This window comes from Podarcis liolepis, assembly GCF_965112155.1.
Source record: "Podarcis liolepis genome assembly, chromosome: 13".
Classification (NCBI taxonomy): Eukaryota; Metazoa; Chordata; class Lepidosauria; order Squamata; family Lacertidae; genus Podarcis; species Podarcis liolepis.
In genome coordinates this window covers 22,448,551-22,571,586 of record NC_139573.1, presented here as the reverse complement: position 1 = coordinate 22,571,586, position 123,036 = coordinate 22,448,551, and the positions used below count along the sequence as shown (strand labels likewise).

The 123,036-nt window shown below is 46.6% G+C and overlaps 6 protein-coding genes and 1 long non-coding RNA gene across 16 annotated transcripts; 3 read left to right on the top strand and 4 right to left on the bottom strand.

Moving 5' to 3' along the window:
- Positions 1–18,403: 18,403 nt before the first annotated feature.
- Positions 18,404–27,189, top strand: LOC310691959 (claudin-4-like). The gene is made up of 2 exons (XM_083472261.1): positions 18,404–18,511; positions 26,204–27,189. Exon 2 carries the CDS (start codon positions 26,227–26,229, stop codon positions 26,869–26,871), a length of 645 nt encoding a protein of 214 aa, XP_083328387.1. The 5' UTR covers positions 18,404–18,511; positions 26,204–26,226; the 3' UTR covers positions 26,872–27,189.
- Positions 27,190–29,139: 1,950 nt separating this feature from the next.
- Positions 29,140–29,480, bottom strand: LOC310691291 (small nuclear ribonucleoprotein F-like). Its single transcript, XM_083471016.1, is given in 3 exon segments — positions 29,140–29,341; positions 29,343–29,354; positions 29,356–29,480. Coding segments are annotated over 3 exon segments (219 nt in total). The 5' UTR covers positions 29,400–29,480; the 3' UTR covers positions 29,140–29,178.
- A 6,790-nt stretch (positions 29,481–36,270) lies between these two features.
- Positions 36,271–39,011, bottom strand: LOC310691877 (claudin-9-like). The gene has a single exon (XM_083472090.1). It carries the CDS (start codon positions 38,321–38,323, stop codon positions 37,667–37,669), a length of 657 nt encoding a protein of 218 aa, XP_083328216.1. The 5' UTR covers positions 38,324–39,011; the 3' UTR covers positions 36,271–37,666.
- A 25,242-nt stretch (positions 39,012–64,253) lies between these two features.
- On the top strand, positions 64,254–87,189 carry GREP1 (glycine rich extracellular protein 1). Of its 7 annotated transcripts, none has more exons than XM_083472257.1 (18): positions 64,254–64,346; positions 68,228–68,284; positions 68,594–68,638; positions 69,367–69,411; positions 69,652–69,711; positions 70,514–70,543; positions 71,918–71,962; positions 73,692–73,724; positions 74,997–75,047; positions 75,453–75,518; positions 77,553–77,612; positions 79,288–79,356; positions 79,867–79,941; positions 81,225–81,302; positions 82,010–82,072; positions 82,371–82,457; positions 86,482–86,535; positions 86,756–87,189. In XM_083472257.1, exons 1-18 carry the CDS (start codon positions 64,286–64,288, stop codon positions 86,779–86,781), a joined length of 1,005 nt encoding a protein of 334 aa, XP_083328383.1. In that variant the 5' UTR covers positions 64,254–64,285; the 3' UTR covers positions 86,782–87,189. The 7 variants fall into 7 exon arrangements, with proteins under 7 accessions (XP_083328383.1, XP_083328382.1, XP_083328381.1 ...); XM_083472256.1 differs by having other exon boundaries at positions 74,994–75,047; XM_083472255.1 differs by having other exon boundaries at positions 73,689–73,724.
- Positions 82,599–89,238, bottom strand: LOC310691958. The gene is made up of 2 exons (XR_014518623.1): positions 88,814–89,238; positions 82,599–85,289 (listed from the first exon to the last, which is right to left on the bottom strand). It is a non-coding gene; the product is annotated as an uncharacterized lncRNA (long non-coding RNA).
- A 40-nt stretch (positions 89,239–89,278) lies between these two features.
- On the top strand, positions 89,279–97,691 carry PKMYT1 (protein kinase, membrane associated tyrosine/threonine 1). 4 transcript variants are annotated; one of them, XM_083472250.1, is made up of 9 exons: positions 89,388–89,506; positions 91,751–91,823; positions 91,972–92,342; positions 93,281–93,771; positions 93,958–94,064; positions 94,253–94,425; positions 95,365–95,621; positions 96,460–96,558; positions 96,932–97,691. In XM_083472250.1, the coding sequence occupies exons 2-9, from the start codon at positions 91,766–91,768 to the stop codon at positions 97,173–97,175; spliced, it is 1,800 nt and encodes a 599-aa protein (XP_083328376.1). In that variant the 5' UTR covers positions 89,388–89,506; positions 91,751–91,765; the 3' UTR covers positions 97,176–97,691. The 4 variants fall into 4 exon arrangements, with proteins under 4 accessions (XP_083328377.1, XP_083328376.1, XP_083328375.1 ...); XM_083472249.1 differs by lacking the exon at positions 89,388–89,506 and adding an exon at positions 89,523–89,611; XM_083472251.1 differs by lacking the exon at positions 91,751–91,823 and having other exon boundaries at positions 89,279–89,506.
- A 2,267-nt stretch (positions 97,692–99,958) lies between these two features.
- PAQR4 (progestin and adipoQ receptor family member 4) lies at positions 99,959–121,583 on the bottom strand. Its single transcript, XM_083472260.1, has 3 exons — positions 121,138–121,583; positions 104,426–104,644; positions 99,959–103,378 (listed from the first exon to the last, which is right to left on the bottom strand). The coding sequence occupies exons 1-3, from the start codon at positions 121,301–121,303 to the stop codon at positions 102,945–102,947; spliced, it is 819 nt and encodes a 272-aa protein (XP_083328386.1). The 5' UTR covers positions 121,304–121,583; the 3' UTR covers positions 99,959–102,944.
- Between the last annotated feature and the right edge of the window lie 1,453 nt (positions 121,584–123,036).

The following is a 123,036-nucleotide window of genomic DNA, read 5'->3' as shown; positions in this document are numbered from 1 at the left end:
TCTCATAATCAATGCAGCCTTCTGCCATTTTATCAGCCCTGATATGTTCTCAGCTTCGCAGCGTGGCCAGCAGGGTGTAATTCTCAAGAGTCGCATTTACATTTTATTTTTATTTTTTAAGAAACTGCATTACCCAGAATGCACTGAATACGGACCCTAAACCTTCTGGGAAATGTAGTTTTTACCAATTAAATCACTGCCAGATTTGCATATAAGCTAAACAAGCTATAGTTTAGGGCCCCACTCTTTTGGGGGCACCCAAAAAAATTAAAGGGAGAAAAAAAGGATGTACATTTCCAAAATAGAAGATAAAAAACAAATAAAATAAAACCTACATACCTATTAGGTCCATAAATTACCATATAGTATATATTCAACACAAAAAACAGCAACAATTTGTTGTTGACAAAGGACAGTTGGACAAATAAAGGACCCCATTACCTTCAGTAGCTTAGGGGCTCATCAAACCTAAATCCAGCCCTGAACTGAATATTCATATTGGTTGCCTAGGGGTTAACCACCCAGCCCTCCGCCTTTCATAGCTCTCAGAATAGCCCTAAGCCAGTGGTGGCAAAACTTGTTCCTCCAGGTGTTTTGGGACTACAATTCCCATCATCCCTGACCACTGGTCCTGTCAGCTAGGGATTATGGGAGTTGTAGTCCAAAAACAGCTGGAGGGCCAAGTTTGGCCACCACTGCCCTAAGCCAGGCTTCCTCAACCTCGGCCCTCCAGATGTTTTGGGCCTACAACTCCCATGATCCCAGGCTAGCAGGACCAGTGGTGAGGGGTGAGGGGAATTGTAGACTCAAAACATCTGGAGGGCCAAGGTTGAGGAAGCCTGCCCTAAGCCATACATGGGAACTTCCAGCGCAGGAGCTTGCAAGGGTCACCAGAAACGGCCCAGCCAAATGAGACCGCAGCTGAGTTACAACCTCCCACCAACCCACCCAAACTTTATTAACTTATTTTTGTTTCTACTGTTCATCTTGACGCAGTTGTTCCTGAGGCGGTTTCCACGTGGTTTGACCTAGAAAGCTTTAAACAGCTCAGGACTGCAAGACCTCAAGGACCACCCTTCCCCATATTAACTGGGGAACTGAGATCATCCTCTCAGGTCTTTCTTCACATGCCTCCTCCATGAGGGTGACAACACAAGAATGAGCCTTTTCTGCCATGGCTCCTGATGAGTGGAATGCTCTCCTCAGGGAGGTTCACCTGTCGCCTTCATTATACACCTTTAAGGGCTTTAGACGTTCCTCTTTAACTAGGCCTTTGACATCCAACGACCTTTTAAAATATATTAGGGTGGGGAATATTGGGTTGTTTCTATTTTTATTATGTCTTTTGTGATTTTATATTGTGATTTTATGTATACCTGCCAGTATATTATTCATCTCTACCCTGGACTGGTGATCTTCAAACATTTAATTTTTTTGAAATTGGCCAGAGCTGGCAATTGTGGAAATGCAGGGCAAGCAATGCAGAAAGGTAGGCTTCACCAGCCACATCACCAACTGCCCCACAGGCCAGTCCTCCAACAAGTGAGTTGATAGCCGTGTTGCCAATCCCCACATGAATAGGTGACACTGCAGTTGCATTCCAAGTTAGAAGAACCTCCAAGAAAATAAGCCTTGAAAAGACAGAAGGGCAAATGGGAATATTAGAATGTAAGAATATTGACGTAGCATTATCTAGAGTCTCTGTAATAACCTAATGAACTCAATTCTGGAGCATAGGGCTACAAATACGAAAGCACGGCAGCCTTCCTCATTGCAAAACGTCTAGTAAACCTTTCACATCCGTTCTTGCCATATACCTGAGCAGATCAAGAGTTTGGAATGCATGGTGCATGAGGAAAAGCTGGAGCCACTGGCCATATTTGGCCAAGGAAGAGATGATTAAGACGATGACAGAAGCTTTCAGATATCTAAGAAGCTAAACAAGAGAAGGAATAACGTCAGTTTTCCAAGCCTAGCAACTACCGTAATTTCTGTGGGAAATTGTCGTAATGGAATCTCAGCTGGTATCACAAGCAAAAGTTTCATTTGCACGGCTAAGGGATTTGTTGCTTTTAATGTTCCATAAAGACTCAGCCTTGTCCATTCATATTTTACTCTGTTAGTCTGATTCTGTGCATGTTCACTCAAACATCAAACATTCTCACTGCTGTTGCAGTTTATAAGAATATTATTCCTTTTTCCTTTGAAAACTGTGGTCCCAATATCCCCGAGAGGAAGGCTTCTAGTTCTTTTGTAAAAGTTTGTTTGAAGAAAAATTTATTTCCTTGTATATCATATCCCAGAATTTTTTAATTTTATTGCAGCCCCACCACATATGAATCATTGTCCCTTCAGCTTGTTTACACCTCCAGCATGTATTTGAGCATGTTCTGTACATCTTTGCTAACTTGCTGGGAGTTATATACCACCTGTAGAACTTTTCATATGATTTTCCCTAAGTGTATAACAGGCTGTGAATTTCCAGTCTGTATTCTATAGTCTTTCCTATGCTGACATTGGTATATTTCCCCCCCCCCCCCAAATCAATTGCCCACTTAGTCCTGACTTCTTTGACTTCCTCGTCTTTAACCTCCCATTCAAGTAGGAGTTTGTACATTTTGGAGATTACTGTACTTTTGTCTTACTATATATTAATTCTTTTGCCAATTCTCACACCTGTATTTTTCTTTAGCTTGTGCGTAATGCTGTGGGGTTTGTTGAGTTTGGAGCAGAGATGCTGTTGCACAGAAAAACTGGAATACCTCAATTGTGCAGCTCTTTCTGTTGTTGTTAAAGTGTTTTCTTGCAAGGAAGTCACACAACTGGTGTCTGTTGGTTTTGCTTTATTGAGAAAGAGCTTGCAAGAGAATCTGGGAAACGGTGGGTAGCCCTGTACCATTTCACTAAACACGCCCTGCCCTACAATGAGGAATGTGGGGAATGTGATGCTTTTCATTAAAATGTGGGTGAAGAGTACAGGAGTGAAGCTCTCAAATCAAGTAGCTCTTGAAGTTTGAACAGCCCTTGTAAAAATGCCTTGCCATTGTTTGTGTGGACACAGCCACCAATCCTACAAAAAAGAAGCCCAAACCTTTGGCATCGCCTCTTCAAGGTAAGTGTGCCCTATTGATACTGTTGACGTAAATATGTATTGCGTGGCTTCTCATGCCCTGCTTAACTCTCTCCCAGTAGTAGATAGGTAGCCGTGTTGGTCTGCCATAGTCAAAATAAAAAATTCCTTCCAGTAGCACCTTAAAGACCAACTAAGTTAGTTCTTGGTATGAGCTTTCGTGTGCATGCACACTTCTTCAGATAATCTGAAGAAGTGTGCATGCACACGAAAGCTCATACCAAGAACTAACTTAGTTGGTCTTTAAGGTGCTACTGGAAGGAATTTTTTATTTTAACTCTCTCCCGTCTCTTTTCCTATCATGACCACAGGAAGGAGCTATAGCTTCGCAACCCACAATAACACATCCTGCCTCCTGCCTGAACCACTGCTAAGAATCAGAAGGTATTCCTGTTACTCCTGTTTGCGCAGAAATGGAATTACGGTTGGAAGACTGTCGCCACTTCACTGTCCACAACATGGAGACTGGGCACTGTTGGTCTTAAACCTCCAGAGGCATAAAATGCAAGACTCGCTATCTTTTCTCAGGCAGAAACCAGCCAGACTTTTAGAATTTATAGTCAGAGGCTATTGCACAATGTAGTGACAGTAAATGACAAAAGATGAATTCTTTTTTACCTCACACTCAGACTCAAAATTATAAAGCAACACAGGCTGCATACACACTCTACATTTAAAGCACATCACCTCCCTTCAAAGAATCCTGGGACCTGTAGTTCACTCCCTCAGAACTGCAATTCCCAGGACCTTTAAACTACATTTCCTGGTATTTTGGAGGAAGTCATGTGTGTTAAGTGCATTGTGCATATGCAGCCACAGAAGGGAATATCAACTCTATCGCTACCAATATTACGTGGGCCTGAAATCCTTTAAACTGTGTGGCCATCTCGGATAAAAAGCACACACATTAATAGCACACAATGGGGTGGAAACCTGTGGCACTTGCTGAACTATAACTCTCATAATCCCTGCCCATTGGGATTGGGACCATTGGTGGGATTTGGAGTCCAGAAATATCTGGAGGGCTACAGGTTCCCCGCCATCTCACATGACAGACATATAGTTTATATTCCTCGCTAAGCATTAGGTTGCTCCAGAGCAAGATCATGGAGCTATACAACTATGCTACAAGTTCCGAAGTGATGCCACAGTGGGTTTGCCAGCCTTCATGTCACATTTGCAGACATCTTTGGAACTCAGAGTTGGTCTGCCAACAGGCCGGGTGCCAGAAGCCAGCTCCCCATAGAGCACGTCCTTGGGGTTCCTGCCACCTTCCATTCTGTGGATATGACCAAGCCAGTGTAGACATTGCTGAGACAGGAATGCCAACCCGCTGGGAATGTGCGCTTAGGAGAGCACATATTTGTCTGGAATTCTGTCCTGCCGTTTGATACCCAAAATTAAATTTCTATCTAAATCATAATCATTCTTTCCAAACGTGCATCTATTAGCATGTGCAAATTTTACGGCAGTCTCTTTTTGTGTTTAAGCCAACGAAGTGCGCCATAATCCTCATGCCACAATAAAATGGGTTGACTTGAAGGTGTCACAAGGCGCTTCACTGTGGCAGACTAATGTAGATAAGCAACCCTTCTAGCTGTTGCTGCTATTCCCATTAACTAGTGAACCCATGTATTAGTGTCAAGAGAGAGGAGGGAAAGAGAAAAATATCTCCATCCACTTTCTCCACCCAAAAGCAGAACCATTAAAAAGAGGTCACCATCCCATTGTTCTCTGGAACACTGACAGAGAACAGCGGCACCTGCTTACGCAGAACTCTGAGTTTCGATGTGCAGGAAGAGACGGAAGGGCAGAGGAGGGGAGGCAGCAAGAACTCCTTCCCACTGGGCAGGTTGTAAGAAGGACACCTTGGACATAATTAAGGAGCTCACACGGGCAAGCAAATCCCTAGGGAAGATCCCTCCACGAATTCAGGAGGGGAATGGGAAACAGGGGCAATTGTAGCCATGGGCTCCAAAAGCACTCCGCCCATCAGTGCTGCCAGGCAAACACAAAGCTATGCTCCTGTGTTATTTGTGGGATCAAAGCCAAGGAACAAGCAGTTCCTGGAGGCAGATTCCAAGATAATGACTCCAGCGGAAAAGTGAGCAGAGGCCTAAGCCACACACACACACAACCATCTTCCCGACAGGTGGATCCTGAAATAACTGAGGGAGCAGACTGGGTGAATATATACGTCAGCACTCAGCAAACTCAGGCCTACTGGGGCTGGGCCCTTGCCACAGCTTGGACAAGTCTAGCCTGAATAAAAATAAAAATAAATATTATTTCTACCCTATCTATCCAGCTGGGTTTCCCCAGCCACTCTGGGTGGTTTACAGCATATACATAATACAAACATCAAGTGTTAAAAAACCTTCCGATACAGGGCTGCCTTCAGATGTCTTCTAAAAGTTGTGTAATTCTTTATCTGCTTGACATCTGAAGGGGTTGCATTGATCAGTGTAGGGCTTCCACCATGTTTTATCTCCTGCAATACATTGCTCAGCATCTAATGTTGCACCCCAGGCATTGAATGGTGGGAGATTAAGTATGGCAGTTTCCCAGAGTCAATCAGCTGCTCAGTTTCCATCCCATTGCAACCTTGCCATGTAACCCCACCCAAAGGGAAGAGGGTGGCAGGCAGCTGTTGTACCAAGTGGCTACAAAAACCACTGGCAATGCCAGGGGTATGGCGGTAGGAACCCAGGGCACCCCCAGGGCACCCCTCAGTGCCACAGGCGGTCCATTCAAGCTTGGCACCAGCCCTGTGAGCCAGTGAGTGTATTGATAAGAGCAGGCTTCCTCAAACTCGGCCCTCCAGATGTTTTTGAGACTACAATTCCTATCATCCCTGACCACTGGTCCTGCTAGCCAGGGATCTTGGGAGTTGTAGGCCAAAAACATCTGGAGGGCTGAGTTTGAGGTAGCCTGGATAAAAGTGTTGTACCAGGACATTCCCCACTTAGCCATTAAATTCGCTGGGTGATCTCAGGGGTTATCTTTTTTTCAGCCAAGCTTACCTGGCAGGTTTCTTATAAGGCTAGAATGGAAAAATGTTCATGAATGCCACTGCATGTTCCTCTACAAAAGGGAAGGATATCAAATTTGATAGTTATTTTTTTAAAAATCATGCCAGGGACACGTCTATTATTTATTCTGATTCTGCGCTTCCTCCAGAGTGCTACAGTGGCATACTTGGTCCACATGCATTATCTTCCAAAGACGCCTATGAATATGAGAGATAGTGAATGACCCAAGGCCATCCAGTAAGCTTTGCACCATTTCAACATGTGCGCAACATTTACAAGATTCCAGATGCATTTTTATGAGTGTTTTGCACCTGGCACCCAGAAGCAGGAGGGGGGAACCAACTTGGGAGCCATATTGATGAACAAAAAAATAGCATGAAAGAGCAATGCCTCCCTAACAACGGCTCCTCTGTTCAAAATGGCAGGCTTCCGTGGCTGCTTCATGTGGATCAAGTACCATCTGTCTCCCATTCTGCCACTCTTAATGGCTCCCAGAATCTTGCACCTGAGGCAACCATCTCACCTTTCCTCATTGAAAGGTTCCCTCAGGTTCCCTCATCCTCAGTTTCTCTCGCACACAGAGCACAATGGCACACAGCCCACTTGGACTTCCACAGTGACCTGGGTTTGTGTGTGCTGGTTGTGTAAAGGAACATGTCATCCTATATAAACTAGTTCCTTGATACTCAGGTTTGACTTGGCTCCAAATAACTGACTCATGGTCAGCTCTGAGTTGCTGACAATTCAGCCCAGCTGGGGGTTTGGCTCTAGGTTTTTCAAAACAACATCCTGGAACAACTGTCTCTCACCCCTAGAGGCAAGGACTGTGACGTAACAGGACTCACTCACAAAATGAAGCATGTGCTCTGCTCCTATTTATCAAAAGCAGTCTTGGTTTCTGGAAAATCTGTGTCTGCTATGCGTGTGTCCCTACTTTTGCCTTCCGGTGATTCATTGCTAACATGTTGAGCAGAGGTGCTGATGGTGTGACCTTCCAGATGTTTGTTGGCCCTGCAGATGTTGCTGGACCACAATTCCCATCAACCCTGTCCTTTGGTGGACTGTCTGGAGCTGATGGGAGTTGGAGTCTGTTGTAAACAAAATTATGACACCCCTTATGGGGTATCCAAGAGCCCGTATAGAGTCCTTACATGGGTTCCCTATTGGTAGGAGAAAATAAAAGAGGCCAACCAAAGAATATTGAGAAGCAAAGCAGCTAGTAAGCCTGATCTTTATTGATCTGTTGCAACAGGGTGCTCCTCTCACATGCAGGAAAGGAGGAGGACCTCGAACAATGGTGCACAAGGCCTTATGTAGACATTTTAAATTCCCTGCCCTGGAGCTCAAGACCACCCCTCCATACATCATACATACATCACAGAAGGGGTGTAACCCAAGACCACCCCCCACAAACATCATACCTACATCACAGAAAAGGTGGCCTACAACAGAAATTTGAATGTTGTCATTTTTCCTGTCTGCCAGGTTATCTGATAATGCCTTATCTGATTGCCTTTCCTGGTAGTCTGTCACCCTTTGAGATGGTGATTTCCCAATTCCAGAGACAATGGGAAGGCTCCCTGACACCCCCACACCCCCACGCAGAGAAAACATTTGGTCAGTTTGGGAGTCAAAATGGTTTCAGGTCTGTCTTCCTGATCTATGTACGTGCTTGGTTGGTACATTTATGAACATTTATTATATATATAAGACCTTAAATTTTATTATTACAAGTCCAACAATATTGGGGGCCTCCTCACTCTTGGTCTATAGCAATTAGCAAAAGGTTGAAGAAGCTGTGACTCTCCAGACTCTGTTGGACTCCAATTGCCATCAGCCCCAGTTAGCCCCCCCCCCCCAAAGAGTTTATTTTAGTTTTGCAAACCTTGGGATTTCCCTGAACATGCTGCTACCTCCCACTTGTGCATGGATGGTACTAGTTTGGCCTGATAAACATCACCACTCAGACCTCAGACATGGAGGGAGTAAGTGGGAGCTACAACAAAGCGTTGCAGTGTTAGAGTGCTCCTGTTCAGGACTGCGGACACACACACACACACACACACACACACACACACACACACACACCACTGGTTCTCTGATATTTTCCTCCAGCAGTCAGTCAACATTCTGTGGTCACCAAGCATGTTTGGTCCTGATTGGACCATTACAGTATTCCCTCCCCACTGCAGTAAGTAACTCCCCCCCCCAAAAAAAAAAGTGTTTTGGGTTTGTTTGTTTTTTGTATGTTTACAAACTTCAGGATTCTTCCTAACCTGTGGTTGCCTCCCTCTTGCACTAAAGGCCCAGGAACAGACCCAACTGGTTTCTATTCTGGCCTGTTGTCAGAACTAAAAGTCCAGTGCAGACAAGTGGCAGAGGCAATAAAAGTAGATTTCCTGCACAATCTAAGCCAGGCATCAATTCTTGTCACAGGGAAGAGCTCTCAGGAGGCTACTGTACTTTCTTTTCCCATAACTGGCCTTGGCTTTCTACCAAAGCACCAGTTTACGGTTTAAAATAATGGTTTGCAGCCTTTAGAGATATTATGCAAAAGGGGAAAAAGGAGGAGAAAGAAGTGGATCTGGGAATATAGAAAGTTGCCTTATACCAAATCAGACCATTGGTCCATCTAACTCAGTGACTGGCATCAGCTCTCCAGGATTAGAGTGGGGGAGATATTCCCAGCCCTACCTGGAGATGGTGGGGATTGAGCCAGAGACCACTAGCATGCAAGGCGGATGCTTTGCCACTGAGCTATATCCCAGGAGGGGCAGGCAGCAGCAGACAGCCAACACTCTGAAGAGAACTGCCAAGCAATGTACTCCTAGCAGCTAAAGGTAAAGGTAAAGGGACCCCTGACCATTAGGTCCAGTCGTGACCAACTCTGGGGTTGTGGCGCTCATCTTGCTTTATTGGCCGAGGGAGCCGGCGTACAGCTTCCGGGTCATGTGGCCAGAGCAGCGCACGGAAACACCGTTTACCTTCCCACCGGAGCAGTACCTATTTATCTACTTGCACTTTGACGTGCTTTCGAACTGCTAGGTTGGCAGGAACAGGGACTGAGCAACGGGAGCTCACCCCGTTGCGGGGATTTGAACCGCCGACCTTCTGATTGGCAAGTCCTAGGCTCTGTGGTTTAACCCACAGCGCCATCCGCGTCCCAGTGTCATAGCAGCTACTATCAGCTTAATTTTCCCAGAATGCCTCGGAGCATGGAACCCAGAAGCATTCCAGGGGAAAAGAAGATAGCAGCAGCTGCAGTCACCTCAGCCAGTGCTTTGCTTCAGAGTTCTGAGCCCTAAAATGTTTTTTAAAGGAAACACTTCATTGTATGTTATTTTAAAAGGAAGTTGGCATCAGTAGCCACGGGCTCTCCAGGGTTTGTAGAGCATGGCATTTGCTATAGCATGCCAGGTGCTGATGTCAGGATTTTAACTAGATTTGAGAAACATCCACACACAAAGTGAAAACGTGTCAGCTGTTTAATATGATAGTAGATTTTTGGCTAACCATAACAACAGTTTTAAAAACCGCCCCTGTTCAGATGTCATATCAAACAGTGGTTTGTCATCATGAGCACAGGCTAGCACAAAGCATGGCTTGCACATGCCAGGATCCTGAATTTGATACTCCAGATTTAATATCCAATCTTGGTTTGATACCCTGGCTTGCTAAATACAGTTTGCTGAGTTGGAATGTCACAAAGAACTGCAGAAGCTTTAACTGTCATATGTGGAGGGGAGTGTGAGAGCCCAAATCAACCAACCATGGTGTGTTTCATATATCAGATACAAACAGAGGCAGCAAACACATGAAATTTTCCATTTACCCTATTTTTCACTCTATAAGACGAACTTTTTCCCCTTTAAAAATTAAGGTGAAATGTGTGTGCGTCTTATGGAGCGAATGCAGGCTCCTTGGCTTCAGCGATAGCAACGCGAAGCCTCCGAAGCACAGAGGGAGAGCTCCCCCCGCGCTCCGGAGGCTTCGCGTTGCATTCGCTGAAGCTGCCTGAAGCCCCCGGAGTGCAGTGGGAACTCCCGCTGCGCTCCAGGGGCTTGCGGATAGCCGCCTGAAGCCTGGAGAGCGAGAGGGGTCAGTGCACACCGATCCCTCTTGCTCTCAAGGCTTCGCTTCGCTGGAGATGCGCTGCACAGTTTTCCCTCTCTGCACAGCGCCCCTTCAGTGAAGTGGGAGGAGAAATGGAAGGGGCTCCGTTTCTCCTGCCGCTTTGCTGAAGGGGCGCTGAGCAGAGAGGGGGAGAATTTTTTTCCCTGTTCTCCCCCTCCTATGGTCCGGTGCATCCTATGGTCCGGTGCGTCCTATAGAGCGAAAAATACGGTAATTCAATCATATCTGCCCTGGTTGAAGGGGCTCCACGCTTTCCCCTGCTCTGCTACTTGAAATCTGGTTGAGCACATTTTGAAGTGAAATATTTACGCAATGGTGTGGCCCACACACAACACTAAGCCAAAGCACGATTTAGTGTGAACAGGGACAGAGCAAAAAACGCTGCCACTTCGCTCCTCCCCTGCTCCTGTTGCTCCTATACTACTTGGAGCTAAGCTATGGTTTTGGTTTACCATGACAGTGGTACCTTGGTTCTCAAACTTAATCCATTCAGGAAATCCGTTCCGAAACCAAAGTGTTCCAAAACCAAGGCATGCTTTCCCATAGAAAGTAATGAAAAATGGATTAATCTGTTCCAAACTTTTAAAAACAACCCCTAAAACAGCAATTTAACATGAATTTTACTGTCTAACGAGACTACTGAGCCATAAAATGAAAGCAATAAATGATGTGCTGCAGTCACACACTCCATCAATCAGTAGCTGAACTGGGTTCCACACAGTCACAAAAACAAAACAAAAAGAGCCACAAAAACAAAAACGCAAAATAAATAGGAAAAACAGACTGACCTCAGCGTAACACTCAAAACGGAAGTGTGGCACTCAAAGTGGAAGCTTAACACTCAAAATGGAGCATGTTCAGCTTCCGAAAAATGTTCGCAAACCAGAACACGTACTTCCGGGTTTGCAGTGTTTGGGTTCCAAGTTGTTTGAGCACCGAGGTATTTGAGAACCAAGGTAGCACTCTATGTGCAAACCTTGGCTCATGGTTTGTCTCGCTCCAAACAATCCATGAGCTGTAGCCAAGGTTTGTTCTTGCTCATTCATGCTTGCTCATTTATGTGCAGGCATGGTTTGGCTGAGTGTTATATGCTAATAAGACTACATTCACACATAAGGTAAACCGTAGTCAATGGCTAACTGTGAACACACTCTCCTTTCGATCTACACCTAGCTCAGGCAGGAGCAATCAATCACTGGCTTAGCTCTGTTTCTGAACTGGGGATTGTGGTTTCTTTCATTCCAAACAAGCCCCAATGTGATGTGTAGGATTGCTCTTGGCTTATCTATCATGGTTTGTCTGAGCAAAACAAACCAGTATTCCCAATTCGGATGTAACTCAAAGCCAGTAATCTTGGATCGTTGTCCTTGCTTGCAGTAGGGAAGGAGTGAACCAGGAGCCACCTTTGTGTTTAGGGTAAACCATTAACTACAGTTTACTGTGGCATGTGAAATGGGCCATTACCATCAAAGAAGGGAGGCCCCTGTGAGACACACTTGAAGTAACTGGAGTAAAACTACACTACTATCTAAAGAGCCTTCGCTAAGACCATTAAGTCCACAGTATAAAATTAACTAAGTGTACCTCTCTGAGTAGAAATACCAGGTATTTGAACCTGGGGCTTCCCTATATACAAGGCCCATTTTCCTCCATAGCAAATGGTACCCCCTTCCTCAATTCAAGGTGTATACTATTAACACCCCAGGCTGTGCCATTTTGGCACCTTAGAAAATTCCACAAATACCTCTCCTGGGAAATAAATATACAATAATAATAAATTTAGTGACTGCTCTTTCATGAACCTCAAAATCAGCTGCCTGAGGCAGCCTCCTCCCTCTGCGTTAATAATAGGGTTGGTATCAGATGGGAGACACACTTTTAAATGCTTCCCACATTTAATAAGAATAATAAAATCCATGCAGGCTTTTTTTAAAAAAGAGCATATTAGGGACAATGGTTGTAGTGTCCGTCCCTTTGCCTGGTGTTGTAGTTTTCTGTTTCCGGTTAATTTTGTAACCCAGGGGGAATCCTAGAAAGAGGAACTCAGCTCAGAACAAAAACCATATTGAACATCAAATGCCAATATTGCATTAATTTCTGCGGACGCCTGAGTTCACCTGAGCCCACACTTCTTTGTTTATTTACACATCAGCCCGGGCTTTGGAAGTGATGCTTACACAAAAGGATACGAAAACAATAAAATGAGCAATAAAAACCCTCCATAAGACCAAAGGTTATAAAAACATCTTGTAGAATTTCCTTGCAAAAAACAACCATCAATGAATATATATTTAACCAAGACAAATACAGTGGTACCTCGGGTTAAGTATTTAATTTGTTCTGGAGGTCCATACTTAACCTGAAACTGTTCTTAACCTGAAGCACCACTTTAGCTAATGGGGCCTCCTGCTGCCACTGCACCGCCGGAGCACGATTTCTGTTCTCATCCTAGAGCAAAGTTCTTAACCTGAAGCACTATTTCTGGGTTAACGGAGATATGAATAGGGTGTGAGCCTGTGACCTGGCTAAGGAATTACCGGTAAGTTTTTATCATTACAAAAGACTGGCCAGGCTCCCCAGGCAATCCAATCAAGTAAGCATTAACAGGTAACCTGCTAGACAGGAGATAAACAACGCACAGATTTCTTTTGACTGAGGTATAATGTGTCTGGGGGGTGGTCTTGAATTCCAGGGTGGGCAATTTAAAATGTCTATATAAGGGTGGACACACCTTGGTTCTGGGTCTTCCTCCTTTCCTGCGTGTGAGGGGAGCACCCTGTTACAACAGTTCAATAAAGATCAGGCTTACTAGCTGCTTTGCTTCTCAATATTCTCTGGTTGTCCTCTGTTATTTTTCTCCGACCGATGGAGAACCTGCAAAGGACTCTATAAGGGCTCTTGTGTACCCCATAAGGGAATAAGGGCAGATTTTCATTTATTACACCTCCAAGTGTAGAGCTTTGCGAAGAAGAAGAAGAAGAAGAAGAAGAAGAAGAAGAAGAAGAAGAAGAAGAAGAAGAAGAAGAAGAAGAAGAAGAAGAAGCAGCAGCAGCAGCAGCAGCAGCAGCAGCAGCCTGACAAGGAACTGTGAATGTCCAGGTATGAGAGCAAAGCCTCTGTTCCAAACTGACAAGGAATCCTGACCAAGACCAAGTTGCAAGTCCAACTTTTCAGAAATTAATAACATGCTGGCTGGGGCTGATAGGAGTGGCAACCCGAAACATCGGTTGCTGAAGGCTGCCCTAAGGTTCAGGGAGTGAGTTCCACAGGGGGCAGCAAAGGAGGATCATGAAAATGTAGCTACAGTGGCCACGAGCAGATTGCCTAGGATGGGGAAATCCCTTGATCTCAAACTAGGTGTGCATGCTTCCCTAGGTTCAATGACCTAACAAGCTGCATGCAAGGCAGAAAATCAACTGGTTGAAAGTTTTCCTTCCACTGCATTGGCAGGGACTGGGGAAAGCTCTACCAGTTGATTTTCTGTCTCGCAGGCAGTTGCTGTTAAAGGCGCAGGAGCTCTTCCCAGTTTAAAAAGTGGTGACTTTCCCTCCCATCCCCCTCCTAACTTTCCCTACCTTGTTCTGCCCTTGCTCCTCACTCCCCTCCCCCTCCCAAACAAGCTCAGGAGATCTGAAAGGGCCGGATCTCTCAGCTTTGTCCATTTCAATGACTCATTGTCATGCCCAGGCAGGTGGATAGTTTGCACTCTCCAGGGGGCTCATACAGCCCCCCTCTCCTTGTTCTTCAAACAGCCAAATCCCAGCCCACTCCTCCCAGGAAACTGGTAGAATGTTTCTGATCTAATAAACTGCCAAATTTATCTTCCTCCCCCGCAGAGGTGGTGAATAATGTTCTGGTCCCAGAAACCCTTAACCCCATATCTCATCGAAAAGAGGCTGACTGTTGTTACTCCTGTGGTGGAAGAAAGATACTCAGAAGACTCTTCTTATGTTATCTCTGTGTATGTGTGTGTATTTTATACTGCCTGTACCCACATCCCTCCCACTACCCTTTGCACTTATGCATGCATCTTAAATGAAGACTGCGCTTCAAGCATCTGATGAAGTGGGCTGTGGTCCAGGAAAGATTCTGCTACAACAAATGTGTTGCTCTTTAAGCACTTTGTTGCTTATGCCAAAAAGGTGTCTGGAACAAGGCAACCAATCCTGCCACGAATTCCCGAGTACCCAGGAGAGTTACTTCCCTCCCCATCTTTCTACTCACCTTCCTTGCTGTCCTAAATTAAAACTCAAGTCCTGTGTGGAACTTCTGTGGTCTCTGCATAAATCCTTCATTGACAGCTGTACTCCTGCGAGTAGAGACTGTGGGATTTAAGGATGCAGTTCCTAAAGGCATTTACTAGAAAGCAAGTCTCATTATACACAGTAGGACTTTCTGCTGAGTATAAGTGCTTAGGGTTGCAATCCAATTCGCAGAATTTGCTGTCTCAAATTTGCTGTCTACTGTAATGATCTTCTGTAACAGTTTGAAAAGGGGATTGAGTTCAGCAAAGGTACAAGCCATTAGCCACAATAGCTAAACAGAACTTCCAGGCTCAGAGGCTGTCTACCTCTGAATGCCAGTTGCCAAGGGAGGGAGCGAAAATGAGGAGAGCTGTTGCCTTCGAGCCTGTTTGTGAGTCTTCTGGAAGCAATTGTTTGGAAACTGTAGGAAATGGGATACTAGACTAGATGGGACCTTTGTTCTGATTCAAACAGGGCTCTTCTCAACTTCTTCTACTGCTCTGAAGTTTTATTACACACAAGTGATCTATAAATAGTGTGAATAAAATAATTAAAATTGTAGAAGTAGATAATCTGCAACAGGGGGGGGGGTTTAAGATCTGCTTTAAGTGCCTGGAATGTAATGAAAAAAGTTGTGGCTGCCTCTGAGCATGTGAAGAGGGCAAGGTCCACAAAGAGTTGCTCAGCTTTGGACCCAGTGTTCACAGTCAACTGCAATATCATTTATATAGTACTTTTCCTTACCAAAGGAGCAGAAAAGACTTTTTAATGTATGGAACAACAGCCACCCAGATGTTATTAGCCCAGAGTTGGAAAGAAGATAAAAGTCCCTACCAGAGAAGAATGGCAAACCAAACTGATGGCCTATGCTAAGATGGCAAAACTGACTGGAAAACTCAGAAACCAAGAGGGTAAAAACTTTCTAAAAGAATGGGAAAAATTCATAAGTTACCTTGGAGTCCACTTGCAGTGTATAAATTACTATGGGCAATATGGTTTGGTAAAAAAAATTGGAGTATAGATGAATATGCAGTTGTAGAGGTTTAAAATGAGACCCCATGGAGGGGATGGGAGAAGTCCGAAGATGCAGATAATCTCTTTACAGATACAGTGGTACCTCTAGATGTGAATGGGATCTGTTCCGGAGCCCCGTTCGCATCTAGAAGCAAACGTAACTAGCGACGGCACATCTGCGCACACACGCGTCGCTTTTCGGTGCTTCTGTGCATGTGCGTGATGTCATTTTGAGCGTCTGCGCATGCGCAAGCGGCGAAACCCAGAAGTAACGCGCTCCTTTACTTCCGGGTTGCCGCGGAGCGCAACACTAACGTGCTCATCTTGAAGCACATTCAACCCGAGGTATGACTGTACAAAGATACAAAGATAATCTCTTTACAGATACAAATAAACACTAGTAGTGTTTATTTGTATCTTTGTATCTGTAAAACCAATAAAAATGATTACACACAAACAAATATATAAAGAACTTTTCCTAAGTGATGGGATGCAACCTTATCAAATGTTTGCCCCACACAACAGCCCTGTATGGTAGGCCGGTACTATATTTCAGATTGGTAGAGTTGTAGTTTTTGCCCATTGAGTATTCTTGGTTGAATCAGGGCCTTCCAGGCTCACAGCTCATGTTCTTAATCATCGCCTGATGACACTCTTGTCCAAGGGAGGGTAAGAGCGTCTCTAAAGTCCACACAGGAAATGTTTACCAGGGCCCAGTTCTCAACCATTTGGTATAAAGGCAAGAATCCTTAGCATACACTCCTTTCTCATTACAGAGCAAGAAGTCCGGGCTTTTGGGAAAGTAGGTGTGGTTTGAAGGAAGACTTTATTTAAACAGCTGTTAAAAAAAACAAACACATGAGACATCCTTAAGAACTGATCTTGGGTAGGGCCACTTTAAAAAAAGAATCATGACAAGCAGCCTTTGGAATGAACTTGTTCCTTCCTCATCGCATTAGCAATCCACTGAATTTGCAAATGGACATGCAAGACAATGACCACATTCCCACCACAGATTCAGAGCACTGTGGTGCTACTTTTAACAGTCATGGCCACCACCACCACCACCTCCAAATAACCTTCTGGGCAGTGTATTTTGTTAAGAGTGCTCAGACTTGTGAAGAGACTCCTGTTCCCCTCTCAGAGCTACAATTCCCAGAATTCCTTATGACCAGCGAATGACTGTTCAACCATTCTGTAGCTCTGGGAGGAGAACAGGGGTCTCCCATCAACTCCTAACACCCTTAAACTACTGGCTGAGAGGCTCAGGTGCTGGTGAAGGGGGAAGAGATTGGATGCAGTAGGGCAGGGTTCAGCAAACTTTTTCAGCAGGGGGATGGAGTATATTTTGGGGGGGGGGATGAATGAATTCCCATGCCCCAGAAATAACCAAGAGATGCGTTTTAAATAAAAGGACACATTCTACTCATGTAAAAACACGCTGATTCCCGGACTGCCCATGGCCTGGATTTAGAAGGTGATTGGGACGCATCCGGCCCCCAGGCCTTAGTTTGCCTACCCATGCAGTAGAGGCCTCAGTCTGCTCAGACCCAAAACAGCCCACACTGGCCTCTTGCCCCGCAAAGTGGTGCCAGCATCACTCCTCAGACGTGGCACTCTCCCTAGAATTGTCATGTGGGTGGGCAGAATTACCACCATCATCTATCAGTGGTAGCCCTCAGAAATCCAGCTTGGCAAATTCAGCAGGCTATAAAGCAGCCAATAATAAGGGCTTGAGCCAGCCCCGCTACACCTGCTCCATTCTGGCGTATCTCTGAGTAGGAAGTTCGCCTGCCCCCACAACTGGCAGGAGAAGTAGGGACACATCCTATGTCTGCCAGGCTGGGGTTGGGGCTGCTTTTTTAAGAGAGTCTACATACAGACGGGAACGCACATATAGGCATCAAACAAATGATCTAAAAATAACAAATGTATTCAAATCAAATCATATGGGGTATCTCAGTTAGTGGGTGGTGAGGCTGAATCTTAGGGTCGTGGGTTCAAAACCCACCTTGTGCAAGAGATTCTTGCATTGTAGGGGGTTGGACTGGATGACCTTTCCAACTCTTATGATTCTGAGGAGAAAATCGTCAAAACACAAATAATCCACAATACTCCTCCAAACTCCCACCATCCCACCCTTTCCCTGGTTCTGGCTGTGGCCAAGACAGGAATGATGTCTTGCCTCACGACACGGTCTTCTATGTACCTGGATTCCCCCTCAAAAGAAACAATATCTGGGAGGAAGAGAAGGCTAATAAGGAGCGACTGGCCCAAGGTGACCGGGCGGGCTCCGTGGCTGACCCAGGAAACCGAAAAGCCTAAAAATCTGAAGCGCCTAAGGTTAAACTCTATATGGCCCCTTTATTGGCCTCGTGGTTCATCCACGGGGCTGCACTGCATTCGTGCCACCCAGGGGAATTATTTTGCTTCCTCCCAAGTTCTTGCAGCCCGATCCGGGTCACGCTTGCTCCCAAAGGAAGTCCCCCACCGAGTTCCGAGGATATTACTGGCATAATAATAATAATAATAATAATAATAATAATAATAATAATAATAATAATGCTGGCCAAAGTAAAAGTCCGGCCGGGCTGGGTTAAGGAGCGCTTCGAGGGCGAGCACCTGGGAACTTTTCCACCAGATCCTCTTCGCCAGCGCGCCCCTTCCTCCGCCCAGGTGCTCGCGCCAGTTTCGCCCTGGGTGGGGCAAGCCCGTCTCGGTCTCTCTTTCTCCTTGCCCCCCTCCTCTTTTGGGGGCTTTTCCTCCCGACGGTTTTCTATCCCAGGCCGCCAGTTTCACCTGCCACTGACATCATCAGGGATGAGAGGGGCGTGGTCTGGGGGGGAGGGCTGAGGAGGAGGATGAGAGGGGTATATAGCCGGCCCCTCCAGGAAAGTTGCCTCCAACTTGCCTCCTGAGGATTTGAAGCCTTTTCGCTCCTTGGGTCCCGTCAACAGGTAAGGGAAGAGACTTTAGCTGGGGGGGGGGCGGGGGGCTAGTGAGATTGGTGATCTGCAGGGTGGAAATGGGTTAACTAGTTCTACTTTGTTTTAAAGACTTGATATTGTGTGCGAGGCAAAGTTTTTAAAAATCTGTTGCGTTATGTGGGTCCCGCGGGATGCCTTGAGGAGTGATGCCAGGACGCCTGGGTCCCTTCCCCAAGGATCGACGCGGTATATTAGACAGTATTAAATAAGTCCTTTATTTATTAAATTTATTATATTCCGCGCTCCTTCCCAAAGGACGCTCGCTCTCCTGCGATATTTGGTAAATCTTGAAACAGATTTAGATTTGCTCTCTTTGGATTGGGGGTAAGATTAATGCGAGTGGTGAAACTCGCGCTTGACCCGCGGACTTTTAAAGCAGGTGCGGAAAGCGCTTTCGTTTACCGGCGTCTTCAATAAACACCCGAGCGTTAATTTAGGGACTTGTCGTGAGATGAGTTCTCTCGCTCCTTTTGGTCTCGGGAGCGGTAAGTCTGCCTTCCCTAGAAGCTATTGGAAGAGTAAAAAAATTGCCCGCTAAATAAAGGGTTAGAGAGGCATTGGGAGCCCAGATCCCTACGCGAGAGTAGACCCGTTGAAACGAGCGGGCATGGATAGCTTGTGTTCGTGGAGTTCCGTGGGTGCAGTGCTCCCAGGGGAACTTAGGTGGAGAGCAAACTTAAGCGGCAAACAGAAATGGCTTTCTTAACTTTGCTGGGAACTTCATGGTGGAAAAGGGCTGGAGTTGTGGGTCCGCGCTCCCCCCTCCCTCCCTTGCCCATATCAAAGGCATCCTCTCCCCTCGCCTCCATTGTCCCAGCAAGGGAATGGGTGGAGCCGTGATGTTTCGGTGGCGAGCTGGACTCCCACTGAAACCCCCTTGAGAAGAAAGAGGAAGGGGGACAGTTTCGGTTGAAGGGCATGGACAAAGCGAGGAGGGCGGCCCCGCCTTCTTCTCCCCCCTCCCCCCCCCCGCTCACGCCCCAGCCCCGCCCGAGGCATACGTGTGGCGGAGGTGGGGAACGCAGGTACCCAGTGACCTCGTGTCTCTTTGTCCCAGAGGCTGGGAAACCTTCCATAAGGGCTGGTGATTCTCCCGCCATACCTGCGCCCGTACACCCCACCCACCTAGCAGGCATAAGAGGTCGATTTCTGCAGCTCCTAAGACTTGCCTTCTCCTCTCGAGAGTTTTGGGGCTGCAGAATAAGTAGGGCTAGAGTCGGAGCTTTGCCTTGTCTTCTGGAAATGGGGGGGGGGGGAGGACCCTGTAACCATGGGGGGGTGTTTAGAAAGGAGCCTTGCGACAGGTGGATTTCACACGTCTGTAACATACTGGTTTTTCAAAGTTCTTGTTAGTGTATTGGTTGATCCATAGGGGGAGGGCAGGGTCCAAAGGCAATACATTTTTTGGTTGATTCTAATAAATGCATTGCCCAACAACTCGCAAAACGTGGCATGCTTTTGAGTTCTCCATAACTCTTCATCAAGCACCCCACCCTCTTGCCTAAATAACTCAAAAGCTTGCCACGTTTTTGTGACATTTGGTTAGTCCTAATACAGGTATTCCCAAACACTGGGATAATGAGAACTAGACACTACTTAAGACCTGTGTCTAAAGTCTTTAATTCTAAATCAGACTAGACTTGTGTTACTTAGTTTTGGGAGTAGAAAAGGGAGAAGTAGGGTTGATTTTTAGAGCCACCTGAAAAGCAAGATGGCATTGTGTTTTGGTTGGGTTTATTGCACCTGTGAAGGAAGGTAAAGTTGGTCCTTTAAACTAGCTGAAAACTATACCGTAAAACAGGGTTGGAATTGGCCCTGGATTAACATGGTTTAAAAGGGTGTGATCTTCTTCATGTGATGTAAACCTCCCCTGAGGCTTTAAATAGAAACACACATTGACTGAGACAGTGGGTGGTTGAAAAAAAATTGCAAATTGTTACTGATTTTATTTTTTAAAAAGTGGTATTTACCAGAACTTAATTACAAAATCAGGTCCTAGAGCTTATTGCACAGGTGGTATTCTGCCTCTTCTAAAACATTAAGCAGGCTTCTTCAACCTCGGCCCTCCTGGTTTTTTTGACCTACAACTCCCATGATCCCTAGCTAGCAAGACCAGTGGTCAGGGATTGTGGTAATTGTAGTCTCAAAACATCTGGAGGGTTGAGGAAGCTGTTAAGACACTATTTACAACAAAGGATCCATTTAGAACTCCTTCCTGTATGTTTCTTTCCTTATCTCTTTGTCTTCTCTTTCTCTTTGAGAAAGAAAATGGCGGTGCTGGTGTGATCAGTTTAGCTCAGTACACAACCCTGCGTAGGTTCTTCCTAAATCCTTCCTTGGACTAGCCTTCCCCCAACCTGGATGCCCTTGAATGGTTTTGGGCCCATCAGCCTCAGGCCCATCAGCCTCAGGCAGCATGGTTGGTGGACGTAGAAAACCAGGCTTGGACTTGGGAGGAGAGACTTGTTGCTACTTGCCTATGTTTCTCTATCATTAACCTGACACATCCAGCATCTCCTTTGTTGTAATCAGCATTAAGGGCTTTTGGGGGGCCAAGTATGCAGCTTCCAGGAGACGTCTGTTCTGTGCTTTACTTAGTCTCATAACCCCAGCTCCATTTTTATTTATGCTGGCTAAAAAAATACTGGGCTCCATGGTAATAAGCTAACAATCAATTGCTGTATGCAGCTGAAATGGAACATAGTGCAAACCTAGGGTTGTTGTTTTTTAAGTTTAACATCCCAGTGTTTAAAGATCCTTTGCACACTTGCCTGGGCTTAGCAGATCAAAAGTGTACACCTCAAAAGGCAGGCTATAAGCCATGCAGGAATTCTGTGATCAGATTGCCTGTTTTGTTAATGGAGCAGTTGCAGTTGGCGGGAGGTCTTTCTTTAACCTTTTCTCATGCACAATTTTGCCAGCCTAAAATCCCATTCTGCATTTCTTTCACTGCCCCCCCTTGAGCTGCTATTAATCTTGTTGCATTGCGAGATACACAAACTGCCATTACTCTTGCCTTGGCGCTGAGCATTGCCCTGGATCATCTATCAAGTTTGCAACATCAAGTTTTTTCCTGAGCATGGCTCCCCAACTGAAGTTCCAAATTGACCTGCTCAGTCACTTAGCTCTGCCTTTTAAGTAATAGTAGTGATACTGAGCACCTGCTTGAGTGCCTTGGACTTGCTGAGAAAAGGTGATTTGTAAATATTTTTAAAGATTCAATTCTGCACAGACCTACCTCTCAACCAAGATTGTGTAGGGCTTAACTCTTACTGCTGTTACTGAATTTGGAGCCTCCCCTTTGACATGCCAATGTAAAGCAAAATGTTGGGTGAGTTCTGATCATGGACCCCTTGCATAATGTATAGTTTGTGTCCAGGCATGTGCCGGTTGTTTTAATAGGGGTGGGAAGGAGGTGATGCCCCACCCAAACCACTGTTTCCTCCCAGAGAGAGCCCACTGGATGTTCCTAGTGCTTTCTTGCTGTACATGTCCTTGTTGCCCGACTTGCCTGGAGCCTTGGGGCAGAGGTGGGCTGAAACCTAAATACCCAGCTTTGACTAAAACAATGAGGACATTCCTCCTCCCCCGCCCCATACAGACACTGCAAACAAGTGAGCCACAGCGCTGAGGAGAATGGCATGTATCTCTTGCCTAATAGTTGTGAAATAGGTCACCAAATTATACTGTTCTTTCCCTTCAGTTAATGTTGCGGAGTGCCAGTGGCAACAAACTACCTTGCCGAGTCCTGAGGGCAGAAGATGATGCAATTCTTGAGGTTGCTCCTAGGGCAGGTGTCCCTCTCTACCTGCTCAAAGCGGATCTTGAGAGAACAACCAGTTGTGCAACCGCTGCTATTCTAGGTGCCTGATGAGTTGGAGGGAGGGAGTGTTGTTTTTCTTCTGCCCTGCTCAGTATGAGGAGGAGAAAAAGAGAACTATCTATATCATCCGGCTTTGTTTAGAGTCTGAAGGCTAATCCTGAATGGTTTTGCCTGACCAGATGAGTCAGGAGCTAAGCCTTGTTTCTGAGTCAAATAGGAGTATCGCCTACCTAGGCTATCTCTGGCCTCTGAGTCAGGTGGGAGCATTGCTTAAAACACAGGTGTTCTCTTCTGAGAAGACAGGATCCTAAGGTCAGCTGCCACACCTCTACCACAGCATAAGCCACCCAATGAACCCCTCCCTGCCAACTCCTTTAGCAGGTTGCCCTGATTTTCAAAGTCATGAATTGTGGGGACTTCAGCTGCTACAATCCAAGGCGGATTTAAGGGAGCATGACCTGGGTGGAATATACGCACATATAAAAACCGTTTTGAAAATGCTTTTTTATTTTAAAAAGTTTTTTAAAAATATTGAATTTTCCATTGCCATCTAGTGTCACATTGTACATTGTACTTAAAACATACTTAAAATTGTTTTATTTGCAGCTGTATAGCTGAGTCCCAGTTCACCTACGCTGGGCGCCACAGGAAGCGCTGTGACAAAGGTGGAAGGTGGGGCACACCAAATTTTGGCATTGCACAGGGCACCCCTGAAAATTTGTATGCCCAAAGTCCTCCTACAACTAGTTACAGTCCCACTACTTTGGGGAGGAGGGGCAAAGTGCATCTGTAGAATTTTAGGTGGGGTTTATGAACAGCCAACAATTCTTGCTTGCAAAAATTTAGGTCAGCTAATACTGCACATTTAATGGAAGACCAAAAATACCAGTAGACGTTACTTGTATATATCCTCCCTTTCCAATAATATCACAGTAGCTTACATGCCTCCCCCCGTTGCCCCTTTTTTATATTGACTACAACAACCCTGTGAGGTAGGTTAGGCAGAGAGACAGTGATTGACCCAGCAACCTCAGTGGCAAGGTGGGGATTTGAACTTGGGCCTCTCTTGGGGCCCAACCTGACCATTATGCAGTGCCAGCTTGGTTAATTTCTGTTCTTTGGGCAGGGTATGGCTTGAAAACGGCAGGATTGCAGCTCTATGTTCTTATGGGGATGGTGGGGGCTGGCTGGCTGATTTTACAAATACAGCAATGGAATCGAGGAACTCTGTATGGCACACATGAGTCACTCCACTTGCATCTTCGCAAGAGTCTTGAGAGATAAGTCTCTCTCTCTCTCTCTCTCTCTCTCTCTCTCTCTCTCTCTCTCTCACACACACACACACACACACACACACACACACACACACAGCTTAACCAAACAGTGTTCAATGAGCTTCGTGTCTAGACAGATTTGAATTCAGAGTTGCTTCCCTTCTCACCCACCCCACCAAAGTCCACATTCTGTTGAGCGTTGCATGTTGCTGCCAAGAGGCACCCACTGTTGAAGCCAATCATGGGTGGTGCCACAGGTAAAAGTGTTCTGGATTAATCTGAAATAAAAACATCAGCTTATTTTTCAGTAAACAAAATGTTGCCCTTTCCAGTCATTCTGAAACTACATAGAAAATGGAGAGAGAGAGAGAGAGAGAGAGAGAGAGAGAGAGAGCTGTTCTAGAATCCAGGAAAAATAAAGCAACAGGAAAGGGCACTTATCTCCTTTAGTGCAAGACATATTAGTTGTCAACTAACTTCTGAACTGGCCAGCTCTGGTTTGGTCTGGATCTCTAAGCCAGGACTGCAAACCAACTTTAAATTTTGGCTTTCAGTCCTGGCTGGGAGGAAGCACAAACCAGCATCTGCCAGTTCAGATGCAGTTGCAAACTACGGGCCTTGTGTTTCGTTTCGTTTTAGAAAAAGAAGAGGCAATCCTTTGAACTGGAGCACATGGCTTGCTTATTTTAATGCCAAACCATGGCTTTTCATGGTGTGTGAATTGACCTCAAATGTTGTCGAAGCCCAGTATTGTCCACTCCTGGCTGCCATTAGCTTTTGGGATCTTGGGCAGCCCAACCTTTACTCCATGTGAGGCAACTGCCTCAGGTGGCAGGTGTTTGGGGGTACCATTCCTCCTAACGCCGCCTGGCCATTTCCCTCTGCAGGAGGACAGAACATGGGTGTGTCCTTGTCCCCTAAATGACCTTGCTGCCTTGGGTGGAGGACATTATCCCATCACCAGCCTTTAATTAAGGTTCAACTGCCAGCTCAGTTGGCATCTGTACGGGGATTGGGGGAAAGTGTGTAATCTTCTCTGCCTTAGGCAGTGAAATGCCTTGGGCTGGCCCTCTTCAGTAGAGTTTTTCGCATCACCTGCCCTTTTACCTGGAGGTGCCAGGTATTGAACCAGGAATCTTCCACAAGGGCTCAGCCACCAAGCTCTACATAATTTCTGAATACCAGTTGCTAGCAGCTGCAGGGCAGAGGAGAGTTGTCTTGCACCCATGTCCAGCTTTTGGGCTTCTCATGGGTGTCTGGCTGGCCATTGTAAGAACAGTATGGTGGACTAGATGGGCCCACTGGCCTGATCCTGCAATAATCTTCTTAGTCTCTCCAGAGTGCATATGGTAGGAGTTGGGTTGTCCTGTACCAAGACTATCCTGTAACTTTTTTCAAAGCTGGCACAGAAAATGCTACCAAGTGTGTGTGACTTTCTGGTGCTTGGTGAGCTGCTTCTGCCTATGCAAACTAGTGATAAGCACTAACTGAGTTTAGAGCGCTTCTCTTCCCCACCATATTGGGGGGGGGCATGAATTGAAGCTTGGCAAAAGAAACCTCATTCCAACCTATACTTAGCCTGAAGGGATCTCTCTCTCCCCCCCCCCCATTGCTGCTGCAGCCGCCTTAAAATTTAACCCCAATAATGGGCGGGCAACAGAACAAGTAACGACGCCTGGTTTTCTGGAAAAAACAGGTTGTATAACTGCATGCAGCTAATCCATGATCACCGCCCCTCAGTGACAAGGGAAAACTGGCTTGACAAGGGGAGCCCTTCAACGCTATATGGGCTGTGCAGCCTGAGAAATGGCCTGCTGCACAGCTCTGTCACTTATTCAAGACAACGTTAACATTTTGTTAAATTGTGTTAGTTGGGTCTCATTTGAAGGTGACTCCAGTAATATATTTCTGCAAGTGCCTGGGTTGTGTGTGTACCACGCATGAGCTTTGCTGGATCAGAACGAGGGTTCCTCCAGAGCAGCTTTTTCAACCTTGTGTCCTAAGATGTGGTTGGATTACAGCTCCCACTGTTCCTAGCCAGAAGGGCCAGTGGTCAGGGATGATGGGAACTGTAGTCCCAACAACATCCGGAGACCCAAGGCTGGGGAATGCTGCTCTCTGGAGTGTAGATCCTTGCAGGAAGGCAGCAAGTGAGGCTCAATAAGGCAACAAATATTTCCAGCTTTGTAGCTTTGCTGCCTCTGAACAAAAATACTTCCATTTAGCCACCAAGAGTTGAATTGGCCTAAACCTGCCTTCCCCGAGCTGGTGCTCTCCAGATGTTGTGGCCTAAAACTCTCATCAGCCCCAGCCAGCATGGCCAATGGTCAGAGAAGGATGGCAACAACACCTGGAGACTTCCAAATTGGAGATGGGTGACCTAAGACTTATTTAGAATGTAACGTGGAGAAAGTTGAATTGCACCAATGACCGCCTGCATGGATTACCTCAAATGTAACGTGTGTTAAAACACTAAGAACAAGGTCTCTTGCCCCAGAACACAAAGGGTAACAATGACTTTCTGGGGATATGCATTAAAAGTGTCCTTGCTTGTATTCTCTACAGGGTTGTCTTCTTCACCTTGAGTCATGGCCTCTGCTGGATTCCAGATCATGGGCATGGCCCTGACAGTGGTGGGCTGGATCGGGACCATCATAACCTGTGCCCTGCCCATGTGGAAAGTCTCCGCTTTCATTGGCAACAACATTGTCGTGGCGCAGATCACTTGGGAAGGGCTGTGGATGAACTGCGTGGTGCAGAGCACCGGGCAGATGCAGTGCAAGGTCTACGACTCCATGCTGGCCCTTTCTCAGGATGTGCAGACAGCCCGTGCCATGATGGTCATCTCTGTGCTCCTGGCTGCTCTGGCTCTGATGGTTGCCATCGTGGGGGCCAAGTGCACCAACTGTGTTGAAGACGAGGACACCAAGGCCCGCATAATGATTGTCTCTGGCGCAGTCTTCATAGTGGCAGGGATCCTTTGCCTCATCCCCGTGTGCTGGTCAGCCAACACCATCGTCCGCGAGTTCTATAACCCGATGGTGATCGATGCCCAGAAGAGGGAGCTGGGAGCTGCCCTTTACATCGGCTGGGCATCTTCTGCCTTGTTGATCCTCGGAGGAGCTCTGCTCTGCTGCAATTGCCCCAAGAAGGAGAGCAACAACTACAGCGCTCGGTACACAGCTGCTGCCTCTCAGCCCCACAGTGATTACCCCAGCAAGAACTACGTTTAGGAACGCCACCTCAGGAAAACAGCTGTCATCGTTGCCGACCTGAAGCTCACTACTGCTTGGGTCCCCTTTGGAGCAGAGATGCATCCCTACTGGGGCTCTGCACAGAGAATACCCATCCATCCAAAGAACAGAGCATCTGATAGTCCCATGACTTTCCAATGTGCTTGTTCCATCAGTATTTTGCCCCACCCCCAAATGTTACCACTACATTATTGTACAGACTTGCCCTACGGAAGTCAGAGCTCTGCTTCTAGAGAACATTTTCTATTCTTAACTGGTTCTCCTCGATGTATGTAGAAGAGATGCTGGACCTTGGGGGGGGGGGGGGAAGAAAAGTCATTTCCAAGTAGTTCTTAATGATCAATGTGGGTTTTGTTCTTAGGTTTCCTGGATGCTCATCAGGGGACTAAAACTACTAATATTGTCCTGGAGGTCACCGTTCAATATGGTCTCCATTTGGGGGCAGAAGTGGGGGGTGGAAACGGGTACTCCAGAAATGAGTTTATAAAGCTGTGATGCGTTGTACAATGTTGTTTGTAAACAAAAGTGATGTGGTCTCTTTTTTTCCTTTTTGCTAACTCACTGCAATTCACCATGCATGCATTTCATATTGAATGCCATTTTATTTCTGTTTTTTATTAGTATGACCTGAATAAAAATACAGGCTTTTATATATAACAGTTGTTATTGGTTATTACTGGTGTGTGAGAGAGAGGGAGAGAGAGTTCCAGGTCATTAAATACAAGTTCTTGGAGCCAGGTGTGCCTTATCTAGTGAACCTTCCTGGGAGAGTTAGCAGTACATATTCGGACTTGTGGAACAATCTAAGAGGTGGGGTAGGGAGAGAAGGAAGATAAGTGACCTTCGCACTGCCCCCAAGGAATGGTGAACATACTTGGTCTCTAGATACCAGAGTATGCATCAAAGCCATAGGAATCCATAGCCAAGGGGCAAGACTCCCCCCTTGGAAGAATTCAGTCTCTGCACCAACATATCCCAAAGGTATTCAGACAACTGACCAAGCAAGAGTTCCCAGCACAGAAACAAAGCAGAGAGGAAGTGCAAAGAGAGAGAAGGCTGAGGGAGGTATTTTTTGCATGAGGTCTTGGAGAAATTGGAAGTGCCTGGTGGGATTGAAAGTGCTAACTAGAAACTGGGAGCAAATTAAAATGGGGGTGGGGGAGTTAGGTGATTGGGGGAGCAAGGGGAGATTTAGCATTGATATCACACGTTTGGGAGGTGGCAGGTAAGCTGCTTGTGAAACATCAACCGTGTGCCCGAAAAAGTTTACACATCACTTGGGAAGACAGGTGAACTAATGCCAGTGTACTAGAAGAAAAGATCACCAGTGTCAAAGCAATGTCATGTTGTTCAGATGCCAGATTATCATCTTCCAAAGCAACTACTCTATTTTAAACATAAAAATGGAAAGTATAATGCTTGGTGGTTAACAAAAGAGATTTAAAGACACTCTTGCGGCAAATCTTTAAAAATGTAGTATAAACTAGGAACAACTAGGAAACACTGGCCCGTGGGTGCTCCAATTGGAGAACAGCCTTTACAGAAGGTGTCAGACTCTGAAGATGCTCAAAACTCAGGACAAAAGAGAGAAACGTATGTCCCCACTGTGGAAGGCCTAGTGCATCCAGAATTGGCCTCCACACAGTCTCAGACTCACTGTTAAGACCATGTTCATGGAAAACAATCTTGCTCTGCTAGGAGTGATCCCCAAAGTAGCATGCCTCAATTCCTTCTAATTCCTGAATCCAACAAGTATCCAATTGCTATAATAGCCAGACAAATTTTCTGGTAATGGCCCTGTAAGTATGGGTCCTTAAGGTAACAAAAGAAGTTGCCCCAGAGGGCAAATGTGTGGGGGGCCCCTTCCTCATCCGTCAGTCACTTAGAAAAACAAAAGCCAGAGTTGAGGTGTGTGAGAAGCGGGGTGTGAGACAGAGCTGAGAGACAGAGCCATGGCTGATTTCTGCTGGGATCCAAGGCTGTGGCTACGGGAGAAGCAATTCCTTATTGGGGTGTTAATGCTGTGAGCCCCTCCATTGCAGGCTCAGGTTGGATATATGTATAGGTAAACCCCTGAAACCTGGAATCTCACTGCATTTTGGGGGGGGGGGTCAGAAATACGTAGTTTGTTTATTTTTCTTCCATAGTTGTAACTTTTCTTCAATGACAATGTTTATTATTTGGCCATAAAAAAATGTTACTTGACAAAACCTTTAAAAAACAAGCAAACAAAACTGGACAATTTCTTAGCACAGTTAAACAACAACAACTTTCCCCCCAAAATAGTTATTCTCTCATTTCTCCATCTTCTTCTTCCACACCCCTTATATAATATAAAGGGACATTATTGCACCTTATCAGAACTTCACCAAGGTGTCCAGATAATGCACCATCAATATATTCTTCTGTATTTGCAAGCTGCATGTTCATGTAGCCATTGATGGAGACCCATCACTGGCTTCAGTCAGCCCGTTTAGGAAGAGCTTTGGATTGAGAGGCAGACTCATAGCAACCAGACCAACCTAAGGGTGGCTGTGGCAACAAAAAAATTATTGGCGGGCAGTACGTGTGCCCGCCAAAGCTCTGAAAAGAAAGCATGGAAGAGACAAACACTTCTGCTTCCACTAGTCTGCGAGCAGCTCTTATCTCACACTGCTCAGATTGGGATGATGTACAACAATTTCTATATATTTGTGTGCGCTTGCACACCCCCCCAAACCTTCAAGAAAGTGTGGCAGGATGTACTGCTTTTGAAGGTGCCAGCCGTGCTCTCTCCCACGATACTCTATTCCATTTCCTTTCCAAAGTATTCTTGTCACCCCGCCTCATAAGAGCCAGTCAGCATTACACACCCTCTGAGTCCTCCGTCCTCATTGGACTATTTGGATGGGTTGTTCCCTTAAGGTTTAATTTCTTAAGGGTTTTGGTTTTGTACTTACCGTAATAATAATAATTTATTATTTATACCCCGCCCATCTGGCTGGGTTTCCCCAGCCACTCTGGGCGGCTCCCAATCAAATATTAAAAACATGATACAGCATTAAACATTAACAACGTACCATACCTAAACTTCCCTATGGCTCCCTATCTGTCTGGCACTCATCACCTGAGTTTGTTTTAAATAGAGTCATAAAGGTAAACCCCCGCTCCTTTCCCAACCCCAAATTGGCCTTTGAAGATTGCTACACTGCCATTCAGTTCATTCTATTTTTAGTTTTTTTCTAACCTATGTTATTCACCCATCAAGTTAGTTGCACTTTTTCAGTTTTTGGGGTGTACACTCCATTGTCTCTGTGGGTGATGTGTCAATTACTAAGATACAGTGGTACCTCGGGTTACATACGCTTCAGGTTACAGACTCCGCTAACCCAGAACCTTGCTTCAGAATGAGAACAGAAATTGTGCTCCGGCGGCGTGGCAGCAGCAGGAGGCCCCATTAGCTAAAGTGGTGCTTCAGGTTAAGAACAGTTTCAGGTTAAGTACGGACCTCCGTAATGAATTAAGTACTTAACCTGAGGTACCACTGTAAATATTTTGTGGGTGGAGGATGCTTATTGTACTTTTTGGTGCTGCTGGAGTACATGGTGCACACGGGGTTAACACAGGCAAGTAAGAATCCCTTAGGAGGTTATAATCTAAAATGGGGAACTGAGGAAAGCAGTGGAGTAGGAAGTAAGGAACTTCATGCCTGAGTGTCAAATACAGGCCTCCAGCCTCCAGGCTGTACCCCTTACTGATTGACTTCAAGTGCTTTTGCCTGGCTGGAATGTGCTCTTGAGCTGTGGTCATGCCTCTCGCACGCCTGACTGGAAGATGGGGAGCTAGCAGGTAGATGTACAAACACTGATTTTTTTGGAATTGAGCCTCCTGTACAGAGGTAACTTGCTTCTGGTTCCTCCAACTACTGGCATGGATCACTGTGGAGCTGAAATGAGGGTGCCCACCTCTGAGGTAGGAGGAGGAAGGAAAGAGGCAGTGGGTCTGGCTGTGGGTGTTGCATGTCCTTTGAAGTTTGGTTACAATTGGGAATAAGCCTATTAAGGGGATAAGCCAGAGGCAAAATGGAGGTGGGAGGAGTGGGGTTTGAAGGAAGAGGAGGCAGAACTTAAGAGCTGTGATTGAGAGGGCATTCTACATACAAGGCAGACAAGATTGAAGTATTTTAGGAGTGAAGGAAACCTGCATAAAATGAAGAAGAGGAGCTGAAGTGTTACATTTAGGCAATCATGGTGAATTCTGGACTTCAGGATTGGGGACAGAGGAAGACAGGGCCGGCTCTATCATTAGGCAGTGAATCACGCCAACGCCGTAGAATTAAAGCACTCCTATACCACCTTGACAATCATCATGGCTTCCCTCAAACAATCCTGGGAACTGTAGTTTAAGGGTGTTGGGGGTGGTAGCTCTGTGACGGGTCTCCTAACAAATCGCAGCACCCTTAACAAACTACAGTTCCCAGGGTTTTTTGGTGGAAGCCCTGGTTGCTAAAGTGGCATAAGAGTGCTGTCAGTGTGTGGTGTGGATGTAACAGATACAGAGGAGGCTGAGGGAGCAATGGTGGTGAGGTATTAAGATGACAGAAAGTGTGATCCACATGGCCTGTCCTGGGCTACAAAACTGGCCTCCTGTCCTGCCCACTGTTATATTCAACTCACAACCTAGCTGCCTTCTGTACATGAATGGAATGAGGTGGGGATCTTTAACCTTTATTCCAGGCAGCAAAACACCACAGGAAAGAAACCGAAGGGGGGGAAATAATCCATATTCATCACATTTTTCCACCCACGCTTCCTCGAAAGCTCAGGTTCCCTCCCATTTTATCCTCAGAGCAAACCTGTGAGGTAAGTTAGGCTGAGAGATAAGAGATTGGCTCAAAGCCATTTAAGGATGCATTCAGACTTCTGGAATATTGTGTTACTTTTCCCAATTATAATGCTAGCGGTTCTGACCTGTTTTCTAAATGTTCCTTTCACACTGCAGCCCCTGTTGTTATGGAACTCTGGCTCCTTGACCAATATACCAGCATGTCACACTAAATTTCATTCACACCAGAGGGTGCAGAGCGAGACAATGACCGTCACTGGACAAAAATACTACTTCTCTCCCCCCCCCCCACTTTCCGCACCTGCGTGCTTCTTTTTTCTGTTCCCTCACGATTCCCCCATGAAAAAAGCAGAAAAGAACTTCATGCCCCCAAATTCATGGCTTTAGTCCCACAATTTTCTGAGTTAAGGGGGCTGCAGATTCTCTTTTTTTCTGGGATCAAATAACACGGAAATGAGTGCTAAACTTGAGCTGTAGTTTTTGTTTTCTAGAAGTGGCTTTTATGTCACGTGAAAGCTCACATATACCTGTAATGTGGAAATTAACAGGGAATCATTGGGGAAACATGATTTTTTAAAAATCCTGCTGTGTGAATACAGTCACAGTGAACTTTGTGGCAAAGTGAGGAGAAAACTCTGGGACTCCCCAACTCCACGATAACCACTACACTGTGCTGGCTTTCAGGGGGTGGGATGTTAAGGAACTAATTCTGCTCCCTGGATTTCACAATGTGGGTGCTATGTACAAACTCTGGAGTGTAGAGTTGGGATTTTGCATCTTGTGTGCAGCAAACGTTCGGGGGACTATAGCGAAACAGAAGAGGGAATTACAGCACTAAGACTGCAGTCAGCATATATTGGGGGTGAGGAAGCAAGCTGGCATTAGGTTAGAAAGAAACCCCCCCACCCTGGGTCTCTTTCTTCCCAGAGTTCCCCTTGCAGCGGCTTGTCCGCCATTGCCCTCTGTTCCAGACCCCCACCCTGTACGTCCCACTTCATGCCAGTTTTGACGGGAGGAGACTCGCATCTCATGCCAGGGAGATCGGCTTCCTTGTCCCTACGTGTCTGGCTGTGGAAGGCTCGGCCTGGCACTGGAATGTACTGGTACCCCTCCAAGAAGTCAGGCAGGGATCTCGCCTTACAGGGGTCGACTACTGGGCCCACATCCAAGAAAATGGGAGGTGGGTGGTGGTGTGGGGTAGGGGGAGGGTGGATGTCCTGCACTTCTGCTTGTTTGCTGAAGTAGAGGAAAGCCAGCCAGGTTGCTCTCACTGCCTGGATTGCTAGCACCTGAGTTCATTCAGAGTGGCGTGTGAGACAGACAGACAGACAGACTCACTCATAGGGAATTTCAAACTGAAATGGGGGATTTCCAAAAGATGTTGGTGGGGCAGATCTGATTCTTTCATGCCTGTCTCTCAAGTTCCCCAGTTCTTTCGCAAAAATGTTGCTCCCCCACCTTCACAATTGCAATTGGAATGGGGAAGTGAAGTTCTTCATTTTTCCCCCCTCACGCAACTTTTTTCTTTTTCTTAGAACAGTCACCTTATGTTTGGCTCAAATTAATGTACCTGCCCACCCCCCCAATTAGGAAGGAAGGGTGTCTGTAGGTCTTGCACTCCCCCTTCCACAACCTCTTCCTGTGGAATTTGTTCTCCCCTCTACCCACCCCATCTTGCCACTGGCAGTAGGCCTCAATTTATTCTAGGTTTCACCCCAGGTAGGGTTGCCATACGTCCGGATTTTCGTGGGAATCGCACAGCATTTTGGTGTCCAGGGGATTTTTGCAAAATCAGGGAAAATGTCCAGGAAAACCCAGATGTATGGCAGGGGGGGGGGTAAAGTAAAAAAATAAAAATCCAGAAAAGCACCAAAAAAATTTTTTTTTGGGGGGGGGGGGGGAGATGTTCCCAAAAAAAGCTCAACTTTGTCCAGATTTTCAGTTTGGGGAATATGGTAACCCTAAACCCAGGCAACTCTTTTTTAAAGGAAGGTTTCAGCCCAAACTTGGAAGCAATGAGAGTTCCTGAACATGTACAAATTCCCCCCCCCCCCATACGTATATCTGGGGTTGGGGGGAAAGATTTTCAGTTTAGCGGTTTTGTTATTCAAGAGGATATGATCTTTTAAACCTCTCCTTAAGAAATTAAGCACCGCTTGTCTACACAGAGCAAACACCATGTGCTGCTCCATGGGCTTCTGGTACGTACTGGATTTAACCCCCTCTCCTCATGCAATCTGTGGGTTTCACCTGGACAGGGGAGGGCTGTTGTGTGGAGTGAGGTGACTCACATCCTCTTTCTCCCTTTCTCTTCATTTCAAGGAAATACTTGCCATTCCCTATGGGCTAAATTCAAAGAACAAGTGTCATTGATCCCCGTGCCATGAAACTCATTAGGTTTCTAGCCTCTTTTAGACAGTTAGGAAAGGCAGGTGACAGAAACCCTGCCTGTATTTCATGCTGGGGCAGGCTGAGCGGGAGAGATGGCATCAGCACATAATGTATGGATAGAATAACATTTATTTCCTATTTTTAATTATTTTTATGCATTAAATAACTTATTTATTATTACATTTACTTTGCTCACAAGCTCAAGGTGGCATGTGTGCTTCTCCCTCCCCCCCTTCCATTTCATCCCACAACAACCCTGTGAGGTAGTTCAGCCTGAGAGTTAAGCGGCTCAAGGTCACCCAGTGGCTGAGTGGGAATTTGAGCCCCGGTCTCCCAGAGTACCAGCCCATTATAACAGTTTACACAGCCCTTCTGGGTCAAGCCAGTGACCCCCCTCTAGTCCAGCATCTTGTTCTCACAGATGCCTGTGGGAATCCCAAATTGTGTCCTAACTGCTGTGCAAAGGATATTAGTTTCCTGTAGAGCTATATCCAGGCTTAACAAGGCACCAATCAAAATATCCTTGGATAGGCCCTGACAGGCTAATGTGGCATCTCTGACAGGCGGCAGCAGTGCTCTGAGCTGCGCCATGTGTCGGGGGGGGGCTGCCATTTTGATTTCCCACAGTGTCCCAGACTGTGGCACTGCAGTGCGGGAGGTTGTTTTGGGAAATAAAAATGGCAGTTAGACCCAGATGCCAGGGGAAAGCTGAGGGGAAAGAGAGCCCTGGCAGCTGCCCAAAGCCCAGCTGGAAAAGTCACACACTTTGCATTGTAGATCGGTGTGTGCATCTGTATTTTGCATCCAGAACACAGGTGTTCATCTGAGCTGCGGATCAGCCTAGAAAATGTGGTGTCCGCCCTCTCTCTCTCTCTCTCTCTCTCTCACACACACACACACACACACACACACACACTCATCCATTCTTCAATGCTGTAACATGTAAAGCAGTAATAAGAACCAGAGTGCCTCTGAGCATAGGCAAAATGAATTTCTCTCAGAAGTTCCCTTTTATCTGGGAGTAAAGGGGACTAGTTTCAGCTCAGCGGCAGAGTGCATACCTTACATCCAGAAGATTCCAGCATCTTCTGGTAAATGCCGGAAAGAGCCCCCACTGAAACCCTGACGAGCGGCTGCCAGTCATTGTCAGTACTGAGCTCTTTCTCCAGATTGATGGTCTGACTCGGAATAAACCAGCTTCCTCTGTCCCCTTCCCCCACATATAAACACACCTTGTCAGCCCTTTGGCCTTCCCGTTCATTTGCACTGGCATTCTCTTTAATAAAGAAGCCAACCCCCGTTCTGACACACTTTTCTACTCCAGGACAGCCTCTGCTCTTTGGCCTGTGCTCCTTGGGATGCTTAATTTGAGTTTTGTCCCAGAACCGTTTTTTAAAAAACCAAAACCCTCAAATCTCCCTCATCAGGCATTATCTGGGAGGGTTTGTCCCCCCCTTTCCTTTTTTACTTTCAATCGGGCTGAAAAGGTACCCCTGATGCGAAAATATTTGAAATACCTTTCACTCACCGCCTGCCAACTCTAACAGATTTGAGAGTAGGAGTGGGGCTTCAGAGTCCAAAGGGGCACAGCTATCAGGCAAGTGTGAGCCCCAGGACCTGCCTGTTTGACAATGTATACCAATGATGCTGTCTAACACTTTAGTCTTCAATTGGTGGGTTGGGACCCACTAGTGCGTCGCTTCCTGGTGTCAGATAGGTTATTAATAGTAACACCACTATAAAATATAGAATTGGAAATATATGTCGAAGTTCCTGTGCCTCCATTTCACAAGAGCCTGAGAAGGCTGGGGGCTTTGCTAAGGAACCACTCTTGAATGGCAGGGCATGAGTAAATGAAGCGGTGAAGAAGAGTCCTCCTGAGCTTATACAGAGTGCCTTTCCTCAGAAATAGTCCCCAAACAGGGAAACTTAGAGCTTCTATGTCAGACTGAGTGATGTGTGATACGCACAAACTCCCGACACACTCCACCTATTACAAATGAAGCACTTTTCAATATATTTTCAATATATTCACTATCCATCCTCCCCACATTTGTGTCTGTGTCCCCCTCCCCTCCCTTTGTAATTAAGCTTTGCTCTCACTTTCCAAAAGGTCTGCAGTCCCCTTTCCTCACCCCAAAAATAAGACCACAGACAGATAGGTTACAAACATTTATCTTCTTTATCTGAATAATACAGTTTTCAGTAACACCACACAGACCTCTGGGAGGGAGTGATCACAAAAGGGAGTCCCATTTGACCCTTCTTGTTCAAGGGAAAAGAGTTAACCTCAGTAAGTCCCCCCACCCCACCCTACCCTTTCCTTAGGAAACGTCTGAAGGGAAAAAAGGGGGGCAGGGCTGAGAATCCTGTTTCCCACCCCCATTCCAATAACAGAGGGGGGTGGAAGCCAGAACACCTGGGTTCTCTTCCCAACTCTTTGAGCGGAGGGGAGCCCTAATGCACCTGGTTGTGTGAGAGAGACATAGATTTCCTCCTTGCACTGTCTGAGGCAGGCTGGGGTAGGGAGCAACAGGGGCAAAACATCCTCATCTGTTTGTCCAGGCCTCTAGGAGTAGCCAAAGCCTTGACAAATTATTAACCAGCAAGCAAATAGCACCAGTCCAAGGCAAAAGAGGGTCAGGGTCTCCGCCACATCCTGCCTGGCCCCCCTGCACTCACCAAACCAAGGCTCTTGTTCCTCACTTCCCATTTTATCCTGCCATTCTCACACAAGCCTTGTGAGGAAGTCATGCCTTGCCTCCATTCTCCACATCCCTTGTGGTCTCTTTGTTCTTTATATGCCAGGTTTGGGTAGGCTTACTTACCCTGCCCATTTCTCCTTTGATTAGTTTCATTTCCACCCTCACCCCGTTAATTCCCTCTTTTGTTTCAGCCATGTCAGCATCCAATTGCCATTTCCAATATTAAAAACCACTTGTTCTCTGACTCTCTGTTTCCCCCTCACTTTTTGTTCTTGACGGAACTTTTTCTAATGAGCTGGTTCTTGCAGCAGAGCTGCTTTATAACAAGACAGACAGTCCTCCTCAGTGTTTCCTCTTTCTCTCATATTTAATTTCCTCATGGCTCTTCTCATGTTTCTGCCTGCGTTTTGTTTGTTCACAAGTGCCTCTCCGTTCTCTCGCTTATCTGCCCCTATGCCTCCGTTCCCAAACAATCATTTGCTGGCTTAGCCATTAACTTGCCCCTATTATCCTTGTCCCATCTCCCTGCTCTCGTTTGCTCAGCCTCCTCAGGTACAGTTTCTGCATTCCAGTTGTGTTTGCTGCCCCACTCATCTCTTTCCTAATTGTTTGCTCATTCTCTCACATATCCGTTTATTTGTTCATGTTTCCCCTAATCTCCCACCCGCTCATGGTTTCACACATACACCTGTGCATGTGCACGCAACTGAGAATTGCCAGATATCACGGCTCAACCCATACCGATTGGCTTTGTCCCATTTTCCCCGCTGAAAAAGTCCTTGGACCAATAACTCCTGTCAGGGTTTGGGCCTAGCAACATCTGGCAAGTCTACCCTCCCCCCAACCACAGCTCTTCATACATAGTCCCTCTTGTCGATCCCACTGCCTGGAGGCGCAGTGGATCTGGCCGGGACGGAGTACCCAATGCGGGCTGGGTAGCGGTCTTCCCGTGGCGGGCAGGAGCAACATAGAAGAGACCCTCCAAGCAGCAGCAGTGCGGAAGCTGCCCAGCCAACATAAAGAGCAGCCCCCAGCTCCCTTTTCAGGGCCTCGACCACCATTGGGTTGTAGAAGTCGCGGATTATAGAGTTGGCCGACCAGCACACTGGGATGAGGGTCAAGAGACCCGAGATGATGAAGAGCGCCCCCGAGGTGATGACGATGCGTGCCTTGGCCCCCTCGTCCTCCACGCAGTTGGTGCACTTGGCTCCCACGATGCCCACCAGCAGTGCCAGGATAGCCAGCAGCACAGAGACGACCATGAGGGCCCGGGCGGCTTGGACGTCCTGCGAGAGGGCCAGCATGGAGTCATAGATCTTGCACTGCATCTGCCCGGTGCTCTGCACAATGCAGTTCATCCACAGCCCCTCCCAGATGATCTGCGCCACGACAATGTTGTTCCCGATAAACGCAGTGACCCTCCACATGGGCAGGGCGCAAGCAAGGATGGTCCCTATCCAACCAACAATGCACAGGCCCATGGCCAAGATCTCCAACCCTGCGGAGGACATTGTGAGCGGAGACTTGCTTTCTTAGCCTGCTGCAAGACACGTACTCCTTCTTCCGCCACCCTCTGGGAGGGTCGGGGAACGCACGTTTTACCGGGCGGCAGTGTCCGAAGGCAGGCAGTCTTTTACAGGGATCAATGTGGGTGAGAATTCAAAGACACACGATCTTCAGAGTGAAGGATACTGCAATGGGAGATAATGTATTTCCCCAAAGAGCAGCTTCAGACAGTAAGTCCTGGAAGGATATTCCAGTGACTTGTGGGCCCAGGAGGAGGGTTTCTGATGGGGCTCCTCTGCAAAACCGAGTCTCTTTATCGGACCGGTTGACGACACAGCTACAAAAGAGGCCTTCTTGTGTTACCTGCGACTGGGGATGCCAGCCTGGAAGATGGCAGTCAACAGCATCCAAGAGATGGTCTGTGATGTGGAGTCGTCCAGGGATACCTGTCCGTGGGGCGTCACTTTTATGAGCTTGGCCGGACCAAAGGCAGACAGGTGCGGTGGAACCAGCAAAGGAAAGAGGCCCAGGAAGAAGCTGCTAGCAATGGTGGGAGCTGGACAGATCCTCCGTCTTCTCTTCCCCTCCCTGGTTTCGGCAGGCTGCTTGTTATTGAATTTGCTCTCCTTCACAGGTACCTGCTGTTGTCTAGAAGGATCCCGTGGGAGCCCGTGCTTAGGGACAGGGAGGGGCGGGTTATATGAACCCCCAACAGGTGGGTGGGAGGAGCAGGCAGCCCAAGCCGAGAAGGGCATTGGGGGTTCCATGGTAACGACAGAATGGGTGGTGGTGTCGAGGAGAGAGTTTGAATATTTCTTTATTTTCTGTTGGCGAGTTGGGAAGCTGCCCGTTCTAGAGGGGAAAGGGTGGGAGGGGAGGAGAAGGCTGAGAAAAACAAGCAGAGGTGGAGAGAAGGAGGGAGGTGGGGGGAAAGAGAAAGAGCGAGCGATCAAGCGAGAAAGGGAGTTTCTGTGGTTGAATTCAAGAGGCACAGAGAAGTGGAACCTATCAGATATTCCCCATGCCAGCCAACTTCACTCTGCAGCATCATGAAAGAAATGATGAATATGCAATATATGTAATGATGATGATGATGATGATGGAAATGGTGCCTAATTAGAGGCACCCACACATCCCTTATCATACCCATTGCACAAGTGCAGCTCCCTCCAGGGATGTGGGGGTCAGTGGTGGGGGAAACTTCTGGCCCACTAAATGTTTTTGGATTCCAGCTCCCATCATCCCCAGGCGAAACGGCCAATCTTCAAGGGAAATGGGTATTATAACCTGGGGAGCCAAAGGTTTCCCATCTGAGGTGTGGGTGAATAGCAAGAGTATAACTTTGCAATTGAGACCCTGTGAACTTGAGTGGGGAGAGCCAAGTTCAAATCCTAATAATAATTAATTAATTAATTAATTAATTAATTAATTAATTAATTAATTCTTTCTACCCTGCCCATCTGGGTGGGTTTCCCCAGCCATTCTGGGTGGCTTTCAACATAACATTAAAAACAGAATAAAACTTCAAACATTAAAAACTTCCCTAAACAGGGCTCAAGTTGCGATGCTCAAGGGACGAAACAGGGCAAGTCACTCAGTATCAGCCTAACTTCATGTGAAAATGGGGAGCACAGCCACGTAGGCCTCTCTAAGCTCTCTGGAGGGAGGGTGGGACACAGATGCCAGAAATAATCAGCATTTGTACGCGTAGCCTCCTTTCACTTGTTGCCATAACAAAGCTGTTTCAAACCCAATCCTAAGCAAGTTTGCTCCAGTACAACTCGCGGAGTGGGACTCAGGCGGGGTTCACTCCCCTGTTTACTCCGCATCCAGTGTGCTCCCACTGCTGTTTTGGAAAGCGGTGTACAGTACGCACGATGAAAACCATAATCCACACCCCTGCTGTCATTTTGTATGAAGCACTGCTTTGATCTGAATTAAGAAAAAGAACGACCTAGGACTCAGCTATACAGCTGCAAATAAAATGTTTTTAAATGTGTTGTACAAATGTGACACTAGATGGTGACAGTGGGCTATGCCGAATTCGGTGTATTTTTTAAAACATTATTATTATTTTTTAAAAGCATTTTCATGGCGTTTTTAATACATGTGTAGATTCCACCTTAGTTGTGCTTTAAGCTGGTAATGTATACAGGGCCTTACGCAGCTAAGTGACTTTGGGCCGACAACATTTATTGCATGAAAAGGTAGCCTGACAATAACGCAGAACGCAACTATGCATGTTAACTCTAGAAAATAACAGCAATCCAGTTAGCAGTCCACCACACGGGCATCAAAATAATTTTGGTGGCCTTTTGAAGCTACGATAGGAAACCAATTTTATGCCTGGTTTTTATTTCTGATTAGACCAATAAGATCTCCTTAAAATAATCCTGAGAGGTAAATAGCAGTGAGACAAATATAGTAATACAGAGCAATTCAAAGCATTCATATTCAGGCAGGAGAGGAAGTATCCACATGTATGCTAAAATCCCTACAAAAATCATTTGTTTTCATTTTCATTTTAATTAAAAACATTGAAGGAAGTCATATGCAGTAAAACAAGCAAAAATACCATTTGTATCTAAACAAAAGTGAAATCAAAATAAACAGATGTGTTGTTGCTGTTTTAAATAAACATTTTAAAATTAAAACTCAGTACCACTCCAAGGTCCAAAAACAATGGAAAACTAGGGTGGCTGGAGTAACCCATTCAGATGGGTGGCATATAAATAATAAATTACATTTAGTAGACTACTAATGATACTAATACATAGTATCAGCTACTAATAGTAGTAAACATCCACAGCATGCTTGGTTCAAGGCAAGAAACTAACAGGATTAGGCAGTCTAAAGGGGTTCTTTTGTCTCCAGGTCAAAAACAAGTCATGTTATCAAAGCCTGATAAAGAGCAGCTTAAGCACACATAACTCTGAAGGAGGTTGATAGTGTGGCAACCGCAGTTGATAAGAAGGAATTTTTTAAAAACAGTAACCATGGACAATTTATTTTGCCCAGTGCATTTTCAAACAGTTTGTAACCTTAGCATAGTGGCTTCCCTCCAAACGAGAGATTACTCTTTTCTGCAACAGGCAAAGGAATCTGTGGCTTCCACATGCAGCTGGGCTACAACCCCTATGATCCCTGACCATCATCGATGCTGGCTGGGAACACCCGAAAGATCGTATCCTCTCTTAACTACTGAATCACTGTGCTCTGCAAGTGCCATCTTATAAGGAGGGCATTTCTGCACAATATAGGAATTGGGCCTTTAGTGTGGTGGCATCTGCCCTTTGGAATTCCCTCCCCTTGAATATTAAGGCATGTATTGTCTCTGTTGTCTTTTTTGTGCCTACTGAAGACCATCTTCCAACAAGGCTTTTTAAGTTGAGATCTTTCTTGCTCTGCATCTGTGTTGGCATTATTTTTTTGAGATTTTTTTTATTTTTTATCTTTTTTAATGCTTTATCTCTTGCCTTTTGCCGCCCTGGGCTCCTTTGGGAGGAATGGCAGGATATGAATTTAACATGTAAGACCTGCCAACCTAGCAGTTCGAAAGCATGTCAAAGTGCAAGTAGATAATTAGGTACCGCTCCGGCGGGAAGATAAACGGCGTTTCTGTGCGCTGCTCTGGTTCGCCAGAAGCATCTTAGTCATGCTGGCCACATGACCGGGAAGTTGTACGCTGGCTCCCTCGGCCAATAAAGCGAGATGAGTGCCGCAACCCCAGAGTTGGTCACGACTGGACCTAATGGTCAGGGGTCCCTTTACCTTTTAAGTTGAACAATGGGATGCGGGTGGCAGTGTGGTCTAAACCACAGAGCCTAGGGCTTGCTGATCAGAAGGTCGGTGGTTCAAATCCCTGCGATGGGGTGAGCTCCCTTTGATTGGTCCCTGCTCCTGCCAACCTAGCAATTTGAAAGCACGTCAAAGTGCAAGTAAATAAATAGGTACCACTCTGGCGGGAAGGTAAACGGCATTTCTGTGAGCTGCTCTGGTTTTGCCAGAAGCAGCTTAGTCATGCTGGCCACATGACCCGGAAAAACTGTCTGCGGACAAACGCCGGCTCCCTCGGCCAGATGAGCGCCGCAACCCCAGAGTCGTCCGCAACTGGGCTTAACGGTCAGGGGTCCCTTTACCTTTAAGTTGAGCAATAAACCGACACCTGGAGGGCCACACAGCGTCTCCACCACTGATCTGGAACAACATAGCGGAAACCCCTGGAGCTCCCTGCTTCCAATCTATAATAGGTGCTGGAGCAGGCTCAAACTGACAGGCCATCACAGAATTCAGGAGTCACCAGGCTACTCTGAGAATCTCCTCAAAGGAAAAGGAAAAGATAAACATGCCCACATTTTACAGATTGTCTGCTGGCAGATTGTCTGGCTGGCAGATTGTCTGCTCTGAATGGGGTTACATTCCCTCTGAATAATAATAATAATAATAATAATAATAATAATAATAATAATAATAATTTATTATTTATACCCCGCCCATCTAGCTGCGTTTCCCCAGCCACTCTGGGCGGCTTCCAACTGAATATTAAAAACAGTACAGCATCAAACATTAAAAACTTCCCTAAAGAGGGCTGCCTTCAGATGACTTTTAAAAGTAAAATAGTTGTTTATTGCTTTGACATCTGCTGGGAGGGCGTTCCACAGGGCGGGCGCCACTACCGAGAAGGCCCTCTGTCTGGTTCCCTGTAACCTTACTTCTCGCAATGAGGGAACCGCCAGAAGGCCCTCGGCGCTGGATCTCAGTGTCCGGGCTGAACGATGGGGGTGGAGACGCTCCTTCAGGTATACTGGACCGAGGCCGTTTAGGGCTTTAAAGGTCAGCACCAGCACTTTGCATTGTGCTCGGAAACGTAGCTTGGGGGTACATCTGAATCCTTTGCTGTTGCTTGAGGCTCAGGTGTTCTCAGTGGCACCGAGTGCCTTCCATCAGCTTTGGCTGGTGGCCCAGCTTACACCCCTATCTGGACAGAACAGGGAGGGTAAATGACTTTGCATGAAGCAAAAATAAAAATACAGATAATGAATACTCCAACTGGATAATAAAAAATAATAATTAAATAGCAGAAAAGGCCTGGGAGACTCCACTAACCCAGAAATAGTAGCTCAGGTTAAGAACTTTGCTTCAGGATGAGAACAGAAATCGTGCAGCAGTGGCGCAGCGGCAGTAGGAGGTCCCATTAACTAAAGTGGTGCTTCAGGTTAAGAACGGACCTCCAGAATGAATTATGGTAAGTTCTTAACCCGAGGTACCACTGTACATAGCTAACTGAGATTCTGCCCCTCCTCAACAAAAGTCCTGCCCCTCCCTCCAACAAAAATCCTGGCTACTCTCATGTCAGGAGACACCTGAAAGTCAAAAGTGAGGATGCCTCCCAAATCTCTGCTAAAAGGAATTCCACAGCATGGGAATAGCAATGCTAAATGTCCTGTGTTTTTATTACACTGTGTGTGTGTGTGTGTGTGTGTGTGTGTGTGTGTGTGTGTGAATTGCTTTACCAATGCCAGAACGTCTGTGTTATCAACAACAATTGATTTACTTTTCTTTTTTGAATGGTCACTGCTAATAACATAATTGCCACTGTCTGTACTTTCTGCACTTCATTTCCTTCTGACCTCACTGTTTGCAACTCAGGATAACACTTTGAGCATCTGATAAAGTGGGCTGTATTCCACGAAACCGTAACACACACAAAATAAGTAATCTAAAGGTGCCGCAAGACTCTTGCGTGGTTTCTGCTGCAACTTGACTACACACTCTTATAAACCGGGGTGAATGCTTACCTCCCAGATCTGAGCACAGGCTTCGAAAACAAGAAAAAAAACCTTGCCTCACACTCAGCGTATTTTGCGCTCTCCTCTTTCACCCTCAATAAAAGGTTCTTTAATTCCTCCTCACTTTCTGCCATCAAGGTTGTGTCATCTGCATATCTGAGGTTGTTGATATTTCTTCCGGCAATCTTAATTCCGGCTAGGGATTCCGGTGCAAAATATGGTCTGAAGCTCAACATCAAAAAAACGAAGATCATGGCCACTGGTCCCATCACCTCCTGGCAAATAGAAGGGGAAGAAATGGAGGCAGTGTGAGATTTTACTTTCTTGGGCTCCATGATCACTGCAGATGGTGACAGCAGCCACGAAATTAAAAGACACCTGCTCCTTGGGAGAAAAGCAATGAAAAACCTAGACAGCATCTTAAAAAGTAGAGACATCACCTTGCCAACAAAGGTCCGTATAGTAAAAGCTATGGTTTTCCCAGTAGTGATGTATGGAAGTGAGAGCTGGACCATAAAGAAGGCTGATCGCCGAAGAATTGATGCTTTTGAGTTATGGTGCTGGAGGAGACTCTTGAGAGTCCCATGGACTGCAAGAAGATCAAACCTATCCATTCTTAAGGAAATCAGCCCTGAGTGCTCACTGGAAGGACAGATCGTGAAGCTGAGGCTCCAATACTTTGGCCACCTCATGAGAAGAGAAGACTCCCTGGAAAAGACCCTGATGTTGGGAAAGATGGAGGGCACAAGGAGAAGGGGACGACAGAGGATGAGATGGTTGGATAGTGTTCTTGAAGCTACCAGCATGAGTTTGACCAAAGTGCGGGAGGCAGTGGAAGACAGAAGTGCCTGGCGTGACCATGGGGTCACGAAGAGTTGGACACGGCTAAACGACTAAACAACAACAACACACTCAGCGTAGTAGATACACCCTCTGACCTGGAAGATCAGTCCCTGTGGGGCTCAGGAGCCCAGTTATGTCTCCCCCTGCCTGCACAGCCGACAGCCTCTCACCCTTTTTCAAACACCCTCCCTTGTGGAGAGTTCCCTCAGCCTCCCCTCCTCTCCCATCTCCTTGGGAGTCCTCCGGGCAGCCGCTGCCACCGCCCCTGGTCTCTGAGCTGCCCCTCCCCTGCCCCAAAGAGAGGTGCCTCCTTACACTGCCCCACAGGGGTCTGGGACTTGTCTGTCCATTCCCAACAGCAAGGGCTGGCGGGCCAGCTGGCTGGGCTCCCTCACCCGCTTGCTTGCTTACTCCGAGGCCACCTCAGCTCTTGGCTACCAGCACCCCCTGGCCAACCCCAGAGGCACCATTTGCCTGTGGAGCTGGTCAACAGGGCTACTGCAGCAAACAGCTGCATAAGTCTTTGGGAGGCAGAGATGCAAAAGGGCATCAGAGGGAAGGAAAGAGGGACAGAGGCCAGTGTTGCCCATGGCACCCCTGACCATCATTCAAGGCACCCCAGGGTGCCACGGCTCACTGGTTGAAAACCCCTGGGTTAAGGAACTCCTGGACCTCTAGCTATTGTTAGGCTCGTGTCTTCTACTAGCCCCACCCAGCATGCTCAATAGTCAGGGATGATAGGAGATATATTTCAGGAAAGTAGGCAGGAGGTGATGGTTTAACCACTCCTTTAACATATTTAACATATTTGTTTATAATCCCGCCTTTCCTCCATGGAGCTCAGGCCAGTATTCATTGCTTCTGCCCATCCCCTCATTTTTTCCCTCCTCACAACAACCCTGTGAGGTAGGATTAGGCCAAAAGAGACTAGCTGGCCCAAAGACTCCCAGTGGGGGCTTCACGGCTGAAAGGCGATTTGAAGCCCTCAACAGCCTAACCCCAGGTTCCTCCGAAAGGCGGCCCCTCCCTGAAATGTCTCCCAGTGGTTCTGCTGGGCCTCGCCAGGCTTGACATGCTGGTGAGGACAGCTGGCGCAATACAGGTGAGTTCTCGGAGGAGGGTTACTTGAAACCATCGCCCGCTGCTGGAACAGGCCAAAGGGGAGGGGGGAGCGAGAAGAGAACACCGCCAGGAGCTCGCTTAGTAGGTCATTGCTGCGTGCAACCGGTGCCCATGTTCCAGTTTCGCAGGCAGATAGGATCGCGTTGTCAAGGGAGATGGACTGGGCCCGAGAACAAAGGAAGGCAGTGAAGGAAAACAAGGAGGCCTGGAGCTGCCTCACCTGGGACAGATCAAGTGTCCTGCCACCTTGTCCTCCCCCCCCCCACTCCATCCCCATCAACAACCAGCTCTAAAGGAATGCTCCACCTGGTGTCTGTGTAGTGGGGCTGCACACCATCTGAATAGCATCGCCAGCTTTTGTTTTCAAAAAATTCCATTATGCTGCCTCTGAGCAGGTGTAAGAGTGCCTTTTCCCCAACTGGAACAAATTAGCAGTTGCATGCATGCATGTTGTTGGTTTTTTTAAAGGCCCCAAGGAGAAAGGTCTTCTGAGCATCTGAAGAGTGCTTTTCCTCTTTGATAAAAGCAGCTTAAAAAAAAATCACCGTAAAGTCTATATTCAAGCACTACCAAGAAGGCAGGAACATGCCAAGTTTGCACGTTCCCTCCTCCTGCCCCCTCCTTCTTCCCTTCACACATTTCAGCAATTGGCAACTTCAAATCCTTGTCCAAACAGGCAAACAATGGTTTGTGCTCACTCCCAAGCCAGGACTGGAAGACACATTGACCCACCGACATTTGACAGGCGGGATGAAAGCAGGGGCATGATTGCAACATTGGGCGCATAAACAGGGTCTGAGCTCTCGCCTGCCCACTTCCGCCTGCGGTTTTGCATTACTGAAGGTTCTTTTTCTATATTTGCTGCAGTTCCTCATTCTTCGATTGCCTGCCCTCTGCTAAGCTGCAAGTCAAAAAGCGGGTTTGTTCTTTGGGTTTAGGAGAAAGACATGATCGACCTGCAACAATAATAGCAGCACAAAATATTCTGCAGGAGCTACTGGGTTTGATGTGGGAGGTTGTGCAGCACACTGCATCTGTAGCATTTACATGGAGCTCTGGTCTTAACCCATTGCCGAACTACAATTCCCAGCACCCTTAACAAACTACAGTTCCCAGGGTTCTTTGGGTTAAATCAAGTGCTTTGAATGTGCTTTAAAAGTACGGTGTGTGTATATGCAGCCAGAGACAAGACACATCCACTCCTTACTTGGAAATGTGACTTCTAGAGACCCTGGGAAGGAAGGTGACCAGAGAGAAGGCAGGAGACCAGAGCTCGTAGTCAGCCGTGATGTCTTTGTGGTTAAAAAATAAGAGACACCTAGGCAGAAGCCATAACATCAAAATGCCTCTACTGTTTGCATTCATGCTGGTCTTTATCAGAACCTGTAACTTTAAGAACTGGTGACAGAGCTTGCTTTCCCCCTCCTCCCTCCCCATCCCTTTTTCCTTGGGTATCATGTCTTTTTGACTGCAAGCCTGAGGGGTGGTAACTTTTTTACTACTGATCTTTGTAAGCCACTCTGGGTGTCTTTTCTTCGGCTAAAGTGCAGGTTTTTTTAAACAACAACAATGGTTTGAATAAATATTAAGTAATTGTCTTCAGACAGAAGTAAAAAAAAAAAAAAGCATTGGTCCTAAATATGTTCTTACACAACTGTCACATTTGTTTATTTTCTAAATGGCCAAGACCGTTACCCCCTGCAATTTTGGTGCATGTACAGAGCACTCCATCCTATTGTTACAACTTTTTGGAAGCGTGAGTGAAGCCAGGGATAGGTCTGAGGGTGGAGCCTAGTGGTTAACTGACAGGGCAGAAGTCAGTACAGAAAGCTCTTTAACACACCTACTGCATGTTTTTACAAGCCTCCTGCTGTCATGGAATACCATCCACGTACGGCTTGATGTTGTCGCAATGCACACATGCCCCTCCATGTATGACATGGGTTTCTTTTAAATCAGATTTCTTTAAAAATCAGGAAAGGGGTGTGTGGAAAAGACCTGCTTCTTTTATGAACACTGCCCATCCCCGCTGCACCCTCTGATATCTCATGTGTAGCTTGTTTGTTTTCTAAGCATCTTGTAGAACAGAGGAAAACAGGTGTGGTTGTTTTTGGTTTGACACAGAGACGTCTTTCTCCAGCATTTATGCCCTCCCTGTTCTGACAACTGGCTGGAAGAAGGATAGGGCAATGGAATTCTGTTCAGTCTTTCACATCTCTGCAGAAGCAAGACGGGAAGCCCAGCTGAATGAGCATCTCAGTCCTAGTGACAAACCATCAAATCAAGGAAGGGAGGGAGTTAAGCATCTGACCAAGTTCAGCAACAGAATGACAAATTCAGAGCTGATGAAATACAGTGGAACCTTGGATCTTGAACGGTTTAGTTGACAAACAAATCGGCTCCCAAACGCCAAAACCTGGAAGTAAGTGTTCTGGTTTGCAAACATTTTTCGGAAGCCGAACGTCCAACGCGGCTTCCGCTTGAGTGCAGGAAGCTCCTGCAGCCAATCGGAAGCCATGCCTTTTTTTTCGAACATTTTTGGAAGTCGAACAGACTTCTGGAATGGATTATGTTTGAGAACCAAGGTACCACTGTATGGTATTAATAGCATTTGTCTTGTATTCTCTTTGTATCTGCTCAGTTTTTGTTTTAATGTCTAGTTCACTGTGTAGTTTTTTGAGAATGTACTTTATTTTATAAGGTAATGGCTGTGAACCTTTTGTTTTGTTTTGGTTCTCCTTTTATTTCTTTTATTTCATATTCCTTACTGGATTGCTATTTTGAGTTCATGTAAAGATAAAAGTAAAAATCCAGAGCAGACTACCTATCAAATCCCAAGAAAACTGGGAAAACAAACTCAGGAAAACAAGCTCCTGAGAAAACTGAAAAGTGATTTACTGCTGGACACATGCTATTCCCAAAATCCCTATCTTGAAAAGGAGAGTGAAATCAATGAGTCACCCAAAGGAAGAAGTGCTGTAGCAATGGGGAAGTGGGGGGGGTGACTCCCGCAGCTATGTGAAAGGAGGCAAACCCTCAAGGCATGTGCTGACTGGGCTAGGGCATGACCTAGGCTGAGGGCCAGGAGGGCAGAAGGGCTGATGGGGAGGCCAAGGCATATTTTGCAAGTCAGGCTTGAGAGACACCAGCAGGACTTGGAAGTCTGAGCCAGGCTAAACAGAGAGAGGGATGCCAGCATCCACTGACAAGCCTTTTTTGTTCCAAGAAATGTGGGTTATTTCCATTATTAGCTCTTTCTCTCCTAAATGGACATAATTTCTTCATGTTACTTTTTACAGCGAATCCATAATGATGTACAGAACCACTGGCAAAGCCATTTACGCCTCCGATGTCTGTTTTCCTCTCTCCAACCTAACCTAACCTTCCTTCCTTCCTTCCTTCCTTCCTTCCTTCCTTCCTTCCTTCCTTCCTTCCTTCCTTCCTTTTATCCCTTATTCTTTCTTTCCCACTTTATTTCTTTCCTTCATTTGCTGCCTTTCCAAATACTCAAGGCTACTTTAAAAACTTCCTTTAAAAGTTACACTAAATAATTCAAAACAGAATACCCGAATTTGTGGAAGGGAAGGCTGTCAGTGTCTCTTAACCATAGTGTTCCTTTCAGTACCAGCTGCTGGGATGAACAGGATCACACCACCGCTTTTGGGTTTCCTGTAGGCTTCCCATTTGGGCGCTGTGAGAGGAGAAATCTGGTTTAGATAGGGGCTTTGGTCTGCTCCAGCAGGGCTCTTCATAAGAATGTAAATTCAAAGGCGCAAAACTGACAATGGAAGTCAATTGTATAACTGAAAACCTCAACCCAAACCCTATGCCTTTAAAATCCAAAAGGGCTTTCATTAGCCTCTGAAAAGCTAAATGTTTATGCACTTGCTCTAGGAAGGCATTCCAATTGCCTTGGGGCAACTGCCGACAAGGCCCTGTTTTGCATTTCCTTTGTGCAAGGTGATGGGGGCGGGAAGTGACTCTGTAAGGCCTGGTGAGCAGCATTAACAGACTGGATTTTCACAGGTGGGGGGTTCTGGCAGGGAGCAGCAGCCTTTGCAAGCCCAGGCGCTGGAGGGCTTGAGAGTTCAAAGTCTGAAGCTTGAACCTGGGCCTGCTCGGAGGTGGGCAAAGGCATCTCTTCCCCTTCACCAGCAGGGATCGATGTAGCCAGACAGACAAATAATATTTAGTTTGGGACCCATCTGTCCCAAGCCTTCCTTGCATGCCCCACATATGCTTTGGCAGAAGCCCATGGATTTGGGAAGGGGGAGAGGGAAGAATGGAAATGTAACCCAAATGCAAAGAGGGCAGGGGAACGGTCAGGGAAGGAGAGTTTGGGATGGGGTAGGGGGACAGTCTGGGCAGCCAATCAGCAACCTGACCACAGTTTAAGGGAACATGGAATTAGTCCAGTTCTGTGGAGTTTTGCCAAGATGAGCTCATTCCCCAGACTCTGCCCTCTTCTCTGGCCACAGAGTGTAGTCTAGTGGGCAAGTTTCCACACCTTCCAAAATGAAAATGAGGGCACGCTTGTAACTCTCATACTGGGAGTTACTGCCCCCTCCACTCATTGGCCATTTATTCAAGTAATTTATGTCCTGCCTTGACTCTGCTAAAAATATAATGCTGAGGGTGGGGGCTGAAGGCTCTTTTCTCCCTTTTCTGAATGTTGTATTCATTGACTCTGCAAATGCCCATATTGCATGGTTTTGGAAGCCAAGGAAGTGCTTGTTCTTTTTGTTAACGAACTAGAAAAATATAATTGCCCTACAATAATAGATGATCAAAAGTTCAAATACATGCACCACACACTTCATCCAGTGACGTGAGGCAGAAAATCTTCCAGTGTTTTATTTTTCGGTGGGAAATATTTTTCCTTCATGAGTTCATTAGTAGGGTGGGTGCCAAGTGCAAGTACAGTATATCCGGCAAGCTTAGAAGCTTTCAACATTTTTAGCTTGTTTACAAGTTCAATTAGTGGGCTAATTAGATCACTCTCTAGGGCCTGGAGTTTAGGGTATCCTTTTGCACTGGAAAATTTTCTATCTTACTATTATTATTTTTAATGTATACCCTAGGAACACTTTCCAGATAATTTTCACATTTGAACATTTCTGGAAAACCCATACCATTGACTTCATCTCACCAGCTTCTTAAGTTTTTCAAAGATAGGGCAGGTCTGGTAGCCACAGGTGATCATGACTTCCATGCAGGAGTGGCGAGTAAGGATGGATCTCCCCTTTTCTCCCTTCCCCAGTCCATTTTGGTTTCCATGCTGGCTGCGGAGGAAGAGAATCATAGAATCATAGAATCATAGAGTTGGAAGAGACCACAAGGGCCATCGAGTCCAACCCCCTGCCAAGCCCCTGCCAAGCAGGAAACACCATCAGAGCACTCCTGACATATGGTTGTCAAGCCTCTGCTTAAAGACCTCCAAAGTAGGAGACTCCACCACACTCCTTGGCAGCAAATTCCACTGTCAAACAGCTCTTACTGTCAGGAAGTTCTTCCTAATGTTTAGGTGGAATCTTCTTTCTTGTAGTTTGGATCCATTGCTCCGTGTCCGCTTCTCTGGAGCAGCAGAAAACAACCTTTCTCCCTCCTCTATATGACATCCTTTTATATATTTGAACATGGCTATCATATCACCCCTTAACCTCCTCTTCTCCAGGCTAAACATGCCCAGCTCCCTTAGCCGTTCCTCATAAGGCATCGTTTCCAGGCCTTTGACCATTTTGGTTGCCCTCCTCTGGACACGTTCCAGTTTGTCAGTGTCCTTCTTGAATTGTGGTGCCCTTTGGAAGAAGGCCCTTCCAAAGCTGTGCCCTCTTCTATCAGCCTGCTTTAGAGAAAGGCTCTTCCTCTGTAGCCAGGACGAAGAGATGGGCTATTAGCCTCTTAGCAGGCTAGATAGAAACATGTGTGGCTAATAACTTATTTGGGCTTATTTACAAGACTGAGATTACATGTAATGTTAAAAAATAAAGTGTAACTTGGGCTGCAATGTTTACCTGATTGGTAAGAATTTTAATCAGCTATGGTTGTGCCCTTTGCACAACATGAATTTGCTACTACTGTGCGCAATTGAATCCCACCAGAAAACAAGGATGGTCTGGAAGCGCCCCCCTGCCTAATTTATCCATACACAAATCAGGCTTCAATGAATGGGTCATCTGGAAGTGCCCTGCCAAGAAAACCCACTGGAAAGTGCATGATAAGGAATGATTAAGGTGAGGTCATATAAACTGCCCACAAGAAAATCCTAATCAATGCTCAATAAATGCAAACGTTCTGCAAACAAATCAGGAGGATGCTGAATAAATGGGTCGCCTGGGGTGGGGTTGGGGGAGCGACCTTAAACTATGAAGATGCAACGACGCCAAGGTGTGGGATCGCTCAGTTTCTTTCAAATTAAAAACGCCTTTTCATTTTCCTCATTAGTAGAAGCACGGGCAAACTTTCTGCCAGACCTTGATTCAGATCTGGCAAGATCTCCTGCCGCGGACCGGGCAAGATTGCTTGCGGAGGCCGGATCCAGCCCAGCCAGCGTGCGCAAGGCCACTTGAAACGCGCAAGGACGGAATACCATATGGGAGTGAGGAGGAATGAATCTGGCGGCCAGAGGACTCCTCCAGAATAGGCACAGCAGCAGTCCCAGCTCCAACACCGCTGAAAAGGCAACTTATTCCCCCCTCCACGGAGCAAGATGAAGAAATTCATAGGGGACTTGCTGCGCCGGACGCAACAACAAGTGTCCGCCTGCTCTCTAGTGGTAGAACCTATTTATTGCACTCTCTAAGACCGGTGCAATTTAGTCAGGTGCCCCACGACGTGACGCAGAAGATCCGTAAGCAAATTCTTTGCCTGACGTCATTTTTCTTGCTCTGAGAGCAGCTGGTTTGGATCGCGGCGGCAGCATTCGGAGAGGTTGCCTCAATATTCCCCTCCCGTGCTGTTTCCAGGACTTAAAATCTCTCCCCTTCGCCCCTCAAAGATACTACATTAGCCATGAAGGTCAAAACAAATATAGGCGCAATAAAGGAATCTCCCAGCAATGGCAGCTGCAGTTGGAAAAAAAGGTTGTGGGGATGCAGGGCAAGGTTGACAGCAACACCTGGGCATCATCTACAACATGTGATTTATGATATGAGGATAGACTGCTGAACTAGGACCTGGGAGACCTGGGTTCAAATCCCCATTCAGTCATGAAGTTCACAGGGTGACCCTGGCCCAGTCACTGTCTCTGAGACAAACCTACCTCACACGGCTGGTGTGAGGATAAAATGGGGAGTGGGACAAGTATATGCATCACAGTGAGAAACTTGGAGCAAAGGTGAGATATAAATGTAAAGAAATGCACATAACTGAGGGGGGGGGGGGAGAGAATCTGTGGCTGCTGTCAGGGAGTGTTTGGTTTCACCTGTGCCACTCCAGCCCTAGGAACCAATAAGGAAAGCAACAGCAAGAGAAAAGCCTGAGAAAGTGTGGGATAGCACTTACTTTGATGCAAAATCAGGATGAATGCACAATTAAACACCCCATGTTTCTTTAAAGTAAGAATTAAAACTTTCTTAAAAAAATAATAATCTCAGAAGTGTCCAGAATTCTTCCAAACTCCAGAACAAAACAAAGCTGTACAGAGTGTGGATTAAGAATGTTTAAAAATTCAAATCTTTCTCACTCTCGCATAACACAGTTTACAATGAAAATTTTGATGCGTTATCAGCAGTCTTGTCTGCTTTCATTTTGGAAAGTTGTCTGTTTATGTCTTGTATTGTTTTTTTACAGAGGATTTCCCCCTCCCTCTTTCTTTCTTTGTTTCTTTTCTTTTCACATACAGTTCTCTTTTGACTTGCTTGTCCAAGAATGAAAACAAAAGATCAAGGCGAGAGATCAAAGAGGAAGTGGGGGGGAACGACATATATTTTCACACCCTTTCATGTCTCACCAAACCTTCCTTCCCTCCCGCACAACAACACACACACAGGCACACACACATACAATTTTCTCTCCACTGCAACCCAAGTGAAAACATCTGTGGGGGAGGCAAGCAGCAGGCAGCCCCTTGTGCAAAGGGAATGTGCACTTCTAGGAGGTGGTGCAGGACAGCAATAAAACTGACCACTCCCAGGTTCGCAGAATCAGACGTTACCCAACCTAAATATTAACACAGAGCTGCCACATGGCGCTCTGGAGTTTAGCCTGGATAGAAGCCAAGGTCTACAGGTTTCTGTGGCCAGAATGTAAGATGTGGGGCCTGTGGTGTGGCTCTCGACGGGGGGAGGGGGGTATTGGCCGAGGCGGGAGCTGCACTTCCACAACAATCAAAAGCTTTTTCTGGCCTGTGTTAATTTTCACCAAATACATCCACTCTAGTTAACTCCGCTTACAAAAGACATCCCTAAAATGGAAGGAGATTGGGGCATTATCCTTCAAAGGAACATTTCTTCCAATTATCAACAGCTATTAGCTGTGATGGATACGTTCTGTCTACACCAAGGGTCAGCAACCTTTATCAGCTATGGGCTGGTCCATCGTCCCTCAGAGCATGTGGGCCGGACTATATTTGGGGGGGGGGAAATATGAATGAATTCCTATGCCCCACAAATAACCCAGAGATGAATTTTAAATAAAAGGATGCATTCTATTCATGGGAAAACACACTGATTCCTGGACCGTCCGCGGGCCAGATTGAGAAGGTGAATGGGCCGCATCCGGCCCCTGGTCCTTAGATTACCTACCCCTGGTCTACACCATCTGAGGCAGTGTACCTCTGAAAGCCAGTAACACAGTCCGTAATATGGGAAGAAGAAGAAGAAGAAGAAGAAGAAGAAGAAGAAGAAGAAGAAGAAGAAGAAGAAGAGTAGTAGTAGTAGTAGTAGTAGTAGTTTGGATTTGATATCCCAGTTTATCACTACCAGTGGTTCGAATCCCCTGATGGGGTGAGCTCCCATTGTTCTGTCCCAGCTCCTGCCAACCTAGCAGTTCGAAAGCACGTCAAAGTGCAAGTAGATAAATAGGTACCACTCCGGCGGGAAGGTAAATGGCATTTCCGTGCACTGCTCTGGTTCGCCAGAAGCGGCTTAATCATGCTGGTCACATGACCCGGAAAAACTGTCTGTGGAAACAGACAAACGCCAGCTCTCTCAGCCATAGAGTCGTTTGCAACTGGACTTAAATGTCAGGGGTCCCTTTATCTTTACCTTTACCTTTGAAGCTGAAGTTGAAGCAGATTTCTTATGGACAGTGCCAGTCCTGAACCATTATGCTCATTTGCCTTCAATAGCAGTAAAGCTCTGCTGGATGAAATATTAATTGCCTCTATTTTGGGAGAATCCTGCAATGTGTTTAAGTTTTCACTCTGCTGACTATACATTGAAGTTCTGCTTTGGATCAATATTGAGGAGAATTTCATGGCAGTGACTTCCCCAGGGTACAACCCTGTGCAGTGTGTCTGGAGGTCCAGATGACAAGGCCCCCCTCTAACTGTGGTGGCCCAAAGGAAAGCAGAGCAATATGTTTGGCACCAGCTTGGTTGCAGGAGTTGCCGGAAGGAGATATACAAGGCGCCATCCAACTGTCTAAGGGACTCCACTCCAGATTAGTGTAGGGTTTACTCCTTAGCCTTTTCTTCTCGTGAAAATATCCTGCAAAGCAGTGGAGGTTTAGGATCAGTGTTCCTTCTCCTAGATGGGCTACCTTCCCATGTTGACGAGCTCTCGCTTCCCCTCTACAGGACGTGCAGAAACTGCCTTCTTGATCGTTGGACCCACTATTGGTCTCGGCTGCTCAGTTCCACTGGAACCTGTCTTCATATGTAGTAGAAGTGTCATTATTTTTGCCCCTCAGACTCTGCAGCCGCTGCCCACATGTGCAGCAATTCTTGCAGTGACCCAGTCGTGAGGAAATGCAGAGTTAACATCTGCAAATGAGCAAAATGGATTTATTCCTCCAGAATTAGCTAGTTACTACACGGGGGGGGGGACAGGGGGGGACAGGTCCTTGTATTTAGTGGACTGAATAAGGTTTCAGATCCCACAGACTCCTTGCCACAAGCCTTCCTCCCAGGGGTGTTGTGTGTTGGGGAACTCAGTGGGAAAATGCATCCCCCATAAGGATACAGCCTAATAATAATTGCCTTTATCGAATGGTGCGGGGGGGGGTGTCTCTTGGGGTGAGGTGTTTAGGCAGCAGAGGCTGCGATCAGGAAGGGCCTCTGAGGGCGAGCGTGAAGAGACCATTCAGGGTGTGCATCTTGGCAGGGGAAGAAAGAGACTATGGAGGGACGTTGGGAAGAAAACTTCCACCCAGGCTTTTCCTGCCAAAGGGTTGTAACTTTTTCCATTTTTGTTTTCCTTTCCCTTTTCAAAGTGGACTCCCCTCCAACATTCCTAAAAGCCACAAGTTAGATCAGAATCCTGGAAAGCAACAACTGAGACCCGTGGGACCGCGGGTCAAGCGAGACATTACACCATTCATTCAATTAGCCATTGTGTCAAGAGCAGTTGGGGAGGGGAGCCCAGTCTGGCCAGGCGGATAGAGGGATGGGGGGAACCCACTGCAGCCTGATTCAGATGAGGCCCTCCTTCCCAGAAGCTCTCACTGATGGCACCATTGGCAGGAAGGGTGGGAGACCAATCAGTCAAATAAATAATGAATCTGGAGAGTGCCACTTTGGCTGCCCCTGGCTTCAAGCTCTTAACTTCATCGGGGAAGGTTGCAAAATCCCACACATGAAACAAGCAGGCTAATTCCCTCCAGACCAGAGCCATTATTTCTCAGCGCTGCTTCCACCTCTTGTCTGGATTCAGTTTTAATCTGCAAAACAGGTTGAAGATTCTTGGCTCTCTGCATTCTGACATGACAAGTAGGGCCTGCAACGAAAGGCCCAAGCATGGAATGCTCCCATTCAGGTTTTCAGCCACTCCATTCCACTCCCACCTGCAAACATTCGGTCAGCATTCTGTGCCCACTGAGCACGCTCAGACCTGTTGGGCCTGATTAGAAAGGGTTTTGAAAACCCTTGGGATTCTCTAAGCCTGCTGATACAGTATACCTCTTTCCTGGGCATGAACAACGCTGTTTTTGGCTACGGAAGGCCCAGCTGCACTTGTAGCACTGAAAGTGCTGTCAGTCTTTCATTGCGGCCTGTTGCTTTCCCTTCTCAGCAACCTCAGGCTGATACTGAGGCTGCAACTGCAGGCAAATAGGAAAGTACACAAAAGGGGTGTGTGGGTGTAATTGATTGTGTTCATTAGGAAGGGGGAGCGGCAACTGCGCATGCCTTTGCCACACAGGATGGAAAATTAGGATTCATTTAGCAACACAAACACAAGTGTGTTTATTTGGACAATGGGCCTGGATTATTCCGCTGACCTAACGTCACCTGTGCAGCCTCTCCTCCTCCATCCTTAAATATCTCAAAGGCTCTTTGGTGTTGGACAAGGACTCAGGGAGATGCTGGTTAACACATTGGATAGCTCAGCTGGTTAGACCATAGTGCTGATAATGCCAAGGTTGCAGTTTCAGTCCCCCTATGGGTCAGCTGCATATTCCTGCAATGTACAGGGTTGGACCAGATGATCCTTGGGGTTCCTTCCAACTCTACAATTCTGTGATTCTGATAAAGTTCACTGGGTGAACTTTCGCCCCTTACAATCTTGCAGCACAGTCTGCCTCGCAGGGTTTAAACATCCGCTGAAACCAGGGCAAAATTTCCAAAGGAGCATGTTGTGACCCACTAGCGAAATTCAGAGCTTTTCGTTTGTTTTATGTTGTGCGTAGAATTATTGGGGCCTGAGTTCATTTCTACGGGTGATGTTGTTGTTATTCTGCATGTTGCCTTTTGTTTCAAGAAAAAAATACCAAGGCAGTTCAGAAACAGCAAAACAACTTCATCAAAACGTGAAAGCATGCATGATTAAAATGTATAAGAAACAAGCCCATGGAAACAGAATAACAGTTACCTTGTGTTCTGTTCAAATGGATATGTTCTTCGCTTTGTGCTACTGTTGCTACTCATAGGACCCCTTCCCCACCTCTTGCAAATCCCCTGATGCTTTCCTGCACAATAGATAAGCCACATTTTTTCCTTCTGCCACTTCTCGTGTGCATGTCTTGTCCTGGCCTGCTCTTCCTCCCCACCCCATCCCAGGCCCCAAACATTGCACCCACCTGCTAGATTCCTCCCCAGGAATGTACCTGCTGTTTGACTTTCCCACTGGGAGATGCCTGGTTTCTGATGGAACTTAGAAAAAGATGCTCATCCTTTATGGGGTGAACTGGGGAGGGGGGGAACCTCTCCCCACTGCCCCTCTATATCATTCATAGACTTTCTTGGCTCTCTCTGCACAGAACAGCAGATTGCACAAAAGGAAAGTTTCAGGCACTGAATTGTGAGTTTATGAGCCAGTTTATTTCTCTCTCTTTTATTTCAGAAAGAATTAATGCACAAAGTTTTGTTGCGCAGTCCAGCAGCTGAGGCAAAAACTTGGGAGTCAGCATCACTGAGCTGAGGGGATTTCCTTCACGCCATTGGCACCATACATTTGAACCACTAGGATACCATTTTAAACACTCAAGACTTCCTCCAAAGAATCCTGGGAACTTTAGTTTCTGAAGGGTGCTGGGAACTGTAACTCTGTGAGGTGTGAACTATGTTTCTCAGGATTCTTTTAGGGAAGCCATGTGCTTTCAGTCTATAGTTTTTCCTCCTTTTTGCTTGGAGTTCTAACCTACACCCCACCCCCTAGTTGCCCACCCACTCAAGGGGGTGAAAAGCCCCTTCTGTTATTCTCCTCCAGGTCACCTTCTGGTCGTATGCCAGCCTTGCTGTATCTTTCCATTCTGTTCTTTCTCAGGTTAACCTGCTGAACTATAAATGAGGTTTATTGGCGGTTCCTGGCACCTCGAGAACATGGAAAGTTTCCTTCCAGAATGACCTGTCTTTCAAATGTGTCCTGGAGGCACCCCAGGTTTGAGTCAGGGAGCAGAGGTATTTTAAGCAGGATAAATTCCCAATAGCGGCAACGAAAACAGAACCACTGGGAGGAATAAAACAGAAAGGACCAACAGGCTGGATTTCGGTCACTTGAGCAGATGGCTGCCCTGTAGTGAGATGTGCAAAATCAGAACTGGATCTCACCAGGGAATACAAGCAAGCGAACAAATGAGAGGTAGGAAATGGAGTAAAATAACATTGCAGAGGACATTTGGACTTTTTGCTCATGCTTCGCTTTCGAGCTTTTGGAATGCGTTTAAAGCACATTATTTCCCCCAAGCAATCCTGAAAGACGTAGTTTCCCTTGCGATTCTCGGCACCCTTCACAAACTACAGTTCACGGATTTCTTTGAGGGAATCCTGCAAGATGCATTGAATGTCCTTTCCGTGTGTGGTGTGGCCTTCAGGGCTCTGCCTGTAAGGTTGTCATGTCTTTCACGCCACATCTGTGATTTAGGCACACAAATTGTCCTCTGGCTTTCAATTCGGCAACCCTTACAAATCGTGGTCGCCAGGAAGGATTCTACAACCTAGAAGCTGCATTGCCGTGAAACCTTAACTAACTACCCACCTAATCAGCCCAAATGGCCCATCCTTGATGATGATGATGATGATACTGATTTGGCTTTCCCCACAACAACACAGCCTTGCTGAATATAGGAGCAGAGTGGGTAGAATTTCCTCTGCCTTTCTCCTTGTCTGCCCCACTTCTTCTCTTCCACCTCCACATCTCTGTCTACTGAGCATTCCCAGACAGTGACCTCTGGCACTTAAGCATTGCAGAGGGTTTTTTTCTTTTCTGCAGGCGGGTGGGGTGGGGGAGACAAGAGAGGTTGTGTTTATCCACCCAGCCAACCTGCCCCCCGTCCCCACCTTGCCACCTGTGTTTACTGTACAGCACCCCACTCTAATGGCAGTTCTCCCTCCCACCCCACTTGCAATGCCCCAAGACCCTTTGGAGCAAGTCCCTGTGAGGCTGCCCCGATGTTCCAGTAATTCACGGACCAAGAATGCTGGTGCGTTTCTCAAAAGCCGTGAAAGCAGGAAAAGGCTCTCAGTGTCTGTGTTTGTGTGTGTGTGTATGTGTGCGTTGGCCCCAAAATCAATAGGGAGGTCATGCTTATTTTGGGGTGGGGGGGGTTACAAACTGTGCCAGGGTGCTTTGACGGGTCACAGCCCAAGTTCAGCAAATACTGAAAAGTCCCAAAAGGAGGAGAAACACATGCCGAGCAAGAGGCCTGGCCTCTTAACATAAAAACGAAGTTCTGCAGCTTATTTCAAGTCATTTTAGAGTCGTTGACATACGCTGTCTCAAGAATCCACATAACAGCCATGTAGGGCAGGCCAAGATTATTATCCCCATGCCACAGGTGGAGGCTCAAGGCTTGTCTAAGGCTGCCACATCCACAGTGTACGTTTAAAGTACAGTGGTACCTCAGGTTACATACGCTTCAGGTTACAGACTCCGCTAACCCAGAAATAGTGCTTCAGGTTAAGAACTTTGCTTCAGGATGAGAACAGAAATTGTGCTCTGGTGGCGCGGCAGCAGCAGGAGGCCCCATTAGCTAAAGTGGTGCTTCAGGTTAAGAACAGTTTCAGGTTAAGAACGGACCTCCGGAACCAATTAAGTAGTTAACCTGAGGTACCACTGTATATGACTTCCCCCAAAGGATTCTGGGAACTGTAGCTAACCCCAGTGCTATTTTTCTAGAAAAAGAGGTGCCCAAACTCATCATGCGTGCCTCCTTTGTTCTCTTATAATGGCAAGGGTGCCCACTTGAGAGGTGCCAGATCTCAGTTCCAGCTGGGGGAAAAAAGCCCTGGCTAACCCTGTCCCAGAGCTACAATTCCCAGAACGCTTAATAAATGACAGTTCCCAGAATTCTTTGGGGGGAAGCCATGTGCTTTAAACATACGCTGTGGATGTAGCGCTAGAGAGTTAATGGCTGGCAGTGCAGTCCAACAGCAGAAGCGGCGCTGAGGACTGGCGACTTAAAAACCAGGAAGCCACTAAGTGCTTTGAGCCCTGCAAGGGAGCCCTCCGAGGCTGATTTCCTTGCTCATTCAGCACATGAGTTTGAGGCCCCTTCATGAACAAGTGCTGGCAAGAAGCCCCATGATTAACAGCCATTGCAGCGTCCAGACAGTTTAAATAGAGGAGAGGGAGGACGAGAGCGAGAGCTGGGGGGGGGGGGGACGTTACACAGCTGGCTGGATGCAAAAGTTTACCAAACATCCAGGCGGGTTTGTTACAAGCGCAGGGATGGAAGCCAACCCAGTGTTTATCTTGGAGAAGGAGAGCGGATTTTGCAAGTGACTCGACAGAGCAGCTTTGAAGTAGAAAGAGCAGGTAGGGTTCTCTATCCTGCCCCCTGCCCATTTATTATTATTATTATCATTAAATGAGCAGCCTTTAAGAACTGCCTGCCAAGCGGACATTCAACAGGTGCAGCTTCTCTCAGCACGGAGGTGCACTGGGGCACGGGGAATCGAATCTTCACAAAGAGGTGGCAGCTTTAAGGGAGGATCCTGGTGGGACCGACCCAACCATTAGGTCGAGTGAGGTGGGTGCCTCAGGTGGCAGTTTCTAGGAAGGGGCAAGATGTGGGTCTTGTGTGGCCTGCCCAGCATCCTCTAAGCTAGCCTGCCACCTGTAGGTTTGGTTCAACATGGTCATTGTTGAAGTAATATTTGAACACCAGGTTGGTCATTTTCTGCTAAATCTGTCGATTTCAGTTTCTCTCATTCTCTTATTTTTTTCTTGACATTTCTGCAATAGTTTTTGGTTTCTTAAAAAGTTTGCATGAAAATTCACTAGCATTTTAGTGCAAATTTTCTCCTAATATATGTATTCCAGTATACAGTTTTGCCCAAAATGCTCATTTTTGAAAGGTATTTCCCCTAATATAATGAATTTATGTATATTTTCACTACTATATGCAATTTATGCACTCTCTTAATATATGCATTATTGGCTGGGGACTTGCATAATTGGGAGAAGTGCAAATTTCAATTTTGCAGATTTCAAAAAAAATTCAATTCACATATTTTTTGGGAAAGTAAAATTAGGTAGGTTCACCTTTAAATGCAAACTGAATTGAATCCTGACCCTTCTCTCATCCCTTCCTGCTGCACATGAAATAGAATTCTATACATGTGTCAGACCATAACATGTCTTGGCCCAGCCCTGGATCCTGGACAGATTTGAATCCAGGATCTTGGCGGTCTTGGGCAACGTGCCATCAGGGTGATGGGGGGGCACTTTGGGGCATCAGCGACTGCTCCCGCTCCCCAGCAGAGTTAGCTATGATCTGTGGTGAGTGGCTGTGAGCCTCCTGCCATTTTAAGGATGTCACCAATGCAATGCTACTCCAAGGTATTGTGAGTAATCTCAATGGCTTTCATTTCCCACAGTGCCACGGGACAATCAATGCCATGTCAAGAGGAGGGCATTGCACATAAATGACATTGTAGGCAGTTCACAGATCTAACAGCCTGCACAGAGAGCCCAGGGCTGCCATTAGCCAAGAGTGCTGACTTCCATTCCCCATTGAGGGGGCCCAGCAACGTATGACATCACACACATGATATCAGGCATGTCTCACCCCCGCCCAATGAGCAAGCACTCACCTGGCAGCAGGGGGAGCGCGCCAAGGGTGATCTTCACCCTCCATGCATTCCGCCCCCCACCTGGCACACGAACGCTTGCTGGGCGGGTGGATGGGGCACCCTCCGTTAATCCTGCCCCCATCCAGCGTGCGAGTGCTCTCCCAGCAGTGGGCTGCGGGGGATGGCAGCCCCCTCAGTAAGCAGGGGGTGGGCTTAGCACCCTACCCACAAATACTGAGGGGGCTGAAACCGCTTCTGCCCCCTATAGTTGGCACCCCTGCCATTAGCGGTGGTCTCTGCCAAGGCTTTGCTCTCTGTATGTGAAGGAGACATGTATTTTGCCTATACAGTGGTACCTCTGGTTATGAACTTAATTCGTTCTGGAGGTCCATTCTTAACCTGAAACTGTGCTTCACCTGAGGTAACACTTTAGCTAATGGGGCCTCCCGTTGTCGCCACACTGCCGCCGTGTGATTTCTCTTCCTGAGGTAAAGTTCTTAACCCGAGGTACTATTTCTGGGTTAGCAGAGTCTGTAACCCGAAGTGTTTGTAAGCCGAGATGTTTGTAACCTGAGGTACCACTGTATGGTACGTGCAAGTGTGAGTTATTTGCACTAGGCCTCATTCTGTTTTCCTGGCCAAGGATTACCCGCCCCTTAGAAAATAGATGTGAGGCCGTCTGAGCAACATGCAGAGTGCCTAGCCGCATTTCTCCACTAGGTGATCGCGGCTTGCTCCCAAGTATCTGAAATTAGCAAGGAGTGGCTTAAGCAGTTGAGCAAAGGTGCAGAGTTCCCCCTTCCCTATTCATGTCAGAAACAGCAGCAGTGTTAAATGTACATGTTGTGGAATATAAAACAGAAAAGGTTTGGGGGGGGAGGGGAAGAGGCGTTAAGGATGCATCTGCGGACAGGTGAAACAGATGTGTTGAGGGAAGATGGGAACATAACAATTCAGCAGCACCATGGCCGGATGATCTCCCAGTGTATTTTTTATTATTTTTTTTTTAAAGGTTTCCTTGGGTTACGTACATCGTCTCCACTCTCAAAGTCCTTTTTACAGATCAGCTACATTCAATGTGAGACTTCAATGTTGTACACAGCATGAGGTATCTCCCAGTGTATTTGACACCACACAATCCTATGCACATTTGCTCAGCCTAAAAGCAGATCAAATCATTTAACTGATTTTTTAAAAAAATGGTAGTTAATTAATTTGTATCCTGTAAAAGTTTCTTTTTTAAAAAAAAAAAAGCTTCATTAAGTATAATAGAGTTGTGGTACTAAGGTCTCCTCTGGAAAATGCACAGAGGAGTGAGATGATGTGTCTGACAGCATTAGCAGCAAGTGTGTCTTGCAAGGATGTGGACGTATGTATAGAGAACAAGGCTGCTTGAGCAGAAGTATGCGAGGGTCCCTGTGCTTCAAACTCAGAGCCCATTGGGCACGGTAGAAGGGAATGTGGCCCAGACACCCAATGAGGAGAGAAGGTGGGAGGTGGGCGGGGCTTAAGCAGGGAATAAAAGGGGCTGCCCCCCCTCCAAGTCCTATGGGCACCCAGAGACTCTGAGAAGGTACTGCAGACTCTTTATAGTGGCCAAGATGAATCTTTGCACCTCGCTTCTGCTGTTGTGCCTGGCCAGGGTCAGCCTGCAGGGAGGAGGTAAGTCTGGGAGACGAACATGGAAAAGGGGACAAACAGAAATAGACAACAGAAAATTCAGTTTTCGTGCTCCTCTTAGAGGGATAACACCAGGGATAAAGAGAGGGACTGGTTGCAAGAGGTGGGTAAGGGAGACAAGATAGAAGTTTATTTTTTAAAAAAATCAAAAGGGTGTGGCTGGGAAGGTCCATTCAGCCTCCACCCCTGTCTTAGTCCAACGCTCTAACCACTACACCATGCTGCCTTTCACATTGCACCAGCAATGTGATGTTGGTGAGACACTTTGTTGGGGAAGATGAAAACAAATATTACAGGTGCTTTTAAATGAGGGCTATAAAGGCTGGCATTCTATACAATGTAAATCTGGGCACCAGAATGCAGTGAGAGGTGGGTAAGGAGGATGCAGGAACTGGGTAATTTACATTGAAGGAGATCATCACTCATATGTTGCCAGGTTTCCCCTTGACTACTGGAAGTTTGGTGTTAAATTTAATCATTCCTGCACTCCCAACTGAGCATCCCAAAATGCAGGGAAAGATTTACATGAAGGAGTCCAAAACACCTTCAGGGCAGATGCTGGGCTCGGAGCATATCCTTCATGTGCAACAGAGTCTTAATTGAGGTATAGGACTGTGCTGTTCAAAAGAACGGAGAGGATTGTTATGCTGAAGATTTACAGTGCAGTCCCATGAATGCTAACTCTGAAATCTGCCCTACTGTTTCCAGTTATGTTTGCACCATAGCTGTCAACTTTTCCCTTTTCTTGTGAGGAATCCTATTCAGAATAAGGGAATTTCCCTTAAAAAAAGGAAAACGTTGACAGCTATGGTGTGCACCCATAGGATTGCAGCTTCAGTGAGGGTGGGTGGGTCACAACTGGAGCAAAAATAAATAAACTTTATGTCTCTTGCATATCCTCTTTTGCATCCACAAGGGACAGGGCACAACTATGGGGAGAGAAGCACAAAGGTACTTCTCAGCTTAATGACCAAAAGTCATCTGCTTCAGGTCACTTAATGAGAACTGGCTCATCTTCTGCAACTCCCTCTCAATTTTTTAAACCCCACTAGGAAGAACCCCATCCTGCCTCTTACAAACTCTGTAACTACTACTGATTTTATTTCATTCATTCAGGATGCTACCAGGCAGGGACTTAATGCTGAAACGGGTTGTTGGCAACATTTTATTATTATTATTCATTAAATCTGTATATCACCCTTCATCTGTAGAACTCAGGGTAGTTCACAACATAAAAATACAAGACAAAACATGAAAAAACACCACATACCAATAAAAAACACCACCCCATCCCACAAACACATTTAAAAGGGTATTGCTTGTTTAGGTTTTTTTACTTGTTTTCTATCAGAAAGGGTAAATCTGTATAGAATTAGGGAGGTGGGAGAAATGAGTTAGCATTGTGGTGCAGCTGTAAGCAGCACCGATCCCACAATAAACATCCAACTGGAAGCAGCTTGATTTTCTGTACTACCTTTCTGCTGAATGGCAACTTCTGCGGGTTCTTAAAATCAGTGTGTGTGTGTTTTAAAAAACAGTAACTGCAACAAAACCAAACAAAATGCAATAATATATTAAGGCACCAGTTTGATATTGCTGCCACTAATGGTGCTCCATGCCAAAAATCAATTAAAGCAACATAATGCACCTTCAATAATTGTTCCTTTAAGTCTCTCGTTTCCTCTTCCTTTCCCATTCTTTTTTCCCCTTTGGTATCATGCCACTTACATTAGGAAGTTGTCTTAAACAAAACTGGATTGTTGCTCTGTCTAGTACAGTATTGTCGACTCTGACTGGCAGAAGCTTCCCAGGGTTTCAGAAAGGGCCCTACCTGGAAATATTGGGGAGTGAAGCAGACACCTTCTGCATGAAAGGCAATGTGTGCTTCCACTGAACTATGGCCTGATTGTGATTCTTCAGGAAGGGACTGCCTTGCTTGTTTGTCTTGGGACAGTGCTTAGGAGATTTTACATGCTTTAAAAACAAGAAGTTAATATTAGTACCCATGAGTCATAACCATGGTAGTTAATTCCAGAATTTGTTTTTGTTGTTTAGTCGTTTAGTTGTGTCCGACGCTTCGTGACCCCATGTACCAGAGCACGCCAGACACTCCTGTCTTCCACTGCCTCCTGCAGTTTGGTCAAACTCATGTTGGTAGCTTCAAAAACACTGTCCAACCATCTCATCCTCTGTCGTCCCCTTCTCCTTGTGCCCTCCATCTTTCCCAACATCAGGGTCTTTTCCAGGGAGTCTTCTCTTCTCATGAGGTAGCCAAAGTATTGGAGCCTCTGTCCTTCCAGTGAGCACTCAGGGCTGATTTCCTTAAGAATGGATGGGTTTGATCTTCTTGCAGTCCATGGGACTCTCAATTGTGTGATCATTGCATAGGGTCCCACAAAATGACAGCAGAATTTGTGCATTGCAAAGGGGTCAGGAGGCTGCAAGCCCCTTGGAAATTGGAGAGGAGCCCCACAAACCAACTTTCCTTTCATAACCCCAACATCCCTCTTTGGCCCCCAGCTGTCCAAAAAGTCCAGGCTCAGGGCAGCGATTGGGAGTTTGCATACTGTTCCTTCCAGGTCACATCTCTATCTGGCACAAGGATGCCACATTCCTTCCATGCCCTGGGCAGCCCTGCACACACAAAGGCCTCCTTCTCAGGGGAGAGGGACTGACACCCCCTTGCAAAGCCCCAAAGGCAGGCCGGCCAGCTCCCTGAGCCAGGAGACAGGGTGGGACCCAGGTGGGCCAGATGGCCAGGGTGGTGAAATAATCCTTTGGCACCTGGGACTCAGGCTTTGAAAGGAGCTTTGTGGAAGGGCCCAGAACCACCTTCGCTGGGCCTGACAGGGCAGAATGATGGATGCTTTCTGGCAGATGTTGAGAGGAGAACCAATCTCTCAGCAACAGGAACAACCAAGAGTCTTGTGGCACCCTGAAGACTTAACAGATTTATGGTGGCATAAACTTTTGTGGACCAGAGCTCCTCTTCGTCTGCCGGCCAACTGAAGACAAACCTTTCATACATCTGGTGAAGTGGGCTCTAGTAATCCATGAAAACTCACTCACCATCTATGTTTGTTAAGGCACTACAAAAGCCTTGGTTGTTGGACGGAAAGTGTCTATCATAACTGCCTCTTCTAGATATTCTGCAAAACATGCTGTCCACTAAGAGCCCAAGGAACAAAGTGTGAACCAAGGACCCAAGAAAAACACCCTGATGGTCATGAACTTGGAGGGCTTTCAAGTGGGATTAGGAGGGGAAAAAACATGGGAGATAAAAGCTGTCAGTGCTACTTAGTCATGAGGATGACTATGTACGCCTTCCTGTGTTGGAAGCAGGATGCCTCTAAAGACTGGTTGTTGAGGACCGCAAACAGTTGGGTGCTGCTGGTTGTGGGCTTCACTTAGACATCTGGTTGGCTTTTGGGGGAACAGAACACTAGAGTAGTAGTAACTGAGCTAAGTCTGATCCAATAGATTTTGCTTCTTGAGACAGAGCAGCAATCAGCTCACACATGCACACACACACAAACACACATACACACTCATACGTTCAGGTCAAGGTGCACAACTCATTGACAATCTGCTGCTTTTTCATGATACCCCAAATCAGCTGCCTAAGGCAGTCGCCTCCCTCTGCTTAATGGTAGAGCTGGCCTAAATCCAGCAGGGCTCTTGCTATGTTCTTCTACTAAGGCAGTCCCTTTCAAAAACCAGTCTATTGAGTTATAATTAACTTTATGCTAGAGGCTTGATGTGCAACAACAATATGAGAAGTGATAAGGCTCAGAAATATAAACAAGGTAAAAGATGTATGCGATATCCAGTCTCATTTCCTTTTTCTTGTGGATCTTTTTCAGCATTTAAACCGCAATCAAATGGCCGGGCAGGACCTTACTTCCCATCCCTGATGAGGGGTAAGTATCCTGCATCACACCTAACCCTCATAAGTTTATAGTGTGCAGCTGCTAAAACCAATGGGATTATTTTTTTTGTCCTCAAAACCCACTTCAATGAGTGGCTTTAAATGTGCATATATTGACCCTGAACTAGTTCCTGTGCATACACAAAGGTTGACTGGTGCCTCTGAAAGATCTCCTGCTCTTTGTTTCTGTTTCATGGGGCTTCCCTCATTTCACTCACCCTGCCCTGTTGGCTCTGCTGAACCACCCATAGCCAGTGCAAGAGGGCAGTTCATACTTTGTGGTCTGTATTTCATCCCTTAGGAGGAGGAGTTGGGCTGGGACTGGGACCAGCTGGAGCCAAGGCCGGTAAGTTGTGCGGCAGATCTTGAGGTCAGGGTATGGGGTGGAGGGTGAAAATCTAGACAGAATCAAATATCCATCTTGGCATTTGCTACAGGATTATCGTGCAGTACTTAAGACAACAAACTGTTGCTTTTACATCGGCCGGGTGGTATAATAGAGCAATGCATCCATTTAAAATGTGGTGAGCCTCTGATAGTTATTATACTAGCTTTTTAGTGTTATTATAAATAACTATGGCATTCATAGGAACTCTAGAAAGCTCGTACATTTCCCACAAGGGGCTTACCTGCATTTTAAGCATTTCAGCTCCTCAGAAACAAATTCTCTTTGTTACAATATGCAATAGTTTGTTGTTCTTTTCCAGTTGTCCACCTTCACAGCATTGCCCAATTCTTTAAAGCTGAAGCAAAATTTAGAAGAAAATGTACACTGCAGGGGACTTGGTTTAATTAATTCACACACACCACACTTCCTTCAAGGTACTCTCATTGACAAATTATCTTCACACCAGGCCTGTGAGGTAGTTTTAAGATTGAGAGATAGTCACCCACAGCGAGTTTCATGGCTCAGCAGGGATTTGAACCCAGGCCTCATTAGTCTACATTGTACATAACATATGGGAACTGCCAAGAAAAATACCATGTTGTGGTTTGCAGCAAGCCTTGATCTGTTATGATCACTCTACTTTCATTTCCCCTAGCTATAACCTCCTCTGTTTTTTATTCCCACAGGGAAATATCCAGGCTATGGGGCCCAAGGATTGCCAGCAGGGCTGGGTAAGTTTAGCTGTGGTGGTGGCCTTAAATACAGAGGAATAGAAAATAATAATAGTAATAATAATAGTAATAATAGTAATAATATAAAATAATAATAATAATAATAATAATTTCAAGCTGTCAATTCATATGCCAAAAGCTGACTGGAACAAAAATGTCCCCTCCTAAAGAGATAATTAGGGCTTGGCCCACACATGGTGGCAGAAAGAGGTTGACAGAGAGATGTTTCTGCTTTTGCAGGTGCTCAAAATGGATTTGGGGCTGCTGGACCAGGCTTTGGGAACAAACCAGGAAAGCCAGGTGAGCAGGACATGGAATGACATCCAGGGGGAGGATGCCCTGCATCCGTCAGTGGGGCCACTGCTAAGCCATGGACCATATGAAATGTAGAAACATGGTTGGTCTTTGCCCAGAGATAAGGGTTATTGTTGCAACCACCAAGAGCATTAGCAGGAACTTAAGTGACCTTTTTCACTTGTTTCTGGAACACAGGAAGCTGCCTTCCATTCGTCAGACCGTTGCTTCCTTTGGCTCAGTTTTGTGTACACTGACCGGCAGTGGCCCTCCAGGATTTCAGACATAGTATCTGCCATCCTGTTGTGGTTTAACCCACAACGCGGGTGGCGCTGTGGGTTAAACCACAGAGCCTAGGACTTGCCGATCAGGAGGTCGGCGGTTCAAATCCCCGCGATGGGGTGAGCTCCCGTTGTTCAGTCCCTGCTCCTGCCAACCTAGCAGTTCGAAAGCATGTCAAGTGCAAGTAGATAAATAGGTACCGCTCCGGCGGGAAGGTAAACGGCGTTTCCGTGTGCTGCTCTGGTTCGCCAGAAGCGGCTTAGTCATGCTGGCCACATGACCCGGAAGCTGTATGCCGGCTCCCTCGGCCAATAAAGCGAGATGAGCGCCGCAACCTCAGGGTCGGCCACGACTGGACCTAATGGTCAGGGGTCCCTTTACCTTTACCTTATCTGCCATCCCTACCTGGAGCTGCCGGGTATTGAATCTGGAACCTGCAGAGCAGATGCTCTACCACTGAGCTAGAGTCCTTCTGCAGTCATTGATATTGCCTGTCCATCTGTTGATGCTTTCTGCCTTTCTACAGGATACAGAGTCCCAAATGGATATGGAGCAGGTAGGATGGCTTCTCTTTCCCACTTCACTGAAGCATGTCTCCATTTCTTCCTGCCTCCCATGCACATGAGAGGGGGAACAGGATGAACTGGAATTGAATGGCAGAGCTGGGTGACGGAAAGTATAGAAAAGAGCAACCACGTGATCGAGGGGCTCTTACGTACAAAGTTTGCAAACAATAAAAAATAAAAGCATGTGTAAAGGAGTGGGTACGTGGCAGAGATTTGTGAAATTATGTCCAGTGCAGAGAAATTGGAAAGGGAGGTTGGTGTTTTGTTTTATCAATCATTACATGGATTTATTTATTTATGGGTATGTAACCCACATTTTCAGGCAGAGTACAACATATAGGGATAAAATCAACAAGAGGTCCATAAAAAGATCATTAAAAATAACAATAAAGCAATAAATATCAATAAATACTGGTTAAATGAAAAATTCATGTTGTAATGGCTTGTCTAAACAAACCTCTTGCAGGTTTAGGATTGTGCGTCTCTCTTGCTCTGTTCCTGACAGTTTAGTGCCCTGCTCCCCCAGTCTCATTCTGCTAGCATGTCTTCTGAAAGGAGGGAAAGATATGGGGCTTGCAAGCACCCACGGATGTTGTTCATGAATCTGGCTCAAGCGCCAGCCCTGGTGGCCCCCGTTTCAGTCCCAGTGTACAGGGGAGGAAGGACAGAAGCAGCATTCACAGTACACCTTGGTGTCTTCAGACTGATTCCTTTCCTCTCCTTCTGGGGAGTCTCAGTGCCCAGAGCCAAGGGCATGTTGGTGCTCTGCCCACCCTGGCAAATCAAAGTGCATTTTATCCAAAGGTGGTCAAGTTATTTTGGCATAAAAAAATAATAATCTCACTGCCCCTCCGTTCTCACTTTGCTTAAGGTGTTGTCAGGCTTAGCGGTTAAGGTAAGCTGAGATCTGTTGAGCTGGGATGTGTGATTCCTTTGCCCAACTGCCTTAATATTTATATTTATTTCTATTTAACAGTTATTTTTATAAAATACCACTAATGTCGGGTCAGAGATTCAATCACTTACTGGCAAAGTTCAAGTTGCACCATCAAAGCTGAATTTGCGCTCTTGCACAACGAACTCACTTCCCCCCAAGATAGGACTTTTTGCACTAAGGAAAGTGCAGTGAAAAGTGTGGGATATAGCAATTGCTTGATACAAAGTCTTTCAACCTCCTCACAAACAAATCAGAATGAACGCTTCATAAACAGGTCCTCTGCAAGTGACCTTAAGTTGTTGTTTTCAGTGCCACTCAGATTTAAAATTGAAATTTGAATAAGCAAATGTAAATTCCACTTAAAAGAGGGGAAATAGATGCGATGTTTCTATTCCATCGTCGTTCATGATGCATCTTTGCCTTCCAGGTTATAGAGGACTTGGTTACCCTCGTGTTGGCCTCCCCTTGGGAAGTAAGTCAGATACCTTTATTTCTTCCTTATGTCTCGTTACCTGTTCAACAGGTACCTCACTTACGTGCTTCGCTGTTCCTTTACTCTCTTAACATTCCATTGGCTAAACACGTCTTGCTCGAATAACCCTCCATTTTAAAAAATGCTTGCCAAGACTTTTTACAAACTTGGAAGACCGCTAAGTGACCCAGCTGCACTTCTTGGCAAAAACACCAACCCTTCTGCTTATTTTACCCTTTTGAAAACTGTTGGCCATCCTCCTTCATTTTCAGACCCTGGAGCTGAAATACTGGACATTGGATGCTGTGTATTTTTTCTGTGGTTTCATCTGAGGGTGCTTTCCCTCCCACTAATCATGAGATTGTTTTCTTGCCTTTTGTTGTGTCCACGTGTTTTAATGTTTTGATCCTCCAGTGTTTGGTGCAATTTGGCCTAACGGCAACCGCAAGACTGCATACACTCCAGTTATCTGTTTTGCTAGGGATCATTTCTATTCTGTGTTCCATGTCTGTGGAAAACCACTGTCTGGTTGTTGCTGTTTTGCCTCACAAGGATGCATTGTTAAAATGTTGGTGGTGCAAGATGCCAGATACATCATTTTCCAGGGTTCAGCCCTTTCCTCCAGAAGTTACCTGGGGGAAAGCTGTTATGGTAATCTCGGATATATAATATGGACAGTTCTTGACTCCAAACACACGCCTGTCACCCTGATCACTACATGAGGGTGCTTGGATTGCGCAGAAGGGTCTGGATATGCGTCTTCTGGCTTGGAAGTGACAAAACACTTGAAAGTACGGAAGGGAGGTTGTACCCCACAGGGCTGGTTTTCAAACATAGGGCTGCTGATATAATCCAGAAGATTAATTCACCAATTTCAATAAGCATGGGGTTCAGTGAAAGAGAATAAATTTATGGAGATCTGGTTTCCTTTTTCTTTTTTTGCATATGTGATTAGGGGGTTGGTGGGGGTCAAGATTATTTGGTCTTTTTGGAGAGACATGATCTGACATAAGTGTGAAGATGGTACTCGGATTAGTATTTATTGTTGTACTGTGCTGAAAGTTTACAACTTTTTTTAAAGGTCTCTAGAAGTTACGCATCTGAGTGTGGTAGCAGAGCTCACTTGTCTGTAGTGCCCATGCGGATGAATGCCAGAAGGGAAATTCATCACCTTGAGCAATATGTGCTTTCCTTGAAACAAAAATGCAAGCTTCTAGTGCAGGGGTCGGCAACCTGAGGTCCATGGGCCAAAAGCAGCCCACGGGGGTCGTTTAATGACCCACAAGCTGCTACCGAACCAAGCTGCCCACTCGGTGAGTCCCCTTGCTTCCGCGGTGCCAAATTTCGCGTCTGCGCAGATGCGATCCAGCCTACAGAGCAATCTGAGCGAGAGTGAACCGGCCCAGGCCAGGTAAACCTTGCCAACCCCTGTTTTAGTGCATGTTGGCTGTAGCAGGGTCCTGTGAAAACTTCAGAAGTTAGAGGGGGGCTCAGCTGAATTTTCAGTGGCCACAAAGCCAGTCCTGACTGAACACTCTGCATACCCCTTTCTATGACTGCCAGAAGCAGAGAGTTAGACAAAGTAAGTGCACTTAATTTGCAACATTTATACAGATCACATAAATTTAATTTATGTATTTTTTTTTAAAGTATGAAGTACACAAGCCTGCTCTTATTCTTTGTACCTAGTGTTCTGGTCTGACCCAGTCTCTTTCTCCTCACTCAGCAGGCCTTGGAGCCAGAGGCAAGCCTTCCAAATCAGGTAGCAGTACTTTCACCAACAAATGTTCCACCAGGAAATACTCCCCCCCTCATTCCCCATCATTAGGGCTGTGTGTCTGCTGCAATTCTGTATGTGTACAGAATTCATAATTCCAACAATCCAAAAGTTCTTCTCCAGGTTGCAATTTAAATCAAGCCACTCTCCTTCTCTGGCAACTTGATTTTGGGGACACCAAGATCCTGGTTGTTACAGGTTGCCTGAGTCCTTAGTATGGATGACAGGCACCTTGGAAACAGCAGGGCTCCTTGTTCCTCAGAAGCTGTTGCAAGCATGTTCAGCAGTCCCCAAAAGCCTTTCCTACTGCCATCACTGCCACTAGATAAAGGGAAGGGAGCAGCAGGGCAAGGTAAAGTATTCTGTAGAGTGTTGGTTGGGGGAGGCATTCAGAAGGCCGGTTGAGCTTCTAATGGTGTAATCAGGAGTTCAATGTGGTCAGGATTTCAAAGTTAAGCTAGCAGGGGAAATAACCTATGTATGCAGGTTAAACCACATAGCCTAGGACTTGCCGATCAGAAGGTCAGTGGTTCGAATCCCTGCGACGGGGTGAGCTCCCGTTGCTTGGTCCCTGCTCCTGCCAACCTAGCAGTTTGAAAGCACGTCAAAGTGCAAGTAGATAAATAGGTACCGCTCTGGTGGGAAGGTAAACGGAGTTTCCATGCGCTGCTCTGGTTCGCCAGAAGCAGCTTTGTCATGCTGGCCACATGACCCAGAAGCTGTATGCCGGCTCCCTCGGCCAATAAAGCGAGATGAGCGCCGCAACCCCAGAGTTGTCCGCTACTGGACCTAATGGTCAGGGGTCCCGTTACCCTTTACCTTTACCAATGTTTTAGCTTGGTTTGCCAATCTCAGTTCAGAACTGAGGCAAGAAGAGTACCACTGGTCACAACCTTCAGATAAACCCAGTGGTGGCTTGTCCACTAGGGGAAATGGGGCACAGCCCCAGTAACCCCATCCTGTTGTCAGCCAGCCTTTACCTGCCTGCCTTCCTATTTACAACCTACCCAGGGGGAGACGCCGCCTGTCAGCTTCCTCCTCACTCTCAGTGTTGCCTTAATAGAACTCAGCAGGGAGGGGGAGGGCGGTAAAGCTAGAATCAGTTGGCTCTGCCTGTCATTGGCTCTGGCGCCACCTACTGCTGGGCTCCCTGCTTTCTGTGCTACCGTACCCAACAGGCACTAGCCACAACTGGGTGAACCCTAGGTATCTGTGCTGATCTGTGAAAAGAGAATTTCTTTCTTTCTCTCTTAGCAGGTTATGGGGCAGGGCCCAGTACTGGTGGCTACCCAACAGGAGCACAGCAAGGTGAGCTGGGAAAGTTGGGTAGGGCCCCAAAACAAACAAACAAACAAACAAACAAACAAACAAAAAAGAAGAGAGTGGGATTTGCTGTTAACTTTCTATGGATTAATTTCACCAGAGAGGGGTATTGGGGCTCAACCCTGTTTAGTAAATATGTCATTTGAGCTAGAGCCTCTGTATTCCGTTTCTAGGGCTGGGACACTTCATTTGTAGGGAGAAAGCACTCTGCCCATGCTGAGATACAAGCTCTTTCTTCTTTTGACACCCCCCCCCCCCCGCCATGAAACCTGTCATCATAAACCAATTTTGCCTTGTGCAGACCAGGGAGGAAGGGCAGAGGAGAGGAAAAAAGGAGTGATCACTTCCATCCACGACTGATTTTTCTTTTCTGCATGCTTTGTACAACAGCCTATATCGGTGGAGTTGGAGCTGGAGGCTACCCAAGCAATGGAATCCATAATGGATATGGCAATGGTGAGAGAGACACACTCTGATATTTTGCAGTAAATTGGTACAGGGGGAGTCAAATGGAGCTAGTGGCAGAGTTGCTTTTGGCCATAGACTGCTGTGACACAAGCATGTTTATCCCCTGCCCTAGAAACAAGGAACCTGGCATGTGAAAGGTCTGGTCAAAAGACTTCAGGCAGCAGGCCAGTCAGACTAGAAAGTATTGGGCTAGGAGGATCAATGGCATGACTAAGTATTAGGCAGCTCCTTATCCTGTCATTACTTTGCAGAATATGCCCTTTTATTTTGTGTGTGTGTGTGTGTGTATGCTGCTATCCCATGTTTGGGACACTTATCTGCAAAACTAATACATGCTTCTCAGAAAGCTCACCCAAATCTTTGTGGCAGATCTGTTGCATGCAAAGTCTTGTCCACCTTCGTTATCTATCATGGTTAGGACTGCTATACATCAGGAAATTCTTGGTCATAGCTGGAATACTGCAGTCAAAAACAATGTCCAGATGGGAATTGCTGGAATGTCCAGGAAAATCTGGACATATGGCACAACCCATGTTGGAAGTTGAGATTTTTATTTTTATTTCTTGAGATTTTGAAAAAAGGAAAAAAAGAGCTTTGTGTCCAGATTTTTACTTTTTGAAATATGGCAAATCATGCTACCAACTCAAAAGCACTAGCAGTTGAGCAAAATACAGTAATGCGGAAATAATACTTTTTCAGCCAGTGCATACTTGCACAAAATGGCAATGAAAATATACGCCCAGAAGGTGGAGCAGTTGGCCAACATATTGAAAAGTCTATTTGACTAGACATATTGCTGCCCATCCATCCATTTATTCTACAGGGAGTGCTCTAGAGCAGGGGGCTCTCACCTTTTGCCCCTCTGGGCCTATCAGTCACAAAATGGTGGTACAGGGGGCAGAGCCAGTCACAAAAAGATGGCAAATGGAGGCAGAGTTTGGCACCATCAGCTGGCAATTACTAACATGGTTTTCTACTGATAGCTAATCCATCCTTGGGAATTGCGGAATTCTTTGCCGCAGCATTTTCCTTGGGACAAGAAATCCCATAGCTCAGCTGTCCTAAAGCAAAGTGCAGACATTTGCTCTGGAGGTATTTGGCCGCACCCCTTTTAGGCAGAATGTGCTGATCCGGAGACTCTTAAGTAGAAAAGACTTTTTCTGTTTTTTCCTTTACCATCACTGCATGCCTCTTGAAGTATTTTTACCCATCTCCTGCAGTGTTTCTCCCATTCTACTTTCACACTCAACTTGTACCTTATTCCCCCACCCTGAGCAAAAAAAGCTGTGTTTCTTTCATCCCTTCTTTCTGGTCCTTTTACTTCTTCCTCCCATAGCAGCTTAACTCTCATATCTCCTTGCTTTGTACCCCCAGTTTATTAATATTCATAATTATTATTTAATTACAGTGGTACCTCTGGTTGCGAACGGGATCCATTCCGGAGGCCCGTTCGCAACATGAAAAGCCTGCAACCTGAAGCGCTGTATCTGTGCAATGCGTGGTGTGATTTGGTCTTGTGCGCATGCGCGAAGCACGGTTTAGCGCTTCTGCACATGCGCAATTGGCGAAATCTGGAAGTAACCCTTTCCAGTACTTTTGGGTCGCTGCAGGACGCAACCTGAAAAAACGTATCATGAAGCAAATGTAGCATGAGATATGACTGTATATTGAAACATTTCTTAACCTTTTATCACACTTTCTAAATTTCCTTGAACATTTCTCTTTCCCCTCAGAGAAAAGAGACCCCCCTTCTTCCCAAAACCACTTCTCTGTCTCCCACTCACCTTTACGCAGCATGATGCAACTTCATCCAACCAAGAGACTATTGTATGGGGCAGATAACTGAGGAGGGGGCAGTGGGCTGGCTGTGGCACTGAGGCCCATCTGAAAGTGGCCTAAGGCCCACTGTGGGGTTCCAGACCACTGTTTATGTAACACTGCTCTTGAGTATATATTCAGCCTGAGTAGAATGAGTTTCTGTTTGGTTTGGGAAATCGTAAAGATGTGCTTTTTCTTTCTCAGGCTATGGAGCTGGAGGAAATGGATATCCTGGTGTTGGATATGGGAATGGAAATGGGAATGGTTAGTATTTACTCCTCACATTTTATTCTCCTTCCCCCCTCCCTCCAAGGAGCTTGGAGTGGCATTTTAGCACAACAACCCTATGACACACAGAGCCGTCTTTCCTATTGGGCTTACGGGCACATTGCGCCAGGGCGCTGGCCTCTCAGGGGCGCCCCAGCGAGTGGGGGAGTTGCACTGCTTTGCCGACAGCCTCCCTTTTCCCTGTATGCCCGCCAGCTGTGCCCTGTCAACCATATGGCTGGCGGGCATGCAGCTTCCTTCCCAAGCCTCCGCGGGAGGAGAGCGATCACCGCAGAGGCTTGGGAAAAGGTCGACACTCTGGGAAATGGGGGCGCCGGAGGGATCTTTGAACCATGGCGCCGGATATGCTTAAGACAGCCCTGATGACACATTTCAGACTGCAGAGTGAGTGGCTTGCTCAAAGCTGTCCTGTGAGTGTCATGGCTAAGTCAGCATTTGAACTCAGGTCTCCCAAGTCAAAGGGCCACACTGGCCACTATGCCATATTGGCAACGATAGGGGAATAAATTTAGGGCCAAGATTGGGTAAGTGGAGGGGAAGATAGGATGTTTCATCAGTAGAGGTGGGGGTTAGTGGATAAGAAAGAGACAGGCTATAGGACTTACCCACTGGCTCGCCTTGACTCAGCTACAGAACTTCCTTTCGGTGTCTTGAGATTCAGCTGCAGAATATGTGAATTAGTGCTCAGAAAGCAGCACACCTGAGCCCGTGTAAAGGGCCTTTGCCTTCCACTAAGGGCCAAGCTAGATGTGTTTGCGGCACAGTCTTTGCCACATGGCACACGTCACAGGAAGTTCAGAGAAACATTTTGAGGCTAAGTCAGGGCCCATGTACACTTCTGTTTGCCCTGCTGCTTTCCCCTGAGAAACCCACGGCTTAGTGCTGTATTAGAACAAAGGGCAATCAGGTTTTCTGTGGATTGCTGTTTAATCTAATTTAGTGTTAAAAGAGCGGATTTTCCAGGGGGAAGTGGCAGGGCAAAGGCAAAACTGTTCTGACCCATGCCGAGAAAGCATGGGACAAGTGGAAGTGTGGACGAGCCCCCTGCATGGGAAACAGCACACATGCCAATGGGAAGATCCTTTTAAAGAAAATAGGTCACATCTTGCTCCCAGAATTGATCCTTGGACTACCACAACAAAAGAAATGGTAGTAGGGGATGAGAATGATTGCACAAGACAAGCTGCTGCCAGTGAAGAGTATATTGTACTGGGCTAGATTGACAAATAGCCTGACACCAGTGTTGAGCACCTTCCTATATCCATGAGCAGATCCCCCCCCCCCCCCCGTCTGTGTAGAACTGGCTAAAAGTGCAACAGTTGGGTTTGCGTGTTAGTCCTCTCCTCTCCCTGCATAGGTTTCCCTGCCTTGCAAGACAAACAAGCACTTCAGTGGAAGGGGCAATTGAAAAATGACATGGGAGTAAAAAGGCTAAGCTCGCCTTCTGCCTTGACTGCATTTGCTCAGCTCTTACCACTCATCACAGGTCTCCTCTATTTCATCTAGTAACTGCAGCTCCCATTAGGGAGAAGAATCAGAAGATGAGGAAGGGTTGATCCCCTGATACACTGCTTCAGAAATGAGCCATTCTAGGTTTTGAGACAAGCAGGCAGGGAGGGGCTGTATACTGAGCCTTTGGGTGTCTTTGCAGGTGCCCGGGCTCCCTATGGCAGTCAATTAGGAGGCCCTGCTGGAGATCCTGCTGCTGCTAAATATGGAGGTAAGTCTTTATTGTGCTCCCTAAGGGAGAGACTTCCTTCCTTCTTACATAAGGCAACTGACAAACAGCCTGGCAAAGTTTTGTGCAGCTTGAAGGGGAGCAGAGTTGACTTGCAAAGCATCTTAGCATCAGCTGGCCCTGAGGGGGTGAAACATGCCTTAATTGCTGCATAAATGACTTAGGAAACATAGGGAGGATGAAAATGGCCTGGGTGTGACTGTGCTGAATGCTTATTGTTTTACCTGTTTAACTGTCACGGCTTCTCCCAGAGAAGGCAGGGAATTTTTGTTCGGCAAAGGTGCTGACATTTCCTTAAAAAGCTAGTTTCCTGGAGGGGAAACGGAATGACCCTGAAACCACTTGGTGCAGGTGTGTCCTCCTGTGTCAACATGGGAGAATTTCTGTAGAATTGTTCTAAGGTGTGGGAAAGAGGGGTGCCAAAGGGGCAATCAGGGGATCCTCTGTGACCTTCTGTTGCCCTTCCTTGGGCTCCTATGATCTGCATTACAGGGACAGGGCAACTCCCATACAGTGAGCAGCCAGAGGCTGCTGGCCTGGGAGGAGACTATGGTGCTGGAAGATATGGTAAGTTAAGACAGCAGGGGTAGGTGTGCCTCAGACTGGTACTCTGTATAACTGCAGGAAAAGCACAATTTTGAGTCAAGTGCTGATTATTTCAGGTACAACTAAAACACACACACAATCTGGGGTCCCAAATGTAGTGCTTTTGGGGTTCTCATGCACCCTGCCTGGTATTCTCAGAAGGCTCTCCCAATTTATTATAAATAAAACCATGAATTTTTGAGGGCCTTTTTTCAGGGGTTCAGACCTGCAAAATGGGTATTTTTTGGTTTCCACAATGAATTCTTAGATTTCTGAGGCCCTGGGCCTAAGATTGGAGACCCCCTCAATCACTGAAGACAGGCTTGTAGGCAGAGAAGCTGTGGTACTAATATATATATGCTATGCAGATAAAGCAGATTTGCATGTGTGTCCTGTTTTGCATAAATTGTTCTGCCCTGCCTCCCCAAAGTGAAGAGTAAGTAGCTGTGAAATATACTTTACTCTTCTTTGTGTAGACTCAGGGCAGGACCATTTATGCAAAGCAGAACACACAGGCAAACCGGCTTCATTTGCGTAACATCTATGTCAGGGGTTGGCAACCTAAGGCCCATGGGAGTCGTTTAACTGGCCCATGGACCCCCGCCACCTGCTTGGTCAGCTCCCGTGCGGCGCGCTAAACCAGTGTGGAGCAGAGCGGAGACTGCCTTCTACGATGCTGGCCGGCTTCCCGTTGGCTGTAGGAAGCTCCTGCAGCCAATGGGAAGCTGCACACGCCTCCTCCGTGCTAGGAGTGCCGGAAGTAGCATTTGCACATGTGTGCACGCACACTCTGGCCCACCGCAGCGTCTGTGGGACCGTGAACTAGCCCAAGCCCTAGCCCAAGCCCCAAACACTTTGCTGCTCCCTGATCTATGTAAATAGTAGGGATAGGGAATCTGCAACCCAAGACTCCCATCAACCCTGACTGTTGGCTCTCCTGGTTGAGCCTGATGGGCCCTGGAGTCCAGCAACACCTGGAGGGACACGAGTTCCCCATCTCTGATATATAGGCTGCAGAATACTACTTTTGATAGCAGAGTCAGGGCTTTCTTTTGCTGCAGACTTTTAACTCTTTAGTACACACAGTCCTGGCTGCGACTTGTTGGGCTTAGCTTATAAATTCTTATTGTGCATTGTTGTACATCTCGGCAAGTAGTGTTCCTTCTCCTGGACTGGGGTGCGATAGTGGAGGGATTTGTTTTTGGTGGGGTGGGCAATCATATCCCCTTGCCCCCCCCAACTTTTCTTCTTCTCATGCCTTCCAGGAGCTCCTCAGAGCCCCTATGGAGCACAACCTGGTGGCTCTGATGGCATTGGTGTAGACCCAGCTGCAGCCAAATACGGTAGGTGAAAGAGAGCCCACTTAGTCACAGAACTAGAGTAGAGCTTCAAGCACATCCATCTGCTGAAAAGCAGTATGGATTGGGGAACTGAGTACACCAAACTGGTAATACTGAGGTCTAGTTACATGGCCAGATTTGGCTCTGGTGATAGCAGTTAGTCCCAAAGAACTAGGCACACCAAAGAGATAGAATGTTATCTGTTAATAGACCAAATTAGGTTTAGTTTGCTGCGGATACATTAGGATCGCCAGATGCAAAAAAGGATGGCTCCTACACTTTTTAAAGTTTCATGACAAGCTACACCCACTGATCTTACCTATTCTACACAAATATTAAAGGTGCAAAAGCCCAGCTGATTTGCATCTGGCACCCTGAGATCCAAGTTTGGAATTTAACACAGCTATTCACTGATAGCAAACAAAACTTTCAGATGCATTTGAGGCATGCAGTTAGCAACTGTAAATATTTACATTGCTCTCATTTAATGTCGCCCATGTACAAAATATGATACATTCTAGATTTGGAGATTCAACTGTTTTCCTTTAGAGTTGATGTTTGTAGAATATATCAACTTGAAGAAGGCTGGGGCTCCTGGATCTTCCTAATCCTAAAAGCCTGAGCTCATGGACCAATTGGTTTGGGGTGGTCTTTTGTTGTTATGCTCTTTCCCTCTTTCTCACTCTCTGCTTCCTCTGCATCCTTTGCAGGCAATGGGAACGGAATAGGATATATGAATGGACGAGACCCCCAAGCTAATGGGCTGGGGGCAGGTAAGGCTGAAGGTGCAAGATAATAATAAAAAGCACAGCTCCCAATAGGGTGCAGCAGGACAGAAACTACTCCTTCATGGAAAATGGGGTAGGAAGTTGACAAAAAAGAGATTGTGTGTTGGATTGTATGCTAAAAATGTTGAAACTTAATAAAATGCAAAAAAATATATATTAAAAAGGGCACTGCTCCCCTCCCCACCATTGCTCTTTAGGATAGACTTGACTGGGATTGGTGTAATTGGGAATGCCTTTTGCAACCAGTTGCTCTGCTGCTTCACTTGGCTCTTGTTCTGTCTAGCAGGTGCATATGGTCCCTATTCAGCAGGACAAACTCCAGGAGGGTACGGCAGTCCACTGGGCCCTGGACAAGCACTGGGAGGATATGGTAAGTAGTTCTAAAGTTGTGTTCCCTTGTAGCAACGAGGAAGAGATTGGATTTCCCTGCCCAAGAGGTATAGAGCTTCTCAAACTTTTTCCGACCGTGCCCCACCCCTGTCCTATCAGTAGACAGGTAGCTATTCAAATGTTTTATTTGTAAGTAGAACATGTTTTATTTATAATACAAAATATTACATAAAAATGTATACTTTAAGTATTTCTCAGTCAATGTGACCCTTGTGTTTGATGACCAGAAACAAACTTTTTAATATTCAGTTCTATTGCTGTGAGGGATAACCAAGATCACCTCTGTTCGTTATGTTAAGGCAATTCTGCGCTAGGCTGAGTAAATAATTCACATGTGATCTAGAAGTGCATTTGATTTAATGTAATTTACTGTTTTTATTAAAATTTGTAGACTCATGCAAGCACCCTGCTAGCGATCTTGAAAACAAGTGTTTTCGGTGAACTACATAGTGAATATAGAATACTTCCGCCACACCTTTAAAATATGCAATAAACCCTCTGTATCTACCTGTCATAGAAGCAGCACCATCAGTAGCACAGTCCAGAATGTTCTCAAGAGGGATATCTTTCTCACTGATGTACCTCTTTACTTCTTCAAAAATTGATTCACCTTTTGTTTTAAGCTTTTGAGCAAATAGCATTTCTTCTTTCAATTTGTCATCATGCAAATATGCCATCAGTACGGCTTTGTTATCTGGAATACACAATTCATCAGTTTGGAAAGCAAACTTTTGAACTTTTAACTGCAAGGCTAGTTGATTTTCAATATTTTTTGCCATTCCATCAATACACCTTGACACTGATTTATTGTTCAAAGGGATGAATTTGATAATTTCACAAGCATTTTGGTTCATAATGGTTGATATAACAGACACTGCTGGCAAAATCAAGGATTCCCCTTTCCTTGGCTATCAGTTTGGATATCTCATAAGATGTGATTAAACCGTTATCATTTAAAACCAATTTCTGAACAAACATTTTCTTCAATGTAGGTCTAGTTTCAAATTTATCTTGCAACGCTTGAAACTATTCCAGTGGTTTATCCTTCTTGTCATTATGTTTTCAAATAAACAAGTGGGGCAGATTGATGCAGAAAAATTCAATCTCATATTTTATGTAACAAAAATGAGTCAAATAATAATAAAAATGCTTTATGAATGGCATAAATAATCAATATTATAACAGCAATCAAAAGAACCATTAAAGTTAGAAGACAATGAGAATATAACGACCTTAGTAAAAAATGGGTTTTGTATCATTCTGCCCCATCTATGGGGCACTTAGATACATTGGATGGGGCACTTTGAAACAAAGCGTAAATTGTATGAGAATGGTATTTATTTACAAAAATTTAATGGAAAAAATTTAATTGTGACAGATGATGTTCGAGGTGTGCCCTTTGAGAAATTTGGTTTTGGCAACTGCAAAACAACATCCTTGAAATCAAGGCTTGCCTTATCTTCTACAATGGGGAAGACAAACATACAAGATCCTGGTTTTTTCCTGAGATATGACACTTGTTAATTGGTCATATTATATTTGGAAATGACTTTGGCCACATAGTAAACAAGTTTTTTTTCTTTTCAAATTTAACGAGTAGGAAATCTCCAACATTTATATTTTCAGGATTGGGAACATCAAAATTTATATCCTCATCTTCTGGATTAGATGCAGCTTCAAAATCTTCATCGTCATCATCATCACTCTATTCCACAGATTCATTCCAATTTGTATTGGAGTCAGATTCTGAACAATGACATCTTTTCTTCTTAGTTTTTTTAGTTTCCGTTAAACCCAATAATTTTTTTGCCATTTTCAACTTTTTCTTTCTGCTTCATTTTAACTTGCTGTTTTCTTTCCTTCTCTTCGTGCAATCTCTGTAATCTATCTTTTTTGGGCATATCAGTGAAGACTCTCGATTTCCTTTCTCTCTTCCGCTCTTCGAGGAGGAAGTACTTTTATCAATGACTTTTTTAAAATATGGTCTAACTACTTCAGGGGACAATATTGGCGTAGAGCCTGGCGGAATGACCTTAGGAGATAATGTTACATCCTCTTCCAATCGGTTCCCAAGGGGGTCAGCTTCAACAACTGGTATCTCGTCGTCTTCACAGTTTTCGGGAACCTCATCATTTTGGCTAATATCCATGTCCAGAAAACCTAGCTCTTTTGTATTTCCTTCATTTGTCACATCCGTAACATCGGCAATATCTTGAGGACTCGAAGCTAACATTTGCATTGGTGCGAAATCATCAGGCGTAAATTTGTAGTACGTCATTACACGTTCATAACTGTCAAAAAAATCAGTGACTGAAGTTTAATTAAACACAAAACTTTGTGCTGCACTCATATTTTCTGGCTTTCTGGGGCTTCGATCCTGATTCCTCTTTCTAAATCCTGCTGCCCAATCTTTCCCAGCACATCTATTTTTTTCCCAGGATTCCGGATATCTACACCCCAAATGTTCTGCATATTCATAAGCCAAAACCAAGACTTCCTGCAAAGAAAACCCGTAGTGCATTTTACTACAGTTCAATAAATATTCAGTAAACACTTTCTCTTGTTCAGTTGAGAAAACCTGTGCAACAGTGTACTTGGACCCATATATATTAGAAGATGACGCTTCATTTTCTTCTGAAGTTTTTTGAAACTTTTCAATGCGATGTTGCAAAGTTGCAGCTTTGATCCTGTATTTGTCAGCTGCCCTCCGTATAGACAATCTCTTTGATATAACTTCAGATATAGCAGTCTTTACGTTCTCCTCATCGATACTTCCTCTATCAGTCTTAGGTTTATAAGTTCGCACCATTTTCTGGAAAACAGAATAACTAGTTTAGATATTTCATGCAAACTTGTATATTGGGGCACTATTGTACACTAGCGGGGCACTTTTATACATATCAATGTGCCCCGTTTCTTAGTGTATCCAAGTACCCCACGGACATTTTCAGAAAATAATTATTAGTAAAACCACTGAATTTATTAAAAAATCACGTGCAATTCTGATTACCTTTGGTATTTTAAAATCTTAACTAAATGATGTAAAACAGTGTCTGAACACTTTTACATTTCACGTAATTTTTTAGCTGGCCACGCTAAAAGCACATCTACTCTCGTCAAACGCCAATGGTTAACTGGAGGGCGGCATGGTCGCAGCTGTTGTACTCACACATGTATAGACACATTTTAGTAATGTCACGACACGAATAACATTTCTCAAAATTGAAATATTGTTGGTGCATCAATGTGCCCCGCCTCCCCCCTAGGCCAGCCTTCCTCAACCTCGGCCCTCCAGATGTTTTTGGCCTACAACTCCCATGATTCCTAGCTAGCAGGACCAGTGGTCAGGGATGATGGGAATTGTAGTCTCAAAACATCTGGAGGGCTGAGGTTGAGGAAGCCTGCCCTAGGTACTGTGTAATCTTATGGTGACAGAATTAATTCATAGCCAAGATACTCAACTGAGTATTGTAGGCTTCCTCTTTTTTGTTCTGGAGGTAGCTATGGGGTATCATAAATTAAAGAACTGAAACTTTATACATATGCCAAATAACTTTACATATGTTTGCAACTACAAAATAATATCACTTCTCAGAAATAAAGCAGCATTAGAACATCTGAACAAAGACAAATGCAAAGTTATTCTGATCTCGATAGATTTCTACGGGGAGAAGCAACTGAACACAGCAACCACAAAAGGAATGGCAAACATAATGGCTGCAGTCCTAGGGCTGCAATTCTTAACACTTACTGGGGAGTAACTCACTGAACACAGGACTTGCTTCTGAGAAAGCATCCATAGGCATGCACTGCATACTGTAGTCTTTGCAATGCCTTTTCACACTTTATGTTTTGATAATTAGATGTTTTAGCACTGTGATTTGTACAAAAAGAGGATACAAATGGTCTTGAATGAATTTCTTGCTTTGGAATAAATGGAAAAGCATTCTGTGCACCAAATGAGAGTAAGGAAAAAACCAGTCACTTTTTCTGTTTTGCTCTAGGAGGAAAAGAATCTAAGTATGGAATGAATGGTTTTCTGGGAAATGGGTACAGAGGTAAGAAAGATGGGGTCCCTATCTTTCATAATTGCGGCTGTTCTCTATCCTTACTACTCAGTCTGTTGTACAAATCAGAGCTTCCATAGTTTGGTTCCTATCTGATCAGTTTCCATCCCCACCACATGCCTTTCTGCAACCTGTTTCTGGAAGTGCAAGGATGAAATATGGAACAATGCCTGCCTCTTTTTCTACATTTTTTCCCCTTCTGTTTTCTCAGGTCGCTGCTCTTCTGGAAAATGCTGAGGAATGATGTTACTGTGTGGAACATTCTCTGCAGCAGGATTCAGGCATCCCGGCAACTTTTGGTGCTATGAGTGATGATTAATGACAACCAAGTTTTCCAGTATAAATGATCCTATATTTCTTTTTCCTGTTTTTATTTTATTATTAGAAACCTTTCATTGTAAAAGAGAAGATTTTACCATGTTGGCTTCTAAAGCATTATTGAACACATTTTCTAAGGGCTGTTAGCATGTCAAGATCAGTGTTACAGAGATGGACATATGAAGTTGGAAACCCCTTTCCTTCCAAAGAGATTTGACTTATCAATTCCACTTCTTTGGAAGTAGCCTAGATTTGATTCCCATCTTAGTGTGTATCTGGGTGCCCAGGCACAAGTGTCTTTTCAATTAAAAATAAGTAAATCCACAATTCTGTTGTCTTTATCATTCTTGGTGAAAGAATTGTAACATACCAAACCAACCATTGCCTTTCTTTAAACATTCATGTTTTGTTTTTCAGTTGCTGTGGGTTTTCTACATTCTAAACAATACTATACAGCCCTAAGTCAAATTGAAATATTTGCACTGGGTTTGTGCAAAGGATGTGAACAGTTAGAAATATAAAGCAAGGTTTGGATCCCTGGGGTCACTTATAGAAATCTGAACATGGGGAAAAGTAGGGGAAGGATACATGGGAAACCCAGATGTGTGCTAGCTATACAATCCAACCACAGCGATAACCAAACTTCTTCGCTAGATGGAGCTGCTGCAATTCCAGATGGGCTTATAATTTTCTCCTAACCAAGAGAAACTTCTTTAATCAAGTTTGGCACTTGGGGGTTTCTTTCATTCTCAGCTTCTTGGCCACACAGTTCTCAGAAACAGAACCGTATTTGAAAAAGTGGTACAGTAATAGCCACATATTAATTACATCAAAATAAATAATGAGTTAATGTTATGGGACTCCCCGTTTCTTATGAACTATATTAACTGAATGTGAGGGGATTTAAGTATCATAAAACCACTTTAAAGTATGTAAAATGTCAATTTCAATTTTTAACAAGATTGTAATTTTGCCACACACACCTCAACCTGCTACCCAGGGCAGATGCCTTTTCCCCTACACTGGTTCTATGTACAATTTGTGCTTGCTAACTCAAGCTTGACAGATGGGCTTTTAAAAAGTGTTTTTTTTATTTTTATTTTTGCAGGCTGGCTCTCCCAGTCTGACCAAAGGGATGCCCATCATGGAGCCACTTAGAACAACCCTTATTACTTATGTCAGTCAGGACAAAGGGATGGGGGTTTGCACTTTCCAGGTCAGCTGGGGCCCTTGGAGTTCCCCAGTATCTTGCAAGTCTCCCCTAGCTTCACCACTTCAGCCAACATAGACAATACATCAGATGAAGGTACTTATCGTCTGACTGGTGGGGGGAGGGACACTGTTTCCCTTTGCACAGAAAACATCCAGGGAACCCAGAAAACCCAGGTGGATCAACTGAAGCTGAGAACACACCATATATTTAAAACATATCCCCCACTACCACACCAAAGAATCCTGGGAACTGTAACTTACCCTCACAAAACTACAATTCCCATCACCCTTAAACTACAGTTCCCACAGTTCTTGCTGGAGTGGGGGTGCTGCAAACGCGCTTTAAATGTATGGCACAGACAACGACCTGAGTCACTCTCAAGGGGAGTGAGCACTGAATCAGAGATCCAACGCAGGTTTCCGAGTTCTGGTTCGACCTGTTTGCCATACCACCCAACAAACAGAACCAGAGTTCGTTTTTCCCTTCGGAATCCTGGAACTGTCGAGTTGGAACAGACACCCCAGAGGTCATCTAGTCCAACTCCCCGTCATGCGCCGGATCTGCTAGCAAGGCAGGCGCTTCCAGCAGTTCCCTAGTCTCGGGGTGGGGGGAGGGCAGGTGGGTGAGCGGCTGCATGTAGCCCCCGCCCCCCAATCCAGACAGGCTCGGGTAGGGGCCCGGCCGCCCCGGTATTGTTCGCCCTTCCCCGGGATGCACTGCTTGCTCACACACACTTACCAAGGCTCCTCACTCGCGAGGGGACGGCAATTCTTCATTTACCACGACTTCCCCGCTCGAGCGAAGGAGGCCGCTTAGGCCCACCCGACTACCCGCTTCCAGTTCTTTCTCCTCAGGTGCCGCGTCCGACTGCGGGCCCCACCGCCCCAAAGGCAAAAAAGCCTCGTCTGTTTCCTATCGAGTGGGCGGCCCAGGGACTCCTCGGCAAAGTCCCCGCTTGCAGGCTTGCCTCCGAGTCCGAGCGAGGCCTTTCCTCTTTCCTCATCCCAGCTGGCCTCGTCCACCCACCTGCCAACGTACTGACTGACACTGACTGGGCAAACAAAAAAACCGGGCGCTCACAGTTAAAAGAGGCGTTTCCGTTGAAAGGAGCGCTCGCGCGCTCGCTTAGTCCCTTCGGCCCGTTGCCTTTCACGCACGCATGCGCGGTGACGTCGGGACGCGGAAGTGGGCGAGGCCGTTTGGAATTTTGGCGCGAGAGCGCAAACCGGGCGTTGAGGGGATTCGCGCGCGCGCGCCGGGCAGGAATACACACCTGAGGGAAGGGAGGGGGTGGGAAAAGGGCTGCTTCATCCGGGAACTCTCGGACCGTCGGAACAAAGCGATTCCCTCGCTCGCTCGCACGTACGCGAGAGCCCTTACTTTCCGGGGCTCCGAGGAAGTTTAAAATTATAAAGAGGAAGGAGAAAAGAGGTAAGGCGCCGGTGCTTTTGCGTTTCCTCACTGGCAGGAGCGGGTGTGGCGGTGATGTCGCCGACTAGGAGCAGGGGAAAGGGGCGCGCGCGCCCCGCACCTGAGGTGAATTTCGGGGAAGGGTAGAGGCGGTGCCTGGGGGAACTGGGCCCTTCTCCGTGGCGGAGGGCGAGGCCGCCGGTGGTGGCTATCGATCATTGTTAGAATGACTAAACGTCGTATTGATTTCTGTCCCGCCTTTTCCCCTGACAGGGACTCGAGGCGGCTTACAGAGGGAATAGGAAGCAGCCGAAACGTAGGGTGAGGTGCGGGGGGGGGGAGGGAACGACGATTAAAAAGCAAGTAAAACATGGATAGAGCCGTGTTTCTGATAGGTCTGGGGGAAAGGAAGCTGAGGCAGGGGTCGGGGGTCGGAAGGGGCTTATTCTAGCCAGGGTCACACTTGCAAGATGTTATAGGGCGGGGGAGGTTGTGCCCAAGGCTTCGTGGAAAGTGTGAGGTTGAGGTGGGGGAGGGATTTATTTGAGGACGTCCTGGGAGGCGGTCCCAAGCATAAAGAGACTCCGAGGCAGCAGGGCTTCTGAATGCCAGTTGATGGGAATCACAAGGTGCTCGAATCCTGCTCCTCGTGGGGTTTCCTCACAGGCATTGGGTGGCCACTGGGAAGACAGTATGCTGGATTAGATGGACCATTGGCCTGATCCAGCAGGGCTCTTCTTGTGTTTCTATAAGGAGCAGGAGAACTTTAGAGGGCTGAGAGTGATGGAGCTGGAGGGGCGAGGATGTCTCTGCCACAGCTGGCATAAGTCAAGCCCAGTTGTGGGGGACAGCTGGGCTCTTCTTTTAGTGGTGGTGTTGGTGATGGTAAAATCAGAACAAGGCGAATTCCTGGATGAATTCTCTAGTTGTCTTGTCATTTTAATCCTACTCTTTTCTCAAGGAGTTCAGAGTACATAGCTCTGCTTCTTTCTCCTCTGCATACTGTTTTATTCCTGCCACAGCCCTGTAAGAGAGTTCAGGCTCAAAGACTGGCCTGAGATCACCCAGTGAATTTTGTGTGGATTTGAGCCTGGCTGCAGGGGCTCTTAAGTCAGATGTGATGTGGACGCCACATAGGCATCTGGTAGCTAAATGGAACCTCCATTTTTAGAGGCAGTGTACCTGTGAGTACCATGTGTTTCTAGAGCAAACAGGAAATGGCCATCACCCTCATGACAAGGTTGTGACCTGGCTGCCTGGTGTTGGAAACAGAATATTTATTCTGATCTGTTTAGCCTCCTATTGTTATTACCATCTCTGGTTGCACACACCTGGGACTGAGATAAGGACAGCCCACTCGTGACGACATCATCATCATTATTAGTCTACCTCCTAGGTTTATTGTCAGGATAAAGGAAAGAGGAAAAAACCCACACATGCTCTGCTAAAGGGTTAGAAATATAGCAATATTTTTATGTAGTGCCCTATTTATTTAGAAGATGCACAGGGCAGTCTTAATTTTAATGTAAATCAGTGTTCAGTATGGCTTCATCAAAGGAAATTGTGTATAGGTTTGTATCCAACTGCTCTGCTGTTCACATAGACATTTAAGGGGCTTATGATAGATAATGTAAATATGAATTCCTTGTGTGAATCGATACTTTGAAACTCTTCATATCTTCCTGTTAGTGCTCCACTTAGTGTTTTTTTCTTTGTGACTCTGCTGACTGCTTTGTTTGTTTTCCTTTGAGTGCCTCTAAAGATTCTGATCCCAGACTTGTCAGTTTCATCTGACTGTCACATGATTTATCAGGAATCACTAAGGCCATTACAAATTCCTTCACAATTACTGATGGTTCCAGGACAGTTGCAGTAGATGGATGAAAGGCATCGTAACCTAAAATGCATCCCAAATGGCCAGAGCCTGGAGACAGCAGCCCACAGGGCATTGATCTTCTAAGATGGAATTCTAGCAACTGATTGGGAGACATGAGTTATTGAAGCCTCTGCCTGATAGACAGAACCTTAAAATGGGTGGTTGTTTTTGTTCTTGCAAAAGACAAAAATAAACACATCCCTTCCTGCTGTGAATACAAGCTACAAAGGTACATAAAGATACAGCTCTGGGCTTGTGGTCCCAGAACTGGAATGTAGAAATGAATAGTGGGAGTTAGAATGCTTTTCAGGTTCCAGGGCTTCTGAACATCATTGTTGCATATAGTGAAATACTGTATTAAAATTGAATGTATCCTCCTGTTCTTGCAGTTCATCCTTTGGGCTATGCATGTGGGGAGGCTTCTTTCCCCATCACTTGAGACTCAACTATCAGTCTCTTCAGGTCAGCAAATTGAAAATATTTACCTTTTTCTTGGTTAGTGAATTTTAAATTTGCCTTAGCAGCCCAACACCAAAGACTCGCTGACTGCAACTTTGGATCATTGAGGAAATGATAATGTAATTTTAATAACTATGCATTCTGCTTTCAGATATGCCACTACCTCTTGACTACGGAGGGGCTGAGTCCCAGATGAGTCACACTCCTCTTCCAGTGCCTGCCTTCTTCCGGGAAGCAGAAAGCAGTTTTTCAGCCAAGAGAGCTCGTAAGCCACTCAGCTATACCCTCCCACCACGTCCACGCCACAAGAGCTCACTCACTGTGAGCAGGATTTTCTCTGACCGCCGGCAGCAACCATGGACCAAGCTCCAGCCACACAGTGTTTCCTTCCATGGTGCACAGAGGAAACAGACACCCCTGCGTAGTCACCTGTATGATGCTTCCAAGAGAGAGCTGTTTTTCAAGCAGTGTTTCCAGCAGCTAAGCCGTCTTGGCAGAGGATCTTTTGGTGAAGTGTACAAGGTAAGGCAGTAGCAGACAGGCTACTAATCTCTTGGGACACATTTACACTAGCCATTTAAAATACATTTCTTCCCCAAAATATTCCCGTAAACTATAGTTTGTTAAGTGTACTGTGAAATGCGGCTCTGTGAGATGAATTACAGTTCCCAGAATTTTTTATGGGAAGCCATGCTCTTTAAATATAAGGTATGGACACAGTCTGTGTGGAAGAAATGACTTCACGCAAGGCATAATTAAGATCCCCCCCCCTCACAGTTTGTGGTGATGACCACTGGTTAGATGGCTTTGAAAATGAATTAGACAAACACATGGAAGATCTGCCTATCAGTGGATTACATTAAAATGAGACTTCCATGTTCAGAGGTGGTGACTGCGGCAGGGGGCTGTTGCCACCATGCCCTGCTTGTGGGCTTCCAGGAGGAATCTGGCAGGCCACCCTGTAGGAAGTGGGGTGCTGACTACAGTGCATTGTCTTAAATACACAGCCCCACACTTCGGGTGCTCCAGATTTTGGGAGAAGGATATAAGTGCATGCTACAACATAAGGTTTGTGCAGTTAAAGGGCTCTGTCCCCTTAGTGCAACAAATCAACTTTAAAAAAGAATCATGCTTTTTGCAATTTGGAAAGTGATGGGAGAATGCATTGAAGAGTGCAGGATGAACAAATGACTAACAGAATGATTTATAAACACCCCACAGGTAAATCAGGATGAATGCAGAACGAATGCTAATTGTGCAGGCTTTGTTCTTATTTGTTTGCTGGGTGATTTTATGACAATGTGACATGAATATAATTTCTCATGACAGAATCTGGATGTTCTTGGCAAGCTTACCACTCACAGTTCCTGAACACCCCTTGTGCTGGGAGTTCTTGCATGGAAGGGCCAGGATCCTCTTCAGTTTACAGGATGTAATAACTTGTTTCATCTTCCCTACAGGTGCGCTGTAGGGAAGATGGACAGCTATATGCTGTGAAGCGTTCTGTGGAGCCATTCCGAGGTGAGAGTGATAGGCAGCGCAAACTGGCTGAGGTGCGCAAGCACGAGCGCGTGGGGCACCATCCCAACTGTGTGAGCTTCGTACAGGCCTGGGAAGAGCGTGGGCAGCTCTACATACAGACGGAGTTGTGCCCAAACAACCTGTTGCAGTATTGTGAGGAGTATGGACCACTGCCTGAATGGCAAGTGCGAGCGTTCCTCTGGGACTTACTGCAGGGACTGCGTCACTTACACGACCGCAACCTTTTACACATGGATGTCAAGCCAGCTAACATCTTCCTCTCGTCCAGCAATGTCTGCAAGCTAGGTGACTTTGGGCTTATGCTGGAGTTGGACTCTAGGGATCTGAATGATGCTCAAGAAGGCGATCCCCGCTACATGGCACCTGAGCTGCTCCGTGGGGAATACACCAAGGCTGCTGACATCTTCAGGTGTGGGATGAGATGGGAAGTAGGGATGCTAATATTTCCAGTGCTTGAGATAGCCAGCAGCTTCACAGTTGTGGCTTTTGCTCCCCTGCCTCAAAATTTAACTTGTTGCGGGGTTCAAATTAGCCCTACAGATAAGCAATGTTGTGCTGCTCCTGTTACTTCATCTGTGTGCTTCTGTCCTTCCAGCCTAGGCATAACCATCTTAGAGATTGCTTGCAATATGGAGCTTCCTAATGGAGGTGAAGGTTGGCAACAACTGAGACAGGGCTATATGCCCCCTGAGTTCACTGCAGGTGAGCAGAAATAAAGGGAACATTTCTGCATGCAGCACTTGCGTATGCCAACTCAACCGCTAATCCTCATGGAAGGAGGCAAAGTGGCTGTCAAAACTAGGAGGGTCTGGGGAAAGAGCTGGTGGCATGTGAAATTCAATATATTGCAGAAAGCAAAGTAAGCAGTGGAATATTCTTGCCCTTCGCAGATCTCTCTGCTGAGCTGCGGACCCTCCTAGTTGCCATGTTGGAACCCAACCATCTGCTCCGGCCCTCGGTGGAGACGCTGCTTGGTTCCAGCCTCATGCAGAAGACAGGGAGGTGGCGGAAGCTGATGCTGCTGGCACAATCTGGGATCCAGCAAGGAGTTTCCATGTGCAAGGTGATCAAGGCCCTGGCCAGAGATCTTCACAATGCTAATATGCAGTTCTCATTGAGCGCACTCTCCACAGCACTACCAAATCATCCTCTCCCTAGAACTATGCCACCGCTTTGCGCCCCTTTTTTGTTGTTCTGGACAAAGGCATCCTTATCAGAAAACAGCCTATCAGTTATTTATGGGCGAATCACACTGAGCTAGTTCCATGTGTTGCTCAGCCTAAATGCCTTTGGGGAGGGTAGTATGCCAGCCTAGTTGAGGTTATGTCTTTGTTTTGTGTTGCTTTATGTACCCAGTTGAGAGTGCAGCACTGACTGACAGCAAAGGGCTGGAGACCTTTTCTGGTGCCCTGGCCTCCAGTTTGCAGTAGGGAGAGTATCTATTGCCAGATTTGGGAAGTGCTTCATGCCAGCATGCTATGCCCCATCAATTGCTTTCTTACGGTGTTTCCATGCACTCTGGCACTCGCCATGGTGTTCCATTGCGCCAGAAGCATTTAGTCATGCTGTCCACATGACCTTGAAAGCTGTCTGTGGACAAACGCCAGCTCCCTTGGCCTGAAAAGTGAGAGGAGCCAGTGTGGTGTAGTGGTTAATAGCAGTAGACGCATAATCTGGTGAACCGGGTTTGCTTCCCCACTCCTCCACACGCAGCTGCTGGGTGACCTTAGGCTAGCCACACTTCTCTGAAGTCTCTCAGCCTCACTCACCTCACAGAGTGTTTGTTGTGGGGGAGGAAGGGAAAGGAGATTGTTAGCCATTTTGAGACTCCTTAAGGGGAGTGAAAAGCGGGATATCAATTCCAAACTCTTCTTCACCCCATAGTTACCTCTGAATGGACTTAACCGTCCAGGGGTCCTTTACCTTTATCTTAATGCCAGCATGTTATTGTTCCATTGATTGCTTTCTTAATGTGTGAATTCTCCCCATCTGTTTATTTTAGATCCTCTTCAGGTTCATGCAGTGGCTCTGGGGGTCTGTAAGCAGCCCAGTTCACTGGCTACTGTTTTGGCATCGGAATATTCCAGTAACCCCCCCAAATTCGCCCCTTGTCCTTCCCCCAGAAGACAGCAGCCTCTCTAGTGGTTGGGGTGAGGAGGAAGAGGATGCCGAAGAGAGCCTTGGTGAGGATGTCTTTGAACTAACGGAGACAGTTGGGCGACATAACCACACTTGCCCTGAGCTGCAGTCTTCTGACAAGTAAGTAGAAGGAGAAGAAGATAGGACCGCTCCTACTTTCAGACAGTAACAGGTTGGAAGTAGAGAGTACATGTGAGCAAGGTGCCCCCCATCAGAGAAAACAGTGTGGTAGACCAATCCAGATGTCTGAAGCAAGTGATTTGTCTGTCTGTCTGGGAAGGCTAATAGACATCCACTCAAATATCCAGGATTGCTAGCCAGTCTGACCTGGGCCAGGGAGGGCTCAATGAGTTAGATCTGTAATGTGAAGCAAATTCCATTCACTATTCTCTTGAGAAAATGTTTGTTTTGGGTTTTTTAAATCTAAATTTAGTTTGTTACACAGTGCCAATCCCTCTGATGTTCTGTAGCGTAATCATGTCTTCCCCATCAGCCTTTTTTTTTAAAAGCTAAACTAAACAGGCCAAGCACTCAATCTCCTTTCCTAAAATCATTATTTTAGGAATAAGGAAAAAACACCCCCAAATCCTTCAGGTGCTTTTCTTTGCACCAGCTTCTGCATAAAGCTTACCTTATCAACGGCAGGTGGCCAAGAATGATACTATTTTTTCTATTAAGCATGGGAAGAATGGTTCCTGTTATGCATGTAGAGAGAAAACAAGTCTCCAGCCTCTAAAAGGTAGGAGAGCAAGTGGCTGTCCAGTTTCCCTTCTGAATGTGAGCTGCGGCAGGTCATCTGTTCAAGCACATGTGCGCTCTCTTTCACTACAGGAAGCTAGTCTGGATTCCCCACTACCACCTCTGTCACACATCTGAATTCTGTTTGACTCCTACTAGCCTGATATTAAAATGAATGCTTGAAAGCATAGGTAACTTCAGATTGCTGCTTCTCTTCCAGACAACCTGGTTCTCCTCTGCTGACCATCTGCCCTTGTGCAGGAAACACCTCCACGCCACGGCACCTCTCACCTCAGCAAACTGGTGGCAGGAAGAACAGGTGAGTTGATGGTCCAGGGGTAGCTGTAGGGGAGACAGCAGCAGAGCTGCTTGAGGTTTTCCGACAACTCCTTGTGGTCCCTTGCAATTCTATTATTCTGCATGTAAGCAGAGGGTTCAGAGAAATGTGCACACTTGTAATGACTCAATCAGTGAATAACTTTCAGCTTCTTAAAAGGTATCTTCCCCCTTTGGCACTGTAGAGGGCGCAATGGTTTGAACCATGCATATTTATCGGAATATTTTGCTGCGAAGTTGTGATCTAGAGTATGTTGTCTTTCCCAGTGCTGAACTATCTCTCAGATAGGAGGTCCTGATGCAGCACCCAACACCTTATTTTTATCACCTGTCTTTTTCTGCTTGGTCACCCACAGGTCTTTGGTACTACAAGGCAGCCCTAACCTCAGCCACATCAGCCCAGAGTCCCCCAGTAGCAGACATGCCACATCAGGCTCTCTGAATGTGAACAGCTTGCGCCGCACACTAGCTTTTGAAGATGAGGATGAATGGGAGTCACTTGTTCCCCAGTGCTCAAAGCAGTGCTCTACTTTTGAGCCAAAAAACTTGCTGAGCTTGTTTGAAGACTCCATGGCATCTGAGCAGAAGTGCCAGAGCTGAGAGGGAGGAACTTCTTTTCTTTACTTACTGGCTTGCATAGGCCCTTACTGGGTGAAGGGAGGAAACCCCGCCCATTGATATTGCACACTTGGCCAGTATGCTCAATGTGGCTGGGCTGTGACATAGAGCTAAGTTTAGCAAAAGGGAGGCAGGATTTCTAGGGTTGCTTCCCTGTGCGTAACTTCTCTGCTTGAGCCCTCTGATGATGATGCTTTTGAGATGCATATTCTTGTATTCCAAAATTTAGACTGATATCTGCTGGCAGGCAATAGAAAATAGGGTGTATTGTCAGAGGTCACTTGAGGGGAAAATTGTTCTTTTTATATGGGGAATGAGGGTGGAATCTATATTTTCTTTTAAAGTTTTGTCTTCTAATATTTGTGTGCTAGGAATGTGTTGCCATTTGTGGGAACTGGCTTGGGGAATGGGGAATATAAACTCCCTTTCATACTTGGGTTTTGCAAAGGTGGCAGCTGTAAGACTTGACAATAAAAGCATTTTCAACTTTCCCTTGAATTTTGTGTTTTTGTGACTTGAAATATTAATCAAGTTAGAACACCATTCTGACAAAAGAACAATGAGAGATGAAGTTGCAAATCGCCACACAAGGAAATTATATCATATCATCAATTTGATTTGAACTGATTTTAGAATGAATTGATTTTAGAATGCTGTATTTTACTGTTGTTAGCCACTCTGAGCCCGGCTGAGGGTGGGATATAAATCAAATTTATTATTATTATTATTATTATTATTATTATTATTATTATTTATTTATTTATTTATTAAAAGTTTGAAAGAAAGAAATCCTGAAAGTACAGGCTGTTTTTTTGCTGAAGCCTCAGAGAAACAGCTGAATAGAGTAAATAGTGGCTGTGAGCTCGACAGGTCTTGAAGATATACTTTAGAATCCAAATCTTGCTTGTTCACAGTATCTAGTGCAGAGGGTTAACTTTTTTGGGACTGTAGGGGCAGGGGCATTTGGAATGAGACTGTGCTATAGACACAACTCCCTACCAGACAGAAAGCACCCAAAACTATTCTTTTCAAAGTCATCTGTGAAGTTGGATCCAATAGTAATAAAACAGATCCCTGCAAAAACCAATATTGAATTAAAGCTTAGAGGAGTAAAAACACACAGATCCAGTGCCTGCCAGCACCTTAAGAACATTGATCCAAGGCAGGAATCCTCAAATTGCTTTTGTAAATAGGATGGCAACAAAACCAACCAAGCACTTAAACACACTTAGAAGAGACCTGTGATTTGATCATGGTTTTGAGGGAATTGTTCCTTGCTAAACTGTATGTTTGCCTCAGCTCTCATGTTTTTGTGCCAGGGTACCACTGGGAAGCACTTGATTTGGTGGTGGACCTGTGAAAAAATTAAGTTTCAAGAAGATTTGCTAGATACAACTTGTGTATGTGTGTCTTCTCCTTCTGGCAGTCTGTTATTTTCAGCTCTCTGTACTTTTTTGAGGGGGGGGCGGGCGGGCGGGCAAGATAATGTAACCTACCTTGTTGCCTCATCATGGAGGCAGTGAGGGGCCACACAGAGGCTTAACACATGCCAAGGGAAGTTCTCAAGGCTGCCCTGCCATGTTGGCAACCCCGGATCTGCATCGCAGTTGCCTTCCATATTTTGCAGTGTAACATAATACTGCAGTAGCTTAAGCAGGGTGGGGGTGGTGAGGGAATTTTTAAAATAAGGAAAGGAGCTTGTCTATAAGATAGTCTAATTAGATTTAAAAAATAAACATGTCTAGAAGCTTGTGTAACTTATTCTACTTCTCCTTTAGATTGAAGTGAAAAACTACAGCCCTGTCTATCTGGGAGTGAAACTGACTGAACTCAGTGAGGCAATACTTAGGTGGAAGCATGCATAGATTGGGCTGTATGTACCGTATTCCCCACTCCTTTTTCTTAAAGGCTAGAGTAGCAAGCAATTTGTTTAATTTTAAAATTTGTGTGTGCTAAAAACACATAATGACTTGCTTAATTTTATGTGGCTTACTTCCTTGCTGTACTTAAATTCATGTAGGAAAGAGGTTCAACCTTCTTGAATAATATGGTTTACCTCAGAACAGATGGTTCTACCTCCATTCCACAGTCCATAAGGTGAGAATGACCTTCAAGCACCATAGTTAATTCAGTCCTGACTGTTTTGGTTCCTGTGCTGTGGCAGAAAATAAAATAATAGCAGGAAAGGGAGTGTTAAATTTCAACCCAGGCCAAAGTGTCTGGATGTTGAATAATGGCTCAAGCCACTTTCAACGTTATTAAAGAAAAGTGTGGTCTTTGTGTCAAGTGGCAGGCAAGTGGCCTAGGAAGAATAAAGAAATCAAACCATTGGCTACCATCCAGCAAATGCAGGGAACAATCTCACACTAGTTAGTCATACTAAAGTTCCATTGGAAGTGATTAAAATATTGAAGGGTACAGTTAGATGATTGACTGTATACAATTTTGTTGCTTTTGATATATTTAATCACTTGATGTCGAACTGTAATTTCATTTTTCTGCACTGGGAGATGAAAGCTCTTCTAAAGTCACGTGAAAAATGCGCCTGACATGTCAGCAGGAGAGCCGTATTCCAGGACCTAGATGAACATCTGTGTAGCATCTCTAAGATAACTGGAGGGTGCTTCTGGATTGAAACCTGGATGAGTTATCTCTTCCTTCATGGAAAACACATCCTAGTGGAAGAGGTTGCAACCATCAGGAACCTTTTGCAACACTTTGAAAGAATAAGTACCACTTATGACAGGCCAGGAAAAAGATGAGTCTTCCTTAGACAGCTCTCTTTATTAGAAGCCCAGACCTGCCATCTGCCCAATGAGGTTCTGGACCATAAAGCACCTACAGTTCCCTTCTTTCCCTCCCTCCTGCATGGAGTGCATTTTTTAATTTTTTTTTGGTGCCTTGCTCTTATATTTTAAGATGATATGTAGCTTCAGCCCAAAGAAGCTGTGAACATTAACCATGTCCGTCTACCCTGAGATAGCAAGAGACAAGACTAGGCTGCTGGCAGCAAGTGAAACCCCAGCCCATAACAGTTGAGAGCAGAAAAACACAAGACACTTCCCACCCCACTGTGGAAGGCTTAAATTCAGCCATAATGAAGACCGGGTCACACCACTGATACATCATCTTTCTGCATTTGCAGACAACAAAATGTGACACACAACAAACAGAAGGCTCAAACTCACTGCCCCTCCCTGAGCACACACACACACACACACGTGCACACACACACCCCCCATGAGATCTGCCCTACGTGGTCATTTCAGATCCTCAGTCAGTTGTACCTCACCTCCAGCAGCTGAGTTATCTGTTCTAAAGTTGACTGAGATTCAAACCAATATGACACATATTTATCTTTCCCTGACTTAAAAAAAAAAAGCTAACACACACAATCTGCCTCAGGCACCTGCAAGTTGAAACAGAAGAGGTAGGGGGGCATGCTGATCCCTTTACAATCTGTCTCTTGGTTGTTTTTCTGCTCAGAGTCACAGGGCCTCCCCTTCAAAATGGGGAAAGTTCCAGAGTTAACGCTTTCATTTCTCTATCCACTCACATTCACAGAAAGACACATCGACATACCTTGTTTGGCCCAAAATCAGAATCCAGAAGGACTTGCGTCCTCCACTGAAAAACTAGCTATCAGTCTGGATCATCAGAATAGGTTTGAACTATTTGCAGGCATGCTCCACTATTCAGCCCCTTATACAGTACAGATTTCAGATTCAGATTAAGGTGGTGCTGCTGCATAGAAAATATAGAAACCCCACCTTCTGTTAATATGTGGCTTTTTAAAAAGCGGCACAATTGTAACCTAGGTAAATACATTTGTTAAATTTATAATTAAAATATTTCTTTATTCATAAGGGCTACCCAACATGGATTGGGATGCTGATTTCCGTGAACTAGTTTGGGTGTGTTCCATTGAGGCCAAACAAAAGACATGGGGACTTAAAAACTTCTGCCATAAAAATTAGAACAAACTCTAGCTGAAGAACCATTCACCTTATCATTTAGAACCCAAATGTGGAAGAGTGTTCTTTGGGCCCAGTACATCAAGAAACAAGTTTAAAAACTGCTGTGGATTGAGTTATTTTCCTCACTTGCAATGGCCGATTACCTATATCAGCCTTCCCCAGCCTGCTGCCCTCTATATATCTTGGAGTACAAATCTTATCAGCTGCAGCCAGCACGCAGTTGCACTTGTCTTGCAGACTAAAACATCTGGAGGGTAGCTAGCTGGAAAAGGGTGACCTAAATTATGGCTCAGGTCCCTGGGCCAAACAAGACGGCCACGGCGTTTGCTAGAAGGCCACAGGGGTGCAGCCTTTTGTCCCCATGCTTGCAAAATGGACCACTCAGAAATCTAGTTGCTGACCACAGCCCTAAGTTAAAAATGTAGCTATTTCTTCTTCTCATAACTGACCAGGTAGGCCAGCTGGACTAATTCTGCAGCCGTGAAGGAAGTGAACTGGAATTTGGAAATATGGCTGGTGGCCTTCTGTCCAACCGTGAACAGGAAGACAGGGTCAGAAGATAGCAGCAACTGACTTAGGTTAGCGGCAGCTGCAAGTCATCTCTATCAAGAAATGGAGAAAGACCTTTTCCCATTTTATGCTGAACTAAGCTCTGGAAAGTACCCACTCTGCCTAATAGGTATAGCTACGAAAGCAGTAGGTGGGGTTCAACAGGCAAACAGACATTGCAAGGTGATCCCCAAATCCCTCCCCCCCGGAGAGAAAGGGGAAGCTGAAGCATGTTGCAAGTCAGCCATAGACCCAGATTTGGTGAGAAGAACCAGAAGTGGAAATCTGGACTCTAGACCTTACTTCCACCCAATCTAGTTTCAAGGCCGCTAATTACCCCTCCGGAGGAGTGGGGGGGGGGGGGAGCTGGTTCAGTGCTTCAAGTTATTTCAGAGCAAATGAATGTATACAGAGCATCTTCCACAATAGACTAGCTGTATCCCACCCTTTCCTTTCCTCAAGGTCCTCACCAACACTCAGTGCAGCAGACCTTAATACCCAGGTGTCTAACCAGCCCTTAAAAAAAAAAAAAAGTATTGCATGGTGTCTGAAAGATACCTGGATAAAAAGTCTATTTAAATAACTCGTCTCTATAAAGCAGAGAGGCTGTACTCAGAACAAGTGTATTCCATTGAATTCCTATTCGCCCAGTGCATACGTCACCCTCAAAACAGGTGAAAAAGATGTCCAAAACAATGGTGTTCTTCCTTGACCGCCACCAAAGCTAAGGAAGCTTTGATGCAGAAAAGCCTGCAGCCAACAAGAATTGATGCAAGAGGCTTCGGGTACGGATAACCTTTGCTAGCGCCATCAATAGCTTCTCACAAGTTACAAGGCTACAGGTCAGCAATTTAGAATTCTTCTTAACCCAAGAATGTTTACAAGGCCATCCACCCTGGATGGCAATTTGGAAGAACAGCTGAACACCACAATCTAGAAGCACCTCAACCAATGGAAATCCATTGCCGTAGACCCCAAGGTTTCCAGATCCTATATATGTTTATCCACAGATACTCAAAGCAATGGAAAACCATAACCCCAAGAACGAAAAAATAACACCACCCTGTTCTAAGTGAGTTGTATAAAAAAGAAAAGAAAAAACGTCCTTCCTTGTCTGTCAGCCCTTGTCAAAGACTTTGATTGACGGGAACTTGTGGCCTACCCCACGTCTTAAATCTGTGGGGTTCTTCGATGGGAAGGGTAGGACCGGACATGATGCAGTCATTCATTCCATGGGGCAGGCGTGGGTGCCAATCCACTGCAGATCAGCCACTACTCCCCAGTGGAGATAAAGGATGCTGACCACCACCAGCACGTGCATTATCTGATGGCTGTTGAACCAGTAGTCAAAGCGGCCCGGCTTCCAGCGCTCAGGCACCCGCGAGATGTTGATGACGCCCCCGAGAAAGGCCAAAGCGTCCATTATGAGGTATGAGCGCAGAGAGGAAGGGTGGCCGGTGCCCAGTCCCACCCATCGCAGGTAGAAGAAGAAGAAGCGGAAGAGGGCTTGCCAGGCAAAAGCCCGCAGGCGCCGGACGCTGGAGCTGGCAGTCACTGCGCAGAAAATGCCGTAGCTCGACAAGCCCGTGTAGGCCAGCAGGGCAGCCGTGCGGGGAATCGGGGTGCAGGCCAGCGTGCAATAGATGATGGGGAGAGCACCTGCAGGGAAGAGAGAGAAACACAGTCCGCCCATCAGGAAGTTAAGGACAGGGTGGGGTGAGGGGGAAGCTGGTAATTATAATTGTCATTTGTGTGGCCAGCCTCCACCACTGGTAGGATGGTCATGCTGCCGCCCCCACTCTCTCAGGCACACTCCCAAGACCCCTCAGTTCTGCATCTAACCGAACTCTACGTCCTCTCCCTTGCCAGATTTCTACCACTCCCAAATGAACTTCGGCTGCTCACGGCACATTATTATCGTCATCATCATTATTAATTGAATTTACATGCCCCACATCCCACACACTAGCCCGCTCCTGCCTTCCAGGCACATGTCTTGTTGCTCTGCACTTTGTTCAGGCATTCAGGAAGTGCTCTCCCTCCTCTGCCACTCCCCTTCTGCTGTGTGTCTTGTCTTTTTACTTTGTAAGCCTGGATTCCGCTCCCCCCCCCCCCAACTTCTTAAACATTATTTATTGATGCGAGCTACTTTGAGAGACAACAATTTTTATGGCTATTTTGGGGTAAGTAAGGCTTCCCAAGTTCTATCCCTGGTATCTACAGTTAAAAGGGTCAGGTAGGCTCTGTGACGGGCCTCTACCCAAGACCTGCCACCATTCAGCCTGGGCGGTACTGGGCTAAACTGGACCAATTGCCAGATCTGGTATCTAAGCTTCCTAAACATCATCCACCACAGAGAACATTTTTGGCTCTTATCAGGATCTGCCTAGCTGGCCAAATCTGACAGGCAGGCAGAACAGGTACACAGCCCACACAGAATTTGGCCCAACACTCCCACCCCCCAGGTGACAGGTTATGGTTTGGGAAAAAGAGCCTCATGGGCAAAGATTGGCCCAAGATCTAGGGGGTCGTCATCGAATTTTGGCTTGTTCTAGGATCCGCCCTCTGATACCTGTCAGTACCTATGTGCCGTTGTCCCCATCAAAAGTAGGCTTTTCCTTTCCAGCTTCTCGTGTCTCCTCTGTGCCAGAGTTTGGTCGCTACCCGCATCCCAGTAAACCAGGGAGGAGAGCACTGTTAACTCACCCAACGTGTTGACCATGCATACCCCACACATATCAAGGGTGAGCAAGGTATGGTAGACAGCGGGGCCTCCCTCGTGGTTCATGAAGAGGTGGTAGAGCACACTGCCGAGCTGTGGGAAGACGCAAGCCAGGTAGTGCGCTATTCCTAGCCATGAGACGGAGAGTCGGGTCCACGGAATGGTCAAGGGCAACACAAAGAGACACCCCAGCAGAGGGATACCTGAAAGAGAGAAGAGGAGAGCTGGCCTAGTATCCCATCTCCAACCAGGGACAGCCCGGGGACCCCACCATCTTCACAACTCTTCCCACAGAGTGCCCCACTCTAAAAGTTAGCACCAGGTGTATCTTCTCCAGTTCTCAGGCCCTTGGCATCTCTCTCCCCCTTCCAACCCACATCCTCTGCTCCTGCCATCCCATTTGTCACGTCAGAACACAGTTGGAAGAAAAATTGTGGAGCATCAAAGCGGCATCGGGAAAGCCACCATTAAAGCATTTTTGGGCAGGGGCAGCCTGCTTGTCTTCAGCAATGAACACCCTTTGACACAGTTTATCCATGCTCCTCTCGCAAAGCAACGGCTCCGTTGAGGAATCTTTGATAAGACCCTCAAGGCCACCTGTTCTAGTCCTCTACCAGGTACAGAAGCGTGGATTGAGCACTCTCTCGCTCTGTGTGTAAACATTAAAACAACAGCCCTTTCCCACTCCCCCTGAAATTTTGTTTCTGACAGTGAAAAAAGTTTGAAGCGAATGGTGTGCGCTTGCAATTTCCCCAAGCACCACCTGTTCAATGTGTACTATGGAAACTTTTGCAGCATTGAAAAACATTTTAATGAGCTAAAGCTTCCTCAATAATTACAACCGGGGGGGGGGGAGCAGGCCAACGCCATGTTCCTCCCGATGGGGCACGGACTGGATTTCTTTTCTCTCCACCGCCAAAATGCAGCCGCTTGGTAGATTCTTGACCTGTGGGTCCAGCCTGCCCTACCCTCACTCTTCCTTATCCCCGTTGAGCCTCAACTCTCCCCTCTCTAACCCTCCATTTCCCCCAGAGGCCGCAGCTTTACACAAACAGATTAGGTCTCCCTGAACCCAATTACTGTGCTAATTGAGGCTGCCCGAAGCCAGATCTCAATTAGGAACATGATAAACATTCATTAAGAGGCCAGAAATACTCCTTTAGAGAGAGGCTGGGGAGAAACAGAAGAGAATCTCCCAGGGAGACTGAGTCAGCCCCCGGCCCCAAGGGGCCTGTCACCTAGCCCACAGCTAGGGAGAGAAGAGTTGCTGCTACCAACTTTTTTCCTTCCCTCCTGGCAGGCCAGTGCCCTTTGTTACCCCATTACCGCAATCTCACTTGCCAGGAAAAGCTGCACCTCTTCTCACTTTCTGCCTGAAAAACAGCTCGCTTCAGTCGGGAATCGGGATACACACACTGAAGCGGAGTGGAGTGTCTTAGGCTGAATATACACCATACATTTTGAACACATGACTTCCCCCAGAGAATCCTGGGAAGTGTAGTTTGCCCCTCACAGATCCACAATTCTCAGCACCCTCCTGTCCCAGGATTCTTTGGGTTAGATTCCCAAGTGGTCACTCCCCCGCCATGCGAGATTCTCTGCTTCTCTAACACATACAAGGGGCAGAGAAATGCAACAGGTGCCTCTTATTTGCACAGTGAAGCTTCAGGATACAAAACACATGCAACCCTACTCTTTCATGCAACTGGCGAACATGCAAGCTTGGGCCAGGGCAAGGGAACCTGTGTGTTCCTCCTGCCCAGGTGTTGCTGCTGGACTTCAATTCCCATCATGGGCATAGCCAAGGGGGGGACAGGGAGGGGCAGCTGCCCCAAATCAATAAAAAGGGATTCTTTCCCCCGCCCTACAAAAGTCCTGGCTACACCCATGACTCCCATCACCCCCAGCCAATTTGACTAATGACCAGGGATGATGGGAGGCAGAGTTCCAAAGGTATGAAAGACCATGCGTTCCTAAGCCTTAGAATCCCTTTTGCCAGCCTGCCGCTGGACAGAGAATCTGAGTTTGTCAGCACTCACATGAGTAGTGGTGAGGCGGAAGTGGGACATAATGAAGCTGCCTTATCTAGTCTAGTATTGCCTGTTCTCACTGATAGCAGGTCTCCAAGTTCTCAAGCACAGCCCTTTTGCAGACTTTACCCTTTCCTTTTAAATAAATAATAATTATTTCAAAAAATTCCAGTGGCGATGCCACAGATGGTATCAGGAGCAGGTGCCAGGTGAGCCATAAATCACATGGCATCTGTGAAGTTAATTCTTTATTCAAGAAAGCAAGGTTGACACGTTAGGCCAGGCCTAGTGACAAGAGCAACTTGTCCTAGTATATCTTGCCCCTATGAGGCAGTTCCCTAAGTCTCCCACACTCCCAGGTCCTTCCCAAGCAATCTGAGACTCAGTCGTGTGCTTGTCTTTGCTCTGCTCTCTTCATACCTCTTCTGGTTCTGGGGGACCAGGGGGAGGGGAGCTTGCCACAGCAGGAGGGGGAGACCCCCTGGCTTCTTTACCAGCTTGACTCACCTCTGCCTCTTGGCCCCTTCCTGTCCAGCCTCTGCTTCTGTTTCTGATTCTGGACTGCACTCTGCCACTGCCTCTTCCTACTCACTAAACCCTGTTACCACTTCAGCTTCTGACTCCTCCTCCCAGCCTGCTCTCGCTTCTCCCTCTGACCACTCATCGTCATCCCACCACCAATCCCCTGGCTCTGAACCTTTTCCCCCTGGGGGCTCCCCAGCTGAGGCCTCCCACCACTGCTCTGCACTCAGACATCTGGGGCCTAGGCTCCTGGCTAGGGGGCACTACGCCGCTACATGGTTCTCTCCTACTCCTGCCACAACTACCCTGGAGAGCATGTGACTGGGCCCAAAGTCACCCAGCAACTTTCATGGCTGGGGAGGGCAGGGAGCATTTGATGTCAGGTCGCCCCAGTCCGAGTCAGATCCCCTTGAATGGTATACTAACAGCAGCTGTTTCCCCAAACTACGGCAAGAGGGTGGACCATGGCAACACAATGAGTAAGCCCATTGGCTCCCCGTGTTGTTGGTAGTGCAGTGGTTAGGGTGATTGACTAGGACCCAGGAGCCCAGGGTTCAAATCCCCACTCGGCCATGAAGCTCCCCGGGTGACCTTGCACCAGTGCTTCTACCTTAACTACCTCGCAGGGTTGTTGTGAAGATAAAAACAGAGGGTGAGGAAGAACCATATGTGCTACCTTGAGAAAGTGGGTTATAAACGTTCTAAATAAAATTGGCAAACGGGTTAGGCAGCTGGGGTCAAGGTTATAACCTCAAAAACATAGGAAGCTTCCTTATACAGAGTCAGGCCATTAGTCTGTCTAACTCAGTATCACCTACACTGACTGACAGTGCCTTTCTAGGCTCTGGGCAGAGGTTGCTCCCATCCTTACCTGGAGATGTGGGGATTGCATTGCACATAGCTCTATGGCTGTGATCTAGCCAAAGTCAAGATGAGCTAGGATGACTTTCATCTCTCGCGCAGCAGAGACTATGACGATTTAATCTAAGCTTTTGGGCTACAGAGCAGGGAGCCAGTGGCGTAGCGTGGGGGGTGCAGGGGGGGCCGGCCGCACTGGGTGCAACATCTGGGGGTTAGGGTTAGGGGGCACAAATCCACGGGTTAGGGGGCACAAATCCACGGGTTAGGGGGTGCAAATTACTTGCCTTGCCCCGGGTGCTGACAACCCACGCTACGCCACTGCAGGGAGCAATGGCCGCCACAGGGCATAAGCCAAGCGCACCTGCCCCCCACCACCCCAAAGCCAGCGTTTTGGTAAATAGCCAGGCTGTTTTCTACCCCCACCCCTGACGGCTCCCAGCATCCCCACCTGACGGGACGACGGTCCCAAGGACGACGGGGAGGGCCATGTCAGCAAATAACTTGGAAGCATGCATTTTGCTGACGGCAGGGATTGTGGTACCCACGCGCCAGCTGCACAACCGCAAAATGCCTCCAAAATGCAGCCAGGCCATTTAAAGAAGCCACGCAGCAACTTGGCACCCAGGGGATGGGAAGGTACATTTTAACTCACAGTGCCACCTGAAGAGGGAGAAGCTGTTCTGCCCCACACACCCCAAGAGGCAAGGTGGCAGAGGAGAACCACTCTCTCCAAGCCCTGAGGAAGGGAATGGCCTCGGGCCTGCTCCAAAATCCATACACGGGAACAAAACGGGAAACGCAATCCTCTCTTTGCCAATCAGATGTTTTCTACGCAAAAAGGGGGGGGGGCGGCAAACAGAGGTATGAAAAGGAGTCGGGGAATAATTGTCAAGGTCAGGTGGCTCTCATAAACTACACTACCAAACGGGTTTGGGTACAGAATTCAGCAAGCTAAGAACTCCCAGCTGGTGTGTTTTTTTTAATAGTTTCTAACCCTCAAGACTGAAAGTGTAATGCAGTGACTACTGAAGCTCCTGAAAGGTTTCCTGATCAGCCACAAAGCACAGAAAGAAATCTTGGATAAGCCCTCTCTATCACCTATGCCTACCTCATAAGGTTGTTGTGATCTTTTATTCTTATTCTGTTTATTTATTGTGCGGATTTGTTATTTTATTTCTATCGTAAATGTTATTGTTGTTAGCCATCTTGGACATTTTAATGGAAGGGTTAGGGTATAAATCTAATGAACAGCAATAAGAAAAAATGAATACTCCCATCTATTCTGCCCCCGAATTCCTTCCAGCGGGACGACAGGGAAGGAAATGTGATAAGTACATACCGACCTGAGGGTCTACATAGAAATGACAGCAAGATCTCAGAAGCCAGAGTTTGGAGAAGGGGGGCAGGACTTGCCTCCTCATGCTTGGCAGGAGAAAAAGGGTTTGCAAGATTCACACAAATTCACTTAACACTGTTTGCAGAATTCAGCCATCCTCGGCACAACATTTAGTGTTGTGTTCCCTCCCCCAGTGCACACGTACACAAATCCTGACAACTGTCTCCTGCAGAGTTATCAAGGCTCGGCCATTGAACTCTGCCACTGAAGTGGCAGGAGCCTTGCAGCGAGATCTGGCAAACTTCCCAGAGGATATCTTGCTTCAGGGCAGATGCTTGTATTGGTTGCCCAAAGCAGACTCCAGGCCACACTTCAAAAAATAAAGATAAGGACACAGTGGAGAGGAGGGGGGCAGCGTTGTTGTTTTCCCACATGAATAAAGCAAGTTACACCTGAAATAGTCTTACTCTTTGTCCTTGTCTCCAGGCCCTAGCACCAGCATCGGGGACATCCAAGTTTATTCTCATTTTCCCACCCCTGCGCACCCAGCTCTGCCTTTCCTGTTCTCAGTTTCTGCAATCGCTGCTACAGACCTGTCACAGAAGCACAATCCCGGCCTTGCTCTCCTCCCCAGGGACATGTTAGGGATCGGATAACAGACCCGGAAGCCTCAGGACTGTGTAACATTAAACAGTCATGATTTCACGGTCTGAGCCAAAGACTCGGGGCAGGGGAATATACACCGTGAAGCGCTGACGTTGTGCGATTCTGGCTCCACACACACAAACCCATTCTCAGGGCCAGGGATGTTCCCTTCTCACTCTCTCTCCTTTTATTACATTTCACTGTCATTTCCAGAGGCTTAATCAAGGGTAACCTCATTTTTCGGAGAGCTGAACCAATCCACCCTGTCACAGCTATTATTCATACAGCCCAATCAATGCAGCTCCTCCCCCCCCCCCATTTTTTCCCCAAGAGTCTCAGGCCCAGGTAGATGCCAATCCAGACCTTAATAGAGGGGTGGGCAAGAGTAGGAGGAAAGGGAGAGAGATCAGGAGGAAGGATTTGTGTGTACTGTAGGCAGAAATGCGGGCGCACATGAGGCTCTCACGCTTTTGTGTTAAACCTCAAAGGCCCACCTACAGCCAGAGTTCAGTCTGGGCTCTGCTTGCCACCTCTGAGGTCAGCTGCTCAAGTGTAAGCCACTTATCCCAGGAACTGCTATTTCAGCATCTGGGACAGGATACGTCCTGGTGCTTGTATGGGGTGGGAGGATGCATGACGTTGGACCCCCTGGCAGGATGGAAGGGGCGGGGAAGAGGAAAAAACACTGAGCCTATAATTGGATCATCATTAACTACCTGGAAGGAGCTAAATAAATACAGTTCCTGAAGACGGATAGAAAGTGGGAGGCTCAAGGCTGTAGGAAAAGAAAGAGGCACATGGCATCAGGAAGCGGCACTATCTCCTCTTAGTGCCAGAGTTGGTCCTTGGCCATAGCAGTAAAGAGTTGAAGGGCGAGGATGTGTGCCCCCCCCCCCCCACGGCCAGAAGGTGCAAACAACGTGTATTTCTTCCTCATGCACGATTTCCACAAAATGCAGCAAAGTCCACTCATTTACCAGCAGTTGGTTTTTTAAAAAATGGATTTGGGCCAACAAATTCATAGCAGATTTGCCCATCAATGATGTTTAAACCCAACCAGCAGGCCCTGCAACAAAATGTTGCAGCATGGAGTGCTCCTGTTCACTAAGCCAGCCTTGCCCTCTGTGAAGCTCTATTTTATTCCCTCTTCCTTCCCATTTTTCCATTTGCTCTCCCACAGACGGTCAGTCAGCATTCTCTGGCCAGTGAGCATGCTCAGTCCTCACTGGACTATTTGGGGGGGGTCTTCCCTCACCTTTCTCTCATGAAGGCTTTATTGGGGGGTATTTCTGTAAACCTTGGGGTATCCTTGAACTTGTCACTCCTTCCCTCTTATTTGTATGTGGCGCCATTTTGGCTATATAAGCACTCACTTCTGAACACAAGAAATAGAGGGAATTGATTAAGAAAAATTGAACCTCCATGTTTAGGAGGAATATACAGTGGTACCTCAGGTTAAGTACTTAATTCGTTCCGGAGTTCCGTACTTAACCTGAAACTGTTCTTAACCTGAAGCACCACTTTAGCTAATGGGGCCTTCTGCTGCCGCTGCGCCGCCGGAGCACGATTTCTGTTCTTATCCTGAAGCAAAGTTCTTAACCTGAAGCACTATTTCTGGGTTAGCGGAGTCTGTAACCTGAAGCGTATGTAACTCGAGGTACCACTGTACCACCCATTAACAGATACTGGGACCAAACAACAAAGAATGCCCACCTCCGTGACCTACTTTGAGATCTTTCTAGTAACATCTGGGCTGGCTACTGTTGCACAGGTAAGCTTGGATAAGGTGAATTTTGGCTTGAGCCAGAAAGGCAGTTGCAAGGTGCTTCTGTGGGTGTCTTCACCTTCGGAGATTAGGCAGGTCTACCTGATATACAACACACACAACCCAACCACATTTGCCTGGCACCGTCATCTTTCAGACAAGAAACCAGGCTAAATCAGTCCTGTTTTTCATGAGCCTTCAAACAGCAATTAATATTCTCCTAGCCACTGCCTACCTCTTTATTTGTTTTTAGACTATAAAATTTAATTTGTCAGGTTGCTTATTCAATTTGTTTTACTGCCGACACTTGATACCATTTAAATTGTAAGTTCTCTCAAGGATGCAAACAACGGAAAGTGGGGGACGAAAACCCTTCTCTTTTTTAAAAAATTAAATCAATCCGCCTTGTGTGGTCCTGGCTGAAACGGCGCCTCAGTTCCCCCATCTGAGAAAGGGAAGGGAAAGCTTCGTTCAGCTCACTAAGTGACACACGCTGAAGAAGAAAACTGGGATCACTTTATAAAAAGGATTAGTAGCCAGAGCAGGATGCTGCAATGGTATTGAATCTCTCACGCTATTTGAATGACATCGTGCGAGCCAAAAGGGGTGTGTGTTAAGCCCAGTCTTACTTTCGGCCAAATGCAGGGGGTAGCATTTAGGGGTGGGCAAAATTCTGCCCAGTGTCCTCATCCTACCTCTTGGCTGCACAATGTCACTGAGGTCAAGAGAATCCGGAACAGCTCACATTACCCACACAGCTGCCTCCCTCCCAGAAGAGTGTGGGTACTGCCCGCCACATCCTCTCAGCAATACAAAAACCTCCCAGATTCCCAGCCCGCTGCAACACCAACTTTCCTGCTGGATCCACTATGATACAGTATCTCCAGGGCCCTTGCGGTCCCCTCACTCTCTGCACAGCATCTATGCCCACCAGCCAGTAGAGCTAACCTTAAATCCCACTCATCCATTTATCAAAACGCCTACCTGTATTTCTGCACCACCACCACCACCCGCCCCAGACAAACTGCCGTTCCTATCCTGGTCTCTGTTTTCCATGCACCTGTCAAGAGCCAGCAAGGTGTAGGTAAAGTCATAGAATTGTAGCGCTGGGAGGGAGACCCCGAGGGTCATCTAGTCCAACCCCCTGCAATGCAGGAAGCTCAACACATGGTCTCCCCCATCCCGTTTGAAAACATACCAGTCCCTGCTTAAGCTTTGCAAACGTGCTAGCAGGTAGGTAGTTATCAGGTGCTGAAGTAGGACAGGGAAGATCTGGGTTCAAATCCCGACTTGGCCAGGAAGCTTATTGTGGGCAAAGAGAAGGCCATGTATGGCATCCTGAGGACTGTATACGCATACACACACTGCTTGGTTTTGTGAGTGGCAATATTTGCTGGTACAGAGTACCAGAGCCTGTTTTTCCCCGCCAGTCACGGACGGCACTCTCCTCAGAGGCTGGATCTGTCGCTTGAGGCAACTGCCTCACCTCATGGACAGGCAAGAGAAGCCAAGATTCCTGGATTTTATCCCTCACCATTCTCTTCTTCTCACCTGTGGACCATATTCTAACACCCTTTGTCCTTCAGAGTAGGAGGGCGTTGAATATGTAGATATATATTTTTTTAAAAACTATTTCCAGGGCAGCTGAAAAGCAGGCCCTTCTAATCCCCTGGGAACCCTGACTCCATAGCTGCTCCCTGCCCCCAGGTCTTAAATGTTGGGCCAGGAGAGCAGAGCGGGACTCAATCTCTCCGTTGCCTGGATTAGCCAGGATCAACGGCTGCTTAGCCCCCAGAGGGCTGGAAAGGTAATTCCCAGCAGGGCTCCTGGGTTCCGTGAGGGGAGAAAATGAGCAAGAATTAACCAGAGAATCTCCAGGGCCTGTGCAAGATTTTGGGCTGCCTGAGGCAAAGGACACAATGGGGCATCCCTCCCACCATAGACAGTCACCTCTTGCTTCAACACTGGAGATGGGATAACACCCTCTTCTGCACCTGAGAGCACCAGGCTTTTTTAGGGGTGAATGACAGGCCATGTAGAATACGCAGCTCTGTTTTCCGAAAGAAGGAGGCCACACCTGCGCCAGAAATTTAAAGCACCAACGTGCCACAGTCATGGCTTCCCCAAAGCAATTCTGAGAACTGTAGTTTATTAAGGGTGCCGAGAGTTGTTGGAGACCCCCGATTCCCCTCACAATGCTCCCAGTTCCCAGAGTGGTTTAACGGTCCATCCTTCTTCCTGAGAAACTCTGGGAATTGTAGCTCTGTGAAAGGAATAGGGATATCCTAACAGCTCTCGGGCTGTTTCAAGTGGAATGATAGTGCTTTAAATGTCTGGGGCAGATGTGGTGTGAATGGCCAGGGGGCTTGGGAGAATCAGCCACCACAGCCCCATAAGTTTATGGGCTATAGGCTATAATCACGCTCTAATGACAGGGTGGGCCCTGCGCTTCTCACAGACATATGAGGCTGGCTTACACCGTCAGGCTACTGGTTTATCTCGATTCCAGAAAGCTATCCTTTCACTAGGCATTGAACCTGGGATATTTTGAACAGAAGGAAAAACTCTGCCCTCAAGCTGTGGACCCAACAGATCAATAGAAACTGAACTGAACCTCCATATGCAGGTACAGTATACCCCTCCCCCCAAAAAACCAGATCAATCATGGCTGCCATCATTTTCATGCATTGTTTTTGAGTCTCCCCCAAGGCTATTGATAACACAGTGTTGGACGAGTTCAACCTTTGGCCTCATCTAGTGAAGAAGTACTTATGTTGCTCATCCTGCCTGATTTGTTCCCTGCGATTTATTGGAAGCCGGCCATGGGCACCGATGCTGCCAAGCAGTTCCCAGGTGTCGGTACATGCCGCTCCCTGGAGATTCCCCACCCTGACGATGCTGCCAAACCAACAGCATGGTATCCGCGAGGCAATTCCCCTGGGAAGCTGGTATAAGCAAGTTTACACATATACAAAAGTTCCACTTGCCTCAGCAGAACACAAACAAAACAACTTTCATGGCCCTGTTGGCTTCTTCTAAGAAAACGCCTACAACCGCCGTCGTTTTGGGCAAAATAGCCCTGGCTCATATGCACACAACACGCGGGAATCCCTTCTAAAACCAGGGCAGCTTCCCCAAACTATTTCCCATAATTCCTTGAGGAGAAGGATGGGAAACAGTGGACAAGATCCTCAAAAGACCACCTGCCCACCATTTGGTCCCATTCAGAGAAACAGCCATGGGAGAGGGCTGGATATGTACAAGTATGCTCAGCTTAAAGTAGACCCGGCCTCACACAAAAAAACAGCCCCCTGCACATCCCAGAATCCTTTGCAACATGCAAGGATTTCATGGCAGGCATAGAGGGATTGCCTTGAGAGAGAAAACAACAATTCCTTTAGAGTAGGAATTTGAAACCGAATTCTCTTAGCCAGGGACCTACTCCCTTCTAACACCAAGGAAGGAAGCCACAAATTCAGTCTTTCTTTAGGATATTGATCCATTAAACACCCGCACCCCATCAGGTGCGTCAAATCTCAAAATGACGTGGCTCAGGCTACTTTATTCTAACCTTTGAAGCCTGTTAGCTATATGTCAAAGCTGGCAAACAGCTTTATTGGTCCCCTAGAAGTGCCCTTCAACGCTTCAGCACACCCATAATTGCTCCACTTTGCTCTTTGCCCTCATTTGACACCGGCAGTTGGAGAACAATTTCCTTCCTCAAGTCAGGCTCTTGCCACAACATGTGTGTAGGAGCAAAGACTTAAAAAGTCAGATATTTGAGCAGGAGATCACCTTTGGGGGGGGGGCTGTGTGTGTATTGTACCACAATTCTGCAGGAATGCAGGGGGGAATGTGCAGAATGCAACATGAGGACTATTCTGAGAATCTCAGCCTTCACAAAAAAAGAAAAGGGGTGGGGAGGAAAGAGGAGCAACCCAGCCCATATGGTTGCAAATAAACACTGGAGAGCATGTGGGCAAAACACTGGAGAGCATGTAGCACAATGAGAGTTGTCCGCTTTAAAAAAAAAAAGGTCTTCACTAGAAGACACAACACACACACACACACACACACACACACACACACACAGTAAGGGGTAAGCAGTGAGGTGGTGAAATTTGCTGATAGTACTGTTCAGGGTCATTAAAACAAAAAGAGAGATTGTGAAGCGTTCCAAAAGAACCTCTCCAAACTGAGTGAACAAGCAGTTAAAAGGCAAATGCAATGCAATGTAAACAAGTGTAAAGTGATGCATGTTGGGGCAAAAAATATTAATTTCACATATTTGCTTATGGGACCTGAACGTGGGGTGACTGACCAGGAACGTGACCTTGGGATCATAGTGGATAGCTTGCTGAAGACGTTGATCCAGTGTGTGGCAGCAGTGAAACAAGCAAATTTCATGCTAAGAATCGTTAGGAAAGGAATTGAAAATAAAACTGCTGATACCCTAACGCTGTGATACAAGTCTATGGTGTGACTGTATTTGGAATACTGTGCAGAGGTCTGGCCACCTCAGCTCAAAAAGGATATTGCAGAGTTGGGAAAGTTTCAGGAAATGGCCAGTGAAATGATCAAAGGGATGGAGCAACCTTCCTGTGCAGCAAAGGTTGCAGCATTGGGGACTTTTTAGTTTAGAGAAAAAGTGAGGAAGAGGTGACATGACAGAAATGTGTACAATTATGCATGGAATGGAGAAAGTGGATGGAGAGACGTTTTTCTCCCTCACATATAACACTAGATCTCATGGACATTCAATGAAGCTGAATGCTGAAAGATTCAGGACAGAAGAAAGAAAGTACAGCGGTACCTTGGGTTACATACGCTTCAGGTTACAGACTCCGCTAACCCAGAAATAATGCTTCAGGTTAAGAACTTTGCTTCAGGATGAGAACAGAAATCGTGCTCCAGTGGCGCGGCGGCAGCAGGAGGCCCCATTAGCTAAAGTGGTGCTTCAGGTTAAGAACAGTTTCAGGTTAAGAACGGACCTCCAGAACGAATTAAGTACTTAACCCAAGGTACTACTATACTTCCTGCAGCGCATAGTTAAAACTATGGAAGGCCGTGACGGGCCCCAACTTGGAGGACTTTAAAAGAGGATTGGACCACTTCATGGACAACAAAGCTATCAATAGAACCAGCCACAACGGCTATGTTCTACAGTACCTCCACTGTTGGAGGCAGTGAATACTTCTGAATACCATTTGCAGGGAATTACAAGACGAGAGAGTGCTGTGATTCTCATGTCTTGCTTGCAAGCTTCCCTGGGGCACTTGGTTGGCCACTGGACTAGATGGGCCATTGGCAGGCTCTTCTCATGTTCCCAGTAATGGACTACAGATGAATCAAGGCAGCTCTGGGTGTCCCTGCAGAAATGTGAACACTCAGAAAGAACTGTCCTAGACAAGGAAAAAGAAGCTTTGGCCCTTCAGAGCTCACAGGACTACACCTCCTCATTCCTGACCCCTGGCATGTTGGCTGGGCCTGATAGGAGCTGGAGGCAGAGAGTTGGACTCTCTGCTTCTTTGTTAGATATTCAATAAGGGAAGAAATGTGTTCAGGTGGGACACGTCAACAGCCACCGAAGCCAAGCAAACGCCTTTCCTCCGCTGCATTTTCAGGGAATCCATTTCAAGAATATCCAGCTTGTTAACTGACCCCACCCTACTCCACCCGGTGAGCTGGGGCAGGCTGAAGCCATTCCCCAAAAGATGCTTTTGTTTGGGCTTGCTGCTGCCCGCTCCCTCCCTCATCCATGGTGAGTAACAGCGCACAGCTTGCACAATATGCTGAGCCTCTGCTTGTGACACATGAAAGGGGTCCTGTGGGCAGGAGAGCTTGTAAAAGGGCAGTTTGCCCTTACAGGGGAGACCAGATTATTTCATGAGCTCACGAGAACAGTGAGGAGGAGGAAATCCTGCAACCTCAACTCTGCGGCTTGCTCAATTGCCCAACTGGTCCTGCTCTCCGCTCTCATTACCCAGGCAAATTCATTTCTCTGGCTGTGTGAGCACTTTCCTTCCTTATTCCCCTAATACAGGGCAGTGGGAAAGCAGAGCGATTCGCTTCTTAAGGGGCGCTGGGAAACTGTACCCTAGTTACGGTACTCATCATTGGCATGAGGGGAATGGCTGCAGCAGCTCAGTGCCAAGGGGGGGGACGGGACACTCTGCATGTGGTCAAAAGCTACTTGCTCTTATTTCATATTCCCACCTTTTATTCACAAAAGACGATGTACATGAGATTTCCAGGAAGCCACCCATCCACTCAGGCACTATTCATTCAGTGCTCTGAATGCTCGAAGACTATCTGTAGCTGAGGGGGCTTCAATAGATGCCCACAGATCATACCTGGGATGGTGTGTTGTTAGGAGGAGGTCAGGGGTCCAGGCCCCAGGTCTTTTTGTACCAGACCCAAGATCTTCTAGCCCTTCCCTTCTTTCTTACTTTCTGTAAACTTAAAGTACTTATTTAAAAAAATGATTGCAAGGCACATTTCCTCTAGAAGTCATGCTCAATTTGCATTGAATCATAGAATTGCAGAGTTGGGTGGGACCTTGAGGATCATCAAGTCAAATTCCTTGCAATGCAGGAATTTTTCACCTAACACCCACGACCCTGAGATTAAGATCTCATAAATGGCATGCAAATTTCTGTCACAGGGCTGTTGCTCCAGGCCCTTTAAGGTTCTAGCAACACACCTGGGCTGGGACATGACATGATTATTACTTTCCCAAGTTCTACAGGTGGCATAAAAACAAGTTCTGGGTGAGGAAATTTGCAATAAGGAGGCCTAAGGGAAAGGAAAGCATTGCAGAACCACCTACATACTTGCACAATAGGTTTACGCATTACTTTCAGTGAGCAGAAGGATATAATCCTGCTTGCATGGTTTTTGTTATGTCTCTACAAGTTAAAGGGTTAGAAGCCTTTCCCCCAAAATGAAATATTTTAAATAAATAAAGTACATACATGCTGTTTAGGAATGGGGAGCAGAATATTTCAAAAGTTTCAAGGGCTGTTGTGGTTTACAGCTGTGGACTGAACTCTGACAGCAATTATCTTCTTCATACTTTTATCACAGCCTCTCCCAACCTGGTGCCCTCTAGATGTTATGGAGCACAATGTCCACTCCGCTTGGGCCCAATATGGGCAAAACATATGCAGGGCAACAGATTAGAGTAAGGCTGATTTATGACATCCCTTCCAATAGGAGAGTTAAGGAAGGGCAGTCACTAAGAAGCCTAGGGATGCTGGCTATTGAACCACAGGCCTTTTGCATGCAATCTGAGCAACCAGGAAGTGTTCTGAATGCTATATATTCATGCTTACTGTTTCTCTTTCATCTGGCTAAAGCAGGTTGGCTCAGTTTAAGAACTTAAGAAGAGTCCTGTTGGATCAGGTCGATGGCTCATCTATCCTGCTCCCACAGTGTCCAACCAGATGCCTATAGGAAACTGGAAACAGAACCTGAGCGCAACAGCGCTCTCCCCCCTTTTGTCATTCTCAGCAACTGATACTGCCTTTGATAGCAAAAGAGCACAGCCCTTACGGCTTGTAGCCCAGGATAGCCTGATCCTCCATGAATTAGTCTAATCCTCTTTTGAAGCCATTCAAGTTGGTGGCCATCACTACAACTTGTCACCACCACCCCAAGCCAAACACACCCCACCAGCCAGATGGTGTGGTCTGCCAGGTGTTGAGCAACATCCTCATTTTTTGTATTCCCAGGTGGGCAGCAAGAACAGAAGGCGTAACAAACCAGTGGGTCCCAAGGTGTCCAGGCCTTACATGCAAGCTACTTTTTCAGATACAGAATTTATCTTGTCCTGATCTGTTGTTGTTGTTTTACCTCTTTTTATGTTGCACTCCTGTTTTCCTAGGCAGCCTCCCATCCAGGCACTGACTTGACTCAGGTCTGCCTAGGTTCAGCAGGTTTGTAGCAGTAGCAGACTTCAAACCATCCCCTAAGTACTAAAGGTGCAACAGAATTGTTCAAGTTGCTATGTTACAAGGAGGAATGGGCACATGAAACAATGAGGTGAGAGCTAGTCACTTTTGTGGATGTGATTTGCACAACTGTACTCTTGCAATAAGAAACCTCCAGAATAGAAGAAGTATTGACAGGCCTCATTGCCTCCCCTTACTCTCCCCATACAGAAAGGTTTATGGCTGTGTGAATATGAGCCTATAATTTCTGCCCAAACTCCCCAGAATGGAGCTTTTCAGCTCAACCTCCTCTAGCATAGCCACAGGTGCTTGTGTCCAGAACAATCCCCATTGAAACCAATGACAAAAGCGCATTGTGTGTTTTGCCCAAACTCAGCCTTGCAATGAATGGGAAGCTGGCGGAGAGTTCTAAAACATTCCATCCCCCATTGCCATAAGTCAGACAATAACAACAACAACACAAAGCTGAATGAGTGAAGGGGTGACAGGGAGTCATAGCTGGCTCCTTGATGCTCCAACCTAACATGCCTCATAACAATAAGGCGCTTGAAAACCCTCTTTGATTTTCGCAAACCTTTGGGTCCATCTAACCCTTTCAATCTGGAGGCATCCAAGACTGAACTTGGCTTTTCGGCATGCAAAACATGCCCTCCGCAGCTAAGCCTCTCTTTTGCAGGAAGTCAGCTGCTCTCCCACAAACCCACACAGGATAATACAAAGTTAAGGCTGCCATAGAAACCCTACCAGGAAACAGGGCACAACAGCTAATAAGCGAAGTGAAACTCCCGTGGCCAATGTTAGCTCAGCAACTTTGCTCCGACTCCGGCAAACAGTCACCTAAGCCCAGAAAAATAAACTTTTAATTATTCACCATTTGAAGGGGTGGCTCGTTGGAAACGGACAAGGAAAGCAGAATGAACGAGCACTGACATCCGAGGGGGCACGAAAGCAGGGGTTGGGGGAGGAGGGGGAGAAAAAATATGCAGAGCGTGGGGACAGGCATCTAAATTGCCCACGGAGAGCTAGCTAGGTTGCAGTGGGGCTGTCGCGTGCGTGACACTGAGGTTGTCCATGGACCCTCCAGCGGCCAGGATGCTGCCAGTCTGTCTGGGGATCAGGGCGCAATGGAACTGGAGGACAGAGATTGGCGGCTGGGGGAGAGGGAAGAGGCATGAGAAGGGACGCGCGGCTCTCAAACTCCGTCGGGTGGGGTGGGGGAGAGCCAGGCCTTGCGAAAAGGGTCCCCGCCGACGCTGTGGGACCGGGCAAGAAAAACGGAAGCAGCAGCAGCAGCCGAGAGATGCCGAAATGCACCAGGAACAGACCAGAGCAAGGGTACAAGAGCTCTGGGCAGCCGGGCGGAGGTAGAGGTGCCTCTGGATGCCCACTGCACGCCTAGGGCTGGAGGGCTGGCAGCCGGTGCAATCGCGGGGAGGGCCCTGCAGGAGAGCAAGCCCGGAGATCGGAGGGCATCGGAGCCCGGCGGGAGAAAGCGCGGCCGACGGCGGCGGGGTTGGGGTGGTGGAGAGGCCGGTGTTAGAGACGGGCTGCGGGGAGCAAGGCAGGGAAGGCTGCGGGGACTCACCATGGGTGTAGATGTTGCCCAATTCGTTGTGCAGGTAGAAGAGGCTGCGGAGGCAGCCGGACCCGGTGCTGATCGGCCGGTAGCCCGTCAGCACGAAGCGGTTGAACTGCAGGTGAGGGGGGGAGCTGGCCCAGTCCAGGAGCCGGGGCCCCCCCAGGAAGGCCATGGCCGGGCTCCCCCCCCGGGGTCAGCTGCTGGCCGGGCTCTGCATCCTCTTCCTCCTCCTTCCTCCTGCTGCTGCCGTTGCTGATGCTGCCGCTGCAACGAGCAGCTCCTCCTTGGGCTTCCCCCTCGCTTCGCTCCCCTCCTCGGGCTGAGCTCACAATCCGGCCCCGCCCACCGCCCTCATTAACATAATACATGCGGGTACCACTGCTCCCCTCCTCCTCCCCTGCCGCCTTTTCTCACGCCGGGCCGGTCCCCCTATCTGCAAGGCTTCGGCGCAAGCCCCGCCCACGATCCCGCCGCTCATTTGCATAATCTCTGCACCGCAGTCGCTCTGACTCGCACATGGCTGCCCGGATCAGGGTTCTGCACTCTGCATAAAAATGACAATATATGCAAGCCACGCCCTTCCTCTCCGGGGCCTACCAACCGCCCGAGCTTGACTAAGAACTGTCGTTCCATTATTAGCATAACGGACGCCCCGCCCTCCCTGCGGTGGGTGTTAATAGGGCGTCCCGAGTCCTTGAAATTCGATTATTTGCATAACCCATTGAGACACGCCCCCAGCAGCTTGTCAGCGATGTCCGTGATTGGACGCGCGGAAGATAGGCCCAATTGTAAACCCCAAAGCAGACAAAAGACGCCCCCGAAAGGCAGGAGGGTGTATAGGTTTGACGCGGTTATGAAATTAATTCCTAAATCCTAGAAAGTCACGCCCCTAAACTGCGTGGTGGCCTGTCACATAATAGGACACCTCTTTGATATTTGTTTTTTAAGTAATCCCCAAAGCGCTATTGCAATAACGTTGTTTGTGCAAGGAGATCTCATATTATTATAAGTATTTGCATGTGTTTCATAATGCAGCGATTTCCTACGCATTCCTACGCGCCTTGTGAGTTTTTGGCTTTCAGAGACATAACGTGATCCAGTCATCCTTGCAACAACCTTGTATGGAAGTCCAGCGTTATCCCCATATTACAGAAGCGGGACTGAGGCTGAGAGAGCGGTTTGCCTATAACCGCGAGGGGGGCGTCTCGCAGGAGTGAGGTTTGATTGAGAGACTGCCAGGTTCATAGTTCAGTCTGCGGGCTGGCAGTCACTAAGCTACACAGCAGTTTTATTAATAGAAATATAACTCACGCGGGTGATTCTCCTCTTTATTAAAGCAATAAGTAACTGGGAGGAAAGGCTGGCGGAGGGGTGGGAACGCTGTAACAATATTTGCACAGCGTAGGATACAGCTTTCCTTTTACCTCTTGATTAGTAATAATTTGGGTACGTTAGTGTCATGTTCATCTCAGACTACTTGCACATTCCAGATTAATGCATTAAACTCATCCTTGCCCAGGCAGAGCACAAGGAAAGCTAGTGGAACAGACATGAATTACAATAATTCATTAATTACTCTCTCAGCATTGCCTCATTAATCCAACTGTGTTTGGAGTCTCCTTTTCTCAGGTGCTACTGGCAGGTGGAGGGTAACAAAGTTTCCCTCTCCAACATGGAAGACAATTAACATTATACAATACAGTGGTACCTCAGGTTACAGACTCCGCTAACCCAGAAATAGTGCTTCAGGTTAAGAACTTTGCTTCAGGATAAGAACAGAAATCGCACGGCGGCAGCGGGAGGCCCCATTAGCTAAAGTGGTGCTTCAGGTTAAGAACAGTTTCAGGTTAAGTACGGACCTCCAGAACGAATTAAGTACTTAACCCGAGGTACCACTGTACGGAA

Coding starts and splice junctions, on each gene's coding strand:
- LOC310691877 (XM_083472090.1), bottom strand. CDS start 38,323: ATGTCCTCCGCAGGGTTGGAGATCTTGGCCATGGGCCTGTGCATTGTT.
- PAQR4 (XM_083472260.1), bottom strand. CDS start 121,303: ATGGCCTTCCTGGGGGGGCCCCGGCTCCTGGACTGGGCCAGCTCCCCC. Junction 104,645..121,137: donor GGGCAACATCTACACCCATG/GTGAGTCCCCGC, acceptor TCTCTCTTTCAG/GTATCCCTCTGCTGGGGTGT. Junction 103,379..104,425: donor ATGCATGGTCAACACGTTGG/GTGAGTTAACAG, acceptor TCTTCCCTGCAG/GTGCTCTCCCCATCATCTAT.
- GREP1 (XM_083472253.1), top strand. CDS start 64,286: ATGAATCTTTGCACCTCGCTTCTGCTGTTGTGCCTGGCCAGGGTCAGC. Junction 79,357..79,866: donor TGCTGCTGCTAAATATGGAG/GTAAGTCTTTAT, acceptor TCTGCATTACAG/GGACAGGGCAACTCCCATAC. Junction 81,303..82,009: donor CCCAGCTGCAGCCAAATACG/GTAGGTGAAAGA, acceptor CATCCTTTGCAG/GCAATGGGAACGGAATAGGA.
- LOC310691959 (XM_083472261.1), top strand. CDS start 26,227: ATGGCCTCTGCTGGATTCCAGATCATGGGCATGGCCCTGACAGTGGTG.
- PKMYT1 (XM_083472249.1), top strand. CDS start 89,561: ATGTCGCCGACTAGGAGCAGGGGAAAGGGGCGCGCGCGCCCCGCACCT. Junction 92,343..93,280: donor CTTTTGGTGAAGTGTACAAG/GTAAGGCAGTAG, acceptor TCTTCCCTACAG/GTGCGCTGTAGGGAAGATGG. Junction 94,426..95,364: donor AAGGAGTTTCCATGTGCAAG/GTGATCAAGGCC, acceptor TGTTTATTTTAG/ATCCTCTTCAGGTTCATGCA.